The sequence below is a fragment of the Ictalurus furcatus genome, chromosome 2 (genome assembly GCF_023375685.1).
Source record: "Ictalurus furcatus strain D&B chromosome 2, Billie_1.0, whole genome shotgun sequence".
NCBI classification, from domain to species: domain Eukaryota; kingdom Metazoa; phylum Chordata; class Actinopteri; order Siluriformes; family Ictaluridae; genus Ictalurus; species Ictalurus furcatus.
The window spans coordinates 4,938,962-5,083,140 of record NC_071256.1 but is presented as its reverse complement, the minus strand read 5'-3'; the positions used below and the strand labels follow the sequence as shown (position 1 = coordinate 5,083,140).

At 38.4% G+C, this 144,179-nt stretch overlaps 6 protein-coding genes and 4 long non-coding RNA genes across 28 annotated transcripts in view; 2 read left to right on the top strand and 8 right to left on the bottom strand.

Annotated features, from left to right (window-relative positions):
* LOC128620031 (transcription initiation factor TFIID subunit 3-like) overlaps positions 1-43,268 on the bottom strand; it is a 61,479-nt gene extending 18,211 nt beyond the window's left edge. The window contains exons 1-7 of one of the 6 annotated variants that reach the window (XR_008388060.1): positions 42,049-42,389; positions 41,398-41,486; positions 41,254-41,315; positions 40,930-40,986; positions 40,119-40,217; positions 38,630-38,798; positions 35,844-38,519 (exon numbers count right to left, since the gene is read on the bottom strand). Coding sequence is in view for 2 of the 6 variants with exons in the window: in XM_053644662.1 (XP_053500637.1) it covers positions 40,136-40,217; positions 40,930-40,986; positions 41,254-41,315; positions 41,398-41,490; positions 42,809-42,886 (372 nt within the window). In the remaining 4 variants the exon portion in view is untranslated. Of the gene's footprint in view, positions 1-35,842; positions 38,799-40,118; positions 40,218-40,929; positions 40,987-41,253; positions 41,316-41,397; positions 41,491-41,990; positions 42,390-42,808 lie in introns of those variants that run through there. The other 5 variants (XR_008388058.1, XM_053644655.1, XR_008388059.1 and 2 more) reach the window with 5 other exon arrangements.
* A 3,550-nt stretch (positions 43,269-46,818) lies between these two features.
* LOC128619879 (polymeric immunoglobulin receptor-like) lies at positions 46,819-53,452 on the bottom strand. The gene is made up of 8 exons (XM_053644369.1): positions 53,156-53,452; positions 52,781-53,069; positions 48,497-48,808; positions 48,235-48,384; positions 47,801-47,950; positions 47,649-47,720; positions 47,423-47,490; positions 46,819-47,134 (listed from the first exon to the last, which is right to left on the bottom strand). Exons 2-8 carry the CDS (start codon positions 52,938-52,940, stop codon positions 47,021-47,023), a joined length of 1,026 nt encoding a protein of 341 aa, XP_053500344.1. The 5' UTR covers positions 52,941-53,069; positions 53,156-53,452; the 3' UTR covers positions 46,819-47,020.
* An 11,174-nt stretch (positions 53,453-64,626) lies between these two features.
* On the bottom strand, positions 64,627-98,967 carry LOC128619845 (junctional adhesion molecule-like). Of its 3 annotated transcripts, XM_053644324.1 has the most exons (8): positions 98,900-98,967; positions 97,526-97,828; positions 93,260-93,571; positions 92,998-93,150; positions 66,044-66,196; positions 65,890-65,961; positions 65,620-65,687; positions 64,627-65,177 (listed from the first exon to the last, which is right to left on the bottom strand). In XM_053644324.1, exons 1-8 carry the CDS (start codon positions 98,946-98,948, stop codon positions 65,112-65,114), a joined length of 1,176 nt encoding a protein of 391 aa, XP_053500299.1. In that variant the 5' UTR covers positions 98,949-98,967; the 3' UTR covers positions 64,627-65,111. The 3 variants fall into 3 exon arrangements, with proteins under 3 accessions (XP_053500299.1, XP_053500315.1, XP_053500308.1); XM_053644340.1 differs by lacking the exon at positions 92,998-93,150; XM_053644333.1 differs by lacking the exons at positions 64,627-65,177; positions 65,620-65,687; positions 65,890-65,961; positions 66,044-66,196 and adding exons at positions 90,476-92,290; positions 92,579-92,646; positions 92,843-92,914.
* On the bottom strand, positions 72,145-74,497 carry LOC128620156 (uncharacterized). The gene is made up of 3 exons (XR_008388095.1): positions 74,157-74,497; positions 73,430-73,480; positions 72,145-73,164 (listed from the first exon to the last, which is right to left on the bottom strand). It is a non-coding gene; the product is annotated as an uncharacterized LOC128620156 (long non-coding RNA).
* On the top strand, positions 76,817-81,463 carry LOC128620105 (uncharacterized). Of its 4 annotated transcripts, XR_008388081.1 has the most exons (5): positions 76,817-78,000; positions 79,010-79,130; positions 79,237-79,563; positions 79,750-79,889; positions 79,979-81,463. It is a non-coding gene; the product is annotated as an uncharacterized LOC128620105 (long non-coding RNA). The 4 variants fall into 4 exon arrangements; XR_008388078.1 differs by having other exon boundaries at positions 79,237-79,889; XR_008388080.1 differs by lacking the exon at positions 76,817-78,000 and adding an exon at positions 78,035-78,493 and having other exon boundaries at positions 79,237-79,889.
* On the bottom strand, positions 81,954-88,867 carry LOC128619980 (transcriptional protein SWT1-like). 4 transcript variants are annotated; one of them, XM_053644560.1, is made up of 8 exons: positions 88,395-88,867; positions 86,435-86,527; positions 86,290-86,351; positions 85,966-86,022; positions 85,754-85,883; positions 84,597-84,695; positions 83,107-83,275; positions 81,954-83,001 (listed from the first exon to the last, which is right to left on the bottom strand). In XM_053644560.1, exons 5-8 carry the CDS (start codon positions 85,881-85,883, stop codon positions 82,980-82,982), a joined length of 420 nt encoding a protein of 139 aa, XP_053500535.1. In that variant the 5' UTR covers positions 85,966-86,022; positions 86,290-86,351; positions 86,435-86,527; positions 88,395-88,867; the 3' UTR covers positions 81,954-82,979. The 4 variants fall into 4 exon arrangements, with proteins under 4 accessions (XP_053500535.1, XP_053500526.1, XP_053500518.1 ...); XM_053644551.1 differs by lacking the exon at positions 88,395-88,867 and adding an exon at positions 87,629-87,891 and having other exon boundaries at positions 86,435-86,523; XM_053644543.1 differs by lacking the exon at positions 88,395-88,867 and having other exon boundaries at positions 86,435-86,621.
* Positions 98,968-112,638: 13,671 nt separating the features above from the next.
* LOC128619907 (polymeric immunoglobulin receptor-like) lies at positions 112,639-130,924 on the bottom strand. 2 transcript variants are annotated; one of them, XM_053644415.1, is made up of 4 exons: positions 129,138-130,924; positions 124,517-124,819; positions 114,510-114,812; positions 112,639-113,832 (listed from the first exon to the last, which is right to left on the bottom strand). In XM_053644415.1, the coding sequence occupies exons 1-4, from the start codon at positions 129,181-129,183 to the stop codon at positions 113,813-113,815; spliced, it is 672 nt and encodes a 223-aa protein (XP_053500390.1). In that variant the 5' UTR covers positions 129,184-130,924; the 3' UTR covers positions 112,639-113,812. The 2 variants fall into 2 exon arrangements, 1 of the variants encoding a protein (XP_053500390.1); XR_008388035.1 differs by lacking the exons at positions 112,639-113,832; positions 124,517-124,819; positions 129,138-130,924 and adding an exon at positions 118,599-118,726 and having other exon boundaries at positions 114,516-114,812.
* Positions 118,876-121,021, top strand: LOC128620139 (uncharacterized). The gene is made up of 3 exons (XR_008388092.1): positions 118,876-118,994; positions 119,181-119,320; positions 119,408-121,021. It is a non-coding gene; the product is annotated as an uncharacterized LOC128620139 (long non-coding RNA).
* A 7,060-nt stretch (positions 130,925-137,984) lies between the features above and the next one.
* LOC128620146 (uncharacterized) lies at positions 137,985-141,128 on the bottom strand. Its single transcript, XR_008388093.1, has 4 exons — positions 140,913-141,128; positions 140,761-140,832; positions 140,535-140,602; positions 137,985-140,246 (listed from the first exon to the last, which is right to left on the bottom strand). It is a non-coding gene; the product is annotated as an uncharacterized LOC128620146 (long non-coding RNA).
* A 127-nt stretch (positions 141,129-141,255) lies between these two features.
* LOC128619825 (junctional adhesion molecule-like) overlaps positions 141,256-144,179 on the bottom strand; it is a 40,617-nt gene continuing 37,693 nt past the window's right edge. For 4 of the 5 annotated variants that reach the window (XM_053644304.1, XM_053644279.1, XM_053644287.1 and 1 more), the window contains 2 exons: positions 141,605-141,916; positions 141,256-141,495 (listed from right to left, as the gene is read on the bottom strand). In XM_053644304.1, the coding sequence (XP_053500279.1) occupies positions 141,317-141,495; positions 141,605-141,916 (491 nt within the window). In that variant the 3' untranslated portion in view covers positions 141,256-141,316. The remainder of the gene's footprint in view (positions 141,496-141,604; positions 141,917-144,179) is intronic. The other variant, XM_053644311.1, reaches the window with a different exon arrangement.

Sequence of the window (144,179 nt, the reverse complement as noted above, 5' to 3'; positions counted from 1 at the left end):
GAACTAATTTATTACGCATCCCATCTCAAGCCTACATTGCTAATTCCAAACCATTATTTTAGAGCTAGTGACAGAGGATTGATCCATTGATATGAAATTATTGGAAAGGGAGAGAGAGAGCGAGAGAGTTAGAGAGAGAGAGCGAGTGAGAGAGACATGATTATATAAAAAATAGTACAAATAAATAAATATCGATAAGCCTACTTGTTCACAGGGTTTGTACGTTTTTTTTATTATTAATGCAGAAAATATAACGAATAAATAAATATTGATACTTGGTCACCGGCTTTTCTGTCTCACTGCAATCACACATTCTCTCTCTCTCTCTCTCTCTCTCTCTCTCACAATAACTGCATGTCAATGGCTCAATCCTCCTCTTCGCCTCGTGGCCGCATTACCACCTCCGGTGCACATTATTTTTTATAATAATTCAATGGTTCATCGTCAATTATTACTTATTTGTGGAGAATCGATATTTTCTGTCATTTTGTTTGTTGTTAAATGTGTGTGCTGTGGTGGACAGTAGGCTAACTTTTCCGTTATTTCAGTGAACTTGGAGAAGTGATATGGAACTGTAATGCGGTCAAGATCTGACTGGAACTACTTTAGCTGTGCATTTACTGAAAAATAATTGCACGCATCAGAACGTCTGTCAGCCAATCAGAATCGAGGATTCTAGAGCGCTGTGGTATAAGTATGTATTTTCACTACACATATAGACTCACATATGGAAGTACAACATCAATCAAGCACTGAAAAAAAGGGATCCACTTTTCAAATGATTTCTTCATTCCTGCATGAACAAAATATATATTACACCAACACAATTTCACTCTTTCAGTTTACATTCTTTTGCAAATAATTGTGTTGATGTAATTATTTTATTTGTGTGAATATGCTGTACACATCTGAATCATGTAAATGAAGCACATCACTTTTCAGTAAATGCATTATTAATAAAAGCATGTAACTAATTGTGAAAAAAAGTGAACAAATTGTAAGGAGTGTTGGGGGAAAGAACAGAAATACACGTTCAGTTCAGGCAGATTCAACAATCCTCCTTTTTTATTTTTACTCAAAGTTTTAAAAAGTCACAAACAAGAACTTCTATAGCAGTCTATTTATGCAAAAGTCTCCTAGAGCATTTATTTTTAAATCTCATATACGTAAGAATGGTACACATAAGATATAAAATAACATGTACATTCAAAATATAATTTGCAAGATTATCCATCAGCAGTTTTTAATGATTAATAGACAAAGTGAATGCAGAACAATACCCTTAGCTAATATAAATGAAGGTGAAGAGAACACAATTATCTGGAACCCACCTCACACACACACACACACACACACACACACACACACACACACACACACACGTATATGTCTGAATCTGATTTTTTAAATAGCAAAATTTCACATATTTATAAAAAAAATCCGAGTGAGTCTTGCGCTAGGCCATGGTGTGTATTTAATATATGTTTTCAGCATTATTCTATAATATCTGAGAACGTGTCTATATTTATTTTGGATTAGATTGTTATAATGCTGCTATATTCAGTTTTCTCTCCAGCGTTGATCTGAACTCGTGCTGCTCCGGCTGTGTTCATGTGTTATTTAGTACAGAAAGTGACAACGTCAGGTTCAGGCTGTGGAAAGACAGAACATGAAAATTACACATATAACACGCAAACAGTGACAATACTGTGGCTGTTGGTGTTGACTCTAAGAAGCAAGTAAAATCCTGTAAAGACGACAAAAATCTCCAAATCTGACTTCTTTCTTTACACCATGTGTTGTTCTGATAGAAGCAGCAGAAGATATTTTCCTATAACTCACTGTTCAATGAGAGCATGTGTGTTACATGTGTGTAATCTGTAATAACTGTTATATTACGTGTACTAACCCGATCCTCCGGCTTTCCCTCACAGTCCTGATGTCCTTCAGTCATCACGTCCTCTCCACATCTTCCTCCTAAAGAGAAAAGACCTCAGAAATCACACCTCTAGTGGTTTGTAAGTGGTTTCTCTAGTAAGGTGAGGAGACATGCTGTGCTGTTTGAACTCACACACAATAATACTGAGTAAAACAAAACATTTAGTTTTCTTTCAGCATGAACTGAATGATGTGGTTAAGTTCATGTAAACCCATGTTCATGTAAATGTGTGAGTCTGATCACAAATTCTGATTTGGAGCCAAAATAGCGAGTTAAATAACCAAGGATTTAATCTAGATGTGAAATTGCATCAGGTAACCTTTAAAAAACTATGCTGTGTGTGTGTGACAGTTACAAGTTACAGGAAAAGAACTTTTCTATTACACTTTATATGACTCAAAGTCAAATTAATTTATATAGCACATTTAAATCAACACAAATGTTGAACTACGTGCTGCACATCATGCATAATAAGGAATACATTAAAATAGAACATAAAACATCATTAACATAAATATATAAACAAATAATTACTATAAGAAAACAAACCAGATATAACTAAGACCAGAGAATAAGCAGCTAGACAGGGCAGATTGTAGATAAGCCTGCGTGAAGAAATAAGTTTAATATAAAGGGTGATTTAAATAAATTTATTGTAGGGGAAGATCTGGTAGAGAGGGGCAAGCTATTCCAAAGCCTCGGTGCCATTACAGAAAAGGCCCTATCGCCTTTGGTTTGTAATCGTGAGTTTAGAATGGTCAGTAACAACTGAGAGGAGGATCTGAGCGAACGTGTGGAAGAGCGAAAGCTGAGGAGATCTGAAATATATACGGGGCGAGACCATGCAAGACTTTAAAAACAAACAATAGGATCTTGAAATCAATTCTGTATTTCACCGGTAACTAGTGGAGTGAGGCTAAGATGGGTCTTACGTACTCTCTCTTTTTGGTCCCAGTCAAAAAGCGAGCTGCAGCGTTCTGTACAAGTTGCAAGCGCGAGAGTGAAGACAGGCTAATTCCAGCATACAGGGCATTGCAGTAATCAAGCCTTAATGAAATAAAAGTGTGAATAACAGTCTCACAATCTTTAAATTTGAGAAAATATTTTAACTTGCAAAAGTCCCCTAAGCTGGAAAACTAGCTCTGACAACAGAATTTGTTTGTCAAACTTTACTTCCGAATCGAAGATCACCCCCAAATTTTTGACCTGGGTAAGAATGTGGTCTTGTAGGGGGCCCAGATTTCAGCTAAGACTTTCTATCAAATGTGAAGGACCAAACAGGATTGCTTCAGTCTTTTTCTCATTTCGCTGGAGGACATTTTCATCCATCCAGCACTTTATATGTGTCACGTCTTAAATGTTATGAAGGTGAGGACAGATGCAAGTGCAGTTAAAGATTTTTATTTGAGAAGGTCGGGCAGACAAATCCAAATCATGAGACAGTAGTGTGGTCGAAATAACGGGCAATGGGTCAGGCGATCTACAAACAGGCATAAACTGGGCAGGGCTAGAATCAGAAACGTGAAACAAGAAACAAGGTCAATAAACATGAATAAAAAACCAGAAACAAGAAACAACCGCTTGGTAAGGAGATAACACTAAATACTACTCAAGGTACAAAGAGACACAAGGGGGTTAAATGCCAAACGTAATCAGGGGTGAAACACAAAACAATGCTGTCACACCTATGGGAAACAACCAATGACAATACAGGGGTGGAGACAGGACAAAAACCATAACAAAAGCACATGTAGAAAGTAAACAAAGTCAATGTCACTGAAGCCCCAAAAGCGTGCGTTCGCTAAGAGCTCATGCATCGGCTCGCGCTTCGAGCTCGCGCTTCGGGTTTCCGAACACGCTGCGTGCTACAGCGCTAGCTCGAGGGGAAGTCGTGACAATATGAGTTATTATAGATCCAGACATTGTCAGAGATATAATTCAGTAAATAAATGTAATAAAACATGTGTTGTTTCATTGCTGATTAAAAATTTTGGCACCTAGAGCCTTGCTGCTGTGTTTGCTGTTTACCTTGTTCCAGGGTTGTTGAGGATGATGCAGGTGGAGAGTTTGTTGTTTTACTCTGAGGCGGTTCTGATGGAGGTGTTGTGTCTGTTTTCCTGGAGCTTGTTGAAGTTTCGTTTTTTTCTATTGGAAACGTTGTTAATGTACAAAGATACCCTTTTTAAGTTCCACCCCACCTACCCACGGTCCATGTAATCTCCCCACACACACACAGTGGGGGGAAATAAGTCTTGAACGTTTTCAGTAAATATATTTCCAATGAGGCGATTCACATGAAATTTTCACCAGACATCATTATTAACTCAAGAAATTCAGAAATATAAAGAAATCCAAACATAAATCCAAGTCCATAAATAAAGTTATGTGTAATAAAGTGGAATGATGCAGGAAAAAAGTATTGAACACGCTAACTGAAATGGATTTAATACTTAGTGGACGCTTCAAGACGCTTCCTGTATGCAGAAATTAATGGGTCGCAGTATTCAGGTGTGATTTTTGTCCCATTCTTCTAAACATATTGTCTTTAAATCTTGTTCAACTGGATTCGAGTCAGGTGATTGACTGGGCCATTCTAACACCTTGTTTTGTTTTCACTGAAACCAATTGAGAGTTTCCTTTGCTGTATGCTTTGGATCGTTGTCCCGCTGGAAGCTCCACCCACGTCTCATCTTCATCATTCTGCTCAAGAATCTCCCGGTAAAGGGCTCCATTCATCGTTCCTTCAATTATATGAAGTCTGCCAGTACCGTGCGATGAAAAACAGCCCACACCATGATGCTTCCACCTCCAAACTTCACTGTTGGTATAGTGTTTTTAGGGTGATGTGCAGTGCCATTTCTTCTCCAAACATGGTGTGTAGTATGACAGCCAAAAAGTACATTTTTGCTCTCGTCTGACCAGACTACACTCTCCCAGTATTTCATAGGCTTGTCCAAATGAGTTGTAGCAAACTTTAACCAAGCTTCAACATGCCTTTTCTTCAGTAATGGTGTCTTGTGGTGTCTTGTGGCATGGCCTATTGTTTTCTCTGTGACGATGGTACCTGCTGCCGCCAAGTGTTTCTGGAGCTCTTTCCGAGTGGTTCTTGGCTCTTGGGCTACTCTTCTGTCGATTCTTCTGGTCAGAAACCTTGTGAGGAGCTCCTGCGCATGGCCGGTTGATGACGGAGTGATGTTGCTTCCACTTGTGGATAATGGCCCCTATGGTGCTTACTGAAAGACTCCAGAAGTTTTGAAATATGTCTGTATCTGTTTCCATCAATATGTTTTGCAACAATAAGGTTGTGAAGGTCTTGGGAGAGCTCTATTTTTTGTTACATTTATGTTGCCATTGGTTTGTGAAGATTCAAATATTAATTTAACAGTTCAGTGTTGAGTGTTGAGAATTGCAATTTCAAATATTTTTTCAATTTAATTACTTTCTGGACTCGGCCGGACTCGGCCGGACTCGACTCAGACCCGGCCATTGAGGACTCGGACTTAAGTCTAGCTCGGCTCCTTTCGGACTTGGACTCGATTGGTTAAGGACTTGGTCTCAACTCGAACTTGACAAAAGTGGACTCGACCCAACACTACTGTGCACCAACTTGGTCATAAAGATATCTAAACGGAAAGCTAGAACTTTAGCATAGAAGTTGATGTCACTATTTAAAAGAGACAATGGTCTGTGATTCCAACATTGAGTCAATTCCTTGTCAGGCTTAGGTAGCAGAGTAATACTGACCATACTAGCACTATAATTGAAAGAACTCTCTCGAATAGAGTGATTAATTGTATTTAACATCCACAACTCTTCCCAAAAAGTAAGATATAATTCTGGAGGGATTCGATCCCATCCCAATGACTTCCCCTTCTTCATGGCTATAAGAGCTTCCTTTAATTCTTCTAATGAAATTGGAACATTCAGAAGTGCACATTCTATCTATCATCATCAGATAGATACGGAAGAGTGAGAGCCTGAAGAAAGTCATTACATGCCATCTAACAAAAAGCCAAATCAGATTTACATAATTTCTAATAAGAAGATTTAAATCCTGTATTAATTCCTTTGGGTTCACTTATCAAGCCATTGGGAGTTTGAATTGCCATAATATTTGAATATTTTTCACTGTTCTTCAGCCTAAGAGCTAGGAGATGACTTGGCTTAGCCCCACTGAAGTAATAGATTCTCCTCATTTTTTGCATCAAAAACTCAGCTCTATGGTGTAACAAAGAATTGAGTTCAAGGGCAGATTTAGTGATTTAGGGACCCTATGCAAAATGTAGAAATGGGGCCCTCATTTCAGTGTTATAACATCGACATTTACATTTTCAGCACATGTTGTTATTCAGCATTAATAGCAATAATCAGGGGTGAACTGGGACCAAAAAGTGGCCCTAGAGTTTCTGGCCCTTAGCGGACCACCACACCCGGCCCACAACATGCCACATCATAACACCCCGGTTCGTTGATGGTTAGACCAATTTTTAACACCAGTTACTAGCATAAAAATATAACACAATACAGAAACATAAATGCTATTTAAGCACATTTATATGAAGTAGCACTGAACAGATATCAAGTCATATTTGTAAAATAGGCAAACAGAAACAGAAGAACAGTGTGACAAAGAATATAAAACAATCAAGACAGCATGTTAGCTAGTCAGGGGGCATCATCTGGGTGCAGTGTAGGAGAGCTGCCCCACTCAGCTGTACAACTCCTCAATCAGGACTGAAACTTTTTATTTTAGCACTAACATGAATCCACATCTAATCATTTAACCCCCCAAAATAGACCATTACTACTACTACTACTATCACTACTATAATATAACATAATAACGATAATAATAATAATAATAATAATAATAATAATAATAATAATAATAATGCATTTTATTTTCTAATATTAACATTATGAAATTAATCTTGATATTAGGCCTATATTAATAAATAAGTCTATTTCACTATGACCACTAACCAAGAGCAAACAGTAAGTTGCTGTATGCTACAGTAGGACAGCAGCTTATTCAAATATTCTTATTTTTTCTAAATTGTGGTAATATTTAAACATATTTATTTGAAGTAGCACTGAACATGTATCCACATCTGAATGGCACACTATCATCATGTGACATTAAACTCACATATAAACTTTTTGCTTTCCTCCCACTCTCTCCTTTTTTCAGCACCGCTGCTTCACTTCATTTTTACTCTGTCTGTACACTACACGTGACGTCGCCGGTGTATGCACGAGCGTTGATACACTCATAAATTAAGCATTCTGATGGCATTTTAGCGTATGGATTTTTAGAAAAACATAATTAATTAGAGAAAAGTAAAAATAAAACTTTCTTAACTACAAGTTTATGCAGTGTTTTGGGGGCCCTTGGTAGCAATTGCCAACGTTTGCCTAATGGTAAGTCGGCCTCTGACTGAGTTCTACGTGTGTCACTATTATTTCTTTACTGGACATTCTCAGAATATGAACTCTGTTGAAGACACTCTAGCCTCTTTAATTTTGTCTCAAGAGTACATATTGCGTTTAATCTAGTTTTATTTAGGTGAGATGCAAATGAGGTAGAAGAATCCCGTCTGCAACGCTTTACAGCATCCCAGAGAAAACGAGGATTATCCCCTGAACCGGTATTCACCTCTATAAACCACAGTGTATTGTTAAAATGCAGCCTTGATTGGTACAGACACAAAAGAGATTTTAGCTGAGACTACACTGTGGTCAGATATAGAGGACATAATTACAACACTGTGTATTTCTGAATGTGAAGCACAAGATATGAGAATATAATCCAGTCTAGAGTAACTTTCATGTGTGTAAGAATAGAAGGTGTACTGCCTCATAGTGGGATGAAGAGTGCGATATACATCAATTACTCTAAAATCGGACATAAATCCACAGAGCGGTAGTCAATAAAGACTGTGTTAAATGATTATGCAATCAGGAGCGATCAAGGCATGCATCAGCTACTGTGTTCATATCAGCACCGATGATTAGGAAACAATCCCGGATTCGCAGTAAAGTTAAGTAGTTAAAACAGGAAAACAATTTCAATCAGAGTGTAAATCGAAATAAAAGTGAAATTCTGACCCGCTATATACGCTTTTATGAATGAAACACTACCATCCTCACAGCTATATCTTTCCAAGATGTTAAAAGAAAGCCTTCAACACGACAAATGAACCCCGAAATTTACTGTCTGATTAAGTCGATGCAGCAACATAATAAAATTTATTAGAGAACCTCTGGACGTCTGATTTCCTCAAACGCGACTCTTGATTAAGTGCCAGGTCAACGTGCTGTCTATGCAAATAATTAAGACAGACAGCTCACTTAATGAGACCATTCAATCTGTTCACATTCCAGATAATTATATGAGGAGTTTCTGTTGCCATATGTTATGACTGCAAAAGTAATATAAACAAACAGTCGAGAAAGCATAAAACAATAAACTGAACCTTCAAATGACACATAATACTACAGAGGGAGAAATACCCACCCACCATGATCGTCACAATATCCACAGACACCCAACTTACCACAAAGCTAAGAAAACATATGGAAGAGAAGAACAAAACAAAACCCCATGGGTGAACCAATAACCATCTGTTGGACAACGGGACCCAGAGAAAGGTGGCAGACACTATAGCATACACCTTTGTCCCACCCATTTTTAACATCCATCCATCCTCTATACCACTTATCCTTCATGGTTGCGGGGAACCTGGAGCCTCTCCCAGGGAGCATGGGGCACAAGGTGGGGTACACCCTGGAGAGGGTGCACCATCACATACACATTTACACACATATTAACACCATTCATACACTACACCCATTCATACACTACACCCATTCATACACTACACCCATTCATACACTACGGGCACTTTGGACATGCCAATCAGCCTACCATGCATGTCTTTGGACTGGGAGAGGAAACCGGAGTACCCGGAGGAAACCCCCCACAGCACGGGGAGAACATGCAAACTCCGCACATACAGGGCGGGAATCGATTCCCCTAGCGGGAATCGAACCCCCAACCTTGGAGGTGTGAGGCGAATGTCCTAGCCACTAAACCACCAACTGTTAACATATTAATAACAAATACAAAGAATAGTTTGTCAAATAGTCCATCGATATATGGCTAATAAGATTTTCCTTCACACTAACAACTGACCCGATGTCTCCATAAAACATCCAAATTAGTATTATAACCCCAATTCCAAAAAAGTTGTGACGCTGTGTAAAATGTAAATAAAAACAGAATGCAATGATTTGCAAATCTCATAAACCCATATGTTATTCACAATAGAACATAGAAAACATATCAAATGTTTAAACTGAGGAAATGTACCGTTTTAAGGAAAAAATAAGGTAATTTTGAATTTGATGACCGCAACACGTCTCAAAAAAGTTGGTACGGGGGAAACTAAAGGCTGGAAAAGTAAGTGGTACTAAAAAGAAACAGCTGGAGGAACATTTTGCAACTAATTAGGTTAATTGACAACAGGTCAGTAACATGATTGGGAATAAAAAGAGTATCTTACAGAGGCAGAGTCTCTCAGAAGTAAAGATGGGATGGAATCTGGATGGAAGCCTATGTTGCTCTAAAACCTGTATATACCTTTCAGCATTGATGGTGACTTTCCAGATGTGCAAGCTGCCCATTCCATAGGCACTAATGCACCCCCATACCATCAGAGATGCAGGCTTTTGAACTGAGTGCTTATAAAAAGCTGGATGGTCCCTCTCCTATTTAGTCCTCTTTAGTTTAGAGGACACGGTATCCATGGTTTCCAAAAAGAATTTCAACTCTCGATTCGCCTGAGGGACGAAGATCACGGGCATGCAATATTGACTTTCACCCTTGTCCCTTGCGTACAGAGATTTCTCCAGATTCTCAGAATCTTTTGATGATATTATGTACTGTAGATGATGAGATATTCATAGTCTTCACAATTTTACATTGAGGAACATTATTGTGAAATTGTTCCACAAATTGTAGACGCAGTTTTTCGCACACAGAGATGAACCTCTGCGCATCTTTACTTCTGAAAGACTCGGAAAGACTCTGCCTCTCTAATATACTCTTAATATACCCAATCATGCCCCTGTCCCTACTTTTTTGAGATGAGTTGTGGCCATCAAATGAAAAATTACCTTATTTTTTTGTCTTAAAATGGTAACAGCCGGACAACTCCTTCTGAATGTTATCTTATCTGTCTTGCAGGGTTTTAAACTGTGCTTCAGTAAACAACTGTAACTTCTCCATAGCTGAAGCAATCATGGCGGTGAGAGACTCCCCCATCTTGTCCGCTTCATGTGTTTGTTCGAGTAGTGTCTGCCTGCCGGTGGGATTTCCCTGACGTAAAGTCATAATCTAATAGCCAAATACTAAATAGTTAAAGAACAACCAAAAATAGTCAAGCTTGTTCACAGCCATTGATGAAAAAATTTACCTTCAACAGATACATTTTCTCTTCTTTAAAAATGAAGGTAAAACATTATTAAGATATTATTAAAACATATTCCAATAAGTGTCAGCTGATATAAAGACTGCATTTCTCAATGTAAATGTCAAGTTGAGAGAAGACCTTGTGTAGTGATATAGATTTCTGTTGAGGTAAGGTTGTGTAATGACTTACTTTAGATCATTAGAACAACTCAGTTTGTAGCTCAGTCTCCTTCTGGTCTGTCTGTGTCACATAACGGTAATGAGGTGGCTAATAGTTTTATGCATGAGGGTAAAATTGTGTAGAAATGGACAAAGGTGACATTTCTGTAACGTGTCTCAAACGTGGAAATTGGTCTAAACGGTGACATGAAAACTTGCTTTATGTTACATAGTGAAGGATTTGATGGTGACCATCACTGCACTGTAAAACAGAGTTATGTATTATTTCTCTGATTTTAAATTAGAATGAGATTGATTTTAATGTCATGTCACATTATCATATAAATTCTATGTATCAGATACAAACTTTTTGATAAAAACAACAAAAAACTTTTGAAGCTTCTATAAATGTTTATGAAAGCTTATGCCAGTTGTAATGAAGGAATTATACTGGTGTAATGTAGCTCTATAAACACTACAGTGTTACCAAAATAAATCACAGATTAGACTGAGAAATATGCCAAATCCAATCAGATACCAATCCAAAGTTTCAGGCCAGTCTGATGCCCAGAATCAATATTTAGTATTATTTATAACTTGATTTATATTTTGTCACAATATGACTCGTTAGAGTAAAATCCTCAGTTATGATAAATGGAGTAAACTTTTTTGTTACATATTTAACTATAATTCATTTGAACACTGATCAAGTCTGTTTTCACTGAATATCAACTTTTATTGTGTATTTAAATATTTTACCTTTAACATTAAACCAGATGTCTCTGTGGTCCTTCTCAGTGCTGCACCTGTAGACTCCATGATCCTCTTCTCTCAGGTCAGATATGAGCAGAGACAGATTAGCAGGAGAAATGTGATTAAACAGCTGAAGTCTGCCACGGTAGTGTTCATCATTTAACATTTCTGTCAGACGTCCTGTTCTGTCGCTCCTCCAGGTGAATCTCTGAGGTTTGGTGTGCAGGTCAGAGCAGGAGCAGGGGAACAGCACTGAACCACCTTTGTGTCCTGTGATTTCTTTCGGATTATCAGCAGAGAGAGAACAGCCTACAGAAACAAACATACAAAAACTCACAATCTACTGAATACAATATGAAGTACAATATTTCTAAATTAAATTTTTATGAAAATACTTATGTTTCAGTACGTTTAATCCCTAATCTCTTGTTTCTCAGCCCAGTTCCTAACTACTTGTCACGGTTTCCCCTTTATGCAGCGCGCTGTGGAGCATGTGAGCGCGCGTGCACGAGCAAGGTGCGCGAGCACCTGCTTCTCCTTTGTTGACAACCGTGACATTTGGACACGTGCTTTTGTTATGTTTCCTCCCTGTTCTGTCATTGGCTGTTATTTCACGTGTGTCTGAAGTGCTGTCAGCCGTCAGCTGACAGCACTTCAGCTGATAATAATGGGAATTATTCAGTTGATAATAATGGGAATTATTAAAATAAAACTTAGCTAACATAACTCAAGGCAGTTTCCAATAACTTGGGTATTTTCCATTTATGCACATTCTATTTGAAAAGCAATAAAATACACAGAGTACCAAAATGATGCCCTGTCTGTGTTTCGCGCCCCGTTTCCGATCTCTCCCTGGTTGAGAACCACTGGCCTATTGTAATGACACTGGACTTGATAGATTCCGTGAGTCATGCCGAGAACAACGATACCATTGATGCCATGGTCAATCGAACCTGCTGTCTGCCGTTTTGAATTTCGTTGAAAACATTCTTTTTTGAACTCCTTCTAGAGCAGGGGTCGGGAACCTATGCCTCGCGAGCCAGATGTGGCTCTTTTAATGGCCGCATCTGGCTCGCAGACAAATCTTTAATTTAAAAAAATAATAACGTTAAAAATATAAAACATTCTCATGTATTCCAATCCATTCATTTCCTACCGCTCATGTTCATGGTTGCGGGTGGCTGGAGCCAATCACAGCTGTCTTCCGGGACAACACCAATTTTTTATTGGATAATGCGTAACGTATACGGGTCGTTGTGAGGTCAGGAAGTAAACTTCCCTCCTTTTAATCAAGTAGTCAGCTAGCTAATTGCAGAAACCCTTTTATCGAAGAAGATGGCTAAAAGAAAAAAAGATGAGTATCGTACTTTTCAGCAGGAATGGACAGAGGAATTCACCTTTGTGGAGAGAGCAGGTTCTGCAGTGTGTCTAATATGCAATGATAAAATTGCATCGATGAAACGGTCAAATATAAAGCGGCACTTCGACACACGCCGTACTACATAGCGGGCTTCACATCTAATCTCCTGCAGTCATTCAAAGCGCGCTTTGGAGAATTTCGTGAGCGCACTCGTCTTTTTAAGTTCACCCATCCACACGAGTGTGCAGTGGACAGCGCCGACCTGAGTTACATCCCCGGTGTCTCCGTCAGAGATTTTGAGCTACAAGCTGCTGACCTGAAGGCCTCAGACATGTGAGTGAATAAGTTCAAGTCACTGAATGAAGATTTGGAAAGACTTGCACGACAGCAAGCAGAGTTGGCGAGCAAACACAAGTGGGGAGAAATGAAAAAACTTCAACCCGCGGACCAGCTGATTGTCAGAACTCGGAACGTGCTTCCCGTCACATACCACACACTGCAGCGTGTGAGTATTGCTGTACTGACAATGTTTGGCTCTACGTATGCATGTGAGCAGTCTTTCTCACATCTAAAGAACATTAAGATCAACCTACGATCACGTTTAACGGATGGAAGCCTCAACGCCTGCATGAAGCTTAACCTCACCACGTATCAACCAGACTACAAAGCCATCAGCAAAACCATGCAGCACCAGAAGTCGCATTAACGGTAAGAAGTACTTTATTCATCATTGGTTAGCAACAGCATAGCAACGTTATTAAAAAGAATTCAGAGACTTATTGTACTTTAAAAGTGTTGGTCTTACATAAAATGCACACATTTACTTGTATTTAGTTTTAAACATATTGTATGGCTCTCACGGAATTACATTTTCAAATATGTGGCGTTCATGGCTCTCTCAGCCAAAAAAGTTCCCGACCCCTGCTCTAGAGCGTTGGCCCGATGTTCATCAAATTCGATTCAGATCCTCTTCAGACCATGCCAGCAAAAAGTTATGGTTCATATACTTAACTGTTATATACTTAATTGTCTCTGCAAGGCTTTGGCATATTGACACCAAACTTTGTGTGTCATTGAAACCGCACAGTGACCACATCACATCACATTAATTTGGTCACAGCGTCACCTATTGATCAAATATGATAAGCAATTAAATCATATAACAATTGATTGTATTTATGAACGTTCAACCATTTTGACAAAAATCATATACAAATGTCTAAAACTGGCTTTTTTTTTTTTTTTTTTTTTTTTTTTACAGTTGGTCTTGATGCTCCCTGCCATGCTTGTTTAGCTCCTTGTTTAGCTCTTCAGTGCTTGGCCCCTTAATTGCTGCTTGCAGCTATATTTATTATTGTTATTATTATTATGGATTATTTGGAGTTGTTTGGGGAACAGTGACACATGACACTCTCACATTCCTAATAGATTTATCACTTAAGGTACGTTCACACATAGAGCGACTCACAGCGACAATGTGACCAGAGACGTTCATTTTCAATGAGATCTGGCGACTTCCGGCGACATGCGCGGCAGCGACCATTGGTGACCGGATGTGGGCGTGTCCAGCGACGCAACAAAGTTTAACTTTATGCAAATTTGGAGCGACTTGGTGCAGCGACTATCAATGGGAGTGAAGAAGAGTGAGCACACACCACCCTTGCTCACTAGCAGAGGCAGCGCCATTGTGGCAGTAGCCAATTAGCTTAGCTAAGCTTAGGATCTTTGTGGGTTTAAAGCAAAAATTTTTTATTATTAAATAAATAAATAAATAAATAACAATGAAACATTCACTTTTTGTTGCAATTCAGCAAAATCCCAGTGTAGCTCCTATCTTTGGTGAAGTGTCCGGCTTGTCGCTGCTTCGGCGCCCGGGAACGAGCAGCACCAAGCCAGACACTTCACCCAGAAAACACGGAGGCCACAGCCAAATAGCTGCAGTCCAGCTCCCGGTCACCATCGAACAGATAGTGAATGACAACCTGATGGTGACACTCACTTACTGAGATAGGAGCTACACCCGGAGTCTGTCCAGAAAGTGACCCGGAGTGTGTTTCATTATTATTATTTTGCTTTAAACGCACTAAGGCCATAAGCTAAGCTAATTGGCGCTTGTGCTTTTGCCGCAGTTAGACGGCTGATCACACACCGCTTCTCCTTCATCTCGTAAGATATGATGCATATATACACTGGTGAATTTTATATCCTCTCTCTCCAAAATGTTTTATTTTAGCAGCAAGAAAACTTGTTTGTTGTCAAAAGTGGAATGTTAGTTGTACCACCCATGTTACTATGGCAACCAGTAATAGGAACGCCTAACTGCGACTTCATAGTACAGTGACTGGTGACTTGCAGTGATAAAATTGCTGTATGTGTGAAGGCAGCATTATGCAGCGCAGTGTCCGGCACATATTAGAAGATCTTTACAGAGGAAGCTGACAGTCGCATCATTGACATCATGTTTCGAGTTTCGTGCTCGGCCACGGTTAGCGATCACACTAGATGTGTACCGTGCGTGAGTCCAACTCTTCAAGCGGGCCTGGGCATGGTATGGAGCGATCACCACCAAACTGGACTTTGGGGGTCAAACGTGCTCGGGCACGGTACCGATCGTCTAGTGTGAGTACACCCTTAATCGAGTAATGGGGTCTCCCAAAACCTGTACATTTATGTTCAATTAACTTGGTGCTCATGTCGACTATACTTAAATTGTTAGGTTCACTTAAATTTGTGTTCATATAGTGTACTTTATAGTTTACTGAAGAGGAATCAAACTTGGGTCATGGTAGTCAGAGCGCTGCATGCTAGCTACTAGTCCACCAGGGAACCTGTGAATTAAACTAATTAAGTTCACTTAACTTGGTGTTAATTTCAAGTGTACTTAAATACAGGGTGTCACAAAAGTCTCCATATGTAGGGGAAATGATTGGCATTTCTTTATAAACACCCACGGAATCGTCTCTCCTACTCATGATGAATTTCACTGCACCAGTACCAGCAACAGACAAGACATGAGAACCGCCTTTTATAATTATCTACCAATCAGTGCATTAGTTCACTTGTTGCCAGGCGGAAATCATTGCATGGCCAATCACATCAAAGAAAGACCAGAGTGAGCTATTTTAATAAATCATGATTTTGAGTTCAGAACACTTGAAATCTTAAGTTTATTTATTTTGTAGGTAAATAAGTTAAATTAACTTAGATTTTTGATTTATGGGTCCAAAACACAACAATTTAAGCAATGTTTTGTCGTGATTACTTGATTGCTTAAATAAAGACAACATTATGGTTTACAGTGCATTACCAGATACATCACTGAATTTATTTTTACATAAACATATGTTCCATTACAATTGTATAGAAGCTACTACAGTATATGTAACAGGAATTATTCAGAAACACTGGAATATACTCCAGTAAATCAAAAATACACAAATTTCAGAAAGAATATTCAAAATCACATCATGAAACCATGGTCATTCCAAGAATGTGACAAAAAGTATATATATTCACTACACATACTGTATATAGACACACATATGCATGTAAGATATCGATCAAGCAGACTGAAAAAAGTGTGCACAAAAAGATTAACATTAGCATTTACATTTATGGCATTTGGCAGATGCTCTTATCCAGAGTGTGTTACAGAAGTGCTCCGAAGTCTCTCTCAGAAAACACATCCTCATGCTAGTTCACTAGGACAGGGACTAAGAGTACCATCAGTCTAAACACAGTGTTGAGAGGTTAGTTCAGGATGAAGTACTGACTAATTTAAGTCCTTGGTGAACTGGTAGGTCTTTACACACTCATTCACACTTTTTTTTTACCTGAAGACAGGAGATTTCAAATTTCACCACAAAAGTCCCAAACAAGATCATGTATAGCAGTCTTCTTACACAAAAGAGAATGATGTGTCTGCCATGTCAACACAGAATTTGGCATCTGACTCCATTTCCCAGCATGCACCTCCGACTACAAATATGGCTACCATGGACTCCAACTCCCAGTTCACACGCTCAAGCTCACCCCATTACTGACTGCACACACCTGGACTCAATCACCACTCCACACTATATAAACACGCTCACTACACATAGACTTTGTGGAGGATTTGTTCAGCTCGCTTTCCTCATCTGATGTATCAAGCCTTTGAGTCATGCGTGCCATTTCTATTTTCGACCCATGTTTATTTTCTTGTTTCATCATTATAGTCTCATACTCCGAATATTTTTTTGTATAAGTTTGTACATTGCTTGACCCTTTGCCTGCTCAGTGTCAAGGGTTCCTACTCCAATGTTCTCTGTATTTCTCTGAACAACGTAAGGTGGATCAGTTTATTAACCTTCTCAAAGGGCAAGGAGTTAACCTGGACGACCGCAGTCTGGAACCAAGGAGGGGAACACACCTCAACTCATGATCGATTCACTGAACTGTTCCTCCACGTCTTTGACCACGCTCCAGAAGGTAAAGAACTTGTACAGCATTCAACTGCAGGAAACACAACCAACCACACACACACACAATTATAACTAGGGGCAATTTATCTTGGTCAGTCCAGCGACAGGTGTATTTTAGGAGGTGGGAGGAAACCAGAGAACCCGGAGGAAACCCACATGGACATGGGGAGAACAAGCACAGAAACTCCACACAGACAGAAGCCCGAGCTCAGGACTGAAGCGGGGACCCTGGAGCTGTGAGGAGACAACGCTACCCACTGCATCACCACACTGCTCATAGATCCACAGAGTTCCCCTTTTGTATAGATGATAATGAATCAAAAACACAACAGCTGTGTAACGCTAAACTGGAAATTAGCTGTTATTGTTATTTGAAATCAATTTATTCACTATTATTTATTTACTGAATTTATTTTTTTGAATTTTGTCAAAGTAATGAAAGTGTCACAGTTCAGTCCACATCGACCGCGCTTGAGTTTTGGAAGGCATGCAACTTAAAAAAAAAAAAAAAAAAAAAAAAATCTCTCTTTATGTATATATGTATGTATGTAATAATGTAAAGTGTAATAGAAAAGTCATTTACTTGTAACTGTCACGTCTTCATTCTGGTCTTAGCTGTAAATAGATGCGTGTGAATTTCACACCTTTTTCTGCTGTCTCTCATATAAAATGCAGGAATTGAAGATGGTCACTGACAGAGGGACAGCAGAAAAAGGTGTGAAATTCACACGCATCTATTTACAGCTAAGACCAGAATGAAGAAGTGACGTACAGGTTACAGGAAAATAGGCTACTTATCAAAAAAATTTGAGCTTGATCTCCTGTACATCGTTTTATAATCGAAGTATTGGACGAATTAAATTAATCTTTGTATCTAATCTTTATATCTTTGTATTTAATCTCTTAATATTTATGTGTAATAATTGGAATAATTGACTATTATTAATGTCTTAATAATGCGAGATTAATCTGAAAATAAACGAAAGACATACAATACAGTTTAATGTAATTGTGCAGTTGTCAAGAACAGGGGCGTCGCTAAACCCTTTTTACTGGGACACGAGTCTTTTTGAAGTGATTTGTTCATTTAGGAGGCTGGTTAGTTAGTTTACTCATAAAAATGTTAATCAAACACACCTGCCTGTAATTTTCTGTGTATAAATCTTTGGTTAGATGTTTCAGGTGTGTGTGATTAGGGATGGAGTTAAACTCTGCAGGACAGTGCAGTGGCCCTCAGGACCGGAATCACCCATCCCTGGTTTAGGAGATAATTTCACAGTTTCAGTGGCTCCATTATATTGTCTGGTATTTGTGTAAATAAAACATAATGAATTTGTTTTTGGGGACTAGGTTTCTGATGGTCTAGGATTGGAGAGGAAGGATTTTAAATGTAATGATAATGTTTATATATTTGTTGTTTTATATACAGGTTATTTCAAAAGTCACTACTGTATTAATGTGATGGGATTTCAGGTGCCAGCTTTTTATTTCAAAAAATCATTTCTTCTCTTGTCTTTTTGAACAGAGTGTATATCTATGTGTATTTATTTCAGGAGTTTTAATAGAAATGAGGTATAGTAAATATCAAATAAAATGTAAACTTGCATTGATGAAGTTAATGTTGTTAGTAATTGTTTAAAAATGACCATGGTAAAACAGCGTTCCAAGGTATAAAAATATAGTTTGTCTGTCATTTAACCAAACAATAACCAGTTTTGATACCTAAAAAAGTTTTAAGTAAATAAATAAAAAAAACTTTTTTGATACCTTAAAAAAGTTTTATATAAAAGTTTAGCAAAGGCCTTTACAGTCATTTATAATGTAAAATTGAACTAATGAAACGCTGACCCTGGACCCCCTTAAAACATTTTGAAGTACGTTTGTAAAGTTCTTGTGGGGCCCGTGCCCCTGTAGTGATCAAACTCTAGAAATGGTCCTGGTCAAAAACATCATCTCACACGGATTCATTTAACTCCGAGTCCGAGGATGTGAACCGCTCTGAGTAGATCTTCCATGTTGTCATCTAGTAATTCCAGTGATTCCAACATGGCGTTTATCATTTCCCCGCCCCATACATCATGTAACAAACTTCACGTGACCATCAGACGGTCTCTTCCTGTCCATGTGAACTACAATGAGGTTCTTAATTCATGTGAAGTAAGCAGGTACTGCAGATATGCAGTGAAGGCCATCGTAATAACTGGACAAAATACGTAGTGATTGGTCGCACTACATCATTACTCATTTGAACTTGTTACTGGAAAAGCTACACTATTTGTAAAGTACTGGAGCTACTGTCAAACTTCTGAAAAATGGAGTTAAGTTAGTAGTGTCACTACTTTTAGTAAGCTACTCCTCAACACTGCCATAGGTGAAGACTTGATTTTAGCAGCCGCTAAGCAGATGGTCAGCATTATGCTGGGGAAGAATGCAGTTAAGCCACAATATTTGTGATGGAGAAATTGAGGAAACTTTCTTTTTTGCAGACCTCTACATTCAAATGTAACTGCTGAAGCTGTGTTTGACTTTTTGAACAATTTCATGGTTTTGTTGTGGATAAAAAATGTCATAAAATAAACATAAGGGAGACCTAGCATCCAGCAAAGGGGAGAGGAAGGACTGACGACGGGCACCTAGACACATAGAAGCGGGATTAGGCGGACATTGACAAATTGGAATTACACGTTAAAGATCTTTAAGAGCAGTAGTAGTCAAAAAAGTCAAAAAGAGATATACGAGCTGAGCTGAGGAGGGCTAATACACACACACACACACACACACACACACACACACACACACACACACACACACACACACACGCTCGTACAGTCAAGGGCGGGCAAGTAGACACAACATACACACACACTCTCTCTTTCTCATACACACACATGAATAACTTTAATAATATCTTATAGTAATAGAGAAACTCTCTATAAAAAAACAGAATAGTAGGATATGCAGGACAGTAGAACTGTAATGATATTAAGAAGTTGGAAGTACGGTAAACCGCTTTTCAAGTAGTATAAATATATATAAAATAAAAAATATAGTTCAAATATGAAAATAAATTATGAACTAGAAATACAGGAAAATGTAAACTTACTCATGACTCAAATGGTGAAGGTTCTTGTCTCGCAAGGAAGGCCTTAATTTTAAGAAAGAACCATGAGGAGCCATTTATAAGGGTGGCTGAGTCAAGCTGCCCCCCCGCGAGATAACAATAAGACCAAGGTCACTCTAGATTGTTTAGTCTTGTCCACTTTCTATTTTACGGGTAATTCAAATTCTCTGGTTTCGATTCTCTGGGTAACTGAAAATCTCTGGTTTTTGTTCTCTGGGTAACTGAAACTCTCTGGTTTTGACTTTCTGGGTTATTAGAAATCCCTGGGTTCTGATTTTATGTGTAAATTGAAACCCCTGGTTTCAATTCTATGTGTAAGTGAAATAGCCCTTTTCTGGAACATAAGAGTAAGGTAAATGAGCTCTTTTTTAACCCTATTGGTAGTGAGATCATAGTCTTCTTGAAACATATGGGTTATTTAGTGTGTAAATACAGTATAAATACTGGAGCTTAAGCTCAGGGTATTGGGATCACCTCTGAGAATTCTCATCGGTGTGGATCTCGTGTGGTGGAATGGAACAATAAAGCTGGACCCTTGCTTCTTCTCACTCACGGCTGGTGTATTTTTTTCCTATCTCCAACTGGGCTCAGAGGTAGATGTGAGTATTGGCTTCTATGTTGAATTTTAAATGTTTTTGGGTAATAGGCTAAATTTGAGCCAACATTTGGCGACCCAGATGGGACTGGGCTAAGATCTATATGTCTGGAATCTCTCCCGTGGGACTTCGCTCTCTAAGCAACAGACAGGCCGTGTAGGAAGAAGGCATTGCAGACGCCTGTTATTTCAAAGCTCTGTTTTAGTGGTCTGTTGTTACGGTTGGGAAGCCCCGGGGTGGGAAGAAAGACTAAGTGGGTCTCCAAAAGAACCTTGAGTGAGTGAGAAGAGGTAAGAGAAGTGTAGATTGTAGAAGATTGTACGTTTTGTAATTGTATAAGGTTCATAAGACTGTGTAATGAAATTGTATATGTGTTGTGTGAGTGAAAGTCCTGCAATACCACTGGAGGGAAAAAAAAAAAATAAAAAAAAATAATAAGACTCCAGGGCTGAGATAGAAAGCAGGTGGAAAATGAGGCCTCAGACCCCAGATACCGGCTACTAGACTAGATTAGTGGCGGCTGCATTGGTGGGGACCCCTAATACCGCTGGTGAAAGAGTCCAGGTCTGAGATAGAGAGGGGAATAAATCCTGGGCCCAGGGTCGCGCAATACAGCGTGCCCGGTGTATGAATGGAATGTGTACTAACAAATGTGTGTGCTTATAATATATGTGCTTGTAATATGAGTGCGGTGTGAGAGCGTGTAAGTTTTGAAGACAGGAAAAAATGTATTTATTAGTGCTCTGAACATGAGCTCCATACATAAAGAGATATGTGTGTTGGATAAGCTTTAAAAAAAAAAAAAAAAAAATTTCGGGGAAAGTTGGATTTAATTTGTATGACTGTAAGCTTCATGCATACGGAGCTGGTGTGGATGTGCTTTATACTTTGAAAACCTCATGTAGTAACATAAATAAGTGTAATAGTGTGGAATACAATGTGTGTATGTGAGCGTGCCGGCGTTGTTGATAGAAAGGGGTGTATGTGTGTGTTCCTGTCTGTTCTTATCTGCGCGTCTGTGTGCGGGAGGAAGAAAAAAGGAAAGAAAAAAGAAAAAAAAAAAGAAAAAACAAGGAAAGACAATTCTGTGTGTGCTCTTCAGAGTGAGCTTGGTAATGCAGAGCATTGTGAGATATCTTGCGGTCTTCGAATGTTTTGAATCCGGTACATACTTTCGGTGAGTCGGCGAGACTGTGTGTGTTATAATTAATTTGGTATCAATAACTGCTGTATGAGTGTTTAAAAAAAAAAAATTGGGGAGCATGCACGAACATGGTAAATATTTTAGACATCTGTCAGACTGCCCATTGTGTAAATAAGAACTTCTAGACCTGTAATATTTAACAACATATTCCCAGATTGTGTGATCCATGGGAAAAGGAAGACTGAAGGTGGGAAACAAGTGTGCATTTTCAGGCCCCAGAAGCCACTGTTAAGAAATGAGTGAGTCCGACGCTCGAAATGTGGGGGAGAAAGTCCATTTGGGCCTTTCATTTATATTCCATTTATATTTATATTTCATTTCATTTATATTTGTAGTATTTTAGTAACTATTGTTATACAACTTGAAGGTAGTAAATTATATAAAAAAATTGTGTTCACAATTATGGTAAATAAGTACATAACACTTAAATTCCTTTTAAATAATGTGGAAAAACTAGTTGGAACAACATTATTTCTATGAGTAATCAAGTTAAAAACTTGTGTTTATTATACAGATTATTAAATGAGTTTTAATTGAAGACATTTGACTGTAGAGGTAAAGGTGATTTCTCCAACTCAATGTGCGTCATTGGTTGAAATTAATTTAAAGTTGTCATAACTCAAAAATGATGGGTGTTTTGCAAAACTGTCTGTGTGGTTCGCCTAAAAGAGTTTTATGTGTGTTTGTTGTTTGTTTAGTATTATGGTGTTACTGTGCGTGTTTCAAGTTATGAGGGAGGGCGTCCGGCCCGGCTCCTCAGTCTCCTGGCATGACAGCAGACTGGATTGAGACCGCGTTGCGCGGATTGTACACAGTTCCAGATTTAGATGGGGTACACGGCTGGTCAGAATCATGCGCGCCGGAGCTCCAAATCATTCTTTTCATTTTAATTTGAATTCCCTGTTTGTGTTTCCCTGTTTGGAAACTGAATGAAAGTGTTTTGAGTTCCATGGTGACGGTTATCTAAACCACCGAGCGCGCGAGAGAGCGAGAGAGCGCGTGCGAGAGATTTCTGTTTCTTCCCCTTTTTCCAATCCTTTAGTTATCTCACGCTCTACATTAAAGTCAAAGTGATTCAATGTATATATATATACGTGGATATATTCCTGTAAAAATTAAAATCAATCAGTATGTCTTGATGTTATCAGTCCGGAGAGAACATTAATAATGGTTTATGTGTTGTGCGTTGAAAAAACCCTGAAAAGTAAAACCGACCCGAGGTTACAGTCTCTGGCTGATCACAATGTGGTCCGTATCAGGCTAGGTCACATCCTCCCTGTTGAGATAATGTTGAGCCTAAACATTTGGTTTTAGAGAGCAGTCTACCTTCATGAACTGACTCGCTAACAAGAGCTGGAATAACCATAACTAATTTGTGTATCGGTGATTCCTATACGGGTATGTGTCTATACAATATCTTAAGCAGTGTAAGTGCGAATTCTTCTGGCGTGTGGTATTCATGTTGCATAATGATTAATAATTTCTGCATGTTTTCTCTGTGTATATGTCCAATGATAAGTAATTAAGTAAGATCAGAAGGCAGTAGTAGTCTGCATATTTTAAACTCTCTGTAAGGTGTTGTACGCATGTTACAGATGTGATATGTGAGTCCGTAACGTTAGAATAAGGTGGTGATTACTTAATGTGGAATTCGGGTTTTGCAGGGAGTACGAGTATCTGGATTAGGCAGCCTTGCATAATGGTTCCTTTTGCCGACATGTTGTGCTGATGTGAGTTTGGGAGTTAGTTTAATTACAGTCCCTTTACAACAGTGTAGGTTGAAGTGGTTTGTGTTCCCTGAACCGTAGATTGGTGAATAGAATAGAGTAGTTATGCAAATATATAGGTGTGTGTGTGTATATATATATATATATATATATATATATATATATATATATATATATATATATATATATATGTGGTATACGGTGTGCTATGGATATGTCATACAAAGTATACGAGTTACAATATTTAAATGATACAAAGCAGTGGTCACAAACTCGAGGAAGGGAGGATATACTGCACAATCTGTGAAGTGAATTGAATTGATAAGACGTTATACAGCAGCTGAGAACTGATAAAAACTGAGAGCTGAGAACTGGATGCAGGTGTGTGTGAGCTGGGAATTGCAGTCCATGGCAGCCAGCCATGTTTGTGGACTGCAGTGCAGGATGGGAAATGTGGTTTGTGACATGAGTAGATTTAACACTACCTTAATATGGTCAAATACAGTTTAAATGAAATGGATACATTTATAGGACAAATCTTATGCCTTTCACAATTGGGCGCTCAGCTAAGGTAACAACTTGGTGGTAAGTTGAAACAAAGCTCATAGATGATAAATCTTATTTTGGACTAAGTTAAATACATATTCACATTCCTCCAAAGTGAGCGTTTAAATTACATTTAAATGTCATGTATGAAGGATCTGAGTGATATTTAGAGGGTGGTACAGTTATAAGTTAATAAGAGACAACATGCATGTACATGCATGTATACCATTTAGACTCAACACTATTGTTGTACATATAAAACCAAATTCACTAGGTTGCTTTGAATGAAAATTAGGGGGATAAAAGTGACTAGGGGACTGTAAATACATATCTAGATCTCAACCTCATCTACTCTATTATTGGGGTTATCACTCGTGGGCACAGATGGGATATTAATATGTTAGGTTAGTGTACACCACAAATTTTTAGACTAAAGGAATTTTGTTCTCCTTTCTCAATATCTTTCTGGTAAATGAAAATCAGGAAGGGATAAGAATGTATCATTGCCAATTGGGATTGTATTGTTGAAGTAAACGGACTAGAACTATTTTCCAGGTTAACTATACATGAGAGTGGAAGACCCCTTTATGAGAGGTGTTATTCGTTTGATTAGAGCAGTAGAGATTACGTTATTAATTTTTAAAAGGATTTCATAGACCAACATTATTTAATCTCTGCAGCAATATTTCCTAATTCACTGTGTCGAGAGCCTTTTATAAATCGGCAGACAGGGAAGTGCAGAGGGTACCGTGACATTGTCTTAAGACTTTCAAAACAACAGTTGTGCTGATATGTTTATATGACCTTAGACTTCTTGAAGACTGATAACATGTGTACGGTTCACTGAAAAAGCTTTCTACAAGGGACATAGGCCAGGAGGCTTTGTTATTGGATTGTAATGATCTAATATAATTGGATGTCCCTGATTTAATGTAATAAATGAAATAAATAAATAAATAAGAAAGCTGATTTCCAAATTTCTGGTATAACCCCATTGTCTAATGAAAGATTAAAATGATAAATTAAAAGAGATGAAATAATATCAACTGCTAAGTTTAGAAAGACAGACTCCACACAGTCAGGGCCTTGTGATGTGTTTATATCGAACTTGAGTGATCTGTAAACATCAGAAGTCTTAACACGTTAAAAACTGAACTCCTCATTTTGAATTGTTTTTAATAGCTTCCTGCTTTATTAAAATCAGGGTATAGTAAATCACGATAAATATTCACCGTTTTAAGGCCTAGATCTGATGCATAAATTGAACATTTAATGATGGGTTTTGCAGTTGTGTGTTCCCAGTTGTCTGTCTCCAGTTTCCAGTACTATTGTCCTGTAAACAATATCTTCGATCCTCAGAAAAGGATGAAGGGACATGCCCACTTAGTCTAACATTATTACAACAAGCTGTGATAACAAGTGCGATAAGTTCTGCAACCCAACCAACCCACCCAGTAACCATTATCTATAGTATGATGTATATAGAATATATATATATATATATATATATATATATATATATATATATATGGATATGGATATATATGTATATATATATATAAGATGTCCCAACTGTAACCTGTAACTGTAATTCCATTCCACATGATATTATTATTGATCAGCGCTTTTTCCAAGTGAGTGCATGTGAGAGCTCAAGGCCATTACTCCTTAACATGCCTAGATCAGTAGTACACCTGGAAGCGTCTCCTTCGGAGGCTGTGGGCTCCCCTGCGGTGTACTCCTCTGCGGTCATAGACTCCCTTGCACGCTCCCAAGGCCGTCAGGACATGATTGGGGTCATCCTCCGCCCCATAAAAGCACAACAAATGTTCCTGGACGTTATCAAGTATGGTCTGCAGTGGATCACTGATTGCTCACTAAAGGACAACATCCTGAGATCCGGGTGTTCTTTGGACAAGCCTGACATTGAATGGACTTATGCTTTGCACCTGAACTATGGCTGGCAAACTACAACAAAAACTGTGTCTTACATGTGACTGAAAGGGGGGGTGCTGCTGGGGGGGGGTCCCGGCTCAGGAGAGTGGGGTGCTGACAGGGCTGTAGTTTATGTATTGAAAACATTGGATTTGGTGGCACAAGGATTGCCAGGTTGGAGATGCTCTCTAGGTGCGGATCATTGGGAAAATTGCTCTCTCACACATCGATCTTACATTCATCACACCAGGACATATTTATTTTGAAAGAACAGGATATGGGGATTATGGGGTTAATCTATGTGCCACCCAAAATGAAATTCTTAAACCTATTAGTGTGCCTAACACACCAACTGTAGTGTTGTAGTGCCTAATTAATTCTGTGGAGCCAGTCACTGAGAACACTCACGATTGCCTAGCCGAAATTCACATTTTCTCGAGCTTAAAAGTTTTGGGTCTGAAATTTCACAAACATTATGAACACCCTGTTCTGCCCAATTGTCTGAATTAAAAGCTATCACTAAAGAGTGCAACCTGGTTAAGGGTAGAATTGTTAATATATATAAATATACAGATAAATACTGACGTTTAGGCCCATGGATTGTGTCGTCTGTTTGGAGTTGTTTGAATGCAATATGGTTCTAAAATAAATAAATAAATAAATAAAAAACGTTGGAACGCCACTTATCGAACAAATAGTTTAATTCTAATTCTGACTGCACTTCTCGCTGTATGTATTACAGATGCCCATGATCTTAGCCAGTGTGCGAGGGGGAAGGTAGAGGAATGGTCTCTGTACTTGCAGGCAACGGTGGAGGATAATCTAAGTGTGATATTTGTGCTCGAAAATTTCTTCCTTGACCAGGGATAGGTCCCAGATCTGACATACCATCTCAAGTTAACGTAATTTGTGCTGATACTAAACGTATTTCGGTAGATGCTCTACCTCTTGCACTAATGACCTATCCCATGCAGGCTAACAGCAATATGTATCTAACATCGCATGAAATGCTTACGGGTCGACCCATGTCTGTGTCTGTTCCTCATGATGGACTGCCGCTGGAGTAATTGCAGATGAATCAAAAACATATATGAGACCACTAACTATTATGTATGAAGCTATATATTCACAGGAACAGAGCTGAGTGCAGTGTTATGTGTGAGGCGGTTCCGCCTCAACGGGGGGGAGGTGTTCACCCGGAGGTGGGAGACCCGGAGCGGACTACAAGAACAAGAACATGCTCAATCCTCCAATGACGAGATGGTGGGGAACACGTGAAGCTGCTGTCAACTGCTGTCAACGGGGGTCTGCTCAGTCAGTGGCAGACAGGATGAGAAGATGTGAAGATCCATACCCTGGGTGTACGTGCTAGCCTAACCTCTCCCCAAAGGGTGGCTCTCTACAGTACGTAAAGTGCTTGAGCTGAAGACAACCAGCATACAGAGAGATACTGCATACAACAGACTGTCAAGTATTGTTATAAAATGTTATAAAATGTTTGTGATATGACGCACTCAGGCATGAGAAAAGTATAATGGTGCTGTCGAGCACATAGTGCTGACAGGGTGGGAATTTTTCCTCATAGGAGGTTTTTTCGCCCACCCCTGACTGCGAAAGACTGGGGTTTGGTTTTTGAGGGGAAGCAAGAATCTGCAGGTCCCGACAAATACAAAACTGTGGGCTGACAGGCCTAGTTGAGAAAGATAGGGACGTGTAGATCCAATCAAGTAGTTAGTTACTGTAGTGGCCACTCATACGTACGGCAGTAGTAGTAGTAATGAATGATTAGGGGAACTCAGTTAATCACACTTATAATCGATGTAGGCAAACAAACGTATAATCAAGGTAGTTAGATTCGAAATAGGATATATATATATAGTTGAAAGGAGAAGTAAATTAAGGGTTAAGAGTTATGGCTAGGTACATCTAGCACAACGCTAGCACGTCTCCCACCAGGTCTACAAAACCTCCTCAGCTCCTATTCGGATCAGTGTTGCGTAGAAGTGGTTAATGTAAGGGACCCATTTGAGTACGGGGACGGGCGCAGGGATTATGGCTTTGTTAGAGTAATCCTCCGACAGCTAGCGGGGGACGGCCATGGGGTGCGGCAGAACCAGTTCCTCCACAGATACCCGCTTAATTAAGGTAGTGTATGAGGCTTTATAGCCTCAGAGGGGGGAAATGTTGTGGATAAAAAATGTCATAAAATAAACATAAGGGAGACCTAGCATCCAGCAAAGGGGAGAGGAAGGACTGACGACAGGCACCTAGACACATAGAAGCGGGATTAGGCGGACAATGACAAATTGGAATTACACTTTAAAGATCTTTAAGAGCAGTAGTAGTCAAAAAAGTCAAAAAGAGATATACGAGCTGAGCTGAGGAGGGCTAATACACACACACACACACACACACACACACACACACACACACACGCTCGTACAGTCAAGGGCGGGCAAGTAGACATAACACACACACACACACACACTCTCTCCCTCTCACACACTTACTACAATAACTTTATAAGAATAATAAAAAGGAATATTAAGATATTTTAAGGGTAATATCTTATAATAATAATATATATACTCTTTATAAAAACAGAATAATAGGATATGTGGGACAGTAGAAGGGTAATATAATGATATTATGAAGTAGGAAGTACAGTAAACCGTGTTTTCAAGCAGTATAACTATATATAAAATAGAGATATAGAGCTAATATGAAAATAAATTATAAACTAGAAATGCAGGCTCGCAAGGAAGGCCTTAATTTTAAGAAAGAACCATGAGGAGCCATTTATAAGGGTGGCTGAGTCAAGCTGCCCCCCCGTGAGATAACAATAAGACCAAGGTCACTCTAGATTGTTTAGTCTTGTCCACTTTCTATTTTACGGGTTATTCAAATTCTCTGGTTTCGATTCTCTGGGTAATTCAAAACTCTGGGTTCTGATTCTCTGTGTAATTCAAAACTCTGGTTTCTGATTCTCTGTGTAATTCAAAACTCTGGGTTTTTATTTTCTGGGTTATTAGAAATGCCTGGGTTCTGATTTTATGTGTAAATTAAAACCCCTGGTTTCAATTCTATGTGTAAGTGAAATAGCCCTTTTCTGGAACATAAGAGTAAGGTAAATGAGCTCTTTTTTAACCCTATTGGTAGTGAGATCATAGTCTTCTTGAAACATATGGGTTATTTAGTGTGTAAGTACAGTATAAATACTGGAGCTTAAGCTCAGGGTATTGAGATCACCTCTGAGAATTCTCATCGGTGTGGATCTCGTGTGGTGGAACGGAACAATAAAGCTGGACCCTTGCTTCTTCTCACTCACGGCTGGTGTATTTTTTCTATCTCCAACTGGGCTCAGAGGTAGATGTGAGTATTGGCTTCTAAGTTGAATTTTAAATGTTTTTGGGTAATAGGCTAAATTTGAGCCAACAATACCCTGAGCTCTGTAACAAGGCAATCATGTTTCTGATGCTGTTTGCCAAAGGTAAGTATAGTTTAGGTTTGTATCTGGTCCCCCACCAGAGATATTCAACCCAAAAGTGAACAGAATTTTAAAAAATGGCACTTTCTCACCCCTTACTTTCTCATCTCAACAATGAAATGTTCTGCATGCACACTATACTTATCTAGGTACCTCCTAAAAATTAAAACTGAGACTCGAACCCTTCCCATTATTATAAATTGACCCTAAATGTGGAACTGTGAGCAATCTTCAGCATTACACTTGGACTTCATTTCTAACTCTAAGGAACAAGAATGTGCAAAATGTTTATGTATTTGAACTTTTAATGTGCGCTAGAGGTCAGTTTTTGTTCCAAGAAGCTAGGACCATCCTGAGCCGAGATATTGAGGTTTCCGTAAACAGCTGTATAACAAAAAACTGCTGGTTTTGCAACGCCAATACATAGAGTAATCACTCAAAAATAATTATGAAAATTAAAAACAGTCGAGCAACCAACTTTGTAATTATTGGACCACTTGAGATGGAATGACCCATTAGGTCCTGTCAGTAAACCTGCTGCATCAGACTACTGGACTGTTCTTTACTAAGTTCTTAATCGACGAAGTTTACATCGTCCTTCAATTTAAATGTAGATGTTGTAATGTCATTTAAACATTGTTTTTCAACACCGTTATGAATTTTTATGAAACAGATTTGTGAACTGTATGCCCCTGTAGCTTCTCTTACAGATATTGATGTTGTATATAATGTTTTGGATTTAGATGTGTTGTTGTATACAGTGTTTTGGATTTAGATACAATATATTTGTAAACAGAATGAAGATAATCATCTTACCTTCACCAGAATATGATCTGTACATTTCTATAGTAGTTCACATAATGCTAATGAAACCCTTCCAAGTGTTAATAAATGATGTCATTTTGTGCAAAGAGAAAATGTACTTTATTATATATATTTTTCTACATTTTATGAATCTATACTTATTATACACCCAGGAAGCTCTGCTGTGGACATTAAATGGTGTTATGATGCTTTCCAGGTTGACTTACTTAGAGTGAGTTTGGTTTTAACGTTTCATGTCATATTAACATTATTTTATGGTAGTTCACTTAATTCATAATGCTAATGAAACAAAGAGACAACCTACTTATATATAAAATTAGTCTATATTTATAAACACTGCAGTGTTACCAAAATAAATCATAGATTAGATTCAAATCCAATCTGATAGCATTCCAAAGTTCAGGTCAGTCTGATACCCATATTCGGTATTTATTGCTATTTATAACTTGATTTTGACAAAATGACTTCTAGAGTAAAATCCTAAACCCTGGTAAATGGAGTAAACTTTTTTGTTACATATTTAACTATAATTCATTTGAACACTGATCAAGTCTGTTTTCACTGAATATCAACTTTTATTGTGTATTTAAATACTTTACCTTTAACATTAAGCCAGATGTCTCTGTGTTCCTTCTCAGTGCTGCACCTGTAGGCTCCATGATCCTCTTCTCTCAGGTCAGATATGAGCAGAGACAGATTACCAGGAGAACTGTGATTAAACAGCTGAAGTCTGCCACGGTAGTGTTTATTATTTAACATTTCAGTCAGACGTCCTGTTCTGTGGCTCCACCAGGTGAATTTCTGAGGTTTGGTGTGCAGGTCAGAGCAGGAGCAGGGGAACAGCACTGAACCACCTGTGTGTCCTGTGATTTCTGTCGGATTATCAGCAGAGAGAGAACAGCCTACAGAAACAAACATACAAAAACTCACAATCTACTGAATACAATATGAAGTACAACATTTCAAAATTTAATTTTAAGAAAAGTACTTCAGTACATTTAATTCCAAAATCTTGAACCTACTACACGGCAAAACGCAGATCAGGAAAGTGAACTGAATTAGTAATGTAAAGTGGGCGGGGTTAACAGACTGAGGTAAATTCGTTGCCGTTAGCTTGGCCGGCTAAGGCATGATGGAGATCATAAAAAAGGTTTCAAACGCTGTGACAACAGTTTTCTTGTTTAAACCTTCAACGAGTTAACAATTTATTCGGGTATTGTTAAACAAGTCCTGTTTAACCAAGGTTTAATATTTAAAAAGAGCCGACGCGCGGTCTTCCGCCATTTTTTTCTGAGCTCGTCCGCACCAGTCCTGTTGCATTATGGGATTTTTGAGCAGTACACCATCCGGGTATTTCTCTCCTACTGAGAATTCGGACATAACTACTACCCCTCTGGTGTACTGCTGTTCGCCTACTGTGTAGTAGGGTAGTACACCATTTCAGACGCAGCCAGCGTGTTACAACTACACAATGTGCAGATTTCTTTAAACTGATCAGTTTCCAGTTTTAACAATTATTTATACACATTTCTCAATACTATGTTCACTTCCTTAAAAGTTTTTTTTATGCTTTTATCCAAAGTGACTTACAAATGAGGAAATACAAGTAAAGCGATATATCAAGCGGAGAACAATACAAGTAGTGCTACCATACAACATTTACAACTGAGTTTTAGAGAAGCAAAGTGTGCAGAGTAGAGGTGTAGGAGCCAGAGTAAGGTGTTTTAAAAAAATAAAATAAAGTACTATAACTATCGAAACACTTCATACACGCCTCAAAACCAACTCATTCTACCAGATCACTAGTAAAGTCTCTCTCTCTCTCTCTCTCTCTCTCTCTCTCTCTCTCATACCTGAATACACCCTGGATTGTCAACTACAGGAACCAAATTTGAAATCAGCTATTATTATTAGTAGTAGTAGTAGTGGTAGTAGTAGTAGTATTTACTTTTACAAAAATGTATTTTTTTTAAAGATTTTTATTGAATTTATTTTACTGAATTGTATCAAAGCAGTGAAAACTGATACACGATTCAATCTACATAGACCACTATAGTGATATTTGAAAATGTGAACACAGTATGAAAAATAAATAAATAAATAAATAAATAAATAAATAAATAAATGCATGTAACTAATTGTAAAAAATAAAAACCCTGAATAAGGCGTAATGCAGGAAGTGAAGATGGTCACTGACAGAGAGACAGCAAAAAAGGTGTGAAATTCACACACATCTATTTACAGCTAAGACCAGAATGAAGACGTGACAGTTACAAGTTACAGGAAAATAACTTTTCTATTACACTTTATTTGAGTTATTATAGATACATTCACTAAGACAGAGATTGTGAGAGATGTAATTCAATAAATGTGTAAAAACATACACTGTAAGTATTATAGGGATGTAAAATAATCTCACTGTAGATCTGTTGGTCCTATTAATATTATAACAAGTAAGTAAAGTTGTTCTTAATTAAAACTCTAAATGTTTAATATTTGATCATTTTACTAATATTCTCTCTCCTTTCTGTAATAGAAATACTGATTCTTCTACACACACACCAGTGAAACACACACTCACACACATTCACACACACACGCTCACACACACGCTCACACACACACACACACACACACACACACACACACACACACACACATGCTCACACTACCGGAGTGTCTCTCTTTTATATACTTTGGTTTTCAGGAAATAACTGCTGTGTCATTTTTTATTTTTGAAAATCTCTTTCATCACTCTTTCCATGACTCAATTTCATTGTATATGCAGTATTAATATTTATTCATATATTTTTTCATGTGGTGGTTTTATCATATTCATAGTATCATTGTTATCTGTCTTAGGTGCCTCTTTCTCAGTTGCTCAAGTGAAGTTTGTTAGATGACCCCTAGGAAGCCTGAGGGACCGAGTCAACACAACAGAAGACTTCAGGAGCCAAACTTGTTCTGAGGTATTACAACGTGACAAAAGTTCCTTTTCAATTCAATACAAATGACACATGACACTTTTTATAAACTGAAAAAAATACTATAACCACTTAGAGTAATAATAATAATAATAATAATAATAATAATAATAATAATAATAACAATAAAAATCATCATCATAATCTAAACTAGATCATGTGACTTTAGTGAGTATATTAAAAATGGGAAAAGTATGTGAACCTCTAGGATTAGCAGTGTAATCTGAAGGTGAAATTAGAGTCAGGTGTTTTCAGTCAATGGGATGACAATCAGGTGTGAGTGAGCATTCAGTTTTATTTAAAGAACAGGGATCTATCACAGTCTGATCTTCACAACAGTCTTCTTGCTTGCTGTAATCATTTCAAAATTAGCCCTAGCTACACCCCTGGTCTCAGCATGTCAGAGTAACCACACGATTGTGGCCAGGGCAGCATGGGGGCTGATGGGAGAATGGCAACTTCCTCTTTCTCACAGCATCAGTTAACCGACATTGTGCCATGCACAGAGAATACTGAGTGATACTCCACACTCAACACGCACACGGTCATACATCCCTTACAATCTTTTTTATACTTCGTTACATACCTTTCTCAACACTGAGGTCTCTCTCTCTCTCTCTCTCTCTCTCTCTCTCTCTCTCTCTCTCTCTCCACAGGAGCACCTTATCATTCCTATCACAATGAACTGAAAAACACTAATATCAGGTAACACACTGAAAACCCCAACAAGTCGACTGTACTCAACTGATTGAATAAACTTGTTCCCTCAATTTAGGGCGTACTCGCACTAGGCCCAGTTGTCTTGTACTGTGCTCAAGCACGACTGCCCCCCACCCCCCGCTGACCTGCACTCACATTGTGCTTAACGTTCTGGGCCTGAACACGCTTACGTCATTACGATGCAGCTTTTTGTTTGGAAGAAAACAGGAAGGAAATCGCTCTCGCACATCACAATGGAGTCCATCATTGTAACGTTACTTATCTTTTTTAGGTTCGCTTTTACTTGACTTTTGAATTATTTTTTTGACTGTTGGTATGTATGCTTATTTTTATGACTTGTGTCTACATGTGATTCTCTGTTTTTCTCTGAACAACGTAAGGTTGATCAGTTTGTTAACCTCCTCAAAAGGCAAAAGACACACGCATGCGTGCACACACACGCATGCATGGAAACACACACGCACGCACATACACACATGCACACGCACATGCATGCAGACACACACGCGCATGCACAGACACACACGCACATGCATGCACACACGCACACACATGCACTCACGCACACAAACACGCATGCACACACACACACACATGCACGCATGAACACAATTATAACTAGGGGCAATTTATCTTGGTCAGTCCACCTACTGGTGTATTTTAGGAGGTGGGAGGAAACCAGAGAACCCGGAGGAAACCCACATGGACATGGGGAGAACAAGCACAGAAACTCCACACAGACAGAAGCCCGAGCTCAGGACTGAAGCGGGGACCCTGGAGCTGTGAGGAGACAACGCTACCCACTGCATCACCACACTGCTCAAAGATCCACAGAGTTCCCCTTTTGTATAGATGGTAATGAATCAAAAACACAACAGCTGTGTAATGCTAAACTGGAAATTAGCTGTTAATGTTTTTTTTTAAATTAGTTTATTTACTTTTACAACAATTTATTTATAAGTAATGAGAGTGACACAGTTCAGTCCACATAGACCGCTGTTGTAAGTTTTGAAAATGTGAAGACAGTATTGATAAAGGCATGCAACTAATTGTACAAAAAAAAAAATAAATAATAATAATAATAATAGTAATAATAATAATAATCTCTCTCTCACTCATTATATATATACTCATACATACATATGTCATGATGCAGGAAGTGAAGATGGTCACTGACAGAGAGACAGCAGAAAAAGGTGTGAAATTCACACGCATCTATTTCCAGTTAAGACCAGAATGAAGAAGTGACAGTTACAAGTTACAGGAAAATAACTTTTCTATTACACTTTATATGAGTTATTATAGATACATTCACTAAGACAGAGATTGTGAGAGATGTAATTCAGTAAATGTGTAAAAACATACACTGTATGTATTATAGGGATGTAAAATAATCTCACTGTAGATTCCTCCTTATTCATTCACCCACCTCTCTTCATCAGTACATTTTAGACTGAAGTTAATCAGGAAGAAAAAATCCACATGATCAAAGCTGAACAGGTCTAAATAAGGAGATTATAACACAAGGCATGACGTGTATGTTTACCTTGTGTATAAAGATTACTGCTGTCTTTGGACAATTTGGTTGTTCAGGAACAGGGCTGAACTACGGCCTACTGTAAACCCAGTCTGGACAGAAACCACATGAACTAAACACAAAGCAGCTGAACTAAGAACTGGCTAATATTCTCTCTCCTTTCTGTAATAGAAAATAGAAAATAACTTCACTCACCTGCAGCGACGTGAAACACAGCAGACAAAAGATACAAGCACTTCATTATTACTGATTCTTCTGCACACACACCAGTCCCTCAAAGTGACACACACACTCACACTGCCTGAGGGTCTCTCTGTTATATAGTGTGATTATCAGGAAACCACAACAACCACTGTCTCATTTTTTATTTTTGAAGAGTGATTTCATCACTCTTTCCATGACTCAATTTACTTTTTATATGCAGCATTAATATTTATTCTAAAAAAAAAAAAAAAAAAAAAAATTTAGATATTTTATCTCATGTGGTGGTTTTATCTTACTTCATAGTATCAGCATTGTTATCTTTCTTAGGCATCATTTTCTTAATGCTTGCTTGTAGCCTTTTCTTTAGATGAACTTTGACCTAAATAAATGAATACATTATAAATTAATCTAAGTGTTTTGAATGTGTAAAGTTTCTCCTCGCATTAATGTTTCTATACTTTATGAGCTCAAGTGAAGATTGTTAGATGACCCCTAGGAAACCTGATGGACCGAGTCCCACACACCAGTAGACGGAAGTGAGCTATGGCTAAGTGTCTAAATAGCGACATCTTGTGCTATAAAGCTGCCACTACAGCTGGTCTACAGATAATTAGGTTCATTGGGCTCATTAGGTTTGTTCACAAGATTAAAAAAAAAATAAAAAAATAAAAAAAAATTAAAAAACCAAACAAACACCAGAAAATTAGAAAGGGTACAAAACAAGAACCTAGCATGCAGAATACATCAGATAATAACTACTCAGAAACAAATTCTACTAAGGAGGGAAAACACAGAACTTACATATGAGAACCAATCAGGGGAAAGACAAGACAGGTGTGTACAGAAAATCAGAGGAACCAAGGAAGAAAGGAAGAAAGGAAGAAATTCATTCTATGAGAAAGGATCCTTGGAAACTTTATTTGTTTTTCACATTTCAGCTCAGAATCAAAAATCACACCAGGGTCCCTCACCTAACATTCCTAACATTGGTGGCTAAAGGGCCCAGATGTAGAGAAAGCTGTCTGGCTAACTTTGATGGACCAAAAAACACCATTTCAGATTTTGACTCATTAAGCTGCAAAAAACTGGATGCCATCCACACCTTTATTTCATCCAAATAATCAAGCAGAGATGCAAGTTTGCGTCACGAATCAAGGATGGGTTCGGAAGCAATCGCAGATAAGAATGTTTATTAAACAAATACACAACAAAACTAAGACAACTAGACAAACCACTATGGCATGAAACAAAATGCAGTGACATGGAACACGGAAGTCTAAGACAACAAAAGACAGAGAAACAGTGTAGACAGTGGCTATATACACACAAGAGTGCTCATTAACAGAAACGTGAATCAGGTGCAGGTGGTCATGTGACATGTAGTGCAGTGCAGTGGCTGATGGGAACTGGAGTCCAGAGTTTCCTGATACGTGACAGTTTGGAGTTATCATTACATTTCAGAGGCAGATACAACTGGGTATGGTCTACATAACAATGATATGCTACACTGTGTTTGAGAGTTTAATCCCAAAGGGAGCATATATAGAGAAAACAGCACAGGGCCAAGACAAGAACCTCGAGGAACCCCAGATGAGATAGGCTGAGAGCAGGAAATAGAGCTCACTAATTCCACAGCAAAGGTTCTCCTATATAAATAGGATGAGAACCACTTTAGGGAACGCCCATTAATCAGGGCCTTGACTCCGCTCAGCAGAGCTTTACTGCACAGGTTCTTATTGTTGCTATAAAATAATGGAAATGATGAAAGAAAAACTCAAAACAAAAAAGAACCAAAAACAGTTAAGAGTTAAACCTCAGGGTAATCTCAGTGGATAATCTCACCTTTGTACATTTGTACCTAAGAACTGCTGCTGGACTCATACTTAGATCAGACTATCCCAGGACTCTTCTTCATAATATGCTTCAGGACTGTTTGACTTTTTAGAATATAATGAATTATAACAGCACTATCTGATATCAGGGCTGCTATTTAAACATAAACAGAGCTAAATAAAACATTTGTGACGTCCCTTATTATTACTAAAGTTACACCAGATATGTTGTGTTAATACCTCAATCAAATCCGTTTTATTTATTTATTTATTTTTACTTATTCCATTAACAATTAAACATTAAACAGTTAATAACTCTCCCTCTCTCTCGCTCATTAAAAATGTAAATGCTCGTAACAGATTATTGTGTATTGTGACATTGTTTATTGTTAAAAGCACTATTCAAATATCCAAAAGTGTCCAGTAGGCCACTGTGAGCAAATCAGAAGATAAAAACAAGGTCTTTTGTTCAACGCTTGATTAGCAATCAATTCCAGATGTGACCCCCAAAGATGTCCTCCTAAAGATGCCTGAACAATTCTGAGTCTTGAACGTACGGCTTACGTGCACAGCATGATAGTGCCCCCTGGATACAACGTCTTGTACTGGAGACAGCACTGCAGCACCAGATCGTCATTATCCTCCACGTTCAGCCTGCCTGAAACAATGTTAACAAACAGCGCCATCACCTGGTGAGCTGCTGCATGCATTCATACAAAGAACAAATGAAAAAACACACAAAACACACAAAATCAGCAGCTCACAGTCAGCGTGAGACACTTGCTGCATGGACTGGCTCCAGAGACGCGGCTCCTGGTTCTTCAGGGAGGTGTAGATGTAGTCCACAGCTGGCCTTTGACAGTTTCCTGCTTTTTAACGAGTCCAGCTCTTGTAGAACCACCCAGGGAACCAGCAGCGTCGGGAACCCCACAGCTGCAGCACAGAAAGAGTTACTTAACCAGTTAAACCCGATCTCCTTGCTGTCAAAAATCAAATACTGTTTAAATCTGAATGATCAAGTTTACATATTTTTTCTCTTTATATCAATAGTAGTAGTGTTGTAGTACTAGAGCGATGGAAAAACTGTCCAAAATGCTAAATAAAAATACACTAAACACTAAAACAGTTTTCTGCATTGAAAGGCTCACCAAATAAAAAAACCCCACCCTGAACCAAGTATTCTAATTAATAAATATATAACTAGATTTTTTTTGTATTTGTCAAATATTACATTTGCAGATATGAGAAGTAACTCCAAGTATATCATCTTTCACTTTTCTTTATAGAGGATGTTGACACCACCCACCCACCCACGCACGTACTAACGCAGACATACTCACTGACCACTTTATTAGGAACATTTATGCTCATTCATGCAGTGATGCAATCAGCCAATCACGTGGCATCAGCAGAGTGCATCAAATCACACAGATACAGGGCAAGAGCTTCATTTCATTCCAGTTCAAACTCCATCTACTGAAAGAGTTCTGATACACGTGCTTAAAAGCAAAGTGAATTTTCCTCATAATGGTGAGTTTTATTGGTTACTCGTCCAACAAGTGTGCGGACTAGGATGCCTGAGAAAAACAAGATCTGTCGTACAATCTGTAATCCCAATTTCAGATTTTTTTAGAATAATATTTAGAATTAATAAATGGCGCCATCTTGTGGCCGTTTTGAGATTGCGAGCAGGACCGTGATTGCAGCACTAAATCTGAGGGGAGACGATTCAACAACGACATGCACAGGTAAAGTACACTTGCTTTAATTAACTGATGAACTTTATTTAACATAACAGCCATTAATGCACAAACGAGATGTGTTACATAAACGCTTGCTATGTAGTTTAGGAAACAGAGACGAACTCACAGAATCACGTAATCTGTTTAACTCATCGAAGCTTTTATTTAAAAAAAGGAAAAAAAAGGAAAAAAAAGGACACTTTAGTAACAGTGCACTTTATTTTTTGCACACTTATCGACCATTTTATTTATTCGTGTATAAATAAGAGTTGTTTTATTTTGTATGCAAGGAGGAAGTGAAATTGACAAAATTGTTATAAATAAAACGGTTTGTTCAGTTCAGTGATGGTGTTATCTTTGTGTCAAAAACAGAAGTAAAACAGTAAATAAATATCGGTTCTGGATATAGGTTATCGGGCATGTAAACATGCATATAATCGGGATCGGTTATTAAAAAAAAAATCAATATCAGTCGCTCTCATACTTGAGCATGTGACCACTGTCTTCCTACCTCTAAGTCCATGGGATCTAATCCTCTTCACAAAGTCCAGGTGGCTGAGGAGAACACTGGGGTCGAGCACAATGAGGGGGTCCTGCTGCTGTTTCTGACCTTGAGATGTCACACACACACACACACACACACACACACACACGTATGAAACAGCAAAGTGCTAGCCTACATGGACACATCTTAATTTGGTCTAATAGTTTGTGCATGTGAGTACAACAGAGTCCAGTAGAGTTTGGTATGCTCAAACATACTCATACACACACATTTTTACTCACGTTCTCCTTATTATATCAGGTGCAAGCATTCACTGATTCTCAAGAAGGCAAAACGATACATTAAGAGCCAGGGGGGTGTAAACTTTTGAACAGGATGATCTGTGTAAATTATTATTATTTTGTTTAAAGATCTTATTTTTTCATTTAGTACTGCCCTTCAGAAGGTAAATAAGATATTTATATGTTTCTCAGAAGACAAAAAAATAACAATTTACACCGATCATCCTGTTCAATAGTTTACACCCCCTGGTTCTTAATGTACCGTGTTGCCTTCTTGAGAATCAGTGAACGTTTGTACCTTCTGTAATAGTCGTGTACGAGTCCCTCAGTCGTCCTCAGTGTGTAAAGATGGATATTAAATCATATAGTCGCTGTTGTAAAGGGCTCAAACATGCATTTTCATGCACACCCATTTACCCAGTGGTGACATTACTGAGTGCAATGGTGGCGCTCTCGTCTGCCGGGTCGTCACAACGTGACGCCCAAAAACACACACAGTCTTCATTATAAGGGATGGACAATTCCATTAAACTAACCTCATAATCATTATCACTGGTTTCTGTGCACTCAGTAGAAGCGTCGTAACAACAAGTCTGAAAAAGAAAGTCCGAAGTCTTAATGAACTTCATTACTGACAAAATGTGATATACATAACTGTTTTTTTCTTTAAGAGAGAGTTTTTGTTTTTAATCATGGAATCCCAAACTTAATCCTGGCTGACTGGATAATTGTATGCATGAGTAGGTGTACAGGTGTTCTTATTAAAGTGTCCGGTATACTATATACAAAACTTCAGCATAGTACACCATCATCAGCTAGGAGATTCTGAGGCTGAGATGAAGATAAATACCTAACCTCACCTGCTCACATGCTTGTTTTTGTCCCTGCGACTGCTTCTGCGTCTCTCTCTGTCCACTGTCCCCTAAAACAACATATAATAATGAAGAACAGGCAGGAATGAACAATTTCAAACATTAATGCTTTAAGAATCTCCCCATCCTTACCTGATCCTCGCTGGAGGACGATGACGATCTGCGTTTCTTTCGTTCTTTCTTATGCTTCTTTGTTCTGGTCTTTTTTCTGGGCATCGCTGCTGCCTGTGAGGATATACAATGATGTGAATTCGACCGGGACATGACTGAATCTCAGATGTTTCCTTACTAGCTGTAGAAGTATAAAGTATAGTACAATCGTACCATACTATAGTATACTTGTAGATATATTACGCAATATATATATATATATATATACACACACACCGATCAGCCATAACATTAAAACCAGTGACAGGTGAAGTGAATAACATTGATTGCTGTTTTTTTTCTGTATTGGCATAACGTCCTCTGAATGAATGAATAAACCTGAATGGACTACATGTTTATCAGCTTTCTATCATTATAAGGTTTGATCTGGGTTAAGAATGAATGAAAGATAGATTAGACTAATACTAAGGTCACTAGTTTGCTTCCTTACTAACCTCTTACTCCTTACTAACTCATTTTAACTGTGTTGCTAACTTGGTGCCTTCATTTTTTTTTTTTGCCATTATGTCTAACTAACATTAATTCTTCAAACAGAGCTCATAATTTCACCAAACCTTTAAACTTTAAGCTCTTGTTGTGTCACTGGGATATTAAACTGAGAGAAAATGTCACTTGCCGGAGTTTGACAGACTGGACCGAGTATCTCGCTGCTTCAAATTCAGACGTGTTGTTATTTTTATTCCACTCGTATTCAGGATTAGGATGTAACCCGAACATCCAATCGGAGCGCAGAAATGGGTCGGTGTTAACCAATCACAGCGCTGGAGGCGGGATTCATCGAAATATGGGTAGAGATGTAAATAACCGCTCTCGTATTCAAGATTGTGATTGGGTAACTCTGATGTCACGTGTGAAGCATGGAGGATTTAGATTGGCTAGTTTTGCTCTGATGGTGAAACACACAGGATTGTGATTGGATGCATTATTTATTTATTTATTTAGCGAGCAGGTTGTTATCGGTTGAGTTCACAGAGTGGCGCAGGGATGATGTTGTTTGTACCGGAATGCGGAAGTTAGCATCACACTGGTTCCCTCGACAAAAACCTAATAGGATTTTGGATTATCGCAAAAAAATAAGCTCTGTGATCAACAAAAGTGAACAATACTAACACGTTTTGTCCATCAAGATAATTTTCACAAATGAACACAACTTTTATGAAGTTGGAAGCCTAAATAAAATCTCCAGAAATACAATGCTAACAGTATGCTATAAACGAACTACACCACGGTCGCGCGACTTCAACGTCACCATCACCAAGCTTCCGACAACTTTTCCAAACTTGATTTAAAAACATTTTCCATAATGCAGATTTACTCTGGGGATGAATCTTCATCCACATGTTTATTTTTTTTGGAATTGTGCACAACAAACCTGAACCAGTTTATCTGCAAAGTTTTTCCTGTTCGGCGTGATGACATTTAATGTCCCCGACAACGTCTGTAGTCCCATTTAGCAACCGCCTTTTCCAAATACACGTAAAAGCTTAAAAAAATCACGAGTAGGGTATTACTGGTGTATTTTATGTGGTAGAATAAAACGTGAAAATATGTTGAGCTTGTGTTCACCACAGACCTTATTTCAGGCTTTTAACAAAAATCCCATTTTAAAAAACCATTGACTTCGCGACCATGGAACCGGAAGTACTAAAATGCTAACTCGTTTCCGGGTTTTGGCTTTACAAAATGACGTCATCCCTCCGCTACTCTACACAAACAGGAATTCACAATTTAAATTTATTTTATTATATTTATTTATTTATTATCTTAATTAATGAAGATGAAACATTTTCAAACAACATTGTAAAACATCCTCACAACAAAGAGTGTAAAGTCCACGAACCAGGCACCATAGCACCAAGAAAGAAGAGGAAGAAGACCTTTTTCCTTCCCTTAACCATAGGGGTCTTCTAAATAATAATAATAATAATAATAATAATAATAATAATAATAATAATAATTCATGAAACAAGGATTTAACTTTTTCTGTTGCAGTTTTTTCTTTTTCATTATTTTGAGTGATTCTAAGTAAATAAATAATTCTTTTTTGAAAGATGTAAACCAGGACTTCATATATTTCGACTTGTGTACCAAAACTTTCCCAAAAGCAATAAATGCTTAAAAAGTAGTTCAGCTTTTTTGTCTTCATTTAACATACCAAATACAATATGATTTTGTCTTATTTATTTGATATGTTTTGTGTCTAGACGTTTAGATACGGTTTGTCCTTCCGAAAAGTTTTAACAAACTACACTCAGAGAATAGATGGTCAGATGTTTCTATATGCTCGTCACAAAAGATGCAGCTGTTACTGTCGAAATTAAACATCTTTTTTAACTAATCATTTGTAAGATGCACATTATTTAAGACTTTAAAATGATTTTTTAAAACATTTGCGGGAACAGGAAAGCCAGTGTAGTCTGTCTGACACTTCCTACATTCAATTTCATGAAATAAATCCAAAATTAAGTTTCTTTTACTTGATACAGGATGCAAAACTTCACCAAACATACTTCTTTAATGACCTGTTTGAGACGATGTTTCCAGAATTTCACATCCATATATGACAAGTGTAATGTTAAGGCAGTTGTAGAATTGAACATTTTTCACCATTATTAAAAGTACTTGTGGAATGGCTTTAACTATACTGGGCAGCATTGTTTAATACCTCTACTGATTTCAAAAGATGTGAGGATCCTTGTAATAAAGAAATGCAACCATTTGTATTATAATATAGTTTCATATCTAGCATAATCTAGCATACGTGCTGTAACCATAAACTGATGCTCTGTTGTATCAGGAGCTTCATGAAAGTCAAGAAAGAGAACAAAGCCATCGTCTACAACCTCACCACTATCATCAGGAAGATCTTGTACTAAACGGATATTATTATGTATTGATCTTTGTCTCATAATGCCAGATTGTGTCTCACTGATTACCTGTGTCAGACCTTTTTCTTTAGATGAGAAGCATAGATATGAGTCTACATTTTATAGTCTGTGTTTAACAGAGTTATAGGGTGATTTTTTTCCTGGCTTAAAAAGTGTGAACAATAAAGTTCTCATAAGGAGCTCCAGAAATATCTGTAAAAGTTGGCAGATTGTATTTCAAGCCCAAGAGATTGATCAATTTATCAAAGGCAGTTAACTGCTTGGTTAAATTCTTTAATGGTAAAATCTGCTCCACATTTATCTCTAAATTGTTTATTTATCTGAGGGATAAAAAGTTTGATTGAATCAAAACATAGTTTTCTCTCCCAGCTTTTCTCATATTAATGTTATCCAGCCTAGATTGTTATAAGAGCAATTTTGATCCTTTATTTACAGCAAGCAGAAAATGTCTTTCATAAAGTCCTCCTCTTCTAACAAATGAGTTTTAAATAATTGCATATTAGTTACAAATCTTTAAAGAAGTTACATTTCAATCAAACTTTTTCCATTTATAAATAAGATTTCACAAAATGGTGAACTGATAAAAAAAAATTTCTTGATACTTCTTCCTGATTGAGCTGAAGTTTTGGAGCATTGAAAACTGAGACCGCAGCGACAAATGGTGGTGTGCAGTAATTATTGCAGCCAGAAATTCGAGGCTGTTGGTTTCATAATTTTAATCCGTTATGATTCTGATAAAATTCTGTGCTTCAAATGTGTTTATTTATGTGAAAATATTAGGGATGTGATTGTGCTACAATAAAACTCTCAAATATCATGCTCCACTGTCATTTTTTATTTATTTTTATCATTGCCAATAGTATGAAAAGGTATAAGCTACAAACAAGCTACAGGAATTTTACAAATATTTCAAGTAAAAGCTTTAATATATCTTCAAATGATGAGAATATTATATTATTTAAGAAGTGTGTGCACAAGCAAAACCAAGAAGAGCGAGAAACTTAATGTAAAGAAAACATTAAAAAAATGTTTAGACCTGGTGAGATGCCTGGAAGACTTAGAATATGACATGAACACAAAATAAAAAAGTGTAGACATGACTGTGCAGTCAACAAGATCCTTATGGATCATTAAAAGGTGAAAATGAAATCATGTTAATGTCTGTGCAGAGGTTTGCACGTCCTCCTTGTGTGTGTGTGTGTGCAGTTTCCTCCCACTGTCCAAAAACATGCAGGTTTACTATGTTAGATTGCCCCCAGCTGTGAAAGTGTGTGAATGGTGCTCTGAGATGGACTGGCGTCCCATCTGAACTCTCCCACCTTGTGCCCAGTGTTGCTGGGATAGAGTCCGAATCCATGACAACACTGACCAGGATAAAACAGTTACTGAAGAGGAATTAATAAATAAATTAATTAACCCTATAGCTACACCATGCTGTATATAAGCCAAAGTCCATATGTTTTCTTCTCTTCTTCTCTTTATGGAAAAGAGGATGCTATGTTCCAGGCAAAGTGAGATTTGCTCTGTACTAAAACACTGACTGCTAAGGGTGTCAGATGTAATCTATGCCATGCAACCACAGGATTGGTTCATGTCAGCGGTTCATGTCAGTGGTTTATGCGCGATGTCTATTTCCAGCACTTGGTCTCACAGTGGAACAAGCTGCACAATTCATCAGCATGAGGCTGGTTCACTGCCACTCTGACAAGTGGCAGACATTATTAAGGACTGACAGCAGGTGTAACAGCAATTCCCCTCCTCACATGTGCTACAGTCCTTTAAGGCCCCTCTTTATAAGATTATACAGGATGCTAAATTACAATCATGTCACTTTATGACTTTGTTGCAAGGTCATACACACGCCTCTGAAAAATATTAGCAGTTTATAAAACCACAGCTGCGTTCATAACCAGCATTCTCATGGTACTTCAGAGCCACTGTGAGACACTCAGCATGTCAGAGGTACCATAAGATTGTGGCCAGGGCAGTGGGGACTGATGGCAAAATGGCTACTTCCTCTTTCTCAAAGTTAATGAAAGTTGTGCCATGCACAGAGAATACTGTGTGATACTCCACACTCAACAAGCACACTATCATGCACCCTTTAACATGCTACAGGTACTGTTTTCACAACAATTTCACCACAACTAGTTTAGAAACACACATTCAGTCCATAGAGACTTTCCCACGACAGTCACAAACAAGAACTTCTACGGCAGTCGTCTTATGCAAAACAGGGTGATGACAAAAGTTTTCTAGAACATATAAGTGGTGTCTCAGTGGTTAAAGTCTCTGGATTGCTGATCAGAAGGTCAGGAGTTCAAGCCCCAGCACTGCCAAGCTACCATTGTTGGACTCTTGGGCGAGGCCCTTAACCCTCAAACTGCTCAGTTGTATAAATGAGATAAATGTAAGTTGCTCTGGATAAGGGCGTCTGCCAAATGCCACAAATGTAAATTAAAAAAACAAATGACACAAAATAAATTATAATAAATGACACAAACATTAAAAATATAATTTGCAGGATTATCCATCAGCACACAAATATGATTAAATTTGCTATTAATGGTCAAATAATAATAAAAAAAAAAGCCACAGTAAAATAAACAAAGCCAATACTGTGAATCCTGTGCTTACTATGGTGTGTATTTAATATACTGCATGTATTCAGTATTATTCTAGATATTTACTGTGGATTAGTTTGTTAGAATGCTGGCATATTCAGTTTTGTGTCCAGCGTTGATCTGGACCCGTGCTGCTCCGGCTGTGTTCACGTGGGTTACAGTAGAGTAAGTAACATCAGGTTCAGTCTGTGGAAAGACAGATAAACAAATTATGTGGCTTTTACTGTGGACTCCAGGAGGCAAGTAAAATTCGGTAAAGACAACACTAAACTCTAATAGAAGATATTTTCCTATAACTCACTGTTCAGTGAAAGCATGTGTGGTTCATGTGTGTTACATGCAGTGTATCACAAATACAACTAAATCTGCAATAACTGTTATTGTAGAAGTCATGCAGAATTGACGGGAGATTAAATTAGGAATACAGTAGGACTCAAAGACTTTAAAGATGACTCTAACCACATGTACACTAACCTGATCCTTCTGCTTTCTCTTACAGTCCGGACGTCCTTCAGTGATCACGTTCTCTCCACATCTTCCTCCTAAAGAGAAAAGACCTCAGAAATCACACCTCTAGTGGAAACTACACAATTTCATTTTCCTTATCCAGAGACACTTACAGAAGTGCTGCTGCTTCTACAGGTTTCAGTTCATCAATCTCAGAATCTGTTTTGTGTGTGTGTGTGTGTTTGTGTTGTACCTTTGCGTCTCCAACAAATAAATGCCACTACTCCAGGTATCACCAACAGGAAAACTGCCAGAATGCCGAAAACTGTGTAATAAAACACACCAAAATGAATAAATGTAATAATACAGATGTGTATTTTCATTGCTGATGAAAAGTTTTGGCACCTAGAGGGAGGCTGCTGTGTGTTTGCTGTTTATCTTGTTCCAGTGCTGTTGAGGATGATGCAGGTGAAGAGTTTGTTGTTTTACTCTGAGGTGGTTCTAATGAAGGTGTTGTGTCTGTTTTCCTCAAGTGTGTTGAAGTTTCTCTTCTTCCTACAGAAAAGACAAAACTTATTAAAAATAACTGTTTGGATTAATGACTTTAGGATTTCAGTTAAACTTAAAATCTGTTTTCATCGTCTAAACTGGAAGAAAAAATAGTGGGTTAAATTCAGGTAACACATGATACAATTCACATGGCGTGTGTGTGTGTGTGTGTGTGTGTGTGTGTGCCTGCCTCTGTGTATCCAACAAAGAGAATGTAAAACAGTATGTACTAACAAATAAATGTAATAATACAGATGTGTTTTTTCATTGCTGATGAAAAGTTTTGGCACCTAGAGGGAGGCTGCTGTGTGTTTGCTGTTTATCTTGTTCCAGTGTTGTTGAGGATGATGCAGGTGGAGAGTTTGTTGTTGTACTCTGAGGCGGTTCTGATGGACGTGTTGTGTCTGTTTTCCTCGAGTGTGTTGAAGTTTCTCTTCTTCCTACAGAAAAGACAAAACTTATTAAAACTAATGACTGTTTTTATCACTGTTAGTAATATGGCACATGACACTGGAGTAAAGCATGCTCACAGTCATTAATGAAAACATGTACCTTTAACAGATAATCTGACATCTCTGTTATCGTCCTGTACAGAACATCTGTAGAGTCCCTGGTCCTCTTCAGTCAGGTCTGATATGAGTAGAGAGAGGTTTCCTGGAGCGTTGTTACTGACCAGTTTGACTCTGTTTCTGTGACGTCCAGTCTGTTCAGGGTAAATTTCCTGAAAGTGATTGATTCTATTAAACTGCCATTTTACAGACTTTGGTTTGTCCTGTAGGTCAGTGCAGACGCAGGGCAGAACTACAGACTCTCCTGTGAACCCAGTCACACCCTCTACACCTGTCTTCTTCACCAGCTCACAGCCTGTAAACATAACATTTACAGTCAATAATAGAAGTACTGCAATTATTAATATTCCCTGCTTGTAAATCACAACATTTTCTGCTGTAGACCAGAAGAGATTTTTAAAGGATGAGACAATCACCTGTTTAAATTCTCTATATGAATCCAATATCAGGACTCTGATACTGGGGCTTAGGCTAAATCAATCAAATTAAATCAAAATAATTAAAATATTTCTGAGAATATCAGGCCATTGCCATTTCAATGGAAACAGCAGCCACGGATGCTTCGGGGCTACAAAAGAAGACTGTAGAAAATGAAATGCACAAAATGTCCTTAAATGGTGCAAAAAGGCAGAAATGTTATAGATGTGGTAAATCCTCTCATGATGCAAATGATTGTTGGTTCAAGGAAAAAGTCTGTAGAAAGTGTCACAGACAAGGCCACGTAGAAAGAGTGTGCGAAACAGACAAAAAGCACAGCCAACAAGGAAAACCTTTCAAATACAAAGGTTTCAAATACAAAACTAAACAAGTGCACAAAGTGTCTGAATGTGAAAACAAATCAGAGAACACAGGCTCTGACGAAGATGATCTGTCATGCCTAGAACTGCATAGCATGACTGAAATAGACAGGAAAATAATATGGATAACAACAAATGTGTCTGGTGTAAAACTGAAAATGGAGCTGGATACAGGCTCAGCTTTGTCTGTGATTTCTGAAGCTGTCTACAACAGACTGTTTTTAAAGCTACCGTTAGAAAAGACCTCAGTCATGTTAAAGACGTGCACAGGCGAAAAGGTGTCTCCTAAAGGCAAACTGAAGGTAGATGTCACATATGGTGGCAAAACACAGCAGCTGGAGCTTTATGTGTTGAAAAGTGGAGGGCCCACTCTTTTTGGACGGAGTGGTTGAGAAAAATCCAGCTTGACTGGCATACCATCAAAGACCTCAACATATCAACAGGCCTTAACAGCACAAACTGCAGCTCTGACCAAAGATTGTCACAGCTCCTGAATGCTAACGCAAAAGTGTTTGGAAAGGGCATTGGTAAACTTAAAAGCATGAAGGCGAAAATTTAATCAAATGAAACAGCGACGGCGAGATTTCATAAAGCACGTCCAGTGCCCTATGCACTACGTCCTAAAGTAGATGCTGAACTTCAAAGCTTGGAGGCGTCTGCCATTCTCTCCAAGGTTGACTGGAGTGATTGGGCTACACCCATCGAGCCGATAATCAAGAAAGGTGGAGGTGTTCGCATATGCGGGGACTTCAAAGTGAGTATTAACCCTGTACTGCACACTGTGCAGTACCCCCTACCATGAACTGAAGATATTTTCTCATCTCTGGCAGGAGGGGAGAAGTTTTCAAAGGTTGACTTATCACAGGCATATCTCCAAATGGACGTTGAGGAGTCAAGCAGGAAGTTTCTAACCATCAACACTCATAAGGGACTGTACCAGTACAATCGTCTTGTGTTTGGTGTGGCATCGGCTCCAGCCATTTGGCAAAGAGCAATGGATCAGGTTCTTCAAGATATACCGGGAACACAGTGTTATCTTGACGACATAATTGTGACAGGCAAGAATGATGAAGAACATCTCCAAAACCTCAGCAAAGTACTTACCAGGCTAAACGTGTATGGTCTACGGGCAAAGAGAGAGGAGTATGAGTTTTTCAAGAGTGAAATCTCATATTGTGGACATGTCATTGACAAACATGGCTTACACAAATCACAGGAGAAAGCTGAAGCTGTGCTGCAGGCACCTAGACCGGAAAACGTGTCACAATTTAGATCATATTTGGGCCTTGTAAACTATTATCACAAATTTCTCCCAAATCTTGCTACAGTACTGCACCCACTTAATGCACTGTTACAGATAGACTGGCATGTGAGGCGTCTCCATATGGCATTGGTGCCGTTTTGTCACACACTATGATCTGAGCGTCTGATTGCGTTCGCTTCAAGATCTCTGACGAGTGCAGAACGCAATTATGCACAGATCGATCGAGAGGCCCTTAGTCTAGTATGGGGCATAAAGAAGTTCCATCACAACCTTTATGGCCAAAAGTTCATCTTAGTCACAGACCACCAGCCCCTTGTGTCCATCTTCAACCCCAGGAACGAAATTCCGGTGATGTCAGCCACATGGTTGGCCAGCTCATGGATATGTTATGACCCCAGAGTTTTCAGTGAGATGTGAGCAACTGTCTGTACGCCAAGGAACTCTGACGTGTGGCTCTCGTGTTAGAGTTCCCGCTAAGCTTCGTACTAGAATGTTAGAGAACCTACATGAGGGTCACCTGGGTACAGTCAAGATGAAAAGCCTCGCTCGTAGCTACGTGTGGTGGCAGGGAATAGATAGACGGTTCGAGGATCTCACAAAATCCTGTTCAGGATGTCATAACATTCAAAATGTACCTCCTCAGGCACCCTTACATCCGTGGGAGTGACTGTCTGCACCATGGCAAAGAGTGCATACTGACTTTGCTGGGCCATACATGACCTCCATGTTTCTAATTGCTGTGGACGCTCATTCAAAGTGGCCCGAGGTCATACCAATGAAATCTACCACCTCAGAAAAGACTATTTCTGTTTTGAGGAGTATCTTCTCCAGAAACTGTTGGAAAATTATATTAGACTAAAATAGAAAATATAGAAATTAAAAAGAAAACCCTCTTTTACAATAGTTGAAAAAACTTGGTGTCGAGAGGACCCGAGCGAAGTGAGCCTGCAGAGATAGATAAGAAAATCCGTGCATATGTAAAATATACACACGCACACACACTCTCACACACACAGAAAAAGAGTTTTGAAAACTTCATGTAGTTTAACGTGCATGCGACAATAAACCAGACGACGGCACTGCTGTTCATGAACAGACAACTGAGATCTCGCTTTGACCTTCTAAATCCTAACTTATGGTGAGAAGTGCAGAATAAACAGTTCAGCAAGTTGACAAGTAAAGCAGCAAGGAGTTTTGATGTTGGACAGCAAGTTTTAGCGTGTGATTATCGAGAGAACAAGTGGACACCTGGGCGGATAGCCACAAGAGCTGGACCACTGATGTATGAAGTGGAAATTGGGGAGCATACGTGGAGACGATCAAATACTGGATGCTCAGCCAAAGAACAGCCCTGAACAGTCTGCATTCAATGAAACAGACAGAGTGTGTCCACCAGACTTATCACTTGATTCTGATCGTGACACTAACAAATGTACGACACCTGCAACAGAAACAGTCTCCCTTGAAAAGAACCCTCATGTTACTCCCCAGACACCGAGGCGCTACCCTGAAAGGAACAGGGCGCCACCCAAAAGACTGGATACAACAATCAGCAGGACAAAGTGTGTTGGACTCAGCACTGATGGTTCTCGCTCTATGATGGAGCAACACAGTGGACTGGTGAAGCAGGTCAGAGACTCGGCCCCACTGCTCACTCACATACATTGCTGCATTCACAGAGAGGCATTAGCTGCTAAGAGAATGCCCACGGATTTAAAGACTGTTTTGGACGATGCTGACAGCAGTTGCTATGGCAATGCACCTGCAAGCTTTGAAGTCACAGATACAGGACTACTTCCCTGGCAGAGAGAACAGCAGAGCTGGATACAGAATCACTTTGCCAACCACATTAGTGGATATAATGCTAATGAAACCCTTCCAAGTGTTAATAAATGATGTAATCATTAATCAATAATGATATTATCAGTCTATATTTATAAACACTACAGTGTTACCAAAATAAATCATAGATTAGACTCAAATCCAATCTGATAGCATTCCAAAGTTCAGGTCAGTCTGATACCCATATTCGGTATTTATTGCTATTTATAACTTGATTTTGACAAAATGACTTCTAGAGTAAAATCCTAAACCCTGGTAAATGGAGTAAACTTTTTTGTTACATATTTAACTATAATTCATCTGAACACTGATCAAGTCTGTTTTCACTGAATATCAACTTTTATTGTGTATTTAAATACTTTACCTTTAACATAAAGCCAGATGTCTCTGTGTTCCTTCTCAGTGCTGCACCTGTAGTCTCCCTGATCCTCTTCTCTCAGGTCAGATATGAACAGAGACAGATTAGCAGGAGAAATGTGATTAAACAGCTGAAGTCTGCCACGGTAGTGTTCATCATTTAACATTTCTGTCAGACGTCCTGTTCCGAAGGTCTCCCAGGTGAATTCCTGAGGTTTGGTGTTCAGGCCAGAGCAGGAGCAGGGGAACAGCACTGAACCACCTGTGTGTCCTGTGATTTCACCAGAGAGAACAGCCTACAGAAACAAACATACAAAAACTTACAATCTACTGAATACAATATGAAGTACAACATTTCACAATGAAATTTTAAGAAAAATACCTCGGTACATTTAATTCCAAAATCTTGAACCTACTACACGGCAAAACGCAGATCAGGAAAGGGAACTGAATTAGTAATGTAAAGTGGGCGGGGTTAACAGACTGAGGTAAATTCGTTGCCGTTAGCTTGGCCGGCTAAGGCATGATGGAGATCACAAAAAAGGTTTCAAACGCTGTGACAACTGTTTTCTTGTTTAAACCTTCAACAAGTTAACAATTTATTCAGGTATTGTTAAATAAGTCCTGTTTAACCAAGGTTTAATACTTAAAAAGAGCCGTCGCGCTGTCATCCGCCATTTTTTTCTGAGCTCGTCCGCACCAGTCCTGTTGCATTATGGGGATTTTTGACTCGCGTAGTGTCCATCGGTTGCACGCTGCAAAATCTCACCGGAAGCAGTACACCATCCGGGTATTTCTCTCCTACTGAGAATTCGGACATAACTACTACCCCTCTGGTGTACTGCTGTTCGCCTACTGTGTAGTAGGGTAGTACACCATTTCAGACGCAGCCAGCGTGTTACAACTACACAATGTGCAGATTTCTTTAAACTGATCAGTTTCCAGTTTTAACAATTATTTATACACATTTCTCAATACTATGTTCACTTCTTTAAAACTTTTTTTTTTGAAAATGTGAACACAGTACTGACAAATGCATTTAACTAGTGTTTAAAAATAACAGTAAATAAGGCATAATGCAGGAAGTGAAGATGGTCACTGACAGAGAGACAGCAGAAAAAGGTGTGAAATTCACACGCATCTATTTACAGCTAAGACCAGAATGAAGAAGTGACAGTTACAAGTTACAGGAAAATACTTTTCTATTATAGGGATCTATCACAGTCTTATTATCACAACACATGTTTGTGGAAGTGTATCATGGCATGAACAAAGGAGATTTCTGTCTTTTGCAGTTTGCTAAAGATCACGTGGACAAGCCAGAAGGCTATTGGAAAAATGTTTTGTGGATAGATGAGACCAAAATAGAATTTTTGGTTTAAATGAGAAGCGTTATGTTTGGAGAAAGGAAAACACTGCATTCCAGCATAAGAACCTTATCCCATCTGTGAAACATGGTGGTGGTGGTATCATGGTTTGGGGCTGTTTTGCTGCATCTGGTCCAGGATGACTTGCCATCATTCATGGAACAATGAGTTCTGAATTATACCATCGAATTTTAAAGGAAAATGTCAGGACATCTCCATGAACTGAATCTCAAGAGAAAGTGGGTCATACAGCAAGACAATGACCCTAAACACACAAGTCATTCTACCAAAGAACGGTTAAAGTTAATGTTTTGGAATGGCCAAGTCAAAGTCGTGACCTTAATCCAATAGAAATGTTGTGGAAGAACCTGAAGCGAGCAGTTCATGTGAGGAAACCCACCAACATCCCAGAGCTGAAGCTGTTCTGTACTGAGGAACGGGCTAAAATTCCTCCAAGCCGATGTGCAGGACTGATCAACAGTTACTGCAAACGTTTATCTGCAGTTATTGCTGCACAAAGGGGTCACACCAGATACTGAAAACAAAGATTCTCATCCTTTTGCCACTCACAGATATGTAATATTGGATCATTTTCATCAATAAATAAATGACCAAGTATAATATTTTTCTATCATTTATTTAAACGGGTTCTCTTTATCTACTTTTAGGACTTGTGTGAAAATGTGATGATGTTTTAGGTCATATTTATGTAGAAATATAGAAAATTCTAAAGGGTTCACAAACTTTAAAGCACCTCTGTGTTTGTGTGTGTGTGTGTGTGTGTGTGTGTGTGTTCTTGCTCGCTGTAATCACTAGACTAAAATTAGCCTTAGCTACACCCCTGGTCTCAGCATGTCAGAGTAACCACATGATTGTTTCCAGGGCAGCATGGGGGCTGATGGGAGAATGGCTACTTCCTCTTTCTCTCAGCATCAGTTAACCGACATTGTGCCATGCACAGAGAATACTGAGTAATACTCCACACTCAACGAGCACACTGCCATACATCCCTTACAGTCTTTTTTTTTTTTTGTAATTAACACTTTTATTGATTCACAAGTTAACACAAATAGACAAACAACATATATAATGAATCAAACTATTTTAACATAAATCCTCACTATAACCCCTCCCCCTACCAACCTCCCACCCCACCCTGGTCCCCCCACAAACACCCCTGTGGTCAATAGAATATAAACTCACATATCCAAAAAAATAAAAATAAAAAAAATAAAAAAAAAATACACACAATTAAAAAAAAAATTTAAAAATACAATAATCAAGTATAATCATAGACTAAACTCTAAATTATACTCTCCACTGCCCCCTTACAGTCTTTTTTATACTTGGTTACAAACCTTTCACAACACTGAGGTCCCTCTCTATCCCTCTCTCTCTCTCTCTGAACAATGTAAGGTGGATCAGTTTGTTAACCTCCTCAAAAGGCACACACGCATGCATGCACACGCATGCACGCACGCACGCAAACACGCACACACACACATGCACACACACACACCTGCACGCACACACACATGCACGCACACACACATGCACGGACACACACACACACACACACATGCGCACACACCTGCATGCACTCACACACACACGCACGCATGCACACAATTATAACTAGGGGCAATTTATCTTGGTCAGTCCACCTACTGGAGTATTTTAGAAGGTGGGAGGAAACCGGTGAACCCAGAGGAAACCCACATGGACATGGGGAGAACAAGCACAGAAACTCCACACAGATAGAAGCCTGAGCTCAGGACTGAAGCGGGGACCCTGGAGCTGTGAAGAGACAACGCTACCCACTGCATCACCACACTGCTCATAGATCCACAGAGTTCCCCTTTTGTATAGATGGTAATGAATAAAAAACACAACAGCTGGGTAACGCTAAACTGGAAATTAGCTGTTATTTTTTACGTTTTAATGAATTGATTTACTTTTACAACAATTTTTTTATAAGTAATGAGAGTGACACAGTTCAGTCCACATAGACTGCTGTTGTAAGTTTTGAAAATGTGAAGACAGTATTGATAAAGGCATGTAACTAGATTAAAAAAAAAAAAACATCTCTCTCTCGCTCATTATATATATATATATATATATATATATATATATATATATATATATATATATATATATATATATATATACATACATACATACAGCATGATGCAGGAAGTGAAGATGGTCACTGACAGAGGGACAGCAGAAAAAGGTGTGAAATTCACACGCATCTATTTACAGCTAAGACCAGAATGAAGAAGTGATGTACAGGTTACAGGAAAATAACTTTTCTATTACACTTTATATGAGTTATTATAGATACATTCACTAAGACAGAGATTGTGAGAGATGTAATTCAGTAAATGTGTAAAAACATACACTGTAAGTATTATAGGGATGTAAAATAATCTCACTGTAGATTCCTCCTTATTCATTCACCCACCTCTCTTCATCAGTACATTTTAGACTGAAGTTAATCAGGAAGAAAAAATCCACATGATCAAAGCTGAACAGGTCTAAATAAGGAGATTATAACACAAGGCATGACGTGTATGTTTACCTTGTGTATAAAGATTACTGCTGTCTTTGGACAATTTGGTTGTTCAGGAACAGGGCTGAACTACGGCCTACTGTAAACCCAGTCTGGACAGAAACCACATGAACTAAACACAAAGCAGCTGAACTAAGAACTGGCTAATATTCTCTCTCCTTTCTGTAATAGAAAATAGAAAATAACTTCACTCACCTGCAGCGACGTGAAACACAACAGACAAAAGATACAAGCACTTCATCATTACTGATTCTTCTGCACACACACCAGTCCCTCAAAGTGACAACACACACACTGTCACACTGCCTGAGTGTCTCTCTGTTATATAGTGTGATTATCAGGAAACCACAACAACCACTGTCTCATTTTTTATTTTTGAAGATCTCTTTCATCACTCTTTCCATGACTCAATTTACTTTTTATCACTCACTCACTCATCTTCATCCGCTTTATCCTTTTTCAGGGTGGCGGGGAACATGGAGCCTATCCCAGGAAGCATGGGGCACAAGCCGGGGTACACCCTGGACTGGGTGCCAGTCCATCGCAAGGCACAATCACATACACACTCAGACCCATTCATACACTACGGACACTTTAGACACGCCAATCAGCCTGCCATTCATGTCTTTGGACTGGGGGAGGAAACCCCCGCAGCACGGGGAGAACATGCAAACTCCGCACACACACACAGTCACAGTGGGAATCGAATCCCAACCCTGGCGGTGTGAGGCGAACGTGCGAACCACTAAGCCACCGTGCTTACTAATTTACTTTTTATATGTAGTGTTAATATTTATTCTAAACCCCCCCCCCCCTTTCCTCATGTGGTGGTTTTATGTTACCTCTTAGTATCGGCATTGTTATCTTTCTTAGGCATAATTTTCTTAATGCTTGCATGTAGCCTTTTCTTTAGATTAAATTTGACCTGAATAAACAAATGAATGCATTATAAATTACTCCAAGTTTTTTGAATGTGTACAGTTTCTCCTCGCATTAATGTTTCTATACTTTATCAGCTAAAGTTAAATTTATTAGATGACCCCTAGGAAGCCTGATGGACCGAGTCAACACACCAGTAGACGGTAGTGAGCTATGGCTAAGCGGCTAAATAGCGACATCTTGTGCCATAAAGCTGCTACTACAGCTGGTCTACAGATAATTGCTCGTTAGAGATCTAAATCTACATCCAGATTTCTGCAGAAAGAAGAAAAAAAAGGCCTTTATTGTCTCATTAAGGGCTAATGTAAGGTGGAGTAAATGTAAATATCACAATATATATCACCCTTTTGAGCTGTGTGTCTTATTCCTGGCTACTTCAGACACAGTAATACTTAGGACTACACCTTACATGTGTATATATGTACATCACAAATAAACCAGGAAAAGGTCAGGGTGGTCCAAGGCCAAAACAAAAAAAACAAAACAAAGCAAAACAAAACAAAAAAACCCCTGCTGTTTAAGTGAAACTAACTTACTTAAACAGAAAACATAAACAAAAGACAATTCACTTCCTTAAAATACCATTACAAAAACAACAACAACAACAAAAAACAGAGACAAAACCCCACACCCAAGGGAAATGGCAGTTGGACCCCTACTACCAGTGAATATAGACAGTACTTGACAGGGTGTTTCTAGAGTTTGATCACTTCTGGGGCACAGGCCCCCAAAGAGTTTTACAGAAGTACTTCAAAATGTTCTAGGGGGTCCAGGGGCATGCCCTGTAAAGGGCTAAAATTGCCTATGTAAACTTTTTTAGGAATCAAAACTGTTGCTTTTTGCTGTCGCTATCGAGCCGCTGTCTATTGCACTGAAATCTTCTCCCTTGTTTAAAGGAATAGTTCGATATGGTGTAGAATACAAATTGTCGCTATATGCTGATGATTTGTTATTGCATGTAACCGATCCTATTGCCTCTATGCCAGCTGTCTTGGGTGTTCTGGAGTCCTTCGGTGTTGTCTCTGGTTATAAATTAAATTTAGATAAAAGTGACTGTTTTCCCGTCAGTACTGCAGCATTTTCTCTCCAACAGTCAGATTTACCGTTTCGATTTTGTCAGTCAGGTTTTAAATACCTAGGTATCAACGTGACACGTTCTTTATCTAATCTTTCATCAGCTAACTTCACTCCCCTTATCTCAAAGGTTAAATCTAACATTCAGAGTTGGGGTAACTTACCCCTTTCTCTAATTGGCAGGATCAATGTCGTCAAAATGAATATATTACCGAAGTTTCTTTTCTTGTTCCAGCAAGTGCCTCTTTCTCTGCCAAAATCATTCTTCGATTCATTGGATAAGATAATTAGTACATTTATTTGGGGTGGGAAGCCACCAAGGGTTAGTAAATCTTTATTGCAGAAATGTAGACTGAGTGGAGGACTTGCATTACCCAATTTTCAATTCTATTACTGGGCTGCACACATTCATAAACTTTGCTACTGGGTTAAATCTCCTGGATCTTCTTGGTGTAAATTGGAAATATCTTCTTGTAGGGAATCCTCTTTACCTGCTTTGCTTTACTCCTCTTTACCTACAAAACTCTCCCTATATATCGATAATCTAGTTGTCCTCAACACACTTATGACTTGGTATCAATTTAGACGGCACTTTAAATTTGTAGGTGCATCCTCTTTGGGTCCTTTAGTCAACAACCATCTATTTCCTCCATCGTGTTTGGACTCCACATTTTCAGTATGGTATGACAAGGGTATTAAACAAGTTGGAGATTTGTATGCCGATGGTGTGTTTGATAGCTTTGCCAATCTGGCATCCACTTATGACCTCCCTGTGACGCATTTTTTTCGGTATTTTCAAATTCGGAATTTCGTTTCTAGATGTTTTCCTGATTTCCCCTCTGTGCCTCCTGAACAGGCTTGGGAAAGCTTGTTTTCAAACAATCCACATCAGAGAGGAATGATTTCTAGGATTTATGATTTTATTCTGGCGCTAGGTAGTGAGTCGAGTAACAAAATTAGGAATGCATGGGAAATGGAGTTAGGAGTACAGATAAGTGAGGAGTGTTGGGAACGTGCTATAGGGAGGGTACAGTCTACCACTTCTTGTGCTCGTCTTGGACTTATACAGTTCAAAGTTTTAAACAGAGTCCATCTGTCCAAGTCGAGACTTTCTGTGATGTATCCGGACGTAGAGGACAAGTGTGATAAATGCCATGGCTCTCCCTGCCATCTTGGCCATATGTTTTTCTTCTGCCCTGATCTCCATGGTTTTTGGTCTGTTTTTTTTTTTACCATCATGTCCACTATTCTTGGGGTAGATTTAAAGCCTTGCCCATTGATTGCTGTATTTGGGATTCCTGATGACTCAGTTCCATTGAGCTCGATACAAAAGGATGTTATTGCTTTCATATCCCTTATAGCAAGACGTTCCCTACTGTTGCATTGGAAGTCTGCTAAATACCCATCTATCTCCCAGTGGCTAAAGGACGTGATGTTTTTTCTAAAACTCGAGAAAATAAGGTATACGATGAAGGGTTGTACGGACAAGTTTTTTTTATAAATGGCATCCCTTTATCATATACTTTATGGAGTTACAGACACTTCCCACTTAAATTTTTGTGCCTGTTGTTGGGTCTTATAATATCTATATAAGCAGCGATAGTTATTGGGTAGCCATGATGAGCCGGGGGGGGGGGGGGGGGGGGCGGGGGGTGGGTTTACTTTTAATTTTGTTTTCCTTTGTTAGTATAAAAAGAAAAAAAAACTGTGAATGTTTACTGCTGTGTGTTGCTCAATTTGTTTTTGTTTTTTGTTTGTTTTTGTTTTTTTTTTCTTCTCAATGGAATATTTGGGAAAGGGAGGGGAGGAGAGAAGAAAAAAGGTGATGTTCAGCAGACATGTTTGGTAGACGTGTTCAGCAGAAATGTTCAGTTCAGCAGAAATGTCCAGCAGAAATGTTTAGTTCAGCAGAAATGTTCAACAGAAATGTCCAGCAGAAATGTTCAGCAGAAATGTTTAGCAGAAATGTCCAGCAGAAATGTTCAGCAGAAATGTTCAGCAGAAATGTTTAGCAGAAATGTTCAATAGAGATGTTCAATAGAGATGTTCAGCGGAAATGTTTAGTTCAGCAGAAATGTTTAGCAGAAATGTTCAGCAGAAATGTTTAGCAGAAATGTTTAGCAGAAATGTTCAGCAGAAATGTTTAGCAGAAATGTTCAGCAGAAATGTTCAGCGGAAATGTTTAGTTCAGCAGAAATGTTTAGCAGAAATGTTTAGCAGAAATGTTCAGCAGAAATGTTCAGCAGAAATGTTCAGCAGAAATGTTTAGCAGAAATGTTCAGCAGAAATGTTCAGCAGAAATGTTCAGCGGAAATGTTCAGCGGAAATGTTTAGTTCAGCAGAAATGTTTAGCAGAAATGTTTAGCAGAAATGTTCAGCAGAAATGTTTAGCAGAAATGTTCAGCAGAAATGTTCAGCGGAAATGTTTAGTTCAGCAGAAATGTTTAGCAGAAATGTTCAGCAGAAATGTTTAGCAGAAATGTTCAGCAGAAATGTTTAGTTCAGCAGAAATGTTCAGTTCAGCAGAAATGTTTAGCAGAAATGTTCAGCAGAAATGTTTAGTTCAGCAGAAATGTTCAGCAGAAATGTTTAGTTCAGCAGAAATGTTTAGCAGAAATGTTCAGCAGAAATGTTTAGCAGAAATGTTCAGCAGAAATGTTTAGTTCAGCAGAAATGTTCAGCAGAAATGTTTAGTTCAGCAGAAATGTTTAGTTCAGCAGAAATGTTCAGCAGAAATGTTCAATAAAAATGAAACTGGAAAAAAAAGGAATCAAAACTGAACGCAACAGTTCAAATATAATGGTGGCATTAAAAAAGTAAAACTCTCACCGGGCTCCAGTTGGAATATTTTAAACTTAAGTGTGAAAGGGTTAACGCTTTGACAGTTTTACCATATCTGGGTAATTTGTTGATCTTGTGATTGTAGATTAAGGTCCAGGTTATAAAAGATTTATTTGAGGGGTAGGGAAATGAAATTCTGCAGTGAAATGTAGATCGTTCAAATGTAACCTTTGTCCCTGCTGTCTGCTTCCCCTCACCTGACTGATGATCCTCTGATGATCCGTATATCCATCTGGATAAATAAACATCAGCTAAGCAGTACTAAGTAGATCACTCATTGCAAACAGAACAGCTAAAACATTTTTAATCTATAAAAACCCTTAAATCCACAGCCAGCATTTTCATGAGTAAACTTACTGACTAGTCCTCTAAATGAACAAATCACTTCAAAAAGCTTTCACTGATGATGACTAAATCACATCGTTTGTGGCAGAATGATAAATTAGAAGAGATTTCTTTTAACAGATAACAAGCTAATGATATCGATCAAATCTGTGCAAAGTAAATTAGATGTGGAAAACAGGGTGTCCTCATTCACTAAATATAAATTCACATACTACTCATTAACACAGCGATAAGCGTTAGCCTGGAAGTTACCGCTCCTCAGCTACAATGTCAGATTATGAATTATTATCTGAATGCAAGTTGGGGTTTCCATGGGGAAAAGTGAAGGGAGGAGGAGCACAGTGAGGGGGCGGGGCTTATGATTGAAGATGTGCAGGATATTTTCACTTCAACTGGAGTTACAATCAGCTGGCACTTTCCCCCAGCGATTTCAGGACAGCGTAAGACGTATTACGTCATCTGGTAGGCGTGGCCTATTTTGAGAATCTGCATGGGTCGACGATCATGCACAGTTTGAAGAAAAGCTATTTGCTGCAGATATCTTCAGATACCTGTCCTGATCACAGGGGTTTACATTCATACTGCTACATCTTCAGATACCTGTCCTGATCACAGGGGTTTACATTCATACTGCTACATCTTCAGATACCTGTCCTGATCACAGGGGTTTACATTCATACTGCTACATCTTCAGATACCTGTCCTGATCACAGGGGTTTACATTCATACTGCTACATCTTCAGATACCTGTCCTGATCACAGGGGTTTACATTCATACTGCTACATCTTCAGATACCTGTCCTGATCAGAGGGGTTTACATTCATACTGCTACATCTTCAGATATCTGTCCTGATCACATGGGTTTCATGTTTTTGAAAAATACTATTGTTATGAAATGCTTGTTTCACTTAAATAAGCTCAAAGTCTTACTGATTTTGCATCAACTCTATCATGTGTCCTAACATGCAACACTAAAAATCTGCAGTGGAACTTATTTTTAACCTCAGTATTGTTTCCACTGCTGTTGCCACAAACAAATTCATAATTATCCACGTTTTCATACTCAACTTTATTTGCACAGAAAGAGCAAAGTTGACAGTTTGAAGAACCAATTAATTTAGCATTTACAGGATTAAAAACAAATGGAAAAAAACAGGTTTTTTTTTTTTAAAGGGGCGTCTTCGCCACGCCCCCAGAAACACCCATTTTATGTCGCTGTACTGAAACCCCTGGAATTTAGTGAATGGCGTTATGACCAGCCTTCATGTTTTAAATAATTCAAATGATGTAAATGAAAACATTCAGTGACTAGGAAAGCCTACTATCTACTGTAATCTCCCTCATCAGATAATGATTTATCAGGGAAATGTATCAGGACACTTTCTGTGTGAAGTGTTTAGGGGTGGAGCACGCCAGGGCAGCCCTCGAGGAGTCTGACTCTGCTCATTGTGAACGCCTTACAATTAGGCAGCTCCGCTCGTGACTCGCTCTCTCCTCGGCCGAAGGGAGTCGGGTTTCTGAGCCTCGCGGATCTGGGTCGGCCGCTGCCGAGACAGCCAGTCTGCTCAGGTCCTGGGGATCTCGTATGGATCTGGAAGAAGAGCCGGAGACGAGCGCTGCTCTCTCTCTTGCTCTGTCTTCCGGGTCCGGCTCTGTTGGGGTGCCATTGCACCAAAAACAGAGAGCAGCTCTCAAGCTTTAAAGAGCTGCTTGAGGTGATTAGTAGGGCAGTTGAAAAACTAAATCTAGACTGGCCTGGGGAAGAGGAAGTGGCTCGTAGTAGGCTGGATGAGTGTTTCCTCCCCAGTGAAAATAAATGTCCCTCACACTGCAGAGAACTCCCCTTTTCCCCAGAAGTACATGATGAAATATCACGCTTCTGGTGAAAACCATACACTAACCCTGTTTATAACCCTGTAAACATGGGGATTGAACAGCACGGTTATTTAGCTATGCCAAAAGTGGGTCACGGTGGATCTGGAGCCTGTCCTGGGAACACCGGGGTCAAGGAGGGAATACACCCTGGAATACACACTCATTCAAACTTAGGTGCAATTTAGTGTAGTCAATCCACTGGTAAGTTTTTGGGAGGTGGAAGGAAACCGGAGAACCCAGAGAAAACCCACATGGACATGGGGAGAACATGTGAGACTCCACACAGACAGTAACCTGAGCTCAGGATTGAACTGGGGACCCTGGAGCTGTGAGGGAGTAATGCTACCTGCTGTACCACTGTGCTGCCCATAGATCCAAACATGTCCTCTTATGGATAGAAAAAACAAAGTGAGTAGGTCTACAGATAAATTAGGAAATAAACTGTGATTGACTGACTGATTATTTATTCATTTATTAAGTTTTTTACTATTTGATTTTGAATACATTTTTTAAAATATACTGTTTTGTTTATTTTATAAACTGTACACAACAGGTTGGAAACATGTGCAGTAGATACACAGAGATTTGCTGGAAGTTGAATTTGTGTGAAAAAAGAATTCATGAATATTGAATGATGAACTTATTCAATGCCTTTTGTCTCAAAGCAATAAAAACTGATCCATAGTTCAGTCCACTGAGACCGCTGCTGTGCTCACTGTGTGAGCTTTGAAAAAAAATTACCTCAATATTGTTTAAAAAAAAAAACCTGTAACAATCTATAAGGACTATTATGAAAATTTTACAAAAGCTAGATTAGAAACACATTCTGTCCAGTCAGATTCAACAATCCTCCTTCTTTTATTTTTACCCAAAGTCATTAAAAGTCACAAACAAGAACTTCTATAGCAGTCTTCTTACACAAAACAGCATGATGACAACAGCCTTCTAGAGCTTTCATTTCTTAACCTGATATAAGTATGGAACACATAAGATATAAAATGACACGTACACTCAAAATATAATTAGCGAGATTATCCATCAGCAATTAATGATAAACAATGAATGCAGAACAATACACTTAGCTAACATAAGTAAATGTAACACACATGTTTATGCGTGAATCTGATATTTAATTGCAAAATGTATAAAAATCTGAAAAAGTCAATATTGTGAATCCCGTGCTGCCCATAATGTGTATTTAATATATGTTTTCAGCATTATTCTATAATATCTGAGCATGTGTCTATATTTACTCTGGATTAGTTTGTTATAATGCTGCTATATTCAGTTTTCTGTCCAGTGATGATCTGCTGCTCCGGCTGTGTTAATGTGGGTCAGTAGAGTAGTAAGTGTAAATAACAGTAGTAAATACAGTGACATCAGACCCAATCTGAGAAAAGTCAGAACATGAAAATTATACATATATCACATATAAATTCTACGGCTTTTACTGCTGAAAAAAGCTTTTTGACGACATAAATCTCCAAATCTGATTTCTTTCTTTACACCATGTGTTGTTCTGATAGAAGCAGCAGAAGATATTTTCCTATAACTCACTGTTCAGTGAAAGCATGTGTGGTTCATGTGTGTTACCTGCAGTGTATCACAAATACAACTAAATCTCTAAAGGTAGAAACAAATCTGCTATAACTGTTATTGTAGAAGCCATGCAGAATTAAATGGAGATTAAATTAAGAATACAGTAGGACTCTGATGGACGAGGAGAATTTGATGAAATTTTATAGTTCCTTTTCAGTCATTTATCTTCTGATTCAAAGACTTAAAGATAATAATAAAAATGCAGCTGAGCTCAGGCCTGCATGTACACTAACCTGATCCTTCTGCTTTCTCTTACAGTCCGGACGTCCTTCAGTGATCACGTTCTCTCCACATCTTCCTCCTGAAGAGAAAAGACCTCAGAAATCACACCTCTAGTGGAAACTACACAATTTCATTTTCCTTATCCAGAGACACTTACAGAAGTGCTGCTGCTTCTACAGGTTTCAGTTCATCAATCTCAGAATCTGTTTTGTGTGTGTGTGTGTGAGTGTGTGAGTGTGTGTGTGTGTGTGTTTGAGTGTGTGTGTACGCATGCGTTGTACCTTTGTGTCTCCAACAAATAAATGCCACTACTCCGGGTATCACCAACAATAAACCCGCCAGAATGCCGAAAACTGTGTAATAAAACACACCAAAATGTTAATAAATGTAATAATACAGATGTGTTTTTTCATTGCTGATGAAAAGTTTTGGCACCTAGAGGGAGGCTGCTGTGTGTTTGCTGTTTATCTTGTTCCAGTGTTGTTGAGGATGATGCAGGTGGAGAGTTTGTTGTTGTACTCTGAGGCGGTTCTGATGGAGGTGTTGTGTCTGTTTTCCTCGAGTGTGTTGAAGTTTCTCTTCTTCCTACTGAAAAGACAAAACTTATTAAAACTGATGACTGTTTTTATCACTGTTAGTAATATGGCACATGACACTGGAGTAAAGCATGCTCACAGTCATTAATGAAAACATGTACTGTATTAATAAGAATGAATGATTTTAGTTCATACGGAAAATACGTTTTGGGATAATTTGAGAACTGGTACATGCAACAAGCAGATAATTGTTTGTTTGTTTATTTGTTTGTTTATATTTAATTTATTCAGGACTGCACCATATTTTAGTGTTGGTTTATTAGGAAAGGTTCACGTCTGTTAATATAAAGCTCACAGCTGATGTTAAGTGCAAAAAACAAGTCATGAGGTTGAAGGAATTGTCCAGTTTGTCATTAAGAGTTTTACTTAAACACACAGGGTCAGTAGTGGAACATCATCAGCTGGACTCAAACCCCTAATCTCTTGTTTCTCAGCGCAGTCCCTAACTACTACGTGTGTGTTACACTGTCGTGATCATGTGTGCATTTTTTTTTTTTAATCTCAGAGAGCTACTTGCAGTTAAACAGCTGTAGTTAGACACCATGTTACAACTACATCTGAAAATAAAGACCACTTGGAGAGAGGAATTCTACAGAATTTCTTTAAGTTGATCAGTTTAAATAAGGCGTAATGCAGGAAGTGAAGATGGTCACTGACAGAGGGAGAGCAGAAAAAGGTGTGAAATTCACACACATCTATTTACAGCTAAGACCAGAATGAAGACGTGACAGTTACAAAAAAATAACTTTTCTATTACACTTTATATGACTCAAAGTCAAATTAATTTATATAGCACATTTAAAACACCACAAATGTTGAACTACGTGCTGCACATCATGCATAATAAGGAATACATTAAAATAGAGCATAAAACATCAATAACATAAATATATAAACAAATAATTACTATAAGAAAACAAACCAGATATAACTAAGACCAGAGAATAAGCAGCTAGACAGGGCAGATTATAGATAAGCCTGTGTGAAGAAATAAGTTTAATATAAAGGGTGATTTAAATAAATTTATTGTAGGGGAAGATCTGGTAGAGAGGGGCAAGCTATTCCAAAGCCTCGGTGCCATTACAGAAAAGGCCCTATCGCCTTTGGTTTGTAATCGTGAGTTTGGAATGGTCAGTAACAACTGAGAGGAGGATCTGAGCGAACGTGTGGAAGAGCGAAAGCTGAGGAGATCTGAAATATATACGGGGCGAGACCATGCAAGACTTTAAAAACAAACAATAGGATCTTGAAATCAATTCTGTATTTCACCGGTAACTAGTGGAGTGAGGCTAAGATGGGTCTTACGTACTCTCTCTTTTTGGTCCCAGTCAAAAAGCGAGCTGCAGCGTTCTGTACAAGTTGCAAGCGCGAGAGTGAAGACAGGCTAATTCCAGCATACAGGGCATTGCAGTAATCAAGCCTTAATGAAATAAAAGTGTGAATAACAGTCTCACGATCTTTCAATTTGAGAAAATATTTTAACTTGCAAAAGTCCCCTAAGCTGGAAAACTAGCTCTGACAACAGAATTTGTTTGTCAAACTTTACTTCCGAATCGAAGATCACCCCCAAATTTTTGACCTGGGTAAGAATGTGGTCTTGTAGGGGGCCCAGATTTCAGCTAAGACTTTCTATCAAATGTGAAGGACCAAACAGGATTGCTTCAGTCTTTTTCTCATTTCGCTGGAGGACATTTTCATCCATCCAGCACTTTATATGTGTCACGTCTTAAATGTTATGAAGGTGAGGACAGATGCAAGTGCAGTTAAAGATTTTTATTTGAGAAGGTCGGGCAGACAAATCCAAATCATGAGACAGTAGTGTGGTCGAAATAACGGGCAATGGGTCAGGCGATCTACAAACAGGCATAAACTGGGCAGGGCTAGAATCAGAAACGTGAAACAAGAAACAAGGTCAATAAACATGAATAAAAAACGAGAAACAAGAAACGACCGCTTGGTAAGGAGATAACACTAAATACTACTCAAGGTACAAAGAGACACAAGGGGGTTAAATGCCAAACGTAATCAGGGGTGAAACACAAGACAGCTGAAAACAATGCTGTCACACCTATGGGAAACAACCAATGACAATTTCGGGGGTGGAGACAGGACAAAAACCATAACAAAAGCACATGTAGAAAGTAAACAAAGTCAATGTCACTGAAGCCCCAAAAGCGTGCGTTCGCTAAGAGCTCATGCATCGGCTCATGCATCGGCTCGCGCTTCGGGTTTCCGAACACGCTGCGTGCTACAGCGCTAGCTCGAGGGGAAGTCGTGACAATATGAGTTATTATAGATCCAGACATCGTCAGAGATATAATTCAGTAAATAAATGTAATAAAAGATGTGTTGTTTCATTGCTGATGAAAAGTTTTGGCACCTAGAGCCTTGCTGCTGTGTTTGCTGTTTACCTTGTTCCAGGGTTGTTGAGGATGATGCAGGTGGAGAGTTTGTTGTTGTACTCTGAGGCGGTTCTGATGGAGGTGTTGTGTCTGTTTTCCTGGAGCTTGTTGAAGTTTCGTTTTTTTCTATTGGAAACATTGTTAATGTACAAAGATACCCTTTTTAAGTTCCACCCCACCTACCCACGGTCCATGTAATCTCCCCACACACACACAGTGGGGGGAAATAAGTCTTGAACGTTTTCAGTAAATATATTTCCAATGAGGCGATTCACATGAAATTTTCACCAGACATCATTATTAACTCATGAAATTCAGAAATATAAAGAAATCCAAACATAAATCCAAGAACATAAATAAAGTTATGTGTAATAAAGTGGAATGATGCAGGAAAAAAGTATTGAACACGCTAACTGAAATGGATTTAATACTTAGTGGACGCTTCAAGACGCTTCCTGTATGCAGAAATTAATGGGTCACAGTATTCAGGTGTGATTTTTGTCCCATTCTTCTAAACATATTGTCTGTAAATCTTGTTCAAATGGATTCGAGTCAGGTGATTGACTGGGCCATTCTAACACCTTGTTTTGTTTTCACTGAAACCAATTGAGAGTTTCCTTTGCTGTATGCTTTGGATCGTTGTCCTGCTGGAAGCTCCACCCACGTCTCATCTTCATCATTCTGCTCAAGAATCTCCCGGTAAAGGGCTCCATTCATCGTTCCTTCAATTATATGAAGTCTGCCAGTACCATGCGATGAAAAACAGCCCCACACCATGATGCTTCCACCTCCAAACTTCACTGTTGGTGTAGTGTTTTTAGGGTGATGTGCAGTGCCATTTCTTCTCCAAACATGGTGTGTAGTATGACAGCCAACTTTAAGCAAGCTTCAACATGCCTTTTCTTTAGTAATGGTGTCTTGTGGTGTCTTGTGGCATAGCCTATTGTTTTCTCTGTGACGATGGTACCTGCTGCCGCCAAGTGTTTCTGGAGCTCTTTCCGAGTGGTTCTTGGCTCTTGGGCTACTCTTCTGTCGATTCTTCTGGTCAGAAACCTTGTGAGGAGCTCCTGTGCATGGCCGGTTGATGACGGAGTGATGTTGCTTCCACTTGTGGATAATGGCCCCTATGGTGCTTACTGAAAGACTCAGAAGTTTTGAAATATGTCTGTATCTGTTTCCATCAATATGTTTTGCAACAATAAGGTTGTGAAGGTCTTGGGAGAGCTCTATTTTTTGTTACATTTATGTTGCCATTGGTTTGTGAAGATTCAAATATTAATTTAACAGTTCAGTGTTGAGTGTTGAGAATTGCAATGTCAAATATTTTTTCAATTTAATTACTTTCTGGACTCGGCCAGACTCGACTCAGACCCGGCCATTGAGGACTCGGACTTAAGTCTAGCTCGGCTCCTTTTGGACTTGGACTCGATTGGTTAAGGACTTGGTCTCAACTCGAACTTGACAAAAGTGGACTCGACCCAACACTCCTGTGCACCAACTTGGTCATAAAGATATCTAAACGGAAAGCTAGAACTTTAGCATAGAAGTTGATGTCACTATTTAAAAGAGACAATGGTCTGTGATTCCAACATTGAGTCAATTCCTTGTCAGGCTTAGGTAGCAGAGTAATAATGACCATACTAGCACTATAATTGAAAGAACTCTCTCGAATAGAGTGATTAATTGTATTTAACAACCACAACTCTTCCCAAAAAGTAAGATATAATTCTGGAGGGATTCGATCCCATCCCAATGACCTCCCCTTCTTCATGGTTATAAGAGCTTCCTTTAATTCTTCTAATGAAATTGGAACATTCAGAAGTACACATTCTATCTATCATCATCAGATAGATATGGAAGAGTGAGAGCCTGAAGAAAGTCATTACATGCCATCTCACAAAAAGCCAAATCAGATTTACATAATTTCTAATAAGAAGATTTAAATCCTGTATTAATTCCTTTGGGTTCACTTATCAAGCCATTGGGAGTTTGAATTGCCATAATATTTGAATATTTTTCACTGTTCTTCAGCCTAAGAGCTAGGAGATGACTTGGCTTAGCCCCATTGAAGTAATAGATTCTCCTCATTTTTTGCATCAAAAACTCAGCTCTATGGTGTAACAAAGAATTGAGTTCAAGGGCAGATTTAGTGATTTAGGGACCCTAGGCAAAATGTAGAAATGGGGCCCTCATTTCAGTGTTTTAACATCGACATTTACATTTTCAGCACATGTTGTTATTCAGCATTAATAGCAATAATCAGGGGTGAACTGGGACCAAAAAGTGGCCCTAGAGTTTCTGGCCCTTAGCGGACCACCACACCCGGCCCACAACATGCCACATCATAACACCCCGGTTCGTTGATGGTTAGACCAATTTTTAACACCAGTTACTAGCATAAAAATATAACAATACAGAAACATAAATGCTATTTAAGCATATTTATATGAAGTAGCACTGAACAGATATCAAGTCATATTTGTAAAATAGGCAAACAGAAACAGAAGAACAGTGTGACAAAGAATATAAAACAATCAAGACAGCATGTTAGCTAGTCAGGGGGCATCATCTGGGTGCAGTGTAGGAGAGCTGCCCCACTCAGCTGTACAACTCCTCAATCAGGACTGAAACTTTTTATTTTAGCACTAACATGAATCCACATCTAATCATTTAACCCCCCCAAAATAGACCATTACTACTACTACTATCACTACTATAATATAACATAATAATGATGATGATAATAATAATAATAATAATAATAATAATAATAATAATGCATTTTATTTTCTAATATTAACATTATGAAATTAATCTTGATATTAGGCCTATATTAATAAATAAGTCTATTTCACTATGACCACTAACCAAGAGCAAACAGTAAGTTGCTGTATGCTACAGTAGGACAGCAGCTTATTCAAATATTCTTATTTTTTCTAAATTGTGGTAATATTTAAACATATTTATTTGAAGTAGCACTGAACATGTATCCACATCTGAATGGCACACCATCATCATGTGACATTAAACTCACATATGATCATGTCTGCAGAGTTCAGCTTCATATGGGGGGGGAGGGAGAGAGAGAGAGAGAGAGAGAGAGAGAGAGACAGAGACAGAGAGATAGAGACAGAGAGACAGAGACAGAGAGATAGAGAGAGAGAGTGAGAGAGGGAGAGACAGAGACAGAGAGAGAGAGAGAGAGAGGGAGAGAGAGAGAGTGAGAGAGAGAGAGAGAGAGAGAGAGAGAGAGAGATAGAGAGAGAGAGTGAGAGAGTGAGAGAGAGAGTGAGAGAGAATGAACCCTGCTGCCTGTCCCAGCCTTGCTGTTCTTTGGCTGTAATGTTAGAGCCTTGTCTTCACACAAAAGGCAAAATCTGTTAATTTAAAACACTTTACAGGCTTTGATAAAAACTTTTTGCTTTCCTCCCACTCTCTCCTTTTTTCAGCACCGCTGCTTCACTTCATTTTTACTCTGTCTGTACACTACACGTGACGTCGCCGGTGTATGCACGAGCGTTGATACACTCATAAATTAAGCATTCTGATGGAATTTTAGCGTATGGAAAAAATAAGGTAATTTTGAATTTGATGACCGCAACACGTCTCAAAAAAGTTGGTACGGGGGAAACTAAAGGCTGGAAAAGTAAGTGTTACTAAAAAGAAACAGCTGGAGGAACATTTTGCAACTAATTAGGTTAATTGACAACAGGGCAGTAACATGATTAGGAATAAAAAGAGTATCCTAGAGAGGCAGAGTCTCTCAGAAGTAAAGATGGGATGGAATCTGGATGGAAGCCTATGTTGCTCTAAAACCTGTATATACCTTTCAGCATTGATGGTGCCTTTCCAGATGTGCAAGCTGCCCATTCCATAGGCACTAATGCACCCCCATACCATCAGAGATGCAGGCTTTTGAACTGAGTGCTTATAAAAAGCTGGATGGTCCCTCTCCTATTTAGTCCTCTTTAGTGTAGAGGACACGGTGTCCATGGTTTCCAAAAAGAATTTCAAATCTCACGGGCATGCAGTATTGACTTTCACCCTTGTCCCTTGCGCACAGAGATTTCTCCAGATTCTCAGAATCTTTTGATGATATTATGTACTGTAGATGAAGAGATATTCATAGTCTTCACAATTTTACATTGAGGAACATTATTGTGAAATTGTTCCACAAATTGTAGACACAGTTTTTCGCACACAGAGGTGAACCTCTGCGCATCTTTACTTCTGAAAGACTCGGAAAGACTCTGCCTCTCTAATATACTCTTAATATACCCAATCATGCCCCTGTCCCTACTTTTTTGAGATGAGTTGTGGCCATCAAATGAAAAATTACCTTATTTTTTTTCTTAAAATGGTAACAGCCGGACAACTCCTTCTGAATGTTATCTAATCTGTCTTGCAGGGTTTTAAACTGTGCTTCAGTAAACAACTGTAACTTCTCCATAGCTGAAGCAATCATGGCGGTGAGAGACTCCCCCATCTTGTCCGCTTCATGTGTTTGTTCGAGTAGTGTCTGCCTGCCGGTGGGATTTCCCTGACGTAAAGTCATAATCTAATAGCCAAATACTAAATAGTTAAAGAACAACCAAAAATAGTCAAGCTTGTTCACAGCCATTGATGAAAAAATTTACCTTCAACAGATACATTTTCTCTTCTTTAAAAATAAAGGTAAAACATTATTAAGATATTATTAAAACGTATTCCAATAAGTGTCAGCTGATATAAAGACTGCATTTCTCAATGTAAATGTCAAGTTGAGAGAAGACGTTGTCTAGTGATATAGATTTCTATTGAGGTAAGGTTGTGTAATGACTTACTTTAGATCATTAGAACAACTCAGTTTGTAGCTCAGTCTCCTTCTGGTCTGTCTGTGTCACATAACGGTAATGAGGTGGCTAATAGTTTTATGCATGAGGGTAAAATTGTGTAGAAATGGACAAAGGTGACATTTCTGTAACGTGTCTCAAACGTGGAAATTGCTCTAAACGGTGACATGAAAACTTGCTTTATGTTACATAGTGAAGGATTTGATGGTGACCATCACTGCACTGTAAAACAGAGTTATGTATTATTTCTCTGATTTTAAATTAGAATGAGATTGATTTTAATGTCATGTCACATTATCATATAAATTCTATGTATCAGATACAAACTTTTTGATAAAAACAACAAACAACTTTTGAAGCTTCTATAAATGTTTATGAAAGCTTATGCCAGTTGTAATGAAGGAATTATACTGGTGTAATGTAGCTCTATAAACACTACAGTGCTACCAAAATAAATCACAGATTAGACTGAGAAATATGTCAAATCCAATCAGATACCAATCCAAAGTTTCAGGCCAGTCTGATACCCATAATCAGTATTTACTATTATTTATAACTTGATTTATATTTTGTCACAATATGACTCGTTAGAGTAAAATCCTCAGTTATGATAAATGGAGAAGACATTTTGTTACATATTTAACTATAATTCATTTGAACACTGATCAAGTCTGTTTTCACTGAATATCAACTTTTATTGTGTATTTAAATACTTTACCTTTAACATGAAGCGTGATGTCTCTGTGTTCCTTCTCAGTGCTGCACCAGTAGTCTACCGCATCCTCTTCTCTCAGGTCAGATATGAGCAGAGACAGATTACCAGGAGAAATGTGATTAAACAGCTGAAGTCTGCCACGGTAGTGTTCATCATTTAACATTTCTGTCGCAGGTCCTGTTCTGAAGGTCCCCCAGGTGAATTTCTGAGGTTTGGTGTGCAGGTCAGAGCAGGAGCAGGGGAACAGCACTGAACCACCTGTGTGTCCTGTGATTGTTGTCGGATTATCAGCAGAGAGAGAACAGCCTACAGAAACAAACATACAAAAACTCACAATCTACTGAATACAATATGAAGTACAATATTTCTAAATTAAATTTTTATGAAAATACTTATGCTTCAGTACGTTTAATCCCTAATCTCTTGTTTCTCAGCCCAGTTCCTAACTACTTGTCACGGTTTCCCCTTTATGCAGCGCGCTGTGGAGCATGTGAGCGCGCGTGCACGAGCAAGGTGCGCGAGCACCTGCTTTTCCTTTGTTGACAACCGTGACATTTGGACACGTGCTTTTGTTATGTTTCCTCCCTGTTCTGTCATTGGCTTTTATTTCACGTGTGTCTGAAGTGCTGTCAGCCGTCAGCAATTAAGACGCTGATTATGTTTGTATATATACCGCGCGCCTCCCAGCACATGGGGCAGAATATTAGATTAGTATAGATACTTACGTTAGATATAGATATGATTAGATTAGATTAGAACCACAGTGAACCACAGTGAACCACAGTGAACCACAGTGAACCACAGTCAACCACAGTCTTAGTTATTGTCCGTGTCACGTTTCATGTTTAGATTCGTCTGTTTAAGTCACGCTGGTTTCTCCGCTCCCAGTTAGTAGTCATAGTTTATGTTTCATGTTTTGTATCTCGACCCTGTTTTCCGTGACCACGACATTGTTTCCTGCTTTGCCCCGTTTATGTCTGTTTGCCGATCGCCTGACCTTTGCACGTTTCTGGATTACGTTTGTGGATTACGATTTGGATTTACCTGCCTGTGTCTGTCATCAATAAAACTGTCAAACTGCACTTGCATCCGTCCCTATCTTCGTTATGTCTCGAGACGTGACACTACTGTGTGTGTTACACTATCTTGTGATCATGTGTGTATTTTTCTTTTAAATCCCAGAGAGCTACTTGTAGTTAGACAGCTGTGGTTAGACACCATGTTACAACTACATCTGAAAATAAAGACCACTTGCAGAGAGTAATACTACACAACGGGCAGATTTCTTTAAACTGATCAGTTTCCATTTTTTACAATTACTTACACACATTTCTCAATACTATGTTCACTTTTTTTTTTTTTTTTTTTTAAATCCCCGCACAGTTGGATTTACCAGCGTGCAGTTCAGTACAGCAGTTAACCTCACATCCATAATGTACTGTCATGGGCGTAGATTTGGTTTGAATATTGGAGGGGTTGAACTGTGAATGGGTATGCTTCCTGATATTTTTAATTAAATAAAAATTATAATAATAAATAGAAAAAACAGCTTTGTTATATCTGCAGTCATTGCATAGTTATCCTGTGCTTCTCTATCTTTCTATCTATCTACCCATCCACCTATCTGTCTAATCTATCCGTCATCCACCTATTTGTCTAATCTACCTATCTATCATACACCTATCTGTCTAATCTATCGATCATTCACAAGCATTTATGATCAAATGATTGTTTCATTAAAACAAACTACACAGGACATAATAACAGTCCAAATGAATGCACACTGTAAATGACTGAAACTTACACATCAGTTATTGTGAACAACCTTGCTGTTGATAATAATGGGAATTATTAAAATAAAACTTAGCTAACATAACTCAAGGCAGTTTCCAATAACTTGGGTATTTTCCATTTATGCACATTCTATTTGAAAAGCAATAAAATACACAGAGTACCAAAATGATGTCCTGTCTGTGTTTTGCGCCCCGTTTCCGATCTCTCCCTGGTTGAGAACCACTGGCCTATTGTAATGACACTGGACTTGATAGATTCCGTGAGTCATGCCGAGAACAACGATACCATTGATGCCATGGTCAATCGAACTTGCTGTCTGCCGTTTTGAATTTCGTTGAAAACATTCTTTTTTGAACTCCTTCTAGAGCGTTGGCCCGATGTTCATCAAATTCGATTCAGATCATCTTCAGACCATGCCAGCAAAAAGTTATGGTTCATATACTTAACTGTTATATACTTAATTGTCTCTGCAAGGCTTTGGCATATTGACACCAAACTTTGTGTGTCCGTGAAACCGCACAGTGACCTCATCACATCACATTAATTTGGTCACAGCGTCACCTATTGATCAAATATGATAAGCAATTAAATCATATAACAATTGATTGTATTTATGAACGTTCAACCATTTTGCCTAAAATCATACACAAATGTATAAAACTGTTTTTTTTTTTTTTGTTGTTGTTTTTTTAACAGTTGGTCTTGATGCTCCCTGCCATGCTTGTTTAGCTCCTTATTTAGCCTCTTCAGTGCTTGGCCCCTTAATTGCTGCTTGCAGCTATATTTATTATTGTTATTATTATTATGGATTATTTGGAGTTGTTTGGGGAACAGTGACACATTGTCGCTCTCTCACATTCCTAATAGATTTATCACTTAAGGTACGTTCACACATAGAGCGACTCACAGAGACAATGCGACCAGAGACGTTCATTTTCAATGAGATCTGGTGACTTCCGGAGACATGCGCGGCAGCGACCATTGGCGACCGGATGTGGGCGTGTCCAGCGACGTGACAAAGTTTAACTTCATGCAAATTTGGAGCGACTTGGTGCAGCGACTACCAATGGGAGTGAAGAAGAGTGAGCACACACCACCCCTACTCACTAGCAGAGGGAGCGCCATTGTGGCAGTAGCCAATTAGCTTAGCTAAGCTTAGGATCTTAGTGGGTTTAAAGCAAAATTTTTTATTATTAAGTAAATAAATAAATAACAATGAAACATTCACTTTTTGTTGCAATTGAGCAAAATCCCAGTGTAGCTCCTATCTTTGGTGAAGTGTCCGGCTTGTCGCTGCTTCGGCGGCCGGGAACGAGCAGCACCAAGCCAGACACTTCACCCAGAAAACACGGAGGCCACAGCCAAATAACTGCAGTCCGGCTCCCGGTCACCATCGAACATATAGTGAAGGACAACCTGATGGTGACACTCACTCACTGAGATAGGAGCTACACCCGGAGTCTGTCCAGAAAGTGACCCGGAGTGTGTTTCATTACTATTATTTTGCTTTAAACGCACTAAGGCCATAAGCTAAGCTAATTGGCGCTTGTGCTTTTGCCGCAGTTAGACGGCTGATCACACACCGCTTCTCCTTCATCTCGTAAGATATGATGCATATATACACTGGTGAATTTTATATCCTCTCTCTCCAAAATGTTTTATTTCAGCAGCAAGAAAACTCGTTTGTTGTCAAAAGTGGAATGTTAGTTGTACCACCCATGTTACTATGGCAACCAGTAATAGGAACGCCTAACTGCGACTTCATAGTACAGTGACTGGTGACTTGCAGTGATAAAATTGCTGTATGTGTGAAGGCAGCATTATGCAGCGCAGTGTCCGTCACATATTAGAAGATCTTTACAGAGGAAGCTGACAGTCGCATCATTGACATCATGTTTCGAGTTTCGTGCTCGGCCACGGTTAGCAATCACACTAGATGTGTACCGTGCGTGAGTCCAACTCTTCGAGCGAGCCTGGGCATGGTATGGAGCGATCACCACCAAACTGGACTTTGGGGGTCAAACGTGCTCGGGCGTGGTACCGATCGTCTAGTGTGAGTACACTCTTAATCGAGTAATGGGGTCTCCCAAAACCTGTACATTTATGTTCAATTAACTTGGTGCTCATGTCGACTGTACTTAAATTGTTAGGTTCACTTAAATTTGTGTTCATATAGTGTACTTGATAGTTTACTGAAGAGGAATCAAACTTGGGTCACGGTAGTCAGAGCGCCGCATGCTAGCTACTAGTCCACCAGGGAACCTGTGAATTAAACTAATTAAGTTCACTTAACTTGGTGTTAATTTCAAGTGTACTTAAATACAGGGTGTCACAAAAGTCTCCATATGTAGGGGAAATGATTGGCATTTCTTTGTAAACACCCACGGAATCGTCTCTCCTACTCATGATGAATTTCACTGCACCAGTACCAGCAACAGACAAGACATGAGAACCGCCTTTTATAATTATCTACCAATCAGTGCATTAGTTCACTTGTTGCCAGGCAGAAATCATTGCATGGCCAATCACATCAAAGAAAGACCAGCGTGAGCTATTTTAATAAATCATGATTTTGAGTTCAGAACACTTGAAATCTTAAGTTTATTTATTTTGTAGGTAAATAAGTTAAATTAACTTAGATTTTTGATTTATGGGTCCAAAACACAACAATTTAAGCAATGTTTTGTCGTGATTACTTGATTGCTTAAATAAAGACAACATTATGGTTTACAGTGCATTACCAGATACATCACTGAATTTATTTTTACATAAACATATGTTCCATTACAATTGTATAGAAGCTACTACAGTATATGTAACAGGAATTATTCAGAAACACAGGAATATACTCCAGTAAATCAAAAATACACAAATTTCAGAGAGAATATTCAAAATCACATCATGAAACCATGGTCATTCCAAGAATGTGACAAAAAGTATATATATTCACTACACATACTGTATATAGACACACATGTGCATGTAAGATATCGATCAAGCAGACTGAAAAAAGTGTGCACAAAAAGATTAACATTAGCATTTACATTTATGGCATTTGGCAGATGCTCTTATCCAGAGTGTGTTACAGAAGTGCTCCGAAGTCTCTCTCAGAAAACACATCCTCATGCTAGTTCACTAGGACAGGGACTAAGAGTACCATCAGTCTAAACACAGTGTTGAGAGGTTAGTTCAGGATGAAGTACTTACTAATTTAAGTCCTTGGTGAACAGGTAGGTCTTTACACACTCATTCACACTTTTTTTTTTTTTTTTTTTTTTTTTACATGAAGACAGGAGACTTCAAATTTCACCATAAAAGTCCCAAACAAGATCATGTATAGCAGTCTTCTTACACAAAAGAGGATGATGTGTCTGCCATGTCAACACAGAATTTGGCATCTGACTCCATTTCCCAGCATGCACCTCCGAATACAAATATGGCTACCATCGACTACAAATATGGCTACCATGGACTCCAACTCCCAGTTCACACGCTCAAGCTCACCCCATTACTGACTGCACACACCTGGACTCAATCACCACTCCACACTATATAAACACGCTCACTACACATAGACTTTGTGGAGGATTTGTTCAGCTCGCTTTCCTCATCTGATGTATCAAGCCTTTGAGTCATGCGTGCCATTTCTATTTTCGACCCATGTTTATTTTCTTGTTTCATCATTATAGTCTCATACTCCGAATATTTTTTTGTATAAGTTTGTACATTGCTTGACCCTTTGCCTGCTCAGTGTCAAGGGTTCCTACTCCAATGTTCTCTGTATTTCTCTGAACAACGTAAGGTGGATCAGTTTATTAACCTTCTCAAAGGGCAAGGAGTTAACCTGGACGACCGCAGTCTGGAACCAAGGAGGGGAACACACCTCAACTCACGATCGATTCACTGAACTGTTCCTCCACGTCTTTGACCACGCTCCAGAAGGTAAAGAACTTGTACAGCATTCAACTGCAGGAAACACAACCAACCACACACACACACAATTATAACTAGGGGCAATTTATCTTGGTCAGTCCAGCGACAGGTGTATTTTAGAAGGTGGGAGGAAACCAGAGAACCCAGAGGAAACCCACATGGACATGGGGAGAACAAGCACAGAAACTCCACACAGACAGAAGCCCGAGCTCAGGACTGAAGCGGGGACCCTGGAGCTGTGAGGAGACAACGCTACCCACTGCATCACCACACTGCTCATAGATCCACAGAGTTCCCCTTTTGTATAGATGGTAATGAATCAAAAACAGAACAGCTGTGTAACGCTAAACTGGAAATTAGCTGTTATTGTTTTTTATTTAAATTAATTTATTTACTTTTACAACAATTTATTTATAAGTAATGAGAGCGACACAGTTCAGTCCACATAGACTGCTGTTGTAAGTTTTGAAAATGTGAAGACAGTATTGATAAAGGCATGTAACTAATTTAAATAATAATAATAATAATAATAATAATAATAATAATAATCTCTCTCTCGCTCATTATATATATACTCATACATACATATGTCATGATGCAGGAAGTGAAGATGGTCACTGACAGAGAGACAGCAGAAAAAGGTGTGAAATTCACACGCATCTATTTATAGCTAAGACCAGAATGAAGAAGTGACGTACAAGTTACAGGAAAATAACTTTTCTATTACACTTTATATGAGTTATTATAGATACATTCACTAAGACAGAGATTGTGAGAGATGTAATTCAGTAAATGTGTAAAAACATACACTGTAAGTATTATAGGGATGTAAAATAATCTCACTGTAGATTCCTCCTTATTCATTCGCCCACCTCTCTTCATCAGTACATTTTAGTCTGAAGTTAATCAGGAAGAAAAAATCCACACGATCAAAGCTGAACAGGTCTAAATAAGGAGATTATAACACAAGGCATGACGTGTATGTTTACCTTGTGTATAAAGATTACTGCTGTCTTTGGACAATTTGGTCGTTCAGGAACAGGGCTGAACTACGGCCTACTGTAAACCCAGTCTGGACAGAAACCACATGAACTAAACACAAAGCAGCTGAACTAAGAACTGGCTAATATTCTCTCTCCTTTCTGTAATAGAAAATAGAAAATAACTTCACTCACCTGCAGCGACGTGAAACACAGCAGACAAAAGATACAAGCACTTCATCATTACTGATTCTTCTGCACACACACCAGTCCCTCAAAGTGACAACACACACACACACTCACACTGCCTGAGTGTCTCTGTTATATAGTGTGATTATCAGGAAACCACAACAACCACTGTCTCATTTTTTCTTTTTGAAGAGTGATTTCATCACTCTTTCCATGACTCAATTTACTTTTTATATGCAGCATTAATATTTATTCTAAAAAAATAAAATAAAATTGAGATATTTTATCTCATGTGGTGGGTTTATCTTACTTCATAGTATCAGCATTGTTATCTTTCTTAGGCATCATTTTCTTAATGCTTGCTTGTAGCCTTTTCTTTAGATGAAATTTTACCTAAATAAACAAATGAATGCATTATAAATTAATCTAAGTGTTTTGAATGTGTAAAGTTTCTCCTCGCATTAATGTTTCTATACTTTATGAGCTCAAGTGAAGATTGTTAGATGACCCCTAGGAAACCTGATGGACCGAGTCCCACACACCAGTAGACGGAAGTGAGCTATGGCTAAGCGGCTAAATAGCGACATCTTGTGCTATAAAGCTGCTACTACAGCTGGTCTACAGATAATTAGGTTCATTGGGCTCATTAGGTTTGCTCACAAGATAAAAAAACAAACAAAAAACAAACCAAAAAAACCCCCACAACAAACAAACAAAAACCAGAAAATTAGAAAGGGCACAAAACAAGAATCTAGCATGCAGAATACATCAGATAATAACTACACAGTAAAACAAATGCTACTAAGGAGGGAAAACACAGAACTTACATATGAGAACCAATCAGGGGAAAGACAAGTGTGTACAGAAAATCAGAGGAACCAAGGAAGAAATTCATACTATGAGAAAAGATTCTTGGAAAATTTATTTGTTTTTCACATTTCAGCTCAGAATCAAAAATCACACCAGGGTTCCTCACCTAACATTCCTAAAATTGGTGGCTAAAAGGCCCAGATTTAGAGAAAGCTGTCTGGCTAACTTTGATGGACCAAAAAACACCATTTCAGATTTTGACTCATTAAGCTGCAAAAAACTGGATGCCATCCACACCTTTATTTCATCCAAATAATCAAGCAGAGATGCAATTTTGTGTCACGAATCAAGGATGGGTTCAGAAGCAATCGCAGATAAGAACGTTTATTAAACAAACACACAACAAAACAAAGACACCAAGACAACTAGGCAAACCACTATGGCATGGAACACAGAAGTCTAATACAACGAAAGACAGAGAAACAGTGCAGACAGTGGCTATATATACACACGAGTGCTCATTAACAGAAACATGAATCAGGTGCAGGTGGTCATGTAGCGCAGTCATGACATGTAGTGCAGTGGCTGATGGGAACTGGAGTCCAGAGTTTCCTGATACATGACAGTTTGGAGTTATCATTACATTTCAGAGGCAGATACACCTGGGTATGGTCTACATAACAATGATATGCTACACTGTGTTTGAGAGTTTAATCCCAAAGGGAGCATATATAGAGAAAACAGCACAGGGCCAAGACAAGAACCTCGAGGAACCCCAGATGAGATAGGCTGAGAGCAGGAAATAGAGCTCACTAATTCCACAGCAAAGGTTCTCCTATATAAATAGGATGAGAACCACTTTAGGGAACGCCCATTAATCAGGGCCTTGACTCCGCTCAGCAGAGCTTTACTGCACAGGTTCTTATCGTTGCTATAAAATGCATTGCATGCAGCCTTTTCTTTAGATGAAATTTGACCTAAATAAACAAATGAATGCATTATAAATTACTCCAAGTGTTTTCAATGTGTACAGTTTCTCCTCACATTAATGTTTCTATACTTTATCAGCTAAAGTTACAATGTCTTGTAGTGGAGACAGCACTGCAGCACCAGATCGTCATTATCCTCCACGTTCAGCCTGCCTGAAACAATGTTAACCAACAGCGCCATCACCTGGTGAGCTGCTGCATGCATTCATACAAAGAACAAATGAAAAACCCACAAAACACACAAAATCAGCAGCTCACAGGCAGCGTGAGACACTTGCTGCATGGACTGGCTCCAGAGACGCGGCTCCTGGTTCTTCAGGGACGTGTAGATGTAGTCCACAGCTGGCCTTTGACAGTTTCCTGCTTTTTAACGAGTCCAGCTCTTGTAGAACCACCCAGGGAACCAGCAGCGTCGGGAACCCCAGAGCTGCAGCACAGAAAGAGTTACTTAACCAGTTAAACCCGATCTCCTTGCTGTTAAAAATCAAATACTGTTTAAATCTGAATGACCAAGTTTACATATTTTTTCTCTTTATATCAATAGTAGTAGTGTTGTAGTTCTAGAGCGATGGAAAAACTGTCCAAAATGCAAAATAAAAATACACTAAACACTAAAACAGTTTTCTGCATTGAAAGGCTCACCAAATAAAAAAACCCACCCTGAACCAAGTATTCTAATTAATAAATATATAACTAGATTTTTTTTGTATTTGTCAAATATTACATTTGCAGATATGAGAAGTAACTCCAAGTATATCACCTTTCACTTTTCTTTATAGAGGATGTTGACACCACCCACCCACCCACCCACGCACGTACTAACGCAGACATACTCACTGACCACTTTATTAGGAATATTTATGCTCATTCATGCAGTGATGCAATCAGCCAATCACGTGGCATCAGCAGAGTGCATCAAATCACACAGATACAGGGCAAGAGCTTCATTTCATTCCAGTTCAACTCCATCTACTGAAAGAGTTCTGATACACGTGCTTAAAAGCAAAGTGAATTTTCCTCATAATGGTGAGTTTTATTGGTTACTCGTCCAACAAGTGTGCGGACTACGATGCCTGAGAAAAACAAGATCTGTCGTACAATCTGTAATCCCAATTTCAGATCTTTTTAGAATAATATTTAGAATTAATAAATGGCGCCATCTTGTGGCCGTTTTGAGATTGCGAGCAGGACCGTGATTGCAGCACTAAATCTGAGGGGAGACGATTCAACAACGACATGCACAGGTAAAGTATACTTGCTTTAATTAACTGATGAACTTTATTTAACATAACAGCCATTAATGCACAAACGAGATGTGTTACATAAACGCTTGCTATGTAGTTTAGGAAATAGAGACGAACTCACAGAATCATGTAATCTGTTCATCTCATCGAAGCTTTTATTTAAAAAAAGAAAAAAAAAGGAAAAAAAAGGACACTTTAGTAACAGTGCACTTTATTCTTTGCACACTTATACACCATTTTATTTATTCGTGTATAAATAAGAGTTGTTTTATTTTGTATGCAAGGAGGAAGTGAAATTGACAAAATTGTTATAAATAAAACGGTTTGTTCAGCTCAGTGGTGGTGTTATCTTTGTGTCAAAAAAAGAAGTAAAACAGTAAATAAATATCGGTTCTGGATATAGGTTATCGGGCATGTAAACATGCAAATAATCGGGATCGGTTATTAAAAAAAAATCAATATCAGTCGCTCTCATACTTGAGCATGTGACCACTGTCTTCCTACCTCCAAGTCCATGGGATCTAATCCTCTTCACAAAGTCCAGGTGGCTGAGGAGAACATTGGTGTCGAGCACAATGAGGGGGTCCTGCTGCTGTTTCTGACCTTGAGATGTCACACACACACACACACACACACACACACACACACACACACACACACACACACACACACACACACACACGTATGAAACAGCAAAGCGCTAGCCTACATGGACACATCTTGATTTGGTCTAATAGTTTGTGCATGTGAGTACAACAGAGTCCAGTAGAGTTCGGTATGCTCAAACATACTCATACACACACATTTTTACTCACGTACTCATTATTATATCAGGTGAAAGCATTCACTGATGCTCAAGAAGGCAAAACGATACATTAAGAGCCAGGGGGGTGTAAACTTTTGAACAGGATGATCTGTGTAAATTATTATTATTTTGTTTGAAGATCTTATTTTTTCATTTAGTACTGCCCTTCAGAAGCTAAATAAGATATTTACATGTTTCTCAGAAGACAAAAAAATAACAATTTACACCGATCATCCTGTTCAATAGTTTACACCCCCTGGTTCTTAATGTATCGTGTTGCCTTCTTGAGAATCAGTGAACTTTTGCACCTTCTGTAATAGTCGTGTACGAGTCCCTCAGTCGTCCTCAGTGTGTAAAGATGGATATTAAATCATATAGTCGCTGTTGTAAAGGGCTCAAACATGCAGAAGATGCTGGAAAACTAAAGAATGTGCCGGACCTGGAGGATTTTTCTGAAGAACAGTGCGCAGTTTAACTGCTCAGGACAAACAAGGGACTCGTGAACAACTATCACAAAACATAAACACAGTCGCTGATCATCCAGGTAACAACACACAGTATTAATAATCAAGCGTGTGTAAACTTTTGAACGGGGTAATTTTTATAAATTCAGCTATTATCTATATGTAAACATCTGTTATGTGAAAACGCTTATTAAAGACTGTACTAAATAAAAAATAACATGGGATTTTTACGATCCATCTTATTTTGTTGAAAGTATTAAGATTTTGCAGATTCAACAAGGGGTGTGTAAACTTTTGGGCACAACTGTACTTGCGACGCATTGCGTTTCATTTTCAAACTCGACCCGATTGTACGTTTTCATGCACGCCCTTTTACCCAGTGGTGACATTACTGAGTGCAATGGTGGCACTCTCGTCTGCCGGGTCTACGTCCATGCTGGTCAGCTCTCCGTAACTCTTCTCCACCTTCACGTGCAGTTGTCTGTTGGAGCGAGCCAGATGCAGCTCCTCAACTACCTGCATCTACAGTCATAACAGAACAACGTGACGCCCAAATACACACACAGTCTTCATTATAAGGGATGGACAATTCCATTAAACTTACCTCATAATCATTATCACTGGTTTCTGTGCACTCAGTAGAAGCGTCGTAACAAGAAGTCTGAAAAAGAAAGTCCGAAGTCTTAATGAACTTCATTACTGACAAAATGTGATATACATAACTGTTTTTTTCTTTAAGAGCGAGTTTTTGTTTTTAATCATGGAATCCCAAACTTAATCCTGGCTGACTGGATAATTGTATGCATGAGTAGGTGTACAGGTGTTCTTATTAAAGTGTCCGGTATACTACATACAAAACTTCAGCATAGTACACCATCATCAGCTAGGAGATTCTGAGGCTGAGATGAAGATAAATACCTAACCTCACCTGCTCACATGCTTGTTTTTGTCCCTGCGACTGCTTCTGTGTCTCTCTCTGTCCTCTGTCCCCTAAAACAACATATAATAATGAAGAACAGGCAGGAATGAACAATTTCAAACATGTAATGCTTTAAGAATCTCCCCACCCTTACCTGATCCTCGCTGGAGGACGATGATGATCTGTGTTTCTTTCGTTCTTTCTTATGCTTCTTTGTTCTGGTCTTTTTTCTGGGCATCGCTGCTGCCTGTGAGGATATACAATGATGTGAATTCGACCGGGACATGACTGAATCTCAGATGTTTCCTTACTAGCTGTAGAAGTATAAAGTATAATACAATCGTACCATACTATAGTATACTTGTAGATATATTATGCAATATATATATATATACACACCGATCAGCCATAACATTAAAACCAGTGACAGGTGAAGTGAATAACATTGATTATGTCGTTACAATGGCACCTGTCAAGGGGTGGGATATATTTATTAGGCAGCAAGTGAACAGTCGGTTCTCGAAGTTGATGTGTTAGAAGCAGGAAAAAAGGGCAAGCGTAAAGATCTCAGCAGAACTTGCGTCACTCCACTCAGACAGTAACCTGTGCTCAGGATTGAACCAGTGACCCTGAAGGCAGTGCTACCCCATACACACCATACATACCCCACAGCAACACAACTGTACACGCAGGTGTACAAACAAGGTAGGTATAATAAATAGTAAAGTGGTAAGTAAGTGTACAGAGTGTGACGGCTGTGCTGTGAGCGGTCCGTCATCTCTGATCACCGGTGGTTCCTTTCTACTGATGGACAAGAAGAAGGTGGCTGACAAACTGTGTACAGTAAAACAGTATAAAGATTCAGGATTGTATACGTACAAAAGTGATTATATGTACCTAAAAAATAAAATGTGTAGCTTCAGTAGGAAGCTTTTGATAGCAATAAGATGTTAGGTAAATAATAGAGGTTATAAAGTAATATTATAAGTTTGCTAGGCTGTTTTTTTTTCTGTATTGGCATAACGTCCTCTGGATGAATGAATAAACCTGAATGGACTACATGTTTATCAGCTTTCTATCATTATAAGGTTTGATCTGGGTTAAGAATGAATGAAAGATAGTTTAGACTAATACTAAGGTCACTAGTTTGCTTCCTTACTAACCTTTTACTCCTTACTAACTCATTTTAACTGTGTTGCTAACTTGGTGCCTTCATTTTTTTTTTTTTTTTTTTGCCATTATGTCTAACTAACATTAATTCTTCAAACAGAGCTCATAATTTCACCAAACCTTTAAACTTTAAGCTCTTGTTGTGTCACTGGGATATTAAACTGAGAGAAAATGTCACTTGCCGGAGTTTGACAGACTGGACCGAGTATCTCGCTGCTTCAAATTCAGACGTGTTGTTATTTTTATTCCACTCGTATTCAGGATTAGGATGTAACCCGAACAGCCAATCGGAGCGCAGAAATGGGTCGGTGTTAACCAATCACAGCGCTGGAGGCGGGATTCATCGGAATATGGGTAGAGATGTAAATAACCGCTCTCGTATTCAAGATTGTGATTGGCTAACTCTGATGTCACGTGTGAAGCATAGAGGATTTAGATTGGCTAGTTTTACTCTGGATGGTGAAACACACAGGATTGTGATTGGATGCATTTTTTATTTATTTATTTATTTAGCGAGCAGGTTGTTATCGGTTGAGTTCACAGAGTGGCGCAGGGATGACGTTTTTGTACCGGAATCAGCATCACATTGGTTCCCTCGACAAAAACCTAACAGAATTTTCCCATAGGCTTTTGGATTATCGCCAAAAAAAATAAGCTCTGTGATCAACAAAAGTGAACAATACGAACAAGTTTTGTCCATCAAGATAATTTTCACAAATGAACACAACTTTTACGAAGTTTGAAGCCTAAATACAATCTCCAGAAATAAAAAGCTAACCGTATGCTATAAACGAACTACACCACGGTCGCTCGACTTTAACGTCACCATCACCAAGCTTCCGACAACTTTTCCAAACTTGATTTAAAAACATTTTCCATAATACAGATTTACTCTGTGGATGAATCTTCATCCACATATTTTTTTGGAATTGTGCACAACAAACCTGAACCAGTTTATCTGCAAAGTTTTTCCTGTTCGGCGTGATGACGTTTAATGTCCCCGACAACGTCTGTAGTCCCATTTAGCAACCGCCTGTTCCAAATACACGTAAAAGCTTAAAAATCATGAGTAGGGTATTACTGGTGTATTTTATGTGGTAGAATAAAACGTGAAAATATTTTGAACTTGTGTTCACCGCAGACCTTATTTCAGGCTTTTAACAAAAATCCCATTTAAAAAAACTCAGACTTCGGGACGATGGAACCGGAAGTACTAAAATGCCAACTCGTTTCCGGTTTCGGCTTTACAAAATGACGTCATCCCTGCACTACTCTACACAAACAGGAATTCACTATTTTAATTTATTTTATTATATTTATTTATTTATTTATTTATTTATTTATTTATTATTTTAATTAATGAAGATTAAGTATTTTCAAACAACATTGCAAAACATCCTCACAACAAAGAGTGTAAAGTCCATGAACCAGGCACCATAGCACCAAGAAAGAAGAGGAAGAAGACCTTTTTTCCTTCCCTTAACCATAGGGGTCTTCTAAATAATAATAATAATAATAATAATAATAATAATAATAATAATAATAATAATAATAATTCATGATCAAGGATGTAACTTTTTTTTTGCAGTTTTTCTTTTTCATTATTTTGAGTGATTCTAAGTTAATAAAGAATTCTTTTTTGAAAGATGTAAACCAGGACTTCATATATTTCAAGTTGTGTACCAAAACTTTCCCAAAAGCAATAAATTCTTAACAAGTAGTTCAGCTTTTTTGTCTTCCATTAACATACCAAACACAATATGATTTTGTCTTATTTATTTGATATGTTTTGTGTCTAGACGTTTAGATACGGTATGTCCTCCCGAAAAGTTTTAACAAAACTACACTCAGAGAATAGATGGTCAGATGTTTCTATATGCTCGTCACAAAAGATGCAGCTGTTATTGTCAAAATTAAACATCTTTCTTAACTAATCATTTGTAAGATACACATTATTCAAGACTTTAAAATGATTTTTCAAAAACATTTGCGGGAACAGGAAAGCCAGTGTAGTCTGTCTGACACTTCCTACATTCAATTTCAGGAAATAAATCCAAAATTTAGTTTCTTTTACTTGATACAGGATGCAAAACTTCACCAAACATACTTCTTTAATGACCTGTTTGAGGCGTCTGTTTCCAGAATTTCACATCCATATATGACAAGTGTAATGTTAAGACAGTTGTAGAATTTTTCACCATTATTAAAAGTACTTGTGGAATGGCTTTAACTATACTGGGCAGCATTGTTTAATACCTCTACTGATTTCAAAAGACGTGAGGATCCTTGTAATAAAGAAATGCAACCATTTGTATTATAATATAGTTTCAATAATCTAGCATACGTGCTGTAACCATAAACTGATGCTCTGTTGTATCAGGAGCGTTATGAAAGTCAAGAAACAGAACAAACCCATCGTCTACAAACTCACCACTATCATCAGGAAGATCTTGTACTAAACGGATATTATTATGTATTGATCTTTGTCTCATAAAGCCAGATTGTGTCTCACTGATTACCGGTGTCAGACCTTTTTCTTTAGACGAGAAGCATAGATATGAGTCTACATTTTATAGTCTGTGTTTAACAGAGTTATAGGGTGATTATTTTCCAATAAGTTTCTTTTTTTTCCTGGCTTAAAAAGTGTGAACAGTGAAGTTCTCATAAGGAGCTCCAGAAATATCTGTAAAAGTTGGCAGATTGTATTTCAAGTCCAAGAGATTTATCAATTGATCAAAGGCAGTTAATTGATTGGTTTAATTCTTTAATGGTAAAATCTGCTTCACATTTATCTCTAAATTGTAAATCTGTCTGAGGGATAAAAAGTTGGATTGAATCAAAACATAGTTTTCTCTCCGGGCTTTTCTGATATGAACGTTATCCAGGCTAGATTGGTATAAGAGAAAGTTTGATCCTTTATTTACAGCATGCAGAAAATTTCTTTCATAAAGTCCTCCTCTTCTAACAAATGAGTTTTAAATAATGGCTTATGAGTTACAATTTTTTAAAGAAGTTACATTTAAATAAAATTGTTTTCCCCATGTTTAAATAAATAACAATGCTAAAAAAGCTTCTTGAGGTTTCTTCCTGATTGAGCTGAAGCTTTGGAAAATTGAAAATTCAGACCGCAGCGACATCTGGTGGTTTGTTGTAATTATTGCAGCCAGAAATTCGAGGCTGTTTTCATAATTTTAATCCGTTATGATTCTGATCAAATTCTGTGCTTCAAATGTGTTTATGTGAAAATATTAGGGATGTGATTGTGCTACAATAAAACTTTCAAATATCATGCTCCACTGTCATTTTATATTTATTTTTATCACTGCAAATAGTATGAAAATGTATAAGCTACAAACAAGCTACAGGAATATTACAAATGTTTCAAGTAAAATTTCGAATATATTTTCAAATTATGAGAATATTATATTATTTAAGAAGTGTGTGCACAAGCAAAACCAAGAAGAGCGAGAAACTTAATGTAAAGAAAACATAAAAAAAATGTTTAGACCTGGTGAGATGCCTGGAAGACTTAGAATAAGAAAAATTAAAATATAAAATAAAAAAATAAATATCAAAAAACATTTTATTCATAAAAATAAAAAACACTGACTGCTAAGGGTGTCAGATGTAATCTATGCCGTGCAACCACAGGATTGGTTCAGGTCAGCATAAAATGCCTATTTTCAGCACTTGGTCTCACAGTGGAACAAGCTGCACAATTCATCAGCATGAGGCTGGTTCACTGCCACTCTGACAAGTGGCAGACATTATTAAGGACTGACAGCAGGTGTAACAGCAATTCCCCTCCTCACATGTGCTAGAGTCCTTTAAGGCCTCTCTTTATGAGATTATGCAGGATGCTAAATTACAATCACGTCACTTTATGACTTTGTTGCAAGGTCATACACACGCCTCTGACAAGTATTAGCAGTTTATAAAACCACAGTTGCGTTCATAACTAGCGTTCTCATGGTACTTCAGAGCCACTGTGAGACACTCAGCATGTCAGAGGTACCGTAAGACTGTGACCAGGGCAGTGGGGACTGATGGGAAAATGGCTACTTCCTCTTTCTCAAAGTTAAACAAAGTTGTACCATGCACAGAGAATACCGTGTGATACTCCACACTCAACAAGCACACTATCATGCACCCTTTAACATGCTATAAGGACCGTTTTCACAACAATTTCCAGACAAGTAGTTTAGAAACACACATTCAGTCCAGACAGACTTTCCCACGACAGTCACAAACAAGAACTTCTACAGCAGTCGTCTTATGCAAAACAGGGTGATGACAAAAGATTTCTAGAACATATAAGTGGTGTCTCAGTGGTTAAAGTCTCTGGGTTGCTGATCAGAAGGTCAGGAGCTCAAGCCCCAGCACTGCCAAGCTACCATTGTTGGGCTCTTGGGCGAGGCCCTTGTAGTTGTATAAATGAGATAAATGTAAGTCGCTCTGGATGAGGGCGTCTGCTAAATGTCATAAATGTAAATAAGAAAAACAAATTATACAAAATAATAAATGATAATAAATGACACAAACATTAAAAATATAATTTGCAGGATTATCCATCAGCACACAAATATGAATAAATCTGGTATTAATGGTCAAATAAAAAAAAGCCACAGTAAATTAAACAAAGCCAATACTGTGAATCCTGTGCTTACCATGGTGTGTCTTTAATATACTGTATGTATTCAGTATTATTCTAGATATTTACTGTGGATTAGTTTGTTAGAATGCTGGCATATTCAGTGTTGTCTCCAGCGTTGATCTGGACCCGTGCTGCTGCGGCTGTGTTCATGTGGGTTACAGTAGAGTAAGTAACATCAGGTTCAGTCTGTGGAAAGACAGATAAACAAATTATGTGGCTTTTACTGTGGACTCCAGGAGGCAAGTAAAATTCGGTAAAGAGAACACAAAACTCTAATAGAAGATATTTTCCTATAATTCACTGTTCAGTGAAAGCATGTGTGGTTCATGTGTGTTACATGCAGTGTATCACAAATACAACTAAATCTGCTAGAACTGTTATTGTAGAAGTCATGCAGAATTGACTGGAGATTAAATTAAGAATACAGTAGGACTCAAAGACTTTAAAGATGACTCTAACCACATGTACACTAACCTGATCCTTCTGCTTTCTCTTACAGTCCGGACGTCCTTCAGTGATCACGTTCTCTCCACATCTTCCTCCTAAAGAGAAAAGACCTCAGAAATCACACCTCTAGTGGAAACTACACAATTTCATTTTCCTTATCCAGAGACACTTACAGAAGTGCTGCTGCTTCTACAGGTTTCAGTTCATCAATCTCAGAATTTGTTTTTTTTGTGTGTGTGTGTGTGTATATGTGTGTGTGTGTGTGTGTGTGTGTGTGTGTGTGTGTTGTACCTTTGCGTCTCCAACAAATAAATGCCACTACACCGGATATCACCAGCAGTAAAACTCCCATAATGCCAAAAACTGTGTAATAAAACACAACAAAAATGTTAATAAATGTAATAATACTAATGTGTTTTTTCTTTGCTGATGAAAAGTTTTGGCACCTAGAGGGAGGGTGCTGTGTGTTTGCGGTTTATCTTGTTCCAGTGTTGTTGAGGATGATGCAGGTGGAGAGTTTGTTGTTTTACTCTGAGGCGGTTCTGATGGAGGTGATGTGTCTGTTTTCCTCGAGTGTGTTGAAGTTTCTCTTCTTCCTACTGAAAAGACAAAATTTATTAAAACTAATGACTGTTTTTATCACTGTTAGTAATATGGCACATGACACTGGAGTAAAGCCTGCTCACAGTCATTAATGAAAACATGTACCTTTAACAGATAATCTGACATCTCTGCTATCAGCCTGTACAGAACATCTGTAGAGTCCCTGGTCCTCTTCAGTCAGGTCTGATATGAGTAGAGAGAGGTTTCCTGGAGCGTTGTTACTGACCAGTTTGACTCTGTTTCTGTGACGTCCAGTCTGTTCAGGGTAAATTTCCTGAAAGTGATTGATTCTATTAAACTGCCATTTTACAGACTTTGGTTTGTCCTGTAGGTCAGTGCAGACGCAGGGCAGAACTACAGACTCTCCTGTGAACACAGTCATGTTCTCTATCCCTGTCTTCTTCACCAGCTCACAGCCTGTAAACATAACATTTACAGTCAATAATAGAAGTACTGCAATTATTAATATTCCCTGCTTGTAAATCACAACATTTTCGGCTGCAAACCAGAAGAGATTTTTAAAGGATGAGACAATCACCTGTTTAAATTCTCTATATGAATCCAATATCAGGACTCTGATACTGGGGCTTAGGCTAAATCAATCAAATTAAATCAAAATAATTAAAATATTGCCATTTCAATGGAAACAGCAGCCACGGATGCATCGGGGCTACAAAAGAAGACTGTAGAAAGTGAAATGCACAAAATGTCCCTAAATGGTGCAAAAAGGCAGAAATGTTATAGATGTGGTAAATCCTCTCATGATGCAAATGATTGTTGGTTCAAGGAAAAAGTCTGTAGAAAGTGTCACAGACAAGGCCACGTAGAAAGAGTGTGCAAAACAGACAAAAAGCACAGCCAACAAGGAAAACCTTTCAAATACAAAGGTTTCAAATACAAAACTAAACAAGTGCACAAAGTGTCTGAATGTGAAAACAAATCAGAGAACACAGGCTCTGACGAAGATGATCTGTCATGCCTAGAACTGCATAGTATGACTGAAATAGACAGGAAAATAATATGGATAACAACAAATGTTTCTGGTGTAAAACTGAAAATGGAGCTGGATACAGGCTCAGCTTTGTCTGTGATTTCTGAAGCTGTCTACAACAGACTGTTTTTAAAGCTACCGTTAGAAAAGACCTCAGTCATGTTAAAGACGTGCACAGGCGAAAAGGTGTCTCCTAAAGGCAAACTGAAGGTAGATGTCACATATGGTGGCAAAACACAGCAGCTGGAGCTTTATGTGTTGAAAAGTGGAGGGCCCACTCTTTTTGGACGGGGGTGGTTGAGAAAAATCCAGCTTGACTGGCATACCATCAAAGCCCTCAACATATCAACAGGCCTTAACAGCACAAATTGTAGCTCTGACCAAAGATTGTCACAGCTCCTGAATGCTAATGCAAAAGTGTTTGGAAAGGGCATTGGTAAACTTAAAGGCATGAAGGCGAAAATTTAATTAAATGAAACAGCGACGGCGAGATTTCATAAAGCACGTCCAGTGCCCTATGCACTACGTCCTAAAGTAGATGCTGAACTTCAAAGCTTGGAGGCATCTGCCATTCTCCCCAAGGTTGACTGGAGTGATTGGGCTACACCCATCGTGCCGATAATCAAGATAGGTGGAGGTGTTCGCATATGCGGGGACTTCAAAGTGAGTATTAACCCTGTACTGCACACTGTGCAGTACCCCCTACCACGAACTGAAGATATTTTCTCATCTCTGGCAGGAGGGGAGAAGTTTTCAAAGGTTGACTTATCACAGGCATATCTCCAAATGGACGTTGAGGAGTCAAGCAGGAACTTTCTAACCATCAACACTCATAAGGGACTGTACCAGTACAATCGTCTTGTGTTTGGTGTGGCATCGGCTCCAGCCATTTGGCAAAGAGCAATGGATCAGGTTCTTCAAGATATACCGGGAACACAGTGTTATCTTGACGACATAATTGTGACAGGCAAGAATGATGAAGAACATCTCCAAAACCTCAGCAAAGTACTTACCAGGCTAAACATGTATGGTCTACGGGCAAAGAGAGAGGAGTGTGAGTTTTTCAAGAGTGAAATCTCATATTGTGGACATGTCATTGACAGACATGGCTTACACAAATCACAGGAGAAAGCTGAAGCTGTGCTGCAGGCACCTAGACCAGAAAACGTGTCACAATTTAGATCATATATGGGCCTTGTAAACTATTATCACAAATTTCTCCCAAATCTTGCTACAGTACTGCACCCACTTAATGCACTGTTACAGATAGACTGGCATGTGAGGCGTCTCCATATGGAATTGGTGCCGTTTTGTCACACATTATGATCTGAGCATCTGATTGCGTTCGCTTCAAGATCTCTGACGAGTGCAGAACGCAATTATGCGCAGATCGATCGAGAGGCCCTTAGTCTAGTATGGGGCATAAACAAGTTCCATCACAACCTTTATGGCCAAAAGTTCATCTTAGTGACAGACCACCAGCCCCCTGTGTCCATCTTCAACCCCAGAAAGGAAATTCTGGTGATGTCAGCCACATGGTTGGCCAGCTCATGGAAATGTTATGATCCCAGAGTTTTCAGTGAGATGTGAGCAACTGTCTGTACGCCAAGGAACTCTGACGTGTGGCTCTTATGTTACAGTTCCCGCTAAGCTTCGTACTAGAATGTTAGAGAACCTACATGAGGGTCATCTGGGTACAGTCAAGATGAAAAGCCTCGCTCGTAGCTACGTGTGGTGGCAGGGAATAGATAGACGGATCGAGGATCTCACAAAATCCTGTTCAGGATGTCATAACATTCAAAATGTACCTCCTCAGGCACCCCTACATCTATGGGACTGACTGTCTGCACCATGGCAAAGGGTGCATATTGACTTTGCTGGGCCATACATGACCTCCATGTTTCTAATTGCTGTGGATGCTCATTCAAAGTGGCCGGAGGTCATACCAATGAAATCTACCACCTCAGAAAAGACTTTCTGTTTTGAGGAGTATCTTCTCCTGAAACTGTTGGAAAATTATATTAGACTAAAATAGAAAATATAGAAATTAAAAAGAAAACCCTCTTTTACAATAGTTGAAAAAACTTGGTGTCGAGAGGACCCGAGCGAAGTGAGCCTGCAGAGATAGATAAGAAAATCCGTGCATATGTAAAATATACACGCGCACACACACTCTCACACACACACAGAAAAAGAGTTTTGAAAACTTCATGTAGTTTAATGTGCATGCAACAATAAACCAGACGACGGCACTGCTGTTCATGAACAGACAACTGAGATCTCGCTTTGACCTTCTAAATCCTAACTTATGGTGAGAAGTGCAGAATAAACAGTTCAGCAAGTTGACAAGTAAAGCAGCAAGGAGTTTTGATGTTGGACAGCAAGTTTTAGCGTGTGATTATCGAGAGAACAAGTGGACACCTGGGCGGATAGACACAAGAGCTGGACCACTGGTGTACGAAGTGGAAATTGGAGAGCATACGTGGAGACGATCAAATACTGGATGCTCAGCCAAAGAACAACCCTGAACAGTCTGCATTCAATGAAACAGACAGAGTGTGTCCACCAGACTTATCACCTGATTCTGATCGTGACACTAACAAATGTATGACACCTGCAACAGAAACAGTCTCCCTCGAAAAGAACCCTCATGTTACTCCCCAGACACCGAGGCGCTACCCTGAAAGGAACAGGGCGCCACCCAAAAGACTGGATACAACAATCAGCAGGACAAAGTGTGTTGGACTCAGCACTGATGGTTCTCGCGCTATGATGGAGCAACACAGTGGACTGGTGAAGCAGGTCAGAGACTCGGCCCCACTGCTCACTCACATACATTGCTGCATTCACAGAGAGGCATTGGCTGCTAAGAGAATGCCCACGGATTTAAAGACTGTTTTGGACGATACTGACAGCAGTTGCTATGGCAACGCACCTGCAGGCTTTGAAGTCACAGATACAGGACTACTTCCCTGGCATGAGAGAACAGCAGAGCTGGATACAGAATAACTTTGCCAACCACATTAGTGGATATAATGCTAATGAAACCCTTCCAAGTGTTAATAAATGATGTAATCATTAATCAATAACGATATAATTAGTCTATATTTATGAACACTACAGTGTTACCAAAATAAATCATAGATTAGACTCAAATCCAATCTGATAGCATTCCAAAGTTCAGGTCAGTCTGATACCCATATTCGGTATTTATTGCTATTTATAACTTGATTTTGACAAAATGACTTCTAGAGTAAAATCCTAAACCCTGGTAAATGGAGTAAACTTTTTTGTTACATATTTAACTATAATTCATTTGAACACTGATCAAGTCTGTTTTCACTGAATATCAACTTTTATTGTGCATTTAAATACTTTACCTTTAACATAAAGCCTGATGTCTCTGTGTTCCTTCTCAGTCCTGCACCTGTAGGATCCCTGATCCTCTTCTCTCAGGTCAGATATGAGCAGAGACAGATTAGCAGGAGAAATGTGATTAAACAGCTGAAGTCTGCCACGGTAGTGTTCATCATTTAACACTTCTGTCGCACGTCCTGTTATGAAGCTCTCCCAGGTGAATTTCTGAGGTTTGGTGTGCAGGTCAGAGCAGGAGCAGGGGAACAGCACTGAACCACCTTTGTGTCCTGTGATTTCTGTCGGAATATCAGCAGAGAGAGAACAGCCTACAGAAACAAACATACAAAAACTCACAATCTACTGAATACAATATGAAGTACAACATTTCACAATGAAATTTTAAGAAAAATACTTCAGTACATTTAATTCCAAAATCTTGAACCTACTACACGGCAAAACGCAGATCAGGAGAGTGAACTCAATTAGTAATGTAAAGTGGGCGGGGTTAACAGACTGAGGTAAATTCGTTGCTGTTAGCTTGGCCGGCTAAGGCATGATGGAGATCATAAAAAAGGTTTCAAACGCTGTGACAACTGTTTTCTTGTTTAAACCTTCAACAAGTTAACAATTTATTCGGGTATTGTTAAACAAGTCCTGTTTAACCAAGGTTTAATACTTAAAAAGAGCCAACGCAATTATTTATACACATTTCTCAATACTATGTTCACTTCTTTAAAACTTTTTTTTTTTTAAATGTGAACACAGTACTGACAAATGCATTTAGCTAGTGTTTAAAAATAACAGTAAATAAGGCGTAATGCAGGAAGTGAAGATGGTCACTGACAGAGGGACAGCAGAAAAAGGTGTGAAATTCACACGCATCTATTTATAGCTAAGACCAGAATGAAGAAGTGACGTACAAGTTACAGGAAAAGAACTTTTCTATTACACTTTATATGAGTTATTATAGATACATTCACTAAGACAGAGATTGTGAGAGATGTAATTCAGTAAATGTGTAAAAACATACACTGTAAGCATTATAGGGATGTAAAATAATCTCACTGTAGATTCCTCCTTATTCATTCACCCACCTCTCTTCATCAGTACATTTTAGACTGAAGTTAATCAGGAAGAAAAAATCCACATGATCAAAGCTGAACAGGTCTAAATAAGGAGATTATAACACAAGGCATGACGTGTATGTTTACCTTGTGTATAAAGATTACTGCTGTCTTTGGACAATTTGGTTGTTCAGGAACAGGGCTGAACTACGGCCTACTGTAAACCCAGTCTGGACAGAAACCACATGAACTAAACACAAAGCAGCTGAACTAAGAACTGGCTAATATTCTCTCTCCTTTCTGTAACAGAAAATAGAAAATAACTTCACTCACCTGCAGCGACGTGAAACACAACAGACAAAAGATACAAGCACTTCATCATTACTGATTCTTCTGCACACACACCAGTCCCTCAAAGTGACAACACACACACACACTCACACTGCCTGAGTGTCTCTCTGTTATATAGTGTGATTGTCAGGAAACCACAACTACCGCTGTCTCATTTTTTCTTTTTGAAGAGTGATTTCATCACTCTTTCCATGACTCAATTTACTTGTTATATGCAGTATTAATATTTATTCATACATTAACCCCATTTCCATAAAAGTTGGGATTTTTTCTAAAACGCATTAAAAATCTGTGATTTGTCAAGTCTCTTGAAACTTTAATTAACTGACAAAAGTACAAAGAAAAGATAATCAATGTTTTCACTGACCAACTTATTTGTATTTTGTAAATATAAACAAATTTAGAATTTGATGCCTTCAACACACTCAAAAAAATATTCAAATAAAACCATTTTGGAGCATCAGGTCGGGGTCAAAAAAGGAGCATCCACCAAAAGCTCAGTCTTTGCTATCAAGGATGGGTCGTGACTCACCATTTTGTGCCAAGCTTCGTGCGAGAATTGTCAGTCAGTTCAAAAAGAACCGTGCTCAACACAAGATTGCAAAGTATTTAGATCTTTCACCATCTACAGTCCATAATATTGTGAAACGATTCAGAGAAAATGGGGAAATCTCATTGCTTAAAGGGGAAGGCCGAAACCACTGTTGAATGTTCATGATCTTCGAGCCCTCAGGTGGCTTTGCCTGAAAGATCATCATGCTACTGTGATAAATATAACCACATGGGTTCGGGAGTACTTCGGAAAACCGTTTTCACTTAACGCAGTCAGCTGCTGCATCCAGAAATGCAACCTGAAACTCTTTTACACAAGGAGGAAGCCATACATCAACTCTATGCAGAAACGCCGCCGAGTTCTCTGGGCCTGAGCTCATCTTAGATGGACTGAAAGGCAGTGGAAAGGTGTGCTGTGGTCAGATGAATCCATGTTTCAGCTTGTTTTCGGGAAAAACGGATGTCGAGTTCTCTGACAAAGATGAAAAAGACCAACCAGACTGTTATAAGTGAAAGGTGCAATGTATGGGGTGCATCAGTGCCCATGGCATGGGTGACTTGCATATGTGTGAAGGTACCATTGACGCTGAGGCGTATATATGAGGGGTTTTAGAGAGACACATGCTGCCATCAAGGCAACGTCTTTTCCCAGGAAGTCCATGGTTACTTTATCAGGACAATGCCAGGCCTCATTCTGCATGTGCTACAACAGCATGGCTTCGTAGACACGGAGTGCGTGTGCTTGACCGGCCTGCCAGCAGTCCAGATCTGTCTCCTATGGTGCATCATGAAGAGGAGAATCAGACAATGGCGACTAAGGACTGTTGAGCAGCTGAAGTCTTGTATCAAGCAAGAATCGGCAAAAATTCCACTTGCAAAACTGCAACAGTTAATATCCTCAGTTCCCAAACGATTAAAAAGTGTAATTAAAAGGAAGGGTGATGTAACACAGTGGTAAACATGCCTTTGTCCAAACTTTTTTTTTGAGTGTGTTGAAAGCATCAAATTCTAAATTTGTTTATATTTACAAAATGCAATTAAGTTGGTCAGTGAAAACATTGATTATCTTTTCTTTGTACTTTTGTCAGTTAATTAAAGTTTCAAGAGACTTGACAAATCACAGATTTTAGTTTTTATTGCATTTTAGAAAAAAATCCCAACTGTTATGGAAATGGGGTTAGTATTTGCTCATGTGGTGTTTTTATCTTACTTCATAGTATCATCGTTGCTATCTGTCTTAGGTGTCATTTTCTTAATGCTTGCATGTAGCCTTTTCTTTCGATGAAATTTGACCTAAATAAACATATGAATGCTGTTAGGAATTGTTAATTGATATCCCGGAACGAGCCCCCAGAAAACTGTTAGGATTTGTGAAGAGAGGGTTGTGATTTTAGGAAAAGAGAGAGAAAATCCACAAAAAGACCGCGCCCTCGCCCCGCTACACACATCCCACAAAAACGCTTGGGAGAGTTTGCCAAATGACACACAGATACAGGAAATTCAAATGGCAAGAGCTCTCATTTATTCAAAGAAAGGCAGCATATATATCATGTTCACACACAACAGAGACAATGGGGTAACTATTGATTGGCTAGGTGGAAGGGCATATTTGCATTAAACAGGAAGCATATCAATGTAAGACAGGAACAACACCATATATGATTTTCAGGAAGTCATAGGAATACGAGCAAATGTTATTCAAGGAGACAAAGGAATGCGTAAATGTTGAGGGGCTTTATCTGTCTGTACCTGGTTGGGAAGAGTTAACAGAGGAACAAAGAGGAAAAGGTGTTCACAGTAAACTTATTAAATGCATTACGACGTGTTTTGATTTTGTACAGTTTTCTCCTCGCATTAATCTTGATCCTAATGGCTGTTTCTATACTTTATCAGCTCAAGTTAAATTTGTTAGATGACCCCTAGGAAGCCCGAGGGACCGAGTCAGAGGGCAGTCAAATGTGGTGTAAGATATGCAGTTCACATCCCCATCTAGCAGACAAAACTAGTGCCTTCTATGCAGGGACAAAGAATTTCAGTCATCCAGCGTTTAACAAGCATGAAAAGAATAAGGAGCATACAAGTGTAGTACAAGCTATTAATAATATTCAGACTAGTCAAGATGAAATATCCAGCCGCCCACTTGCTAGATGACAAAACAAGGTGAATGAAGAGCAATGGATGGCACTGTGTAACGTTTTTCTCCTGGCCTTCTATAAAGCTAAACACTCACGTCCTGTGTGTTTGTATGCTGAGGATATGGTATTATTGAAAAGGCTAGGAGTGGCTAGGAGTGGTATATCATTCACATGAAGGGGGAACACGAATAATTCATAGCACTGACTCTCAGTACGGATTTGAGGGAAAAGTTGAAATCAGCTGAATTTTGGGGTCTGCTTTTTGAGGATCGGAGCAATTATTATTATTATTATTGTTATTATTATTATTTTGCGAGCAGGTTGTTATCAGTTGAGTTCATATACAGTCAGGAATTCACAATTTTATTTTATTATATATATTTATTTATTTAAATTAATGAAGATGAAACATTTTCAGACTTCATGGCAAAAACATCATCCTTACAACAAAGAGTGTAAAGTCCACAAACCAGGCACCACAGCAATAGAGTGGGGCAGGGATGATGTTATTTTGTATGCAAAATCATTAAAGTACAAAGAAAGAAGGAGACGACCGTTTTTCTTCCTCGAATAATAATAATAATAATAATAATAATAATAATAATAATAATAATAATCATTCATGAAACAAGGATCTAACTTTTTTTGCAGTTTTTATTATTATTATTTTGAGTGATTCTTAGTAAATAAATAATTATTTTTTTGAAAATGTAAACCAGGACTTCATATATTTCAACTTGTGCACAAAACTTTCCCAAAAGCAATAAATTCTTAACAAGTAGTTCGACTTTTTTGTCTTCCATTAACATACCAAATACAATATGATTTTGCCTTATTTATTTGATGTGTTTTGTGTCTAGGCGTTTAGATACGGTATGTCCTCCTGAAATGTTTTAACAAAACTACACTCAGAGAATAGATGGTCAGATGTTTCTATATGCTCGTCACAAAAGATGCAGCTGTTACTGTCAAAATTAAACATCTTTCTTAACTAATCATTTGTAAGATATGTTACAGGCCTCAAGCATGAGTAACCTGTGAACAGATATTGTGTCCTGTTTTGTAGAGGAAAATCAGACACAGGAGATGTTACTTGTGATTGCTCAGCAAGCTGTTCTCTGTCTGAGAAGCGGAGGCATCGCGCAGCCCTACTAGCACTCACATAAATGAACACTCCCCCTTGTGGCATAATCAAGCAATTGCACCCTCAAAAATACTACTCAAATCCATTGCAAAAATACATTCAAATTGTTCCTTTTATACAGGCCAATACACAAAACAACTCAACAATTGTGACAATACATTTGTAGGCATCACAGATGCACATTATTTAAGACTTTAAAATGATTTTTTAAAAAAATCATTTTAAAGTTTCTTTTACCTGATACAGGATGTAAAACTTCATCAAACCTGTTTGAGACGTCTGTTTCCAGAATTTTTCCATCCGTTTGTGACAAGTGTAATGTTAAGACAGAAACAGGTCCACTACTGGCCAAATGGGTGCCCTAAGCAGAATTGTATTGTTGTGCTCCCCCTCCACCCCCTCCCTCACTCCCTCCTGTTTCGTCTCCTCCCTCATTCCCTCCCTCCCCTTTCCTCTGCTCCCTCCCTCCCTCCCTCCCTCCCCTTTCGTCTCCTCACAAACATTGATCTAAATCAGAGGTTCTTAACCTTTTGTAACGAAAGCCCCCCCTTATCATGTAGCTTGTGGCAATTTTTTTCTCCTCCCATCCCATTTTTTCCCCACCACCATGCCCCTTTAGGGGCTCCGTAATAGATAGATTCTTTTGCTTTTGTGTTTTTGTACTTTTTAAATGACTTTTCATAACTTTTACTATGTTACATGGAAAACATGTTGCATTACATTCATCTTGCATTCTAAAAACATTCACGTAAGAATGATGTAAATCGGGACGAAGGGCGCGTCTCGTTATCCATGACATTGTTAAATCTCCGGCTCTCAGACTCTCACTGAACAGAGCAGACGCAGAGAGAGGTGAGAGTGCAGCGGGAAAGCAACACCTCGTGCTTGCAGGACAGAACTGGACACATTTGGAAAGTCGCTAAGGTTTGTCCAAAAAGTTGTTAGATTTGTGGTTAGGCGCTTATTATTTTATTTTATTTTTTTTGCAAAAAAGTCACAAATGGGGTCTGAAAAGTCGCCCAGTTATCAACACTGCTCTGCACCGACAGCTAAAAGATAAAAGGCAGGCTAAGCAAAAAGAAAATGCAGAGGGAGAGGGAAAGTGGGGTTTTTCATTTATGGACATTTTATTTGAAAAGCAATAAAATACACAGAGAACCCAAATGATGTCCTGTCTGTGTTTATTTTCTTGAAAACAATTTGCGCCCCCTTCCGATCTCTCCACGCCCCGGGTTGAGAACCACTGTGTTACAGGAGTGAAACAGAAATGCTCCAGTATACTCCATCATCATTACATGAAACTGTCTGTGATTATGAGAATGTGACATTTACCTCAGATAAATATGTAAGGAATAATATTGAAATTTGTCAGGTTTTTGTCCTTAAAACGCTCTTGTGTGTGGAACTAATTTATTACGCATCCCATCTCAAGCCTACATTGCTAATTCCAAACCATTATTTTAGAGCTAGTGACAGAGGATTGATCCATTGATATGAAATTATTGGAAAGGGAGAGAGAGAGCGAGAGAGTTAGAGAGAGAGAGCGAGTGAGAGAGACATGATTATATAAAAATAGTACAAATAAATAAATATCGATAAGCCTACTTGTTCACAGGGTTTGTTCGTTTGTTTATTATTAATGCAGAAAATATAACGAATAAATAAATATTGATACTTGGTCACCGGCTTTTCTGTCTCACTGCAATCACACATTCTCTCTCTCTCTCTCTCTCTCACACACACACACACACACAATAACTGCATGTCAATGGCTCAATCCTCCTCTTCGCCTCGTGGCCGCATTACCACCTCTGGTGCACATTATTTTTTACAATAATTCAACGGCTCGTCATCAATTATTACTTATTTGTGGAGAATCGATATTTTCTGTCATTTTGTTTGTTGTTAAATGTGTGTGCTGTGGTGGACAGTAGGCTAACTTTTCCGTTACTTCAGTGAACTTGGCGAAGTGATATGGAACTGTAATGCGGTCAAGACCTGACTGGAACTACTTTAGCTGTGCATTTACTGAAAAACAATTGCACGCCTCAGAACTGTCAGCCAATCAGAATCGAGGATTCTACAGCACTGTGGTATAAGTATGTATTTTCACTACACATATAGACTCACATATGCAAGTACAACATCAATCAAGCACTGAAAAAAAGGGATCCACTTTTCAAATGATTTCTTCATTCCTGCATGAACAAAATATATATTACACCAACACAATTTCACTCTTTCTGTTTACATTCTTTTGCAAATAATTGTGTTGATGTAATTATTTTATTCTGTGAATATGCTGTACACATTTGAATCATGTAAATGAAGCACATCACTTTTCAGTAAATGCAGTATTAATAAAAGCATGTAACTAATTGTGAAAAAAGTGAACAAATTGTAAGGAGTGTTAGGGGGAAAGAATAGAAATACACGTTCAGTTCAGGCAGATTCAACAATCCGCCTTTTTTATTCTTACTCAAAGTTTTAAAAAGTCACAAACAAGAACTTCTATAGCAGTCTATTTATGCAAAAGCCTCCTAGACCATTTATGTTTTAATCTCATATACGTAAGAATGGTACACATAAGATATAAAATAACACGTACATTCAAAATACAATTTGCAAGATTATCCATCAGCAGTTTTTAATGATTAATAGACAAAGTGAATCTAGAACAATACCCTTAGCTAATATAAATGAAGGTGAAGAGAACACAATTATCTGGAACCACCACACACACACACACACACACACACACGCACACACACACACACACGCACACACACACACGCACACACACACACACACGCACACACACACACACACACACACACACACACACACACGTATATGTCTGAATCTGATTTTTTAAATAGCAAAATTTCACATATTTATAAAAAAATCCAACAGAGTGAGTCTTGCGCTAGGCCATGGTGTGTATTTAATATATGTTTTCAGCATTATTCTATAATATCTGAGAATGTGTCTATATTTATTTTAGATTAGATTGTTATAATGCTGCTATATTCAGTTTTCTCTCCAGCGTTGATCTGAACTCGTGCTGCTCCGGCTGTGTTCATGTGTTATTTAATACAGAAAGTGACAAGGTCAGGTTCAGGCTGTGGAAAGACAGAACATGAAAATTACACATATAACACACAAACAGTGACAATACTGTGGCTGTTGGTCTTGACTCTAAGAAGCAAGTAAGATCCTGTAAAGACGACAAAAATCTCCAAATCTGACTTCTTTCTTTACACCATGTGTTGTTCTGATAGAAGCAGCAGAAGATATTTTCCTATAACTCACTGTTCAATGAGAGCATGTGTGTTACATGTGTGTAATCTGTAATAACTGTTATTTTACGTGTACTAACCCGATCCTCCGGCTTTCCCTCACAGTCCTGATGTCCTTCAGTCATCACGTCCTCTCCACATCTTCCTCCTAAAGAGAAAAGACCTCAGAAATCACACCTCTAGTGGTTTGTAAGTGGTTTCTCTAGTAAGGTGAGGAGACATGCTGTGCTGTTTGAACTCACACACAATAATACTGAGTAAAACAAAACATTTAGTTCTTTCAGCATGAACTGAATGATGTGGTTAAGTTCATGTAAACCCATGTTCATGTAAATGTGTGAGTCTGATCACAAATTCTTCATTTAATCTCCAAATCTGATTTGGAGCCAAAATAGCAAGTTAAATAACTAAGGATTTAATCTAGATCTGAAATTGCATCAGGTAACCTTTAAAAAACTATGCTGTGTGTGTGTGTGTGTGTGTGTGTGTGTTGTACTTCTGCATCCCCAACAAATAAATGCCATTACACTGAGTGTCAGCAGCAGCAAAGCCACACGAATGCAGAAAACTGTGTAATAAAACAAAACAAAATGTAATAATACAATATTTTTTCTTTGCTGATGAAAAGTTTTGGCACCTAGAGAGAGACTGCTGTGTGTTTGCTGTTTATCTTGTTCCAGTGTTGTTGAGGATGATGCAGGTGGAGAGTTTGTTGTTGTACTCTGAGGCGGTTCTGATGGAGGTGTTGTGTCTGTTTTCCTCGAGTGTGTTGAAGTTTCTGTTCCTCCTACTGAAAAGACAAAACTTATTAAAACTAATGACTGTTTTTATCACTGTTAGTAATATGGCACATGACACTGGAGTAAAGCATGCTCACAGTCATTAATGAAAACATGTACTGTATTAATAAGAATGAATGATTATTAATGAATATGGAAATTAAATTATTCAATTAAATTTCCATATTATTAGTTCATATGGAAAATACGTTTTGGGATAATTTGAGAATTGGTACATGCAACAAGCAGATAATTGTTTGTTTGTTTATTCGTAACGCAGGAAGTGAAGATGGTCACTGACAGAGAGACAGCAGAAAAAGGTGTGAAATTCACACACATCTATTTACAGCTAAGACCAGAATGAAGAAGTGACAGTTACAAGTTACAGGAAAAGAACTTTTCTATTACACTTTATATGACTCAAAGTCAAATTAATTTATATAGCACATTTAAAACAACACAAATGTTGAACTACGTGCTGCACATCATGCATAATAAGGAATACATTAAAATAGAGCATAAAACATCATTAACATAAATATATAAACAAATAATTACTATAAGAAAACAAACCAGATATAACTAAGACCAGAGAATAAGCAGCTAGACAGGGCAGATTATAGATAAGCCTGCGTGAAGAAATAAGTTTAATATAAAGGGTGATTAAAATAAATTTATTGTAGGGGAAGATCTGGTAGAGAGGGGCAAGCTATTCCAAAGCCTCGGTGCCATTACAGAAAAGGCTCTATCGCCTTTGGTTTGTAATCGTGAGTTTGGAATGGTCAGTAACAACTGAGAGGAGGATCTGAGCGAACGTGTGGAAGAGCGAAAGCTGAGGAGATCTGAAATATATACGGGGCGAGACCATGCAAGACTTTAAAAACAAACAATAGGATCTTGAAATCAATTCTGTATTTCACCGGTAACTAGTGGAGTGAGGCTAAGATGGGTCTTACGTACTCTCTCTTTTTGGCCCCAGTCAAAAAGCGAGCTGCAGCGTTCTGCACAAGTTGCAAGCACGAGAGTGAAGACAGGCTAATTCCAGCATACAGGGCATTGCAGTAATCAAGCCTTAATGAAATAAAAGTGTGAATAACAGTCTCACGATCTTTAAATTTGAGAAAATATTTTAACTTGCAAAAGTCCCCTAAGCTGGAAAACTAGCTCTGACAACAGAATTTGTTTGTCAAACTTTACTTCCGAATCGAAGATCACCCCCAAATTTTTGACCTGGGTAAGAATGTGGTCTTGTAGGGGGCCCAGATTTCAGCTAAGACTTTCTATCAAATGTGAAGGACCAAACAGGATTGCTTCAGTCTTTTTCTCATTTCGCTGGAGGACATTTTCATCCATCCAGCACTTTATATGTGTCACGTCTTAAATGTTATGAAGGTGAGGACAGATGCAAGTGCAGTTAAAGATTATTATTTGGGAAGGTCAGGCAGACAAATCCAAATCATGAGACAGTAGTGTGGTCGAAATAACGGGCAATGGGTCAGGCGATCTACAAACAGGCATAAACTGGGCAGGGCTAGAATCAGAAACGTGAAACAAGAAACAAGGTCAATAAACATGAATAAAAAACGAGAAACAAGAAACGACCGCTTGGTAAGGAGATAACACTAAATACTACTCAAGGTACAAAGAGACACAAGGGGGTTAAATGACAAACGTAATCAGGGGTGAAACACAAGACAGCTGAAAACAATGCTGTCACACCTATGGGAAACAACCAATGACAATACAGGGGTGGAGACAGAACAAAAACAATAACAAAAGCACATGTAGAAAGTAAACAAAGTCAATGTCACTGAAGCCCCAAAAGCGTGCGTTCGCTAAGAGCTCATGCATCGGCTCGCGCTTCGGGTTTCCGAACACGCTGCGTGCTACAGCGCTAGCTCGAGGGGAAGTCGTGACAATATGAGTTATTATAGATCCAGACATTGTCAGAGATATAATTCAGTAAATAAATGTAATAAAACATGTGTTGTTTCATTGCTGATTAAAAATTTTGGCACCTAGAGCCTTGCTGCTGTGTTTGCTGTTTATCTTGTTCCAGTGTTGTTGAGGATGATGCAGGTGGAGAGTTTGTTGTTGTACTCTGAGGCGGTTCTGATGGAGGTGTTGTGTCTGTTTTCCTGGAGCTTGTTGAAGTTTCGGTTTTTTCTATTGGAAACATTGTTAATGTACAAAGATACCCTTTTTAAGTTCCACCCCACCTACCCACGGTCCATGTAATCTCCCCACACACACACAGTGGGGGGAAATAAGTCTTGAACGTTTTCAGTAAATATATTTCCAATGAGGCGATTCACATGAAATTTTCACCAGACATCATTATTAACTCAAGAAATTCAGAAATATAAAGAAATCCAAACTTAAATCCAAGTCCATAAATAAAGTTATGTGTAATAAAGTGGAATGATGCAGGAAAAAAGTATTGAACACGCTAACTGAAATGGATTTAATACTTAGTGGACGCTTCAAGACGCTTCCTGTATGCAGAAATTAATGGGTCGCAGTATTCAGGTGTGATTTTTGTCCCATTCTTCTAAACATATTGTCTTTAAATCTTATTCAACTGGATTCGAGTCAGGTGATTGACTGGGCCATTCTAACACCTTGTTTTGTTTTCACTGAAACCAATTGAGAGTTTCCTTTGCTGTATGCTTTGGATCGTTGTCCTGCTGGAAGCTCCACCCACGTCTCATCTTCATCATTCTGCTCAAGAATCTCCGGTAAAGGGCTCCATTCATCATTCCTTCAATTATATGAAGTCTGCCAGTACCATGCGATGAAAAACAGCCCCACACCATGATGCTTCCACCTCCAAACTTCACTGTTGGTGTAGTGTTTTTAGGGTGATGTGCAGTGCCATTTCTTCTCCAAACATGGTGTGTAGTATGACAGCCAAAAAGTACATTTTTGCTCTCGTCTGACCAGACTACACTCTCCCAGTATTTCATAGGCTTGTCCAAATGAGTTGTAGCAAACTTTAACCAAGCTTCAACATGCCTTTTCTTTAGTAATGGTGTCTTGTGGTGTCTTGTGGCATGGCCTATTGTTTTCTCTGTGACGATGGTACCTGCTGCCGCCAAGTGTTTCTGGAGCTCTTTCCGAGTGGTTCTTGGCTCTTGGGCTACTCTTCTGTCGATTCTTCTGGTCAGAAACCTTGTGAGGAGCTCCTGTGCATGGCCGGTTGATGACGGAGTGATGTTGCTTCCACTTGTGGATAATGGCCCCTATGGTGCTTACTGAAAGACTCCAGAAGTTTTGAAATATGTCTGTATCTGTTTCCATCAATATGTTTTGCAACAATAAGGTTGTGAAGGTCTTGGGAGAGCTCTATTTTTTGTTACATTTATGTTGCCATTGGTTTGTGAAGATTCAAATATTAATTTAACAGTTCAGTGTTGAGAATTGCAATTTCAAATATTTTTTCAATTTAATTACTTTCTGGACTCGGCCTGACTCGACTCAGACCCGGCCATTGAGGACTCGGACTTAAGTCTAGCTCGGCTCCTTTTGGACTTGGACTCGATTGGTTAAGGACTTGGTCTCAATTCGAACTTGACAAAAGTGGACTCGACCCAACACTACTGTGCACCAACTTGGTCATAAAGATATCTAAACGGAAAGCTAGAACTTTAGCATAGAATTGATGTCACTATTTAAAAGAGACAATGGTCTGTGATTCCAACATTGAGTCAATTCCTTGTCAGGCTTAGGTAGCAGAGTAATACTGACCATACTAGCACTATAATTGAAAGAACTCTCTCGAATAGAGTGATTAATTGTATTTAACAACCACAACTCTTCCGAAAAAGTAAGATATAATTCTGGAGGGATTCGATCCCATCCCAATGACTTCCCCTTCTTCATGGCTATAAGAGCTTCCTTTAATTCTTCTAATGAAATTGGAACATTCAGAAGTGCACATTCTATCTATCATCATCAGATAGATATGGAAGAGTGAGAGCCTGAAGAAAGTCATTACATGCTATCTCACAAAAAAGCCAAATCAGATTTACATAATTTCTAATAAGAAGATTTAAATTCTGTATTAATTCCTTTGGGTTCACTTATCAAGCCATTGGGAGTTTGAATTGCCATAATATTTGAATATTTTTCACTGTTCTTCAGCCTAAGAGCTAGGAGATGACTTGGCTTAGCCCCACTGAAGTAATAGATTCTCCTAATTTTTTGCATCAAAAACTCAGCTCTATGGTGTAACAAAGAATTGAGTTCAAGGGCAGATTTAGTGATTTAGGGACCCTATGCAAAATGTAGAAATGGGGCCCTCATTTCAGTGTTTTAACATCGACATTTACATTTTCAGCACATGTTGTTATTCAGCATTAATAGCAATAATCAGGGGTGAACTGGGACCAAAAAGTGGCCCTAGAGTTTCTGGCCCTTAGCGGACCACCACACCCGGCCCACAACATGCCACATCATAACACCCCGGTTCGTTGATGGTTAGACCAATTTTTAGCACCAGTTACTAGCATAAAAATATAACACAATACAGAAACATAAATGCTATTTAAGCATATTTATATGAAGTAGCACTGAACAGATATCAAGTCATATTTGTAAAATAGGCAAACAGAAACAGAAGAACAGTGTGACAAAGAATATAAAACAATCAAGACAGCATGTTAGCTAGTCAGGGGGCATCATCTGGGTGCAGTGTAGGAGAGCTGCCCCACTCAGCTGTACAACTCCTCAATCAGGACTGAAACTTTTTATTTTAGCACTAACATGAATCCACATCTAATCATTTAACCCCCCAAAATAGACCACTACTACTACTACTACTACTATCACTACTATAATATAACATAATAATGATAATAATAATAATAATAATAATAATAATAATAATAATAATAATAATAATAATAATAATGCATTTTATTTTCTAATATTAACATTATGAAATTAATCTTGATATTAGGCCTATATTAATAAATAAGTCTATTTCACTATGACCACTAACCAAGAGCAAACAGTAAGTTGCTGTATGCTACAGTAGGACAGCAGCTTATTCAAATATTCTTATTTTTTCTAAATTGTGGTAATATTTAAACATATTTATTTGAAGTAGCACTGAACATGTATCCACATCTGAATGGCACACTATCATCATGTGACATTAAACTCACATATGATCATGTCTGCAGAGTTCAGCTTCATATGGGGAGAGAGAGAGAGAGAGAGAGAGAGTGAGAGAGAGATAAAGAGAGAAAGTGAGAGAGAGAGAGAGGGAGAGGAAACCGGAGTACCCGGAGGAAACCCCCCGCAGCACAAGGAGAACATGCAAACTCCGCACATACAGGGCGGGAATCGAACCCCCAGCCTTGGAGGTGTGAGGCGAATGTCCTAGCCACTAAACCACCCACTGTTAACATATTAATAACAAATACAAAGAATACTTTGTCAAATAGGCCATCGATATATGGCTAATAACATTTTCCTTCACACTAACAACTGACCCGATGTCTCCATAAAAACATCCAAATTAGTAATATAACCCCAATTCCAAAAAAGTTGTGACGCTGTGTAAAATGTAAATAAAAACAGAATACAATGATTTGCAAATCTCATAAACCCTTATGTTATTCACAATAGAACATAGAAAACATATCAAATGTTTAAACTGAGGAAATGTACCGTTTTAAGGAAAAAATAAGGTAATTTTGAATTTGATGACCGCAACACGTCTCAAAAAAGTTGGTACGGGGGAAACTAAAGGCTGGAAAAGTAAGTGTTACTAAAAAGAAACAGCTGGAGGAACATTTTGCAACTAATTAGGTTAACTGACAACAGGGCAGTAACATGATTGGGAATAAAAAGAGTATCTTAGAGAGGCAGAGTCTCTCAGAAGTAAAGATGGGATGGAAGGCTATGTTGCTCTAAAACCTGTATATACCTTTCAGCATTGATGGTGCCTTTCCAGATGTGCAAGCTGCCCATTCCATAGGCACTAATGCACCCCCAAACCATCAGAGATGCAGGCTTTTGAACTGAGTGCTTATAAAAAGCTGGATGGTCCCTCTCCTATTTAGTCCTCTTTAGTTTAGAGGACACGGTGTCCATGGTTTCCAAAAAGAATTTCAAATCTCGATTCGCCTGAGGGACGAAGATCACGGGCATGCAATATCGACTTTCACCCTTGTCCCTTGTGCACAGAGATTTCTCCAGATTCTCAGAATCTTTTGATGATATTATGTACTGTAGATGATGAGATATTCCTAGTCTTCACAATTTTACATTGAGGAACATTATTGTGAAATTGTTCCACAAATTGTAGACGCAGTTTTTCGCACACAGAGGTGAACCTCTGCGCATCTTTACTTCTGAAAGACTCGGAAAGACTCTGCCTCTCTAATATACTCTTAATATACCCAATCATGCCCCTGTCCCTACTTTTTTGAGATGAGTTGTGGCCATCAAATGAAAAATTACCTTATTTTTTTGTCTTAAAATGGTAACAGCCAGACAACTCCTTCTGAATGTTATCTAACCTGTCTTGCAGGGTTTTAAACTGTGCTTCAGTAAACAACTGTAACTTCTCCATAGCTGAAGCAATCATGGCGGTGAGAGACTCCCCCATCTTGTCCGCTTCATGTGTTTGTTCGAGTAGTGTCTGCCTGCCGGTGGGATTTCCCTGACGTAAAGTCATAATTAATAGCCAAATACTAAATAGTCAAAGAACAACCAAAAATAGTCAAGCTTGTTCACAGCCATTGATGAAAAAATTTACCTTCAACAGATACATTTTCTCTTCTTTAAAAATAAAGGTAAAACATTATTAAGATATTATTAAAACGTATTCCAATAAGTGTTCGCTGATATAAAGACTGCATTTCTCAATGTAAATGTCAAGTTGAGAGAAGACCTTGTGTAGTGATATAGATTTCTGTTGAGGTAAGGTTGTGTAATGACTTACTTTAGATCATTAGAACAACTCAGTTTGTAGCTCAGTCTCCTTCTGGTCTGTCTGTGTCACATAACGGTAATGAGGTGGCTAATAGTTTTATGCATGAGGGTAAAATTGTGTAGAAATGGACAAAGGTGACATTTCTGTAACGTGTCTCAAACGTGGAAATTGGTCTAAACGGTGACATGAAAACTTGCTTTATGTTACATAGTGAAGGATTTGATGGTGACCATCACTGCACTGTAAAACAGAGTTATGTATTATTTCTCTGATTTTAAATTAGAATGAGATTGATTTTAATGTCATGTCACATTATCATATAAATTCTATGTATCAGATACAAACTTTTTGATAAAAACAACAAACAACTTTTGAAGCTTCTATAAATGTTTATGAAAGCTTATGCCAGTTGTAATGAAGGAATTATACTGGTGTAATGTAGCTCTATAAACACTACAGTGTTACCAAAATAAATCACAGATTAGACTGGGAAATATGCCAAATCCAATCAGATACCAATTCAAAGTTTCAGGCCAGTCTGATACCCATAATCAGTATTTACTATTATTTATAACTTGATTTATATTTTGTCACAATATGACTCGTTAGAGTAAAATCCTCAGTTATGGTAAATGGAGTAAACTTTTGTGTCACATATTTAACTATAATTCATTTGAACACTGATCAAGTCTGTTTTCACTGAATATCAACTTTTATTGTGTATTTAAATACTTTACCTTTAACATGAAGCCAGATGTCTCTGTGTTCCTTCTCAGTCCTGCACCTGTAGTCTCCCTGATCCTCTTCTCTCAGGTCAGATACGAGCAGAGACAGATTACCAGGAGAAATGTGATTAAACAGCTGAAGTCTGCCACGGTAGTGTTCATCATTTAACACTTCTGTCGCAGGTCCTGTTCTGAAGGTCCCCCAGGTGAATTTCTGAGGTTTGGTGTGCAGGTCAGAGCAGGAGCAGGGGAACAGCACTGAACCACCTTTGTGTCCTGTGATTTCTCTCAGATTATCACCAGAGAGAGAACAGCCTACAGAAACAAACATACAAAAACTCACAATCTACTGAATACAATATGAAGTACAATATTTCAAAATGAATTTTTATGAAAATACTTATGTTTCAGTACGTTTAATCCCTAATCTCTTGTTTCTCAGCCCAGTTCCTAACTACTTGTCACGGTTTCCCCTTTATGCAGCGCGCTGTGGAGCATGTGGGCGCGCGTGCACGAGCAAGGTGCGCGAGCACCTGCTTTTCCTTTGTTGACAACCGTGACATTTGGACACGTGCTTTTGTTATGTTTCCTCCCTGTTCTGTCATTGGCTGTTATTTCACGTGTGTCTGAAGTGCTGTCAGCCGTCAGCAATTAAGACGCTGATTATGTTTGTATATATACCGCGCGCCTCCCAGCACACGGCGCGGAATATTAGATTAGTATAGATACTTACGTTAGATATAGATATAGATATAGATATAGATATGATTAGATTAGATTAGATTAGATTAGATTAGATTAGATTCATAGTGAACCACAGTCACAGTCGTAGTCTTAGTTATTGTCCGTGTCACGTTTCATGTTTAGATTCGTCAGTTTAAGTCACGCTGGTTTCTCCGCTCCCAGTTAGTAGTCATAGTTTATGTTTCATGTTTTGTATCTCGACCCTGTTTTCCGTGACTACGACATTGTTTCCTGCTTTGCCCCGTTTATGTCTGTTTGCCGATCGCCTGACCTTTGCATGTTTCTGGATTACGTTTGTGGATTACGATTTGGATTTACCTGCCTGTGTCTGTCATCAATAAAACTGTCAAACTGCACTTGCATCCGTCCCTATCTTCGTTATGTCTCGAGACGTGACACTACTGTGTGTGTTACGCTATCTTGTGATCGTGTGTGTATTTTTCTTTTAAATCCCAGAGAGCTACTTGTAGTTAGACAGCTGTGGTTAGACACCATGTTACAACTACATCTGAAAATAAAGACTGCTTGCAGAGAGTAATACTACACAATGTGCAGATTTCTTTAAACTGATCAGTTTCCAGTTTTTACAATTACTTACACACATTTCTCAATACTATGTTCACTTTTCTTTTTTTTTTTTAAATCCCCACACAGTTGGCTTTACCAGTGTGCAGTTCAGTACAGCAGTTAACCTCACATCCATAATGTCCTGTCATGGGCGTAGATTTGGTTTGAATATGGGGGGGGGTTGAAGTGTGAATGGGTATGCTTCCTGATATTTTTAATTAAATAAAAATTATAATAATACATAGAAAAAACAGCTTTGTTATATCTGCAGTCATTACATAATTATCCTGTGCTTCTCTATCTTTCTATCTATCCACCCTCCCCCTATCTGTCTAATCTATCCGTCATCCAACTATTTGTCTAATCTACCTATCTATCATACACCTATCTGTCTAATCTATCGATCATTCACAAGCATTTATGATCAAATGATTGTTTCATTAAAACAAACTACACAGGACATAATAACAGTCCAAATGAATGCACACTGTAAATGACTGAAACTTACACATCAGTTAGTGTGAACAACCTTGCTGTTGATAATAATGGGAATTATTAAAATAAAACTTAGCTAACATAACTCAAGGCAGTTTCCAATAACTTGGGTATTTTCCATTTATGCACATTCTATTTGAAAAGCAATAAAATACACAGAGTACCAAAATGATGTCCTGTCTGTGTTTTGCGCCCCGTTTCCGATCTCTCCCTGGTTGAGAACCACTGGCCTATTGGAATGACACTGGACTTGATAGATTCCGTGAGTCATGCCGAGAACAACGATACCATTGATGCCCTGGTCAATCGAACTTGCTGTCTGCCGTTTTGAATTTCGTTGAAAACATTCTTTTTTGAACTCCTTCTCCTTCGTTGGCCCGATTTTCGTCAAATTCGATTCAGATCCTCTTCAGACCATGCCAGCAAAAGTTATGGTTCATATACTTAACTGTTATATACTTAATTGTCTCTGCAAGGCTTTGGCATATTGACACCAAACTTTGTGTGTCATTGAAACCGCACAGTGACCACATCACATCACATTAATTTGGTCACAGCGTCACCTATTGATCAAATATGATAAGCAATTAAATTATATAACAATTGATTGTATGAACGTTCAACCATTTTGCCTAAAATCATATACAAATGTATAAAACTGCCTTTTTTTTTTTTTTAATTTTTTTTACAGTTGGTCTTGATGCTCCCTGCCATGCTTGTTTAGCTCCTTGTTTAGCCTCTTCAGTGCTTGGCCCCTTAATTGCTGCTTGCAGCTATATTTATTATTGTTATTATTATTATGGATTATTTGGAGTTGTTTGGGGAACAGTGACACATGACACTCTCACATTCCTAATAGATTTATCACTTAAGGTACGTTCACACATAGAGCGACTCACAGCGACAATGCGACCAGAGACGTTCATTTTCAATGAGATCTGGCGACTTCCGGCGACATGCGCGGCAGCGACCATTGGCGACCGGATGTGGGCGTGTCCAGCGACGCGACAAAGTTTAATTTTATGCAAATTTGGAGCGACTTGGTGCAGCAACTACCAATGGGAGTGAAGAAGAGTGAGCACACACCACCCCTGCTCACTAGCAGAGGCAGCGCCATTGTGGCAGTAGCCAATTAGCTTAGCTAAGCTTAGGATCTTAGTGGGTTTAAAGAAAAATTTTTTATTATTAAATAAATAAATAAATAAATAACAATGAAACATTCACTTTTTGTTGCAATTGAGCAAAATCCCAGTGTAGCTCCTATCTTTGGTGAAGTGTCCGGCTTGTCGCTGCTTCGGCGGCCGGGAACGAGCAGCACCAAGCCAGACACTTCACCCAGAAAACACGGAGGCCACAGCCAAATAGCTGCAGTCCAGCTCCCAGTCACCATCGAACAGATAGTGAAGGACAACCTGATGGTGACACTCACTCACTGAGATAGGAGCTACACCTGGGTTTTGCTCAATTGCAACAAACAGTGAGAGTGTTTCATTACTATTATTTTGCTTTAAACGCACTAAGGCCATAAGCTAAGCTAATTGGCGCTTGTGCTTTTGCCGCAGTTAGACGGCTGATCACACACCGCTTCTCCTTCATCTCGTAGGATATGATGCATATATACACTGGTGAATTTTATATCCTCTCTCTCCAAAATGTTTTATTTCAGCAGCAAGAAAACTTGTTTGTTGTCAAAAGTGGAATGTTAGTTGTACCACCCATGTTACTATGGCAACCAGTAATAGGAGCGCCTAACTGCGACTTCATAGTACAGTGATTGGTGACTTGCAGTGATAAAATTGCTGTATGTGTGAAGGCAGCATTATGCAGCGCAACCAGATACATCACTGAATTTATTTTTACATAAACATATGTTCCATTACAATTGTATAGAAGCTACTACAGTATATGTAACAGGAATTATTCAGAAACACTGGAATATACTCCAGTAAATCAAAAATACACAAATTTCAGAGAGAATATTCAAAATCACATCATGAAACCATGGTCATTCCAAGAATGTGACAAAAAGTATATATATTCACTACACATACTGTATAGAGACACACATATGCATGTAAGATATCGATCAAGCAGACTGAAAAAAGTGTGCACAAAAAGATTAACATTAGCATTTACATTTACGGCATTTGGCAGATGCTCTTATCCAGAGTGTGTTACAGAAGTGCTCCGAAGTCTCTCTCAGAAAACACGTCCTCATGCTAGTTCACTAGGACAGGGACTAAGAGTACCATCAGTCTAAACACAGTGTTGAGAGGTTAGTTCAGGATGAAGTACTAATTTAAGTCCTTGGTGAACTGGTAGGTCTTTACACACTCATTCACACTTTTTTTTTTTTACATGAAGACAGGAGACTTCAAATTTCACCATAAAAATCCCAAACAAGATCATGTATAGCAGTCTTCTTACACAAAAGAGGATGATGTGTCTGCCATGTCAACACAGAATTTGGCATCTGACTACATTTCCCAGCATGCACCTCCGACTACAAATATGGCTACCATCGACTACAAATATGGCTACCATGGACTCCAACTCCCAGTTCACACGCTCAATCTCACCCCATTACTGACTGCACACACCTGGACTCAATCACCACTCCACACTATATAAACACGCTCACTACACATAGACTTTGTGGAGGATTTGTTCAGCTCGCTTTCCTCATGTGATGTACCAAGCCTTTGAGTCATGCGTGCCATTTCTATTTTCGACCCTTGTTTATTTTCTTGTTTCATCATTATAGTCTCGTACTCTGAATATTTTTTTGTATAAGTTTGTACATTGCTTGACCCTTTGCCTGCTCAGTGTCAAGGGTTCCTACTCCAATGTTCTCTGTATTTCTCTGAACAACGTAAGGTGGATCAGTTTATTAACCTTCTCAAAGAGCAAGGAGTTAACCTGGACGACCGCAGTCTGGAACCAAGGAGGGGAACACACCTCAACTCACGATCGATTCACTGAACTGTTCCTCCACGTTTTTGACCACGCTCCAGAAGGTAAAGAAATTGTACAGCATTCAACTGCAGGAAACACAACCAACCACACACACACAATTATAACTAAGGGCAATTTATCTTGGTCAGTCCAGTGACAGGTGTATTTTAGGAGGTGGGAGGAAACCAGAGAACCCGGAGGAAACCCACATGGACATGGGGAGAACAAGCACAGAAACTCCACACAGACAGAAGCCCGAGCTCAGGACTGAAGCGGGGACCCTGGAGCTGTGAGGAGACAACGCTACCCACTGCATCACCACACTGCTCATAGATCCACAGAGTTCCCCTTTTGTATAGATGGTAATGAATCAAAAACACAACAGCTGTGTAACGCTAAACTGGAAATTAGCTGTTATTATTATTTGAAATCAATTTATTCACTATTATTTATTTACTGAATTTATTTTTTTGAATTTTGTCAAAGTAATGAAAGTGTCACAGTTCAGTCCACATCGACCGCGCTTGAGTTTTGGAAGGCATGCAACTTAAAAAAAACCAAAAACTCTCTCTCTATGTATATATATATATATATAATGTGTGTATATATGTATGTATATATGTCTATATGTATATATATGTATGTATATGTGTATGTATGTAATAATGCAAAGTGTAATAGAAAAGTCATTTACTTGTAACTGTCACGTCTTCATTCTGGTCTTAGCTGTAAATAGATGCGTGTGAATTTCACACCTTTTTCTGCTGTCTCTCATATAAAATGCAGGAAGTGAAGATGGTCACTGACAGAGGGACAGCAGAAAAAGGTGTGAAATTCACACGCATCTATTTACAGCTAAGACCAGAATGAAGAAGTGACGTACAGGTTACAGGAAAATAGGCTACTTATCAAAAAAATTTGAGCTTGATCTCTTGTATATCGTTTTATAATCAAAGTATTGGACGAATTAAATTAATCTTTGTATCTAATCTTTATATCTTTGTATTTAATCTCTTAATATTTATGTGTAATAGTTAGAATAATTGACTATTATTAATGTCTTAATAATGTGAGATTAATCTGAAAATAAACGAAAGACATACAATACAGTTTAGTGTAATTGTGCAGTTGTCAACAACAGGGGCGTCGCTAAACCCTTTTTACTGGGACACGAGTCTTTTTGAAGTGATTTGTTCATTTAGGAGGCTGGTTAGTTAGTTTACTCATAAAAATGTTAATTAAACACACCTGCCTGTAATTTTCTGTGCATAAATCTTTGGTTAGATGTTTCAGGTGTGTGTGATTAGGGATGGAGTTAAACTCTGCAGGACAGTGCAGTGGCCCTCAGGACCGGAATCGCCCATCCCTGGTTTAGGAGATAATTTCACAGTTTCAGTGGCTCCATTATATTGTCTGGTATTTGTGTAAATAAAACATAATGAATTTGTTTTTGGGGGACTAGGTTTCTGATGGACTAGGATTGGAGAGGAAGGATTTTAAATGTAATGATAATGTTGATATATTTGTTGTTTTATATACAGGTTATTTCAAAAGTCACTACTGTATTATTGTGATGGGATTTCAGGTGCCAGCTTTTTATTTCAAAAAATCATTTCTTCTCTTGTCTTTTTGAACAGAGTGTATATCTATGTGTATTTATTTCAGGAGTTTTAATAGAAATGAGGTATAGTAAATATCAAATAAAATGTAAACGTGCATTGATGAAGTTAATGTTGTTAGTAATTGTTTAAAAATGACCATGGTAAACAGTGTTCCAAGGTATAAAAATATAGTTTGTCTGTCATTTAACCAAACAATAACCAGTTTTGATACCTAAAAAAGTTTAAAGTAAATAAATAAAAACTTTTTTGATACCTTAAAAAAGTTTTATATAAAAGTTTAGCAAAGGCCTTTACAGTCATTTATAATGTAAAACTGAACTAATGAAACGCTGACCCTGGACCCCCTTAAAACATTTTGAAGTACGTTTGTAAAGTTCTTGTGGGGCCCGTGCCCCTGTAGTGATTAAACTCTAGAAATGGTCCTGGTCAATAACATCATGTCACACGGATCAATTTAACTCCGAGTCCGAGGACGTGGTGTGAATCATTTCCCCGCCCCTTACATCACGTAACAAACTGTGGTTGGTCGCTTTATGTGTCCATGAGACGGTCTCTTCCTGTCCATGTGAACTACACTGAGGCTCTTAATTCATGTGAAGTAAGCAGGTACTGCAGATATGCAGTGAAGGTCATCGTAATAACTGGACAAAATATGTAGTGATTGGTCGCACTACATCATTACTCATTTGAACTTGTTACTGGAAAAGCTACACTATTTGTAAAGTACTGAAGCTACTGTCACACTACTGAAAAATGTAGTTAAGTTAGTAGCGTCACTACTTTTAGTTAGCTACTCCCCAATACTGCCATAGGTGAAGACTTGAGTTTAGCAGCCGCTAAGCAGATGGTCAGCATTATGCTGGGGAAGAATGCAGTTAAGCCACAATATTTGTGATGGAGAAATTGAGGAAACTTTCTTTTTTGCAGACCTCTACATTCAAATGTAACTGCTGAAGCTGTGTTTGACTTTTTGAACAATTTCATGGTTTCTAATGACATCAGCAGGACAAAGTGTGTTGGACTCAGCACTGATGGTTGTCGCTCTATGATGGAGCAACACAGTGGACTGGTGAAGCAGGTCAGAGACTCGGCCCCACTGCTCACTCACATACATTGCTGCATTCACAGAGAGGCATTAGCTGCTAAGAGAATGACCACGGATTTAAAGACGGTTTTGGACGATGCTGACAGAATGGTGAATTACATCAAAAGTCGTCCATTACAAGCACGTTTGTTTTCCCTTCTGTGTGAGGAGATGGGGGGTGCACTGTGGCTTAGTGGTTACCACATTCGCCTCACACCTCCAGGGTTGGGGGTTCGATTCCCACCGTGGCCCTGTGTGTGTGGAGTTTGCATGTTCTCCCCGTGCTGCGGGGGTTTCCTCCGGGTACTCCGGTTTCCTCCCCCAGTCCAAAGACATGCATGGTAGGCGGATTGGCGTGTCTGTAGTGTATGAATGTGTATGAATCACACCATCTTCAGTCGTCTTGACTCTTGCCACTGGATCATGGTGGTCAACGGGAAGCGAGAGTGAGGCCGATGCTGCGCAAGTCTTCCTCACTATAATCCAATTCACGAGTCTTCTCCTGTGTGAGGAGATGGGAAGTGAACACCACCAGGTCTTACTGCATACTGAAGTCCGGTGGCTCTCACGCAGCAGAGTGCTCACCCAGCTCTTCCAGTTACGTGATGAGGTCAGAACATTTTTCATCGATTCCAAATTTGTGATTGGCTTTGTATATTGGTCTACTTGGAAAACATTTTCAGCCACTTGAATGGACTCAGTTTGGCCCTACAGGGGAAAGCAGTAACAATGTAACAAAACACAATAGAGACGATCACAAACAAAACTCATCTGTAGGAGAAAAGAATGGCCCGAGCCAACTGCGAGAAAACGTGTCTGTGTTTTTGAAGGAAAGGCCACTTCCTGTCAGTGCAGCAGTTGCTATGGCAGCGCACCTGCAGGCTTTGAAGTCACAGATACAGGACTACTTCCCTGGCATGAGAGAACAGCAGAGCTGGATACAGAATAACTTTGCCAACCACGTTAAGGATGTAAATGCGGGTCTCACCTCCAAGGAACAGGACAGTCTTGTTGATCTATCCTGTGATAGCTTTTAGAAACTGATTTTTTTTTTCAGAAAGACTTTTGACTCAGTTCTGCTTGCATGTGTCTTCCAAATACCCCGAGCTCTGTAACAAGGCAATCATGTTTCTGATGCCGTTTGCCAAAGGTAAGTATAGTTTAGGTTTGTATCTGGTCCCCCACCAGAGATATTCAACCCAAAAGTGAACAGAATTTTAAAAAATGGCACTTTCTCACCCCTTACTTTCTCATCTCAAAAATGAAATGTTCTGCATGCACACTATACTTATCTAGGTACCTCCTAAAAATTAAAACTGAGACTCGAACCCTTCCCATTATTATAAATTGACCCTAAATGTGGAACTGTGAGCAATCTTCAGCACTACACTTGGACTTCATTTCTAACTCTAAGGAACAAGAATGTGCAAAATGTTTATGTATTTGAACTTTTAATGTGCGCTAGAGGTCAGTTTTTGTTCCAAGAAGCTAGGACCATCCTGAGCCGAGATATTGAGGTTTCTGTAAACATCTGTATAACAAAAAACTGCTGGTTTTGCAACGCCGATACATAGAGTAATCACTCAAAAATAATTATGAAAATTAAAAACAGTCGAGCAACCAACTTTGTAATTATTGGACCACTTGAGATGGAATGACCCATTAGGTCCTGTCAGTAAACCTGCTGCATCAGACTACTGGACTGTTCTTTACTAAGTTCTTAATTGACGAAGTTTACATCGTCCTTCAATTTAAATGTAGATGTTGTAATGTCATTTAAACATTGTTTTTCAACACCGTTATGAATTTTAATGAAACAGATTTGTGAACTGTATGCCCCTGTAGCTTCTCTTACAGATATTGATGTTGTATATAATTGTATGCAGTGTTTTGGATTTAGATAGAATATATTTGTAAACAGAATGAAGATAATCATCTTACCTTCACCAGAATATGATCTGTACATTTCTATAGTAGTTCACATAATGCTAATGAAACCCTTCCAAGTGTTAATGAATGATGTCATTTTGTGCAAAGAGAAAATTTACTTTATTATATATATATTTTTCTACATTTTATGAATCTATACTTATTATACACCCAGGAAGCTCTGCTGTGGACATTAAATGGTGTTATGATGCTTTCCAGGTTGACTTACTTAGAGTGAGTTTGGTTTTAACGTTTCATGTCATTATTAACATTATTTTATGGTAGTTCACTTAATTCATAATGCTAATGAAACAAAGAGACAACCTACTTATATATAAAATTAGTCTATATTTATAAACACTGCAGTGTTACCAAAATAAATCATAGATTAGATTCAAATCCAATCTGATAGCATTACAAAGTTCAGGTCAGTCTGATACCCATATTCGGTATTTATTGCTATTTATAACTTGATTTTGACAAAATGACTTCTAGAGTAAAATCCTAAACCCTGGTAAATGGAGTAAACTTTTTTGTTACATATTTAACTATAATTCATTTGAACACTGATCAAGTCTGTTTTCACTGAATATCAACTTTTATTGTGTATTTAAATACTTTACCTTTAACATTAAGCCAGATGTCTTTGTATTCCTTCTCAGTGCTGCACCTGTAGTCTCCCCGATCCTCTTCTCTCAGGTCAGATATGAGCAGAGACAGATTAGCAGGAGAAATGTGATTAAACAGCTGAAGTCTGCCACGGTAGTGTTTATTATTTAACATTTCAGTCAGACGTCCTGTTCTGTGGCTCCACCAGGTGAATTTCTGAGGTTCGGTGAACAGGTCAGAGCAGGAGCAGGGGAACAGCACTGAACCACCTGTGTGTCCTGTGATTGTTGTCGGAATATCAGCAGAGAGAGAACAGCCTACAGAAACAAACATACAAAAACTCACAATCTACTGAATACAATATGAAGTACAACATTTCAAAATTTAATTTTAAGAAAAGTACTTCAGTACATTTAATTCCAAAATCTTGAACCTACTAGATCAGGAAAGTGAACTGAATTAGTAATGTAAAGTGGGCGGGGTTAACAGACTGAGGTAAATTCGTTGCCGTTAGCTTGGCCGGCTAAGGCATGATGGAGATCATAAAAAAGGTTTCAAACGCTGTGACAACAGTTTTCTTGTTTAAACCTTCAACGAGTTAACAATTTATTCGGGTATTGTTAAACAAGTCCTGTTTAACCAAGGTTTAATATTTAAAAAGAGCCGACGCGCGGTCTTCCGCCATTTTTTTCTGAGCTCGTCCGCACCAGTCCTGTTGCATTATGGGATTTTTGAGCAGTACACCATCCGGGTATTTCTCTCCTACTGAGAATTCGGACATAACTACTACCCCTCTGGTGTACTGCTGTTCGCCTACTGTGTAGTAGGGTAGTACACCATTTCAGACGCAGCCAGCGTGTTACAACACACAATGTGCAGATTTCTTTAAACTGATCAGTTTCCAGTTTTAACAATTATTTATACACATTTCTCCATACTATGTTCACTTCCTTAAAAGTTTTTTTTATGCTTTTATCCAAAGTGACTTACAAATGAGGAAATACAAGTAAAGCGATATATCAAGCGGAGAACAATACAAGTAGTGCTACCATACAACATTTACAACTGAGTTTTAGAGAAACAAAGTGTGCAGAGTAGAGGTGTAGGAGCCAGAGTAAGGTGTTTTAAAAAAATAAAATAAAGTACTATAACTATCGAAACACTTCATACACGCCTCAAAACCAACTCATTCTACCAGATCACTAGTAAAGTCTCTCTCTCTCTCTCTCTCTCTCTCTCATACCTGAATACACCCTGGATTGTCAACTACAGGAACCAAATTTGAAATCAGCTATTATTAGTAGTAGTAGTAGTGGTAGTAGTAGTAGTATTTACTTTTACAAAAATGTATTTTTTTTAAAGATTTTTATTGAATTTATTTTACTGAATTGTATCAAAGCAGTGAAAACTGATACACGATTCAATCTACATAGACCACTATTGTGATATTTGAAAATGTGAACACAGTATGAATAATAAATAAATAAATAAATAAATAAATAAATGCATGTAACTAATTGTAAAAAATAAAAACCCTGAATAAGGCGTAATGCAGGAAGTGAAGATGGTCACTGACAGAGAGACAGCAAAAAAGGTGTGAAATTCACACACATCTATTTACAGCTAAGACCAGAATGAAGACGTGACAGTCTGAAAGTTGTTCTTAATTAAAACTCTAAATGTTTAATATTTGATCATTTTACTAATATTCTCTCTCCTTTCTGTAATAGAAATACTGATTCTTCTACACACACACCAGTGAAACACACACTCACACACATTCACACACACACGCTCACACACACGCTCACACACACACACACACACACACACACACACACACACACACATGCTCACACTACCGGAGTGTCTCTCTTTTATATACTTTGGTTTTCAGGAAATAACTGCTGTGTCATTTTTTATTTTTGAAAATCTCTTTCATCACTCTTTCCATGACTCAATTTCATTGTATATGCAGTATTAATATTTATTCATATATTTTTTCATGTGGTGGTTTTATCATATTCATAGTATCATTGTTATCTGTCTTAGGTGCCTCTTTCTCAGTTGCTCAAGTGAAGTTTGTTAGATGACCCCTAGGAAGCCTGAGGGACCGAGTCAACACAACAGAAGACTTCAGGAGCCAAACTTGTTCTGCGGTATTACAACGTGACAAAAGTTCCTTTTCAATTCAATACAAATGACACATGACACTTTTTATAAACTGAAAAAAATACTATAACCACTTAGAGTAATAATAATAATAATAATAATAATAATAATAATAATAATAATAATAACAATAAAAATCATCATCATAATCTAAACTAGATCATGTGACTTTAGTGAGTATATTAAAAATGGGAAAAGTATGTGAACCTCTAGGATTAGCAGTGTAATCTGAAGGTGAAATTAGAGTCAGGTGTTTTCAGTCAATGGGATGACAATCAGGTGTGAGTGAGCATTCAGTTTTATTTAAAGAACAGGGATCTATCACAGTCTGATCTTCACAACAGTCTTCTTGCTTGCTGTAATCATTTCAAAATTAGCCCTAGCTACACCCCTGGTCTCAGCATGTCAGAGTAACCACACGATTGTGGCCAGGGCAGCATGGGGGCTGATGGGAGAATGGCAACTTCCTCTTTCTCACAGCATCAGTTAACCGACATTGTGCCATGCACAGAGAATACTGAGTGATACTCCACACTCAACACGCACACGGTCATACATCCCTTACAATCTTTTTTATACTTCGTTACATACCTTTCTCAACACTGAGGTCCCGCTCTATCTCTCTCTCTCTCTCTCTCTCTCTCTTTCTCTCTCTCTCTCCACAGGAGCACCTTATCATTCCTATCACAATGAACTGAAAAACACTAATATCAGGTAACACACTGAAAACCCCAACAAGTCGACTGTACTCAACTGATTGAATAAACTTGTTCCCTCAATTTAGGGCGTACTCGCACTAGGCCCAGTTGTCTTGTACTGTGCTCAAGCACGACTGCCCCCCACCCCCCGCTGACCTGCACTCACATTGTGCTTAACGTTCTGGGCCTGAACACGCTTACGTCATTACGATGCAGCTTTTTGTTTGGAAGAAAACAGGAAGGAAATCGCTCTCGCACATCACAATGGAGTCCATCATTGTAACGTTACTTATCTTTTTTAGGTTCGCTTTTACTTGACTTTTGAATTATTTTTTTGACTGTTGGTATGTATGCTTATTTTTATGACTTGTGTCTACATGTGATTCTCTGTTTTTCTCTGAACAACGTAAGGTTGATCAGTTTGTTAACCTCCTCAAAAGGCAAAAGACACACGCATGCGTGCACACACACGCATGCATGGAAACACACACGCACGCACATACACACATGCACACGCACATGCATGCAGACACACACGCGCATGCACAGACACACACGCACATGCATGCACAGACACACACACACATGCACTCACGCACACAAACACGCATGCACACACACACACACATGCACGCATGAACACAATTATAACTAGGGGCAATTTATCTTGGTCAGTCCACCTACTGGTGTATTTTAGGAGGTGGGAGGAAACCAGAGAACCCGGAGGAAACCCACATGGACATGGGGAGAACAAGCACAGAAACTCCACACAGACAGAAGCCCGAGCTCAGGACTGAAGCGGGGACCCTGGAGCTGTGAGGAGACAACGCTACCCACTGCATCACCACACTGCTCAAAGATCCACAGAGTTCCCCTTTTGTATAGATGGTAATGAATCAAAAACACAACAGCTGTGTAACGCTAAACTGGAAATTAGCTGTTAATGTTTTTTTTTAAATTAGTTTATTTACTTTTACAACAATTTATTTATAAGTAATGAGAGTGACACAGTTCAGTCCACATAGACCGCTGTTGTAAGTTTTGAAAATGTGAAGACAGTATTGATAAAGGCATGCAACTAATTGTACAAAAAAAAAAAAAAATAATAATAATAATAATAGTAATAATAATAATAATCTCTCTCTCACTCATTATATATATACTCATACATACATATGTCATGATGCAGGAAGTGAAGATGGTCACTGACAGAGAGACAGCAGAAAAAGGTGTGAAATTCACACGCATCTATTTCCAGTTAAGACCAGAATGAAGAAGTGACAGTTACAAGTTACAGGAAAATAACTTTTCTATTACACTTTATATGAGTTATTATAGATACATTCACTAAGACAGAGATTGTGAGAGATGTAATTCAGTAAATGTGTAAAAACATACACTGTAAGTATTATAGGGATGTAAAATAATCTCACTGTAGATTCCTCCTTATTCATTCACCCACCTCTCTTCATCAGTACATTTTAGACTGAAGTTAATCAGGAAGAAAAAATCCACATGATCAAAGCTGAACAGGTCTAAATAAGGAGATTATAACACAAGGCATGACGTGTATGTTTACCTTGTGTATAAAGATTACTGCTGTCTTTGGACAATTTGGTTGTTCAGGAACAGGGCTGAACTACGGCCTACTGTAAACCCAGTCTGGACAGAAACCACATGAACTAAACACAAAGCAGCTGAACTAAGAACTGGCTAATATTCTCTCTCCTTTCTGTAATAGAAAATAGAAAATAACTTCACTCACCTGCAGCGACGTGAAACACAGCAGACAAAAGATACAAGCACTTCATTATTACTGATTCTTCTGCACACACACCAGTCCCTCAAAGTGACACACACACTCACACTGCCTGAGGGTCTCTCTGTTATATAGTGTGATTATCAGGAAACCACAACAACCACTGTCTCATTTTTTATTTTTGAAGAGTGATTTCATCACTCTTTCCATGACTCAATTTACTTTTTATATGCAGCATTAATATTTATTCTAAAAAAAAAAAAAAAAAAAAAAATTTAGATATTTTATCTCATGTGGTGGTTTTATCTTACTTCATAGTATCAGCATTGTTATCTTTCTTAGGCATCATTTTCTTAATGCTTGCTTGTAGCCTTTTCTTTAGATGAACTTTGACCTAAATAAATGAATACATTATAAATTAATCTAAGTGTTTTGAATGTGTAAAGTTTCTCCTCGCATTAATGTTTCTATACTTTATGAGCTCAAGTGAAGATTGTTAGATGACCCCTAGGAAACCTGATGGACCGAGTCCCACACACCAGTAGACGGAAGTGAGCTATGGCTAAGTGTCTAAATAGCGACATCTTGTGCTATAAAGCTGCCACTACAGCTGGTCTACAGATAATTAGGTTCATTGGGCTCATTAGGTTTGTTCACAAGATTAAAAAAAAATAAAAAAATAAAAAAAAATTAAAAAACCAAACAAACACCAGAAAATTAGAAAGGGTACAAAACAAGAACCTAGCATGCAGAATACATCAGATAATAACTACTCAGAAACAAATTCTACTAAGGAGGGAAAACACAGAACTTACATATGAGAACCAATCAGGGGAAAGACAAGACAGGTGTGTACAGAAAATCAGAGGAACCAAGGAAGAAAGGAAGAAAGGAAGAAATTCATTCTATGAGAAAGGATCCTTGGAAACTTTATTTGTTTTTCACATTTCAGCTCAGAATCAAAAATCACACCAGGGTCCCTCACCTAACATTCCTAACATTGGTGGCTAAAGGGCCCAGATGTAGAGAAAGCTGTCTGGCTAACTTTGATGGACCAAAAAACACCATTTCAGATTTTGACTCATTAAGCTGCAAAAAACTGGATGCCATCCACACCTTTATTTCATCCAAATAATCAAGCAGAGATGCAAGTTTGCGTCACGAATCAAGGATGGGTTCGGAAGCAATCGCAGATAAGAATGTTTATTAAACAAATACACAACAAAACTAAGACAACTAGACAAACCACTATGGCATGAAACAAAATGCAGTGACATGGAACACGGAAGTCTAAGACAACAAAAGACAGAGAAACAGTGTAGACAGTGGCTATATACACACAAGAGTGCTCATTAACAGAAACGTGAATCAGGTGCAGGTGGTCATGTGACATGTAGTGCAGTGCAGTGGCTGATGGGAACTGGAGTCCAGAGTTTCCTGATACGTGACAGTTTGGAGTTATCATTACATTTCAGAGGCAGATACAACTGGGTATGGTCTACATAACAATGATATGCTACACTGTGTTTGAGAGTTTAATCCCAAAGGGAGCATATATAGAGAAAACAGCACAGGGCCAAGACAAGAACCTCGAGGAACCCCAGATGAGATAGGCTGAGAGCAGGAAATAGAGCTCACTAATTCCACAGCAAAGGTTCTCCTATATAAATAGGATGAGAACCACTTTAGGGAACGCCCATTAATCAGGGCCTTGACTCCGCTCAGCAGAGCTTTACTGCACAGGTTCTTATTGTTGCTATAAAATAATGGAAATGATGAAAGAAAAACTCAAAACAAAAAAGAACCAAAAACAGTTCAGAGTTAAACCTCAGGGTAATCTCAGTGGATAATCTCACCTTTGTACATTTGTACCTAAGAACTGCTGCTGGACTCATACTTAGATCAGACTATCCCAGGACTCTTCTTCATAATATGCTTCAGGACTGTTTGACTTTTTAGAATATAATGAATTATAACAGCACTATCTGATATCAGGGCTGCTATTTAAACATAAACAGAGCTAAATAAAACATTTGTGACGTCCCTTATTATTACTAAAGTTACACCAGATATGTTGTGTTAATACCTCAATCAAATCCGTTTTATTTATTTATTTATTTTTACTTATTCCATTAACAATTAAACATTAAACAGTTAATAACTCTCCCTCTCTCTCGCTCATTAAAAATGTAAATGCTCGTAACAGATTATTGTGTATTGTGACATTGTTTATTGTTAAAAGCACTATTCAAATATCCAAAAGTGTCCAGTAGGCCACTGTGAGCAAATCAGAAGATAAAAACAAGGTCTTTTGTTCAACGCTTGATTAGCAATCAATTCCAGATGTGACCCCCAAAGATGTCCTCCTAAAGATGCCTGAACAATTCTGAGTCTTGAACGTACGGCTTACGTGCACAGCATGATAGTGCCCCCTGGATACAACGTCTTGTACTGGAGACAGCACTGCAGCACCAGATCGTCATTATCCTCCACGTTCAGCCTGCCTGAAACAATGTTAACAAACAGCGCCATCACCTGGTGAGCTGCTGCATGCATTCATACAAAGAACAAATGAAAAAACACACAAAACACACAAAATCAGCAGCTCACAGTCAGCGTGAGACACTTGCTGCATGGACTGGCTCCAGAGACGCGGCTCCTGGTTCTTCAGGGAGGTGTAGATGTAGTCCACAGCTGGCCTTTGACAGTTTCCTGCTTTTTAACGAGTCCAGCTCTTGTAGAACCACCCAGGGAACCAGCAGCGTCGGGAACCCCACAGCTGCAGCACAGAAAGAGTTACTTAACCAGTTAAACCCGATCTCCTTGCTGTCAAAAATCAAATACTGTTTAAATCTGAATGATCAAGTTTACATATTTTTTCTCTTTATATCAATAGTAGTAGTGTTGTAGTACTAGAGCGATGGAAAAACTGTCCAAAATGCTAAATAAAAATACACTAAACACTAAAACAGTTTTCTGCATTGAAAGGCTCACCAAATAAAAAAACCCCACCCTGAACCAAGTATTCTAATTAATAAATATATAACTAGATTTTTTTTGTATTTGTCAAATATTACATTTGCAGATATGAGAAGTAACTCCAAGTATATCATCTTTCACTTTTCTTTATAGAGGATGTTGACACCACCCACCCACCCACGCACGTACTAACGCAGACATACTCACTGACCACTTTATTAGGAACATTTATGCTCATTCATGCAGTGATGCAATCAGCCAATCACGTGGCATCAGCAGAGTGCATCAAATCACACAGATACAGGGCAAGAGCTTCATTTCATTCCAGTTCAAACTCCATCTACTGAAAGAGTTCTGATACACGTGCTTAAAAGCAAAGTGAATTTTCCTCATAATGGTGAGTTTTATTGGTTACTCGTCCAACAAGTGTGCGGACTAGGATGCCTGAGAAAAACAAGATCTGTCGTACAATCTGTAATCCCAATTTCAGATCTTTTTAGAATAATATTTAGAATTAATAAATGGCGCCATCTTGTGGCCGTTTTGAGATTGCGAGCAGGACCGTGATTGCAGCACTAAATCTGAGGGGAGACGATTCAACAACGACATGCACAGGTAAAGTACACTTGCTTTAATTAACTGATGAACTTTATTTAACATAACAGCCATTAATGCACAAACGAGATGTGTTACATAAACGCTTGCTATGTAGTTTAGGAAACAGAGACGAACTCACAGAATCACGTAATCTGTTTAACTCATCGAAGCTTTTATTTAAAAAAAGGAAAAAAAAGGAAAAAAAAGGACACTTTAGTAACAGTGCACTTTATTTTTTGCACACTTATCGACCATTTTATTTATTCGTGTATAAATAAGAGTTGTTTTATTTTGTATGCAAGGAGGAAGTGAAATTGACAAAATTGTTATAAATAAAACGGTTTGTTCAGTTCAGTGATGGTGTTATCTTTGTGTCAAAAACAGAAGTAAAACAGTAAATAAATATCGGTTCTGGATATAGGTTATCGGGCATGTAAACATGCATATAATCGGGATCGGTTATTAAAAAAAAAATCAATATCAGTCGCTCTCATACTTGAGCATGTGACCACTGTCTTCCTACCTCTAAGTCCATGGGATCTAATCCTCTTCACAAAGTCCAGGTGGCTGAGGAGAACACTGGGGTCGAGCACAATGAGGGGGTCCTGCTGCTGTTTCTGACCTTGAGATGTCACACACACACACACACACACACACACACACACGTATGAAACAGCAAAGTGCTAGCCTACATGGACACATCTTAATTTGGTCTAATAGTTTGTGCATGTGAGTACAACAGAGTCCAGTAGAGTTTGGTATGCTCAAACATACTCATACACACACATTTTTACTCACGTTCTCCTTATTATATCAGGTGCAAGCATTCACTGATTCTCAAGAAGGCAAAACGATACATTAAGAGCCAGGGGGGTGTAAACTTTTGAACAGGATGATCTGTGTAAATTATTATTATTTTGTTTAAAGATCTTATTTTTTCATTTAGTACTGCCCTTCAGAAGGTAAATAAGATATTTATATGTTTCTCAGAAGACAAAAAAATAACAATTTACACCGATCATCCTGTTCAATAGTTTACACCCCCTGGTTCTTAATGTACCGTGTTGCCTTCTTGAGAATCAGTGAACGTTTGTACCTTCTGTAATAGTCGTGTACGAGTCCCTCAGTCGTCCTCAGTGTGTAAAGATGGATATTAAATCATATAGTCGCTGTTGTAAAGGGCTCAAACATGCATTTTCATGCACACCCATTTACCCAGTGGTGACATTACTGAGTGCAATGGTGGCGCTCTCGTCTGCCGGGTCGTCACAACGTGACGCCCAAAAACACACACAGTCTTCATTATAAGGGATGGACAATTCCATTAAACTAACCTCATAATCATTATCACTGGTTTCTGTGCACTCAGTAGAAGCGTCGTAACAACAAGTCTGAAAAAGAAAGTCCGAAGTCTTAATGAACTTCATTACTGACAAAATGTGATATACATAACTGTTTTTTTCTTTAAGAGAGAGTTTTTGTTTTTAATCATGGAATCCCAAACTTAATCCTGGCTGACTGGATAATTGTATGCATGAGTAGGTGTACAGGTGTTCTTATTAAAGTGTCCGGTATACTATATACAAAACTTCAGCATAGTACACCATCATCAGCTAGGAGATTCTGAGGCTGAGATGAAGATAAATACCTAACCTCACCTGCTCACATGCTTGTTTTTGTCCCTGCGACTGCTTCTGCGTCTCTCTCTGTCCACTGTCCCCTAAAACAACATATAATAATGAAGAACAGGCAGGAATGAACAATTTCAAACATTAATGCTTTAAGAATCTCCCCATCCTTACCTGATCCTCGCTGCAGGACGATGACGATCTGCGTTTCTTTCGTTCTTTCTTATGCTCCTTTGTTCTGGTCTTTTTTCTGGGAATCGCTGCTGCCTGTGAGGATATACAATGATGTGAATTCGACCGGGACATGACTGAATCTCAGATGTTTCCTTACTAGCTGTAGAAGTATAAAGTATAGTACAATCGTACCATACTATAGTATACTTGTAGATATATTACGCAATATATATATATATATATATACACACACACCGATCAGCCATAACATTAAAACCAGTGACAGGTGAAGTGAATAACATTGATTGCTGTTTTTTTTCTGTATTGGCATAACGTCCTCTGAATGAATGAATAAACCTGAATGGACTACATGTTTATCAGCTTTCTATCATTATAAGGTTTGATCTGGGTTAAGAATGAATGAAAGATAGATTAGACTAATACTAAGGTCACTAGTTTGCTTCCTTACTAACCTCTTACTCCTTACTAACTCATTTTAACTGTGTTGCTAACTTGGTGCCTTCATTTTTTTTTTTTGCCATTATGTCTAACTAACATTAATTCTTCAAACAGAGCTCATAATTTCACCAAACCTTTAAACTTTAAGCTCTTGTTGTGTCACTGGGATATTAAACTGAGAGAAAATGTCACTTGCCGGAGTTTGACAGACTGGACCGAGTATCTCGCTGCTTCAAATTCAGACGTGTTGTTATTTTTATTCCACTCGTATTCAGGATTAGGATGTAACCCGAACATCCAATCGGAGCGCAGAAATGGGTCGGTGTTAACCAATCACAGCGCTGGAGGCGGGATTCATCGAAATATGGGTAGAGATGTAAATAACCGCTCTCGTATTCAAGATTGTGATTGGGTAACTCTGATGTCACGTGTGAAGCATGGAGGATTTAGATTGGCTAGTTTTGCTCTGATGGTGAAACACACAGGATTGTGATTGGATGCATTATTTATTTATTTATTTAGCGAGCAGGTTGTTATCGGTTGAGTTCACAGAGTGGCGCAGGGATGATGTTGTTTGTACCGGAATGCGGAAGTTAGCATCACACTGGTTCCCTCGACAAAAACCTAATAGGATTTTGGATTATCGCAAAAAAATAAGCTCTGTGATCAACAAAAGTGAACAATACTAACACGTTTTGTCCATCAAGATAATTTTCACAAATGAACACAACTTTTATGAAGTTGGAAGCCTAAATAAAATCTCCAGAAATACAATGCTAACAGTATGCTATAAACGAACTACACCACGGTCGCGCGACTTCAACGTCACCATCACCAAGCTTCCGACAACTTTTCCAAACTTGATTTAAAAACATTTTCCATAATGCAGATTTACTCTGGGGATGAATCTTCATCCACATGTTTATTTTTTTTGGAATTGTGCACAACAAACCTGAACCAGTTTATCTGCAAAGTTTTTCCTGTTCGGCGTGATGACATTTAATGTCCCCGACAACGTCTGTAGTCCCATTTAGCAACCGCCTTTTCCAAATACACGTAAAAGCTTTTTTAAAAAAATCACGAGTAGGGTATTACTGGTGTATTTTATGTGGTAGAATAAAACGTGAAAATATGTTGAGCTTGTGTTCACCACAGACCTTATTTCAGGCTTTTAACAAAAATCCCATTTAAAAAAACCATTGACTTCGCGACGATGGAACCGGAAGTACTAAAATGCTAACTCGTTTCCGGGTTTTGGCTTTACAAAATGACGTCATCCCTCCGCTACTCTACACAAACAGGAATTCACAATTTAAATTTATTTTATTATATTTATTTATTTATTATCTTAATTAATGAAGATGAAACATTTTCAAACAACATTGTAAAACATCCTCACAACAAAGAGTGTAAAGTCCACGAACCAGGCACCATAGCACCAAGAAAGAAGAGGAAGAAGACCTTTTTCCTTCCCTTAACCATAGGGGTCTTCTAAATAATAATAATAATAATAATAATAATAATAATAATAATAATAATTCATGAAACAAGGATTTAACTTTTTCTGTTGCAGTTTTTTCTTTTTCATTATTTTGAGTGATTCTAAGTAAATAAATAATTCTTTTTTGAAAGATGTAAACCAGGACTTCATATATTTCGACTTGTGTACCAAAACTTTCCCAAAAGCAATAAATGCTTAACAAGTAGTTCAGCTTTTTTGTCTTCATTTAACATACCAAATACAATATGATTTTGTCTTATTTATTTGATATGTTTTGTGTCTAGACGTTTAGATACGGTTTGTCCTTCAGAAAAGTTTTAACAAACTACACTCAGAGAATAGATGGTCAGATGTTTCTATATGCTCGTCACAAAAGATGCAGCTGTTACTGTCGAAATTAAACATCTTTTTTAACTAATCATTTGTAAGATGCACATTATTTAAGACTTTAAAATGATTTTTTAAAACATTTGCGGGAACAGGAAAGCCAGTGTAGTCTGTCTGACACTTCCTACATTCAATTTCATGAAATAAATCCAAAATTAAGTTTCTTTTACTTGATACAGGATGCAAAACTTCACCAAACATACTTCTTTAATGACCTGTTTGAGACGATGTTTCCAGAATTTCACATCCATATATGACAAGTGTAATGTTAAGGCAGTTGTAGAATTGAACATTTTTCACCATTATTAAAAGTACTTGTGGAATGGCTTTAACTATACTGGGCAGCATTGTTTAATACCTCTACTGATTTCAAAAGATGTGAGGATCCTTGTAATAAAGAAATGCAACCATTTGTATTATAATATAGTTTCATATCTAGCATAATCTAGCATACGTGCTGTAACCATAAACTGATGCTCTGTTGTATCAGGAGCTTCATGAAAGTCAAGAAAGAGAACAAAGCCATCGTCTACAACCTCACCACTATCATCAGGAAGATCTTGTACTAAACGGATATTATTATGTATTGATCTTTGTCTCATAATGCCAGATTGTGTCTCACTGATTACCTGTGTCAGACCTTTTTCTTTAGATGAGAAGCATAGATATGAGTCTACATTTTATAGTCTGTGTTTAACAGAGTTATAGGGTGATTTTTTTCCTGGCTTAAAAAGTGTGAACAATAAAGTTCTCATAAGGAGCTCCAGAAATATCTGTAAAAGTTGGCAGATTGTATTTCAAGCCCAAGAGATTGATCAATTTATCAAAGGCAGTTAACTGCTTGGTTAAATTCTTTAATGGTAAAATCTGCTCCACATTTATCTCTAAATTGTTTATTTATCTGAGGGATAAAAAGTTTGATTGAATCAAAACATAGTTTTCTCTCCCAGCTTTTCTCATATTAATGTTATCCAGCCTAGATTGTTATAAGAGCAATTTTGATCCTTTATTTACAGCAAGCAGAAAATGTCTTTCATAAAGTCCTCCTCTTCTAACAAATGAGTTTTAAATAATTGCATATTAGTTACAAATCTTTAAAGAAGTTACATTTCAATCAAACTTTTTCCATTTATAAATAAGATTTCACAAAATGGTGAACTGATAAAAAAAAATTTCTTGATACTTCTTCCTGATTGAGCTGAAGTTTTGGAGCATTGAAAACTGAGACCGCAGCGACAAATGGTGGTGTGCAGTAATTATTGCAGCCAGAAATTCGAGGCTGTTGGTTTCATAATTTTAATCCGTTATGATTCTGATAAAATTCTGTGCTTCAAATGTGTTTATTTATGTGAAAATATTAGGGATGTGATTGTGCTACAATAAAACTCTCAAATATCATGCTCCACTGTCATTTTTTATTTATTTTTATCATTGCCAATAGTATGAAAAGGTATAAGCTACAAACAAGCTACAGGAATTTTACAAATATTTCAAGTAAAAGCTTTAATATATCTTCAAATGATGAGAATATTATATTATTTAAGAAGTGTGTGCACAAGCAAAACCAAGAAGAGCGAGAAACTTAATGTAAAGAAAACATTAAAAAAATGTTTAGACCTGGTGAGATGCCTGGAAGACTTAGAATATGACATGAACACAAAATAAAAAAGTGTAGACATGACTGTGCAGTCAACAAGATCCTTATGGATCATTAAAAGGTGAAAATGAAATCATGTTAATGTCTGTGCAGAGGTTTGCACGTCCTCCTTGTGTGTGTGTGTGTGCAGTTTCCTCCCACTGTCCAAAAACATGCAGGTTTACTATGTTAGATTGCCCCCAGCTGTGAAAGTGTGTGAATGGTGCTCTGAGATGGACTGGCGTCCCATCTGAACTCTCCCACCTTGTGCCCAGTGTTGCTGGGATAGAGTCCGAATCCATGACAACACTGACCAGGATAAAACAGTTACTGAAGAGGAATTAATAAATAAATTAATTAACCCTATAGCTACACCATGCTGTATATAAGCCAAAGTCCATATGTTTTCTTCTCTTCTTCTCTTTATGGAAAAGAGGATGCTATGTTCCAGGCAAAGTGAGATTTGCTCTGTGCTAAAACACTGACTGCTAAGGGTGTCAGATGTAATCTATGCCATGCAACCACAGGATTGGTTCATGTCAGCGGTTCATGTCAGTGGTTTATGCGCGATGTCTATTTCCAGCACTTGGTCTCACAGTGGAACAAGCTGCACAATTCATCAGCATGAGGCTGGTTCACTGCCACTCTGACAAGTGGCAGACATTATTAAGGACTGACAGCAGGTGTAACAGCAATTCCCCTCCTCACATGTGCTACAGTCCTTTAAGGCCCCTCTTTATAAGATTATACAGGATGCTAAATTACAATCATGTCACTTTATGACTTTGTTGCAAGGTCATACACACGCCTCTGAAAAATATTAGCAGTTTATAAAACCACAGCTGCGTTCATAACCAGCATTCTCATGGTACTTCAGAGCCACTGTGAGACACTCAGCATGTCAGAGGTACCATAAGATTGTGGCCAGGGCAGTGGGGACTGATGGCAAAATGGCTACTTCCTCTTTCTCAAAGTTAATGAAAGTTGTGCAATGCACAGAGAATACTGTGTGATACTCCACACTCAACAAGCACACTATCATGCACCCTTTAACATGCTACAGGTACTGTTTTCACAACAATTTCACCACAACTAGTTTAGAAACACACATTCAGTCCATAGAGACTTTCCCACGACAGTCACAAACAAGAACTTCTACGGCAGTCGTCTTATGCAAAACAGGGTGATGACAAAAGTTTTCTAGAACATATAAGTGGTGTCTCAGTGGTTAAAGTCTCTGGATTGCTGATCAGAAGGTCAGGAGTTCAAGCCCCAGCACTGCCAAGCTACCATTGTTGGACTCTTGGGCGAGGCCCTTAACCCTCAAACTGCTCAGTTGTATAAATGAGATAAATGTAAGTTGCTCTGGATAAGGGCGTCTGCCAAATGCCACAAATGTAAATTAAAAAAACAAATGACACAAAATAAATTATAATAAATGACACAAACATTAAAAATATAATTTGCAGGATTATCCATCAGCACACAAATATGATTAAATTTGCTATTAATGGTCAAATAATAATAAAAAAAAAGCCACAGTAAAATAAACAAAGCCAATACTATGAATCCTGTGCTTACTATGGTGTGTATTTAATATACTGTATGTATTCAGTATTATTCTAGATATTTACTGTGGATTAGTTTGTTAGAATGCTGGCATATTCAGTTTTGTGTCCAGCGTTGATCTGGACCCGTGCTGCTCCGGCTGTGTTCACGTGGGTTACAGTAGAGTAAGTAACATCAGGTTCAGTCTGTGGAAAGACAGATAAACAAATTATGTGGCTTTTACTGTGGACTCCAGGAGGCAAGTAAAATTCGGTAAAGACAACACTAAACTCTAATAGAAGATATTTTCCTATAACTCACTGTTCAGTGAAAGCATGTGTGGTTCATGTGTGTTACATGCAGTGTATCACAAATACAACTAAATCTGCAATAACTGTTATTGTAGAAGTCATGCAGAATTGACGGGAGATTAAATTAGGAATACAGTAGGACTCAAAGACTTTAAAGATGACTCTAACCACATGTACACTAACCTGATCCTTCTGCTTTCTCTTACAGTCCGGACGTCCTTCAGTGATCACGTTCTCTCCACATCTTCCTCCTAAAGAGAAAAGACCTCAGAAATCACACCTCTAGTGGAAACTACACAATTTCATTTTCCTTATCCAGAGACACTTACAGAAGTGCTGCTGCTTCTACAGGTTTCAGTTCATCAATCTCAGAATCTGTTTTGTGTGTGTGTGTGTGTTTGTGTTGTACCTTTGCGTCTCCAACAAATAAATGCCACTACTCCAGGTATCACCAACAGGAAAACTGCCAGAATGCCGAAAACTGTGTAATAAAACACACCAAAATGAATAAATGTAATAATACAGATGTGTATTTTCATTGCTGATGAAAAGTTTTGGCACCTAGAGGGAGGCTGCTGTGTGTTTGCTGTTTATCTTGTTCCAGTGCTGTTGAGGATGATGCAGGTGAAGAGTTTGTTGTTTTACTCTGAGGTGGTTCTAATGAAGGTGTTGTGTCTGTTTTCCTCGAGTGTGTTGAAGTTTCTCTTCTTCCTACAGAAAAGACAAAACTTATTAAAAATAACTGTTTGGATTAATGACTTTAGGATTTCAGTTAAACTTAAAATCTGTTTTCATCGTCTAAACTGGAAGAAAAAATAGTGGGTTAAATTCAGGTAACACATGATACAATTCACATGGCGTGTGTGTGTGTGTGTGTGTGTGTGTGCCTGCCTCTGTGTATCCAACAAAGAGAATGTAAAACAGTATGTACTAACAAATAAATGTAATAATACAGATGTGTTTTTTCATTGCTGATGAAAAGTTTTGGCACCTAGAGGGAGGCTGCTGTGTGTTTGCTGTTTATCTTGTTCCAGTGTTGTTGAGGATGATGCAGGTGGAGAGTTTGTTGTTTTACTCTGAGGCGGTTCTGATGGAGGTGTTGTGTCTGTTTTCCTCGAGTGTGTTGAAGTTTCTCTTCTTCCTACTGAAAAGACAAAACTTATTAAAACTAATGACTGTTTTTATCACTGTTAGTAATATGGCACATGACACTGGAGTAAAGCATGCTCACAGTCATTAATGAAAACATGTACCTTTAACAGATAATCTGACATCTCTGTTATCGTCCTGTACAGAACATCTGTAGAGTCCATGGTCCTCTTCAGTCAGGTCTGATATGAGTAGAGAGAGGTTTCCTGGAGCGTTGTTACTGACCAGTTTGACTCTGTTTCTGTGACGTCCAGTCTGTTCAGGGTAAATTTCCTGAAAGTGATTGATTCTATTAAACTGCCATTTTACAGACTTTGGTTTGTCCTGTAGGTCAGTGCAGACGCAGGGCAGAACTACAGACTCTCCTGTGAACCCAGTCACACCCTCTACCACTGTCTTCTTCACCAGCTCACAGCCTGTAAACATAACATTTACAGTCAATAATAGAAGTACTGCAATTATTAATATTCCCTGCTTGTAAATCACAACATTTTCTGCTGCAGACCAGAAGAGATTTTTAAAGGATGAGACAATCACCTGTTTAAATTCTCTATATGAATCCAATATCAGGACTCTGATACTGGGGCTTAGGCTAAATCAATCAAATTAAATCAAAATAATTAAAATATTTCTGAGAATATCAGGCCATTGCCATTTCAATGGAAACAGCAGCCACGGATGCTTCGGGGCTACAAAAGAAGACTGTAGAAAATGAAATGCACAAAATGTCCTTAAATGGTGCAAAAAGGCAGAAATGCTATAGATGTGGTAAATCCTCTCATGATGCAAATGATTGTTGGTTCAAGGAAAAAGTCTGTAGAAAGTGTCACAGACAAGGCCACGTAGAAAGAGTGTGCGAAACAGACAAAAAGCACAGCCAACAAGGAAAACCTTTCAAATACAAAGGTTTCAAATACAAAACTAAACAAGTGCACAAAGTGTCTGAATGTGAAAACAAATCAGAGAACACAGGCTCTGACGAAGATGATCTGTCATGCCTAGAACTGCATAGCATGACTGAAATAGACAGGAAAATAATATGGATAACAACAAATGTGTCTGGTGTAAAACTGAAAATGGAGCTGGATACAGGCTCAGCTTTGTCTGTGATTTCTGAAGCTGTCTACAACAGACTGTTTTTAAAGCTACCGTTAGAAAAGACCTCAGTCATGTTAAAGACGTACACAGGCGAAAAGGTGTCTCCTAAAGGCAAACTGAAGGTAGATGTCACATATGGTGGCAAAACACAGCAGCTGGAGCTTTATGTGTTGAAAAGTGGAGGGCCCACTCTTTTTGGACGGGGGTGGTTGAGAAAAATCCAGCTTGACTGGCATACCATCAAAGCCCTGAACACATCATCAACAGGCCTTAACAGCACAAACTGTAGCTCTGACCAAAGATTGTCACAGCTCCTGAATGCTAATGCAAAAGTGTTTGAAAAGGGCATTGGTAAACTTAAAGGCATGAAGGTGAAAATTGAATTAAATGAAACAGCGACGGCGAGATTTCATAAAGCACGTCCAGTGCCCTATGCACTACGTCCTAAAGTAGATGCTGAACTTCAAAGCTTGGAGGCATCTGCCATTCTCTCCAAGGTTGACTGGAGTGATTGGGCTACACCCATCGTGCCGATAATCAAGAAAGGTGGAGGTGTTCGCATATGCGGGGACTTCAAAGTGAGTATTAACCCTGTACTGCACACTGTGCAGTACCCCCTACCACGAACTGAAGATATTTTCTCATCTCTGGCAGGAGGGGAGAAGTTTTCAAAGGTTGACTTATCACAGACATATCTCCAAATGGACGTTGAGGAGTCAAGCAGGAAGTTTCTAACCATCAACACTCATAAGGGACTGTACCAGTACAATCGTCTTGTGTTTGGTGTGGCATCGGCTCCAGCCATTTGGCAAAGAGCAATGGATCAGGTTCTTCAAGATATACCGGGAACACAGTGTTATCTTGACGACATAATTGTGACAGGCAAGAATGATGAAGAACATCTCCAAAACCTCAGCAAAGTACTTACCAGGCTAAACATGTATGGTCAACGGGCAAAGAGAGAGAAGTGTGAGTTTTTCAAGAGTGAAATCTCATATTGTGGACATGTCATTGACAAACATGGCTTACACAAATCACAGGAGAAAGCTGAAGCTGTGCTGCAGGCACCTAGACCAGAAAACGTGTCACAACTTAGATCATATTTGGGCCTTGTAAACTATTATCACAAATTTCTCCCAAATCTTGCTACAGTACTGCGCCCACTTAATGCACTGTTACAGACAGACTGGCATGTGAGGCGTCTCCATATGTCATCGGTGCCATTTGTCACACACTATGATCTGAGCATCTGATTGCGTTTGCTTCAAGATCTCTGACGAGTGCAGAACGCAATTATGCACAGATCGATCGAGAGGCCCTTAGTGTAGTATGGCGCATAAAGAAGTTCCATCACAACCTTTATGGCCAAAAGTTCATCTTAGTGACAGACCACCAGCCCCCTGTGTCCATCTTCAACCCCAGGAAGGAAATTCTGGTGATGTCAGCCACATGGTTGGCCAGCTCATGGAAATGTTATGATCCCAGAGTTTTCAGTGAGATGTGAGCAACTGTCTGTACACCAAGGAACTCTGATGTGTGGCTCTCGTGTTACAGTTCCCGCTAAGCTTCGTACTAGAATGT

Bases quoted from the DNA above. Each gene is read 5' to 3' on its own strand.
- LOC128619845 (XM_053644324.1), bottom strand. From the start codon at position 98,948: ATGATGAAGTGCTTGTATCTTTTGTCTGTTGTGTTTCACGTCGCTGCA. The intron at 66,197-92,997 runs GTGCCAAAACTT...TTGTCTTTTCAG, and splicing joins ACACAGCACCCTCCCTCTAG to TAGGAAGAAGAGAAACTTCA. The intron at 65,178-65,619 runs GTTAGTGTACAT...GACTTTTCTCAG, and splicing joins AGAGAAAGCAGAAGGATCAG to ATTGGGTCTGATGTCACTGT.
- LOC128619879 (XM_053644369.1), bottom strand. From the start codon at position 52,940: ATGTTAAATGATGAACACTACCGTGGCAGACTTCAGCTGTTTAATCAC. The intron at 47,951-48,234 runs GTGCCAAAACTT...TCTTTTCTGTAG, and splicing joins ACACAGCAGCCTCCCTCTAG to GAAGAAGAGAAACTTCAACA. The intron at 47,135-47,422 runs GTTAGTGTACAT...GTCTTTCCACAG, and splicing joins AGAGAAAGCAGAAGGATCAG to ACTGAACCTGATGTTACTTA.
- LOC128619907 (XM_053644415.1), bottom strand. From the start codon at position 129,183: ATGAAGTGCTTGTATCTTTTGTCTGCTGTGTTTCACGTCGCTGCAG. The intron at 124,820-129,137 runs GTGAGTGAAGTT...TTGTTTCTGTAG, and splicing joins TGTGTTTCACGTCGCTGCAG to GCTGTTCTCTCTCTGCTGAT. The intron at 114,813-124,516 runs GTAAAGTATTTA...TTGTTTCTGTAG, and splicing joins CATCTGGCTTAATGTTAAAG to GCTGTTCTCTCTCTGGTGAT.
- LOC128619980 (XM_053644560.1), bottom strand. From the start codon at position 85,883: ATGCAGGTAGTTGAGGAGCTGCATCTGGCTCGCTCCAACAGACAACTG. The intron at 84,696-85,753 runs GTAATGTCACCA...TGACATCTCAAG, and splicing joins GAGTGCCACCATTGCACTCA to GTCAGAAACAGCAGCAGGAC. The intron at 83,002-83,106 runs GTGAGCTGCTGA...ACATTGTTTCAG, and splicing joins GCAAGTGTCTCACGCTGCCT to GCAGGCTGAACGTGGAGGAT.